Source organism: Haliotis asinina, chromosome 1, assembly GCF_037392515.1.
Source record: "Haliotis asinina isolate JCU_RB_2024 chromosome 1, JCU_Hal_asi_v2, whole genome shotgun sequence".
Lineage (NCBI taxonomy): Eukaryota > Metazoa > Mollusca > Gastropoda > Lepetellida > Haliotidae > Haliotis > Haliotis asinina.
In genome coordinates this window covers 58954378-59098556 of record NC_090280.1, presented here as the reverse complement: position 1 = coordinate 59098556, position 144179 = coordinate 58954378, and the positions used below count along the sequence as shown (strand labels likewise).

Here is a 144179-nt window from a genome sequence, read left to right as displayed (position 1 = left end):
ACACTCTGACCAGTTTAAAAAGGTCAAGGCTTTTATGCTCTCTGCAAACAAGAACCGATATTGGTTATGTTTGTACATGTATATCTACATATAACAAGAACGTGCATGTTACTCCACAGTGGTTTCAAACTTGTTGGCAGCAAAATGTGGGAAAAGTACATATAAATTACATGTATTTTTTCTACGCTCCGATTTTGGAGGGCTTTGTTAAGAGTGCAAACATACTATCGACTGCAGTCATGTAACCAGTTACAGTTATGTCGTCAATAGTGAGTAGCTATCACCATTTAAAGGAAGCACAATAAAAGTGACAGAATCCCACTGCTCAAATTCGTTTGTGGTGGTGTAATGCCTTATTCACGATCAGTCCCGTTACATAATTCAATGCAGTAATGGTCTGAAGTTTTTCAGTCAGGGACTGTAGCCTCGCAAGAATTCTGAAACGTCAAAGGTTAAAAAAGGGAAAAGATCAATATTTAACAATTAATAAGGGCGGAATCGTGTTGCCTTGCGCCAAGATAACGACCAGGAGTCAAGGACTTGTGAAACTAATGATACTGGGAATGAAAAAGTACCACAAATTACCTCAAAAACTTAGGTGTAATTCTGTCACATAAAGGACGCTACACTTTCAAATTATGCATTTTCCACACATAAATGATCATTTGTATTAACCTTCAAAGCAATTACTGTTGCTGGGTCCCAAGGGACAATATCAATTAGATTTAGCTTTTGAAGTCGTAAAGTATCATTTCATCATGTCGAATACATTGGTCATAAAGAAAATTAATTGAATCATGCACAACTGAGAAGGTTGTTCGAGTCATGTTACAAATTCGTTGTCACTTAGTCTTATAAAGGTTTATGTAATGATGTTTACGTGTAATGGTTATGGCATTTGAGGGCGAACGTTTCAAGCAGAGCAGCCAGACCTGGGATGACCATTGCCTGGGCACAGAATAGTTTTATTCCGGTTCTGTTTCCTCTTTCTCAATGTGTGCATTCTATAAATGGCAACTCTAACATGACTACGTGTCGCGTTAAATAAGCAAACCGTATGCGTATCTTTTGTGTTAAATTTAATGTCAATTTAATGATTGAAGTGGTCGCTCGAGGAAGCGCGACATATTTTAGTTACATTCCATTAAACTTCCATAAATTACATCAATAAAACCTACTTTTCTTATGCATTCCACTTCTACATCTCTTCAAACATTTCAAATTTAGACATTGAATCATTTAAGGTCAGTATGTCAGTTGAGGAAAATAATCTATCCAAACCATACCATTACAGGTAGTCTTTTGTTCATTGCGGTCTGTGACTCTCAGGCCTTCCAGAATAACGTCAGGGAATGACCTCATGTTTTCCGAGGCCAATCCAGTGATTCTGCGGGGAGGTAAATAGGTAAAAGAACCATGTAATTTATACAGCAATCAGGCCTGCGGTAAAGTAAACTCAAACATACACATGTTTTTACAGTGTGCGAAATGAAAAACATTATCAAAGATGCATTATATCCAGGACAGTCAATGTATACATACAATGACATCGTCTGTAGGAACGCTGAGCGTTAATGTCCCTACTGAATTACCTGAAATAAAGACTGGAAGCTGTAATGTTATATCTTAAGAAAAAAAATGCCATAGGTTTCCCAAATAACTGTGCTTCTAGCTTCACAAGGGTAAAAAGCAAGATTTGTATCATGTAACATATGCTATATTTGGGATTACACTTTCTTAGTTAAGTACAAATTCTAGTATTCTTTAGGTTGGGTCCCATCTGGGATTGTGTAATCAAAGATTTGTGTCACTTCGTGACCTTTATAGTTACTGTGACAAGACCTGATTTGACTGAAGGCGCTGGAATTGGCCCGGCATAATATAAGTCTTTAAGATGTTAAAGAAAGCTAATATTTTGGTTAATATCTTACATTGGCGGTGTTTTTATGCATTGTGTGATAGCGTGTGCCATAATTGTCTTACATTTGAATAGTTCACCTCAATCGGTGACTATATAAATTTACATTCGTTTCATCATCATTTGTCATCGCAAGTAATTACTCAAATTCCTTCTGAGATTAACACATCTGCATATAAATTGTTCTTTGAAAATCTGAAATGCTAATATGCATTAAGGTGCGTGTTTACTTCAGAAATTTGTCTTCCTGCAGACCTGATGGGCAATAAACAAGACTGTGGTTATAATATGCAATTGAAAGATTGAGTGTAATGGGAGCACTTGCAGAAAACAAACATACGCCCTGAGAAACAAAACCATTCACAGAGGACCCGTGGTGTTTAAGGATAGGCTGAAGTGTCAATTTATGACACTTAGTGACTGTATAACCACTCATCTGTGTGAATGCAATTTGTCAAATCGCGGATTCCTTCTCATTGAAGAAGAGATGCGTCCTAGAAAGCTATCAAGGTGTCATTAAGAGCTTAGGTTTTAAAAAGACTCTGCGGGTTAATGGCTCACAGCGAGAAAATATTGTTAGTCGATGTGCTATGGTCACATGTAAATATAACTGAAACACTTGCAGCTGCTTCAGCGGTAATACGTATTTACGCACAGTTACATAGGAATTGTACCTTTTGAAATGGTTTGGTCTAGAAAGTTATCAAGGTGTCATCAAGAGCTTAGGTTTTAAAAAGACTCTGCGGGTTAATGGCTCACAGCGAGAAAATATTGTTAGTCGATGTGCTATGGTCACATGTAAATACAACTGAAACACTTGCAGCTGCTTCAGCGGTAATACGTATTTACGCACAGTGACATAGGAATTGTACCTTTTGAAATGGTTTGGTCTAGAAAGTTATCAAGGTGTCATCAAGAGCTTAGGTTTTAAAAGGACATGTGAGGTAATGGTTTAGGACAAGAAAACAATGTTTGTCGAAGTGTATGTGTCGCATGTAAATACAACTGTAACACTTTCGGAGTTAGTTCAATAACTATAGTCATCTCTGCACATCGTTATCAGTTATCACAGGAATTATGCTTTTATGCTGGTTTGTCGGCAGTGTGATAATTTTCACTTGCTGTTGCAGAACAGCAGAAAATCTAATGTTTATAAGCAAAGAAAAACATTTCGGAAATATTTTCGTTATATTACACATAGTGGGTTGGTGTTATGCAGAGCATGCATATACGTTAGTCACGCTGCGATCAATCTCATGGACTTCTGTAGGCAGGCCGAAACATCGACCCAGTTCCACTAACCCTCATGGACTTCTGTAGGCAGGCCGAAACATCGACCCAGTTCCACTAACCCTCATGGACTTCTGTAGGCAGGCCGAAACATCGACCCAGTTCCACTAACCCTCATGGACTTCTGTAGGCAGGCCGAAACATCGACCCAGTTCCACTAACCCTCATGGACTTCTGTAGGCAGGCCGAAACATCGACCCAGTTCCACTAACCCTCATGGACTTCTGTAGGCAGGCCGAAACATCGACCCAGTTCCACTAACCCTCATGGACTTCTGTAGGCAGGCCGAAACATCGACCCAGTTCCACTAACCCTCATGGACTTCTGTAGGCAGGCCGAAACATCGACCCAGTTCCACTAACCCTCATGGACTTCTGTAGGCAGGCCGAAACATCGACCCAGTTCCACTAACCCTCATGGACTTCTGTAGGCAGGCCAAAACATCGACCCAGTTCCACTAACCCTCATGGACTTCTGTAGGCAGGCCGAAACATCGACCCAGTTCCACTAACCCTCATGGACTTCTGTAGGCAGGCCGAAACATCGACCCAGTTCCACTAACCCTCATGGACTTCTGTAGGCAGGCCAAAACATCGACCCAGTTCCACTAACCCTAATGGACTTCTGTACGCAGGCCGAAACATCGACCCAGTTCCACTAACCTTAAAACGTCAGCGCAAGGGAAGTTTCAGTATTGACTTTCCTCAGAAAAAAAGGAAAGAAAGAAAGGAAATTGGCTTGCTTTGCTGGCTCAGTGGCATTAACAGGAATCAGCCCAACTTGATAGTACTGACGATACTTGACGTATCAAATGCTTTTTACATCTGCTGTACATGTCGAAGCCGCGGATGCGTACATTTCCAACGGACATGTATCTTAGTGTTCAGTCCTTGTAGGATGAGAGCATAAAAACCCTTTAAGAAGTAGCAATTCCCTGATTTGAACATCGGTAATAAATCTACCGCTCACAGGAAGCCACGCATTAGACCTTACGGAAATGGCGCTGCTTGAAAGTTAAATTAGACTGTATATGTTGGTCTCAGTCAGACAGTCATGTTGATGGAATACCAGGAAATCTATTTTGGCAGAATGGATTATTCGTAAAAGAAATATAAAGCTTGGCTAGATTTCTTTGATCGCAGCACCATCACTCATAACTTGACCTCCAAGGTTGGGTTTATCTATGAAGTTTGGAGGACATTTCAGAGCCACGGTTCATTAATTGATAAATAAAAATATTGCAGTAGTGGCACTTGCATCGGTGCCGGTATAATCTGATCAATAAGTGAGATTCAACAAAGAACAGAACTGTATTTGTCTGGGGAAAAGGAACAGTGAAAGCACAAAAGCTAATAACACAACATCCTCCGACCACAACCTTGTGTTGTGGATTTAAAAACGCAAATAATTCTGTAGGGCGCATGTGAGTTTTTCTTGTAAGCATGCATCTGTCATCAAATAGGTCTAAGAATGCAGCAAGTTCTTAAGAGGCATTTACAAGTTGGTGTTCAAGTAAAAGCTGGATGAAAACATCTTTTTTACATGTCACAACGCTTCTGTGCTGTTCCTGTCCTTTCGTCAGGTGAAATGACACAAACAACCTACATATATGTATATGCTTATATTAATTCTTCAAAGATTGTCCAGTGTTGCATGAATATACAATGAATTGAATACGAAAAAGGAGAAGAAAGAGTGAGACCAACAGGTACGAGTAATTGGTATATCGTTTATATCAGTGAACCATCCAGATAGTAATTATTCCAAATCAGACATTCGATCCGAAACAATGTATGAGTCCCATTTCCGGCGTTCCTCGTTGTGATACGAGTATTGCATGAATACTGCTAAAAGAGTTCTGCCGAAGCCAGCCCTGCATTCTGCATTCTGCCACCACATATCCAGCAAATCAATGATTGTGGCATAGAATATTGATAAAAACGGCATAATACCAAACTCACTCACGTTTAGGCATGATGGTCAATTGTATACTTCAAAGAGACGGGTAACATTGATTTTATTGATGCACCTTCCACATTTTTTGTGTATGTTGGTCTATTGTATGTCCCCAAGAGACAGCTAACAATGATTTTAGTTGACGTTATGAGTTTGTGCTAGGGAAGAATACGTCGGGTTCACGCAGCTTCATGCCAAACTCTCTGAAGTGTCACATTTCCCGCATAAATGCCAAAGTACCGTTGCGATTAATAGCTACTAAACTTTACTTGGCTGTTTTGCTGGCGACAATGTTTCTGTTAATATCTCACAGGTGGTTCTTGGGGAGCTTCAGTTACTTTCAGTAGATACATTAAGGGCTATTCCAGAGCTTCATAAATTGTGTTTGACATCTTCATTACTACGTCCATGAAATTATACCTCACAATGATAAAAATTGAAAGGGAGTGTTTAATCGAGAGGACTTGATATAATACATCTGAGGAGTTGGCGACCTATAGACCTCTGTTTTTGTTTTGCATTGTCTTCGTAAATTAAACAATTTTAGATTTAAATGCTAGTTTTAAACACCATCCTACAGACCGTGACTCGCCAGCTTCAAGACTTCAAGTTCCTAGTGAATTATTATAGTCAGTTTAAGTGTATTCTGCTTTTAATGTCCATGCCATGATGTTTTCCTGCAGCTATACATCTACACGGGTTTAAACGGGTTTGAAAGGTTGCTCGAGCGAACTACACCAGTTAGCGAACATGAGATGCGTGTCTTTGTCTCAAATTTATTGTGTTTGTATTAAATGTTTCATTGAATAAACACATCAAACCTCCTCTTTATCTCATATGCGTTTCTTTTTAGAAAGGGTGTGGCTACTAATATGTAGCGTGAGGTTGTAAGGTTATCACATTTATCGTACAATAAGTGTTCCTTTGAAAGTCTGAAATGCAATTATCCATTGGCCTGTGCTTGTCTGCGCCAGGAAGGATGCCATTCATTTTTATGCAGGGATCCTCACCCACTGAGGAAAATAAACACGACTGCGATTATAATATGCAATCCAAACATTTAGTGTAATGGGAGCTGCTGCAGGGAACAAACATACGCCTTGAGACAAACCATCAACAAAGTGCCCATGGTGCTGTAACATATAGCTGAATGGCCACTTGATGAGTCTCACTTCCGCTGAAGCCACTCAGCTGTGTGAATGCAATGTTATCTAATTACAGATTTCGTTTGATGAAAGAAAAGAAATCCTTTTTACTGACATAAGGAGCTTAGGTTTAAAAGGATCCTGACATTTGATGGCTTTTGGCAAGAAAGTAATGTTAGGCAATGAGTTTTAAAACACACTTACATACACCTGAGACAAATTCAGGGGATCGTTAAACTGCATGGGGCGCTTTACTCAGTTCCAGAACGAGGCGTCTTTGGAGTGGTAAAGTGGTTCAATCCTGATAATTGTTATTTTGATGTGTACCTTAACAGTGATACATTAAAGGTGCTGGACATTTAGTTTAGTGTAGACTAATACAGAAAACGTATAACTCATGTATTGACTTGTTACTTGTAACCCTGTTACTTGCTTGATAGTGGTCATCTTACCCGGACCCGTGAGGAACCGGGTTAGAATGTTGACTTTCAGTAACCCATGTTTGTCGTATGATGCGATTAACATGATCAGGTGATCAGGCTCGCCGACACGTGTCATCGTATCCCAAATGCGTTGATCGACGCTCATGCTGTTCATCACAGGTTTGTCTGGTCCAGATTCGATTATTTTGAGGGTGAATACAGCTGAATTATTGCAGAAACTACAAGAAGAAGTTACTAGGGCTTAGAAAACTATAAGTATATAACAATCAGACAATCAGACTATAAGATTTGTTGACATAACCTGATGTGACTGTTGGATGAGGACAATACTTTTACAAGCACGGATGACCATGGGCTGATGAATGAAGGACAAAATGCACCTATGACCATGGGCTGATGGATGAAGGACAAAAAGCACGGATGACCATGGGCTGATGGATGAAGGACAAAAAGCACGGATGACTATGGGATGATGGATGAACCGCTGGGTGATGTGCAGGTTTGCGTACATTTTGGGCCATAAACCAACTATTGATCTATAGCGATTACTCCACGAGTGTCTGCCAGATACCATTAATCTTACCAGCAGTGTCAAAATCTAATTGCAGTAAAATTTCTCACAAGCCCTGAAATTGCATCGTCTTTTTTTCATGATCATATTGGCACATTAATACCTAGCAAAAAGGCCACTTTTGAAGTCATCCTGCTTACTACTCATGGTAAGCGTAACATTCCACACAAACACGTCCTTCTTTCCTGGATGGAGGCGGGAAGTAAACAGCAAACTCCCTTAAATCATCAGTGTAATTTAATGTTTGATTTGTAAGTATTAAGCATGGTCCTCAGATGCGTCAAGGCAATAATGCAATGAGCCCTACCTTCCGCATTTACTGGAAATAACCAGGAAATGACAGCCAGAATATCAGAGTTCTGATATAGTAAAGAATGACACCTATTTTAATAATGAAGGTTCGGGGTAGAATTCACCAACTGTAACACAAGCATGTTGTAAGCTGTCGTAAGACGGGATCGGGTGGTCAGGCTCTCTGACTTGGTTACCACGTCAACGTATCCGAATTCAGTGCTTAGATCGATGTTCATTCTGTTGATCACTGGAATGTCTGGTCCAGGCTCGATTATGTACAGACAACCGCAATATAGCTAGAGAATTTCTCCGTGAATCTTAATACTAAACTCACTCACTCACTGATCACTAACTTACATTATGTCACCTTTAACTAACAGTAAGTGTTTAGCATCGGTTTCGGTCGTTATGATGTCAAAAGCAGGAAGTCCAAAATGAGGCATTTTCTCACCTACAAAGACTGACATGAAAAACTGAGTCGTTACCGAAGGTTGTGTAAAATATCACTTAATAAACATCACCATCTATTAATGTAACAACGTATCCCTGCGAATAAGTATTTCTGAACATTGTTCGTGCTATTTAGCTGGTGACTTTAACTCGGCTGTTCGCTATGGCGTCGTCCTTATATCTTGCTGGGAAACTTTAGACAGTTTGCCAATCAATCATGGTCTGTAAATAAAATAAAAATTATGACAGAGCTTGTTGCCCGGCATCTGACATCTCCAAAAGGAAGTCAAGTGATTTAGAATCAGACCAAACAAAGCATGTAATTTAAAACAGTTTGTTTGCGCAAGAGAATGTGATGTACACGCTAACATACAGGCAAATACAAGTGAAGCTGCTGCTGCGACAATACCAGCTTATAGGACATTAAGTGCGAGAATCCCTTGGCGCCTCAACTGACATGCTGGGCGTACACTTCCGAGGCAACTGAAGGCCTGTGCATTATGCTTCAGTAGCCTCGCTGGAACTGAAACTTCTTGCTTGTGAAACATGTACATATGCTTGTTCTCTCCGGGCAAAATGCCAATACCCACAGCAACACACATAAATCCATGGACAAGCGATTGATGTATTGACCTTTTGGGCTTTACGCAAACTTTCTATCCACTATTAATAACCAAAAGTCACCAATGTGATTGGCTGAAAAAGCATGATTAAATGGTATTTGATTCCCGGAATTGCAAGACTAGTCAACAATTGTGTAGTTGTGTCGTCAGCAGTGATGACTTCATTGAAACTATATTATGACGTAAAGTCGGAATGACGTCACAAATGAGCAGTTCCAGATGCTACGATAGAACCAGCTGAAAAATGGCCACCCGATGACACCTCGGTGCTGCACCCGCACTCTATTTATAAGTGCAGACGGTGAAATACATAAGGGCCTTTTGGTATACTTTTGTGTTTACAGTGTCGATAAACATCATGTGATGGTAAATTTCGAAAAAAACATCGGTAAAACATCGAAAAAAAGATGTTGAAACACACAAGCACCAGCAAGTCCCAAACACAACAGCCTAGTGCATGTGAAAGACAGATTTTAGGGTATGTTCTGTATAGTTCTAAATAAATTTAGTTCGTGTATTGCCGATCTGAACCGATATCTGTTTTCAAGTATATGTGTTACAGCACTCTGAGAATCAAAACCGTTTTCTTGTGAGGGCCTAAATTCATATTGTAAGATATCATAGGCTTTCGCAGTGGTAACGGCAAAAATACGATAACCATGATAGACATCATGATACTCATGATACAGGAGAACCGTTCCGTCAACGATATGACTTCAATATCCGCGCCGGCAATGACACAATGTACTATTCTGTATTTTATGAAGAATTTGCAAGTTTCCACTTTATTATCCTTCTGTCACTGACTGCCAATGGAACGTGCGTTCAATAGCTGAATGAACTAACAACTTAAAAAAATTAATACAAAGCGAAAAGGGAAGCAGTTGCGTGTGGAGAATATCTGCAGAAGAAAGCTACTCCCAAAGTGGCTATGATGCTACTGAGGAGTATTTGATCAATTACATCAAACATCTCCTGTGCTGGCAAGAGAGTGAGCGAGTGTCCACCCATACTGAAGAATACAACACATTTTGAGCACAGTCATTTAAACAGAGCAACACAGGCCTCTGCAAATACAAAAAAGTCGATTAGTGTACTTTTTGTTCATGAATATACAACCAATCATCCTGCCTTTCTGTGACGTATGCAAAGGAAAGCATTTGGTAAAAAAAGTGTCAAGACACGGGAACGTTCATTACAAGACATAACAAGAAATTGCTCCTGTCATTTTCTTTGTCAAACTATCATCCAATATTTCGTGATCACACAGTTTCTGTGTGAGTGAGAATGGTTATATTGCTCGTGAGTATGGTGTTAGCAATGTTCCACGAATATCATGCAAGTGACCACCGCAAATTGACATTGTATCCCGTCTGTAATTGGCCTTTCAGCCTGATGAGCGGACTCTTTAAATATTAGTCTGCCTCACCTTCCAATAGATTTTGAACAAGAGTTAAGCTTCTTGTAATCTTGTACTTTAACATGTAAACCTGTTAAATGAAGTTACTAAGGGCTGCATATATATAACATAAAAACCTTCTCAGACATGCATACCTTTAGTATGGTTAACTGCCTTCTGTTCCTGGCGACCTATGGTCCTTTTTTTAATATGTCTTCTTATAACATTCTTTAAACAGTTACACGCTAGTCTTAAATAAATATCTGACACTCTCTGGTTATTTTGCTGTCCTGTGTTGACATATATAAATCGTCTAAGTCGGTAAGTATTAATCGTCAGTTCTCATTGTCACGTTACGGCTCTCAACATTAACGGATAGACTCACTTGGCTACGAATGTTTAAAGGATCAATAATTCCAAGTCTCACCAATATTAGACCACTTTTTGTGTGGGAAAAACACCATATTACGAAGGCTGTATAACTAGACCAGGACATAAGTTCCCTTGAGCATCAGTCAGGTGAGAGTTAAATCAACTGTATGTTTTGTAAATTAATAATTTGTCAGCAAAACAAGAGTACTTTCCATATTACACGCTTCTTCACAAACACATTTTCACAGCTTGTATTCGTTTTTGATTGCTCCAGTGCCTTAGGGGCATTCTTGGACATATATATGAGAACAGAACAAGGAATATCGATTATGGACCTTTGACAAAAAGTACTGTTGTAACTGGCTTTTGGACTTAAAAAAATGGATAAAAGAAACAATTGTGCCATACACGGCAAAATGTTTAAACAAATGTATTATAGGATCTGTGTAGTTTGTACAGATGATTACATAAACTCCCCAAATCCCCCAACATGATATTTGAAAATTAGTCATGATTCTAAGGGAGAGAGCTTTAATGCAATAGTGAGTGAGTGAGTTAACATTTAACGTCACATCGGCAGTATTGCAGCCATATCGTGACGAGAGCATTCTTAAAAAGGAATCTATGTATATCATAAAAACCTGTCAACGAAGGACAGTAAAACAACTAGAATATCACAATACGAAGTAAAACTAGCGTGAAAAGTTAAAACTAATATTCCTATTGAGACAAAACAATATAAAAACAGGCTATATAGATCACCAACAACTGAAGGTAGATCACCATACTAGGGGCCATGGGGACTTACAGTACTTCTGCTACCTGCATGGTCCCTAGCTGGATTTACATCATCCCCTCAGCTGCTGGTGATTGCATGCAAGATTAGCCACAAATTAAAATGACACATATTCTACGGCTAAGACAAAATGGAAGATCAAATTTGACTTCAAATGTTTTGGGACTTACGTACCCTCTCAAGAGGACAATAATTTTACGGTGCTTTAACCCCCTTCGAGGATACAGCCACTAACACTCTAAGTTACTAATTCAAACTTCCAAGCATAAAATATTTTTCTATTTACAATTCAGTAAGCAAATCTAATTCTTTTAAAAATGCAATAATTAAATGAGAGCTAACAGAATTAAAAAGATCCTTCAAAGTTTGTGAATTAAAATATTTATCCCTTGTGATGGAATATTCAACACAGTCAAGCAGGACATGCTTGACTGTGATTCTTTCATCACAAGGGATACAAAACGGAGGATCTTCACTTTTTAATAGATACTCGTGAGTATACCTCGTATGGCCAATGCGACATCGTCGCATAATGACTTCCTCAAATCTGGACTGACAACCCAGGTAAGTATAACCGATATAAGGTTTTATTTCATGTAATCTATTTATACCTACTTGAGTGTCCCACCTCTTCTGCATCAGATCACGGATATACGTTCTAATGCAAGCTTTGTAATCTGAATATGGAAGAAGAAGTGGTGTCACAGATTTGGTGAGTGCTGCCTTGGCAGCAAGATCGGCCATCACATTCCCAGAAATACCTACGTGACTGGGTAACCAACAAAAGACGATGTCGTATTGGCCAGTAGGAAGAGTATTATACAGTTCCATAACTTCTATTAAAAGTGGATGTTTACAGGAAATATTTTTAATAGCTTGAAGGCAAGAAAGAGAGTCGGAATATATTATATACTGTTTACGTTTCGGGTGTCTTTGGATATATTTAAGAGCTGTTAATATGGCGTTAGCTTCTGCTGTAAAAATAGAACTATTATCTGGTAATCTAGAAGATATTGTTCTGGATCCAATGACAGTAGCACAAGCAACAGCACCACCGTCTTTGGACCCATCTGTAAATAAGGATTTGTAATTGTTATATGTATGTTTCAATATATTATATTCTTGTTTATACTGTAATTCATTGGTTTCTGATTTTTTAAATGTAGTTAATGTTAATGTCAACCTGTGACCTGACCAACTGCCAAGGGGGAGAGGAAAGAAGACGGAAAGGAGCTATATTGTTCAGCTCAATACCAGCAGCAGCAATAAACGGCTTTATTCTGAGCCCAAGAGGTGGAACAAGAGAAGCCTTTTTGCTATACAAATCCTCATAAAGAGGATTGAAGACACAGTTGTATGCAGGGTTAGATTCGTTAGAGTATAGTTTTGTGATATATTGTAAAGATAATTTGATACGGCGTTGTGCAAGAGATGCTTCATCGGCCTCAACGTAAAGACTGTCAATAGGTGAAGTTCTGAAGGACCCAAGACAAAGTCTTAGACCTTGGTGATGGACAGGATCAAGAAGTTTAAGATTACTTTTGCAGGCTCCACCATAGACGATGGAGCCATAATCAAGTTTAGAACGAACGAGTGATCGATACAGGTGGAGAAGAGTAGCTTGATCCCCTCCCCATTTTGAATTTGAAACTACTTTCAAGAAGTCAAGAGCTTTCAGGCATTTAGTTTTAAGTGATTTAATATGTGGTAAAAACGTTAAATGTGAATCAAAGATTAGACCCAAGAATTTGGCTTCCTTCACAACTTTAATGGGCGTCCCATCTAGAGACAGTTCAGGGTCTTTATGTGGTTTGTATTTACGACAAAAATGTATGCAGTTAGTTTTCGATTTAGAAAATTTAAAACCGTTTTCAAGACACCATCTATTAATCTTGTTTAAACACAACTGCAATTGCCGTTCAATGGTATGCATATTTTTACCACGACAAGAAATATTAAATCATCCACAAATAAGGATCCATCCATTGAATCGTTTAAAACTTTTGATAAACTGTTGATCATGATGCTAAAAAGAGTGACAGACAAAATACTGCCTTGTGGAACACCCTGATCCTGACTGTAATGATCAGACAGGGTAGAACCCACACGGACCTGGAATTGTCTGTTATTTAAAAACTTGGCAATAAATCCAGGCAAACGACCTCGCAAACCGAAGTCATGTAAATCTCGTAAAATGCCATATTTCCAAGTTGTGTCATATGCTTTTTCAAGATCAAAAAAGATAGACACAGCGTGTTGTTTGTTAATTAGTGCGTTTTTTACAAATGATTCTAAACGCACTAAGTGATCGACAGTACTTCTATTTTTCCGGAAACCACATTGTATATCTGTGATAAGGTTATTTGTTTCCAAATACCAAACAAGTCGATTATTTATCATGCGTTCCATGGTCTTGCAGACACAGCTAGTTAACGAAATCGGACGATAATTGGACGGATCCGTATGATCACGTCCAGGTTTAGGTATTGGTACTACTATAGCATCACGCCACGAAGAAGGAAATTTCCCGGAAGTCCAAATATCATCAAATATATACAAGAGCGTCTCTAAACAGGATTCTGGTAAGTGCTTCAGGAGTTGACAATGTATGTTATCAGCTCCTGTAGCAGTATCATGAGCTTGATCAAGAGCAGTATGGAGCTCATGAATAGAAAAAGTTTCATTGTAATCTTCCCCATTATCAGAATTGAAATTAATAGTTTTCTTTTCTTGTTGTTTTTGATATTGCTGGAATTTAGGTAAATAATTAGAAGAGGAAGAGTGTTTAGAGAGGGTTTCGCCCAGTTTATTTGCGATATCAGAGTTATCAGTAAGTAACTGATCTCCATGTTTAAGATGATGGACAGTAGACTTAGTACCTTTGCCTTTAATTTTTTGGACCATGTTCCATACCTTGGAAATGGGTGTCCGAGAATTTATTTTGGATACATAATTTTGCCAAGATTGGCGTTTGTTCTGTTTAAAAGTACGCCGTGCTTTAGCATTTAGAATTTTAAATTTATTTAAATTATGCACCATAGGATGGCGACGGAAATAATGTTCTGCTTTTTTCCTTGCCTTCCTAGCTTGTTTGCATTCATCGCTGAACCATGGTTTTCGAATATGTGGAACTACAGATGATTTTGGTATACACTCATCAGCTATGGAATTCAATTCATCAGAAAAACATTTTATGGCATCAGGAACGTCAATAAAACGTTCAGGTTTAAGTTTTTCAGCACACAGTGTTTCATATAAAGCCCAGTTAGCCTTTTTAAAATTTCGTCTTGATGATGGAGGAACATCGGATGAAGTTACAGCTTTTAATATAGTAGGAAAATGGTCACTTCCACAGAGGTCATCGTGGACTAACCATTCGAATTCATTTAGTAGTTCTGAATTTGTGAGTGACAAGTCGAGAGCAGAATAGGTCCCTGTCCCAGGGTGTAAATATGTGTTGGAACCATCATTATAAATACATAAATCATTGTCAGAACAAAACTCCTCCAACAGTTTACCTTTAGTGTTTGTATTTACACTACCCCAGAGTGGGTTGTGCCCATTTAAATCTCCCATTATAATACAGGGCTTCGCGAGCTGATCATATAGAGCTTGAACATCGGTTTTAGCAAACGCCGAAGACGGTGAAATATATAGAGAGCATAGCGTAAACGCTACATGTAAAGTAATTCTCACTGCAACAGCCTGCATATTAGTAGTAAGTGGAACAGGGCTTTGAATAACGCTTTGTCTGACTAGAATGGATGATCCTCCGGTGGCTCTATCACCTGGAGGTGAAAAACAGTGATATGCATTAAAATAACGAAGGTCAAATGTATCTGTTTGTTTTAAATATGTCTCTTGGAGACATAACGCTGAAGGTGTAAAATCTTGGACTAATAGCTGTAATTCATGTAAATTAGTCCTCAATCCTCTGCAGTTCCACTGTACAATATTATTGGAATACACTATCTCTTTGGTGGGTTAATAGGGGATCTACCCCTCACTTTTTTCGAGGGCGACAAGCTATGTGCCCTGGGATGGAAGTTTTCTGACACTTCCATGGCCTCAAGCGATCCGTATTTATTAAATAATTTTACAGGATTTTCTGAACCCTTCTGGGGTCTGCCACTCTTTTTTGAAGATTCTGTTCTTGAGTCAGTTTTACTTTGAACAATATTCTTAGAGCTTGTTTTTGATCGTGATTTGTGTAGTTGACTGAGACAATGATTGTTCTCCAGATACAGATGAAGTCTGACTACAGGACTGTGACCCGGCTTTAGATACCACCTGAGTGTTGACAGAAGATGTCAAGGTTTGAGTAGACTGTTCGGGTGCAACGAACTGAGCATTATTTGTTTTAAATCTGTCTGGCAATGTATCGACGAGATAGTTACTTTTGAGGTATATTCAGGAGTTCTTAAAACTGATGCAAATGATTCAGTATGTGCTGCAGATTCCACAAGTTTTTTGGCGTCAGAAAAGCTGACGTTCTGGGTGAATTTAATCTTATTGATTTCCATTTGTTTTTTCCAGACTGGACACTCTTTGGCGAAAGACGAATGATTTCCCGAACAATTTGTACACTTTTTATGGTCACTGTTACAGTCTTCTGTGACATGAGTATTCTCACTACAGTGGGCGCATGTTATGGGCTTGGTACAAGTGTTAACACCGTGCCCATACCTTTGACATCTAAAACATCTCAAAGGATTTGGGATGTACACGTCAACTGAAAGACTACAATAACCTGCTTTAACAGACTTCGGAGGATTTGGCGATGAGAAGGAGTACAGATAAGTATTTGTTTGGACCGTTTCATTGTTTCTGCGGATCGTGAATCTTTTAACATAAATCACTCCCTGATCTTTCATCTCAGAAGCAATATCTAACTCTGACATATCAGCAAACAATCCATCTCTGTCTCTGATTATGCCTTTACTGGTATTCAGTGTCCTGTGGGCAGTGATAGAGACGGGAATTCCAACAAATACTTCTGTTGACATGAGGTTCTTTGTTTGCTGTTTTCTGTTGCATTCAACCAGCAGAGAGCCTGAACGCAAGCGTCTAACGTTTTTCACCTCACCTGCAATGCCATGTATACCCTTGGAAATGGCGAAAGGGTTAAGTTTCAGTGGCGTCTTGTCTACAGTTTCTAGAACTAAAAATCGTGGCCAATAGTCGATTGAGTTGGAAGGTCGTTGGTCGTCATCATCGTTGTCAAGTTGACGTTTATTGCGTTTTGGGGGGGTTTGGTATTCCATAGGTAGTATATATGTTTCATCATCCGAGCTCCCCACCCACCACGGAGTATCACAAAGGACAATGCTAAACACAAGCGGGTCTCCAACCTGCAGCACCAAGGATACTCAGATGATATACTCCAGCAGAAAAAACAAAAGATTAATTCTTCCACCAGATTGGCCCATGAGCCACCGCCTTCTGGGCATAAGACTCTAGGCAGAATTCATGTAAACAAAATTCAAGTCAAATAATATTCTGAACAAAGGGTGCCAAGACTAAAGTTTTAACAATTCAAAATCAAATTTTGTGCAATTACATATTATCTATGCACAGGGCTTGGCATGACCAGCCGATTGGTTGAACCGGGCCCATTCAACCACCCGTCTAGGTGAAGTCAGGGCCAAAGTGGTGTATTGGGCATTAGGAACACTGGTCCTGCTCCCATGCCCTCAACCACCAGGATCCCCTCCTCCACCGACACAGGGCCGCAACCCACGGCAAACGGGTTGGTGGACCAAATATCCCCCCGGGTCCACTACGGGGGTGTTGGCGAGCTCTTGGCGTTACCCAGCACCCACCACGAGGAGGTGGCTCGCCACGGGTGCCCTTTAATGCAATAGCTTCACGGCAGAGTCCAGAGTACTTCAGTTAAAATTGCTGCAAAGACAAATAAAAATCATGTGTTAACATGTAAACATCGATTGCATACCTCTGCAAGTGTTTCTTTCCACTGTGTACCCATGCCATTATCAACACAAACACATAGCATCATACAGATATACCCATTTTCCTTTTTCGAGTTATATTGCTGGAATATTGCGAAAAGTTGCGTAAAACCAAACTAATTCACTCTAATCTCTATTTGTTTGAGTTATGTCCGTATAGGGAAACGTTTCAACTTTGATATTGAATTAGTAAAAAGTATTTCCGATGTATATGTAGCATGGTCTTTCAGGATAATATGAAAGAAAAACAACGTGCTAGTCAGCCATGGGAGTAGAGGGATGTATGTATCCATAGTTTCCCCTCCTTGTCTGATGATATTGCGGGAGTATTGAAAAAAGCCGAAGTGAAAGTAAACTCGCACGTTAATTTGACATGCAGGACATATAAAACGTCAACAAACAGCATAAGCTGAGAGTAAAGACAAATAGTAGTGAAAGTTTTATGGACTGATCACTAGAGCTCTGTGATGACATGATTTGGTCACCATGAAAAACGAGTTTGTTGATGATATGAAAACACTAACTCGATTCTGGTTCAGACAAGCCAGTGAGTGACACCATGAACGTAGACCTGTTGTATTCGTTTACGATGACATCCAGCGACCACGACACACCAGTGCCTTTAGTCGGCATGTAAAGGAATCATACTGATGAGCAATTCTAACCAGTCTTAAACTTCAAAGGAAATTATGTTTTGGTAACGACCAATACTATATATTTATCATATCATATCATATCATATCATATCATATCAACTAAAATGAATTGATATGTCAGTTTCATTTCTGACATCAATATCTGTGTTCCCAGATATGAAATTTACTGTTATATTAATCTGTGCATAATAATGTAAAACAGTCTGAAAGGTAAACAAAGTCACTGCTGGCTGGTTTATCTGTCTGTCTGGCTAACCAGCCAGCCCTTTCAAACTGTTTAACATTAATATGCACAATTAATACAAATTTAAAGTTAATTTCATATCTGGGAACACAGATATTAAGTAAATAAGCAAATGCATCTTTGAAGGAAAGAGGGCTGTGTTGATTTTGTTCTTCTAGAAAATCACAATTCTATGAATATTTTCGTACCTTTAAGACCGGCGTTCTGAGACAGCGTACTTGGGTCAAGTCAGTTGATTGTCAGCAGCAGCAGATTGAAGCGCTTCGTAAAATACCTACCGCCTTCATTTGTTTAGATTCCAGACACCATCACGCTCAAAACCCTCACGGTTGAAAGAATTCCTTTGTATGGGGAGTTCTACACCAACTCACGTAATATGGCCTGTAATCTGTTGCTGCTACAATATATTTAACCCACTGTTTTACCCATGTAGATCTGGGTTAGAATTAATCTTCAGCAACCCACGCTTGTCGTAAGAGGCGACTGACCGGTTCAAGTGGTCTGGCTTGCTAACTTGGTTGCCACATATCGGTTACCCAGTGCGTAGATCGGTGTGCATCCTGTTGATCACTGAATTGTCTGGTGCAGACTCGATTATTCTCAGAACCGTTCCGTCAACTGATATGACTTCAATACCAGCTCCGGCAAAGACAAAATGTACTATTTTGTAAGTTAAGAAGAATATGCAAATTTCCACGTTTATTATTGCAGAGATTACTGCTGGATCAGTGCAGACAGAACTTAGAAAAAGAAGAAATTACAATGGCATAGAAAATATGAATATATAACTAGGTTATGTACTGGTCGTCATATAGTTGGAATATTGCTGAGTGTGGCTGAGTCTAGTTCTTGGTTCATTAAAATACAAATTGTTTTGTTGTGCTTTCAACTGTAAATAATAATAGAAACTATAACCCGCACAATACATAATTTGTTCTTCTGAACCAATGACTGAACAAGGATAATACTTTTTGAGGCTAGAATCCTACGTGATGCTGCAGTTATTGCCCTGCAGTAATTGTACTTTCACAGCTGCTACTAAGGGCTAAGCGCGACCGTATAGCTCCGTACATCCGCTTCTCATCGACCCACATTTGACAGCTGAGTGCAGTGTGGACGAAGTGACTTGCCCAGGGACACAATACAGTAAAAGACCAAGGTCATAAGTTTTGGGTGTCTCCAGCAAGGATATTTCACTTTTACACCGTCTGTACAATGGGTGATACGTCTGTGGTCATATACGTTTGCTTCTTAGCAAACACCCACATATCATCTACTCGTGAAATGAGAGTCATTCATTGACACGCACTCATGGTGTGGTTGCAGTCAAATAATGCTTTAAGTACAAAATCGTTATGATTTGGGAAAATATGTTTTTTGAATTTTATGTTTTCATTTTCAAGTGCTTAAGGTTGAACAATTCATGTTATTCTTTTCTTTTGTATATCTGAACAAAATGCAAAATTCGCTTATAACACATCGCATCACATCTAAGTTTAACTGGAATGCAATCATTCATTGACGCGAGTGTGTTTATTCCAAGTAGAAACATATTAAAGTCTGTATTTAGGTTGTAATCGATGTAAATCGTGTAATTGGACTTGTTGGGAAATCAACCAGATTTCCAGATTACTGCCATAAACAGTAGACATACGGAACATCAAGAGATGATTAAAGGAACACTTTTATCACCACGAGTGAACAATCACACGGTCGACCGTGTGCAAACAGATTTATCAGATTACAAATTACTACAGAAGAAAGCCAACACAATGTCATGTTGTTGTTAGCGACAGATTGGTTATGTGTAGATCGTCTTGGTGTGTATGAGACTTTTAAGGCTGCATAACAAAACTTAAATGTTTCTCGGGCACATAATTTCAAAAGTGACGAGGGCGGTAGGACTTTTGTTGCAATTTTCGATAGAAACAAAGTGACGAGGAGAACACATTTTTAATATAGCTTGGGAAGTTTAGCACGTGTTGTTTTAGACTCATTCACACTCGTTCCAACAGACACTGATTCTTATAGTGGCAAATGGATGATCGGGATGCGGCCAAGTCAATCTTTTGTTCAAAATGACAATAAATAATTGTTACGATCACATAAATAAATGAGACGAAAGAAAAAGAAGACTGAAGCAGACGTGCAGGTAAATAGTTGGAACTAGAAATCAGGATTAAGAAAAACAAAAACATCCTCTAGTTTGTTTCAAATTGTTTGTTGCTTAAGCACCACTCAGCAATATTCCATCTATATGGCGACGCTCTGTAAATAATCCAGTCTGGACCAGACTTTCCAGTGATCAATCTCATGAACATCGTCCTACCCATTTGGAAGTCTGACCAACCGATCCAATTTATCGACTTGTATGGGTTGCTGAAGACCAATTCTAACCCGGATGTCCAAGGTTGACAAAACGTAGGTAGCACTCTACCATTTTGTAAGACAGTGTTAAAATATGGGATATGGCTTAACTTTTTCAAACGCTGTGTGGATCGGGAACCATTTCGTTACATCCATTAGTTGTTTAAAGCTTCCTACTTGTAACCGTAGTCTACCATATATGTGGTTCACAAACACTGAAAGTGTATTAAAACTCTCCACGTTTTCAATCGTAGAATACATGTCTTTTTTTGTGTATGGCTAGATTTCCAAAATTTCTGACAGTTGAAGGGATGATGTAAATCCAGCTCTGGACCAGGCAGGAAGCAACTGTACTGTAAGTCCCCAGTATGGTAATCTCTTTTCAGCTGTATATATCCTAATTTTAACTTGTATTGTCAAACAGTTCAACTGTTTCAGATCTAATTACTGGTTTTAATTCGAATTGGAATCCAGTTATTTTACTGTCCTTCGTTGACAGGTTTTCACAATCTACCATTAATTATTATGTATAAACTTACGTGTTTCCGACACGATATGGTTGTAATATTGCCGTTTTGACGATAAATTTTAACTGACTCACTCACTACCGTATATCTGTATAACGTTTAAACTCAAGATGAGGAGGAGTCATATCCTATATGAATTAGCGTATTTGTTCACTCATTTTATTACTTACATTAAAACAGACATGTCGGCTGACATCACGAATGAATTTCCTAAGTTTCTCAGTAAACGTGATCTCGTTGAGGATCTCGTATCAAAAACTGGGAGAATGTATTATTGGGAGGATAGAGGTGGATGGGAATCCATCCCCGTTTCACAAAGCTCTCGTAAGCCTAAGATCTGATAACTTTTCTCGCAGCATTCGTACCTCCTATACTGTAACATAGGAAGTAGGAACGCTACTGGAACGGTTACGACACCTTAGGCTCATGAGTGTTTGTGAAACGGAACACCGGCAAACAAAAGAACGAAACAAACATCCCCTGCCGAGGAATTCCAGTGAATGTGCTTCCTGTTTTGTTAAAGACATATTGGGATACTTCAGTGTTGAGCAAACACGTACTGGCGCAAATGTTTGATGGAGGCTGTAACTGGTCAACAAGAAACTGCAGTGATGTATTCGAGACAGCTGATTGGTTTCTTGTTTGACGTCCACGCAACAACATTCTAGCTATATGGCGATAGTCTCTTAAAAATCAAGCCTGTACCACCGATCAACAGCATGAGTATCGATATAACCAACTGACATGTGTTCACCAACCCGATCCCGTCAGTCGCCTCTAACGACAAACATGGATTGCTGAAGACAAGGTCTAACCCGGACCTTCACGGGAAGCATTCAACACTTATATCATTCATGTAGTTGAGTTCTACTTGTTTGAAGTGTTAAGTTAAGATACTAATATATCTGGTGCCATCCTGGTGTTTGTCAGCCTTATTTGACCCTAGTAAGGAAGCAACCTACACATTATTCTCATTGCATGCACACCACCATGAATCTCTCATCAAAACTGCTAATAGCCTAATTGGCCTTTAAGACTAAAAGAGCAATATGTACATCACCAAGGACAATTCCTTGCTTGTCCATCACATAGGGACACCATTATTTGGTGAAGTATGCCGGAAATCAATTTTGCCAGCAATGGATATTCCATAATGGACATACAGAGCCATGGTAAATTCCTTTGATCATGCAAGATTGCATCATTCTCCATATCCATCGATTTCCAGACTTTGGTTTTGACATTATTCTGCAATGCCAGGCTGATTGCATCAAAAACACTCATGCTTCAATAGGGATATCAAAGGTAGCACTGCGATCAATATGCAACAATAAGCTGAAGGTTGACTGTGACTCGTTGGATTGGCGAAATAGAGATAACCTCATAACTAATGACATTCTACACGCAACGAAGACATCGTGATCTTTGTAATAAACAGGTCTGTCGTCTTGTTAGATTACCGATGAACATCAAACAAAATCAGATTAAGGACTTCACACATTGCCTTTACAAAGACAAAACTCAGCTGAAATGAATCTAGATGGATGGAATGTGTCGATATTTGTTAAGCTTGAGGAATAATGGTATTAAACATGGGCAAGCTTAAGGAATAGTTTATCAATGTTTTGTTGATATTGTAATTGTTGCTGGTGTTGGAAACAATACAAAAGTTGATATATTCCGCTAATAGATTCATGCTCTAAAACTAATCCCACTGTTATGCGACATGTATAGTGTACGTGACCCATTTGTAACTGTCATGTGGAAATGCACAAAAATATTACCGAAAATCAGTTAACCAATACCTTCTTTATTCTTCTGAAGCATATGTATAATTGTCATTTGATTGTAATGAGTGACTGAAATGCCAATGCGTAAAGTCACGACATGTATTTGTGAAAATCGAGCGATTTGTCGTACAGCAGGTCAAGCTGACCAGGTCAGGCTAACCAGGTCATGCTGACCGTTTCCACAAATGACACTAAGTGTCACTACTGATCCATGTATATAGTCCTTACATTTGTGTCAAACTGGAAACTCGTAACTTACTGGTCTCTGGAGTTGATTATTAAATATTGTCTGTCACAGTTGTCATTTTCCCGTGTAGTCATAGAAACCTTTCGAGATCTGATTGATTGCAATGTTATAGTCCGGCTTGCGATCGTCTTAGGGCTAAATTTGCTTTGAGCAGGTGGATCTAGGTTTGTAGTCTAATGACAACTTCCTCCTGGAGAAGTGAAACTCGGCGATTCAGTGCCTGAAAGTCATAATACTGCGCGAGTTTAACTTGGCTTGCGCTCGGCATGGCGGACGTGAAGGCTTAAACTAAAGTGTCGTTCGTTGGGCAAGCTGCCTTTAACTGTCCAATGATAACAAAGAAAGGGGAAGTCAGAAGATACTACTTACTGGCTAACAAGTAGAAACATCCACCTGCTCGTGCTTTCACGAATATATCTGAAGCATTAACATTTGATTAATAAACAACGAGCCAATGATCTTGGACTTACTGTGAGGAATGGAAGTTAACTGTCACACAGAAATAAAAGAAGATTCTTGTATTAAGGACTCGACGGAAGCTATCAGGTAATGAGTACTGGTTCTTTACAGAATTTATATCTATCTAGGTGTTTACTTCAGTTTGAATTTGTTTTGGAGGAAGCATTCAAATCAAGCAGGCAACAAAACAAGCAAAACACACTTTTGTAAGTAATTTCGAACACTTGGGAAATACAAATCACGTTTCAAAATATTTTGGTGTTAAAATACTTCCAGTTTTCTTATATGGTTAATAAATGGATTAGAAATGTACTTTTCAGAATTGGCTATGGACACATTTGGCAAGATCAGAATGTGTATTCAAAGTCAAAGTCACCGACAAAGGTAATTTTCAACAGCTTCATTCACAGACAGTGGCAGATCCTTCTCTTATTACCTAACGTCATCATGGTGTTCGGTCCCTGTACCCGTGCAGAGCCAGGTTAGAATTGGTCGTCACCAACCCACGCTTGCCGTAAGATACGACTTACAGGATCAGGTGGTCACGCTGGCTGAACTGGTTGACACATGTCTGACACAGGGAGTGTCTAGTTCACTCACGTCTCTGTATTTACAGAAGACGGCACTAGCAACGGTTGTAGGCGAGTACACTGCTGCAGTGTGGTTGAGGGTTATGATGATGTGTTCGGAGAATTTCAACTATTACGCGAATACTTCTCGCCCAATCAAACTGTATACAAAACTAAGTAACCTCTGACTTATTTCGACAGTCCGTAGGATGCACAAACTTTGAAAAGTCAGGACATCAGGTCGCAAGAGAGCTCTCGAGAATGAAGATATAAAAATGTGGATTCATATTAGGTCCAATTAGCTGATACAATTAGATCAAGCCACAAGAAGAAAGAGATTGACATGACACGAACAGATCAATACGTGATCATTCTTTTAAATCAGACAGAATTTGGAAATTAATCAACTTTTAAAAGAATGTTTGAAGGAAGTTTTTTCCAGACTTCTTGGGTCGCCCAGAAAATAAAATTGTGAAACGATGTGTACCGAACACGGAATTGACTTTTGAAGGAATGTTATTACACTACTAGTCCAAAGCTACCGTAATAAATTTGATCATGAGCTGTCCTTCAGGAAATTAAAGCGCTTACAAAAAGGATGCATTTCCCATTTTCTCTCTTGCTGGCTGCCGTGAATGCGGTGCTGATTGCTTGAGGATACTTCTCACGACACATGCGGAGATTACTACGAGGGATTAAAACATATTTAGGTTGAAATCAATAGTTTCCATGTTTCCCTTCTTACCGTGTAAACGTTTTCTTGATTCCTCGAAGGAGGGATAGACTGTACTTTATCTTTGAGGGGGCAGTTGGGTAGCCTAAGACCGATTCACGTGATAATGCTGGAATATTGCTAAAGGGTCCGTAAAGCTAAATTCACTCTCTCACTTTATTTCCCGACCACTCCCAAGTTCTACAGATATATACTTTGCAGTTAGGCCACAGAAGTGTGCAATGGTTGTCAGAGACACTCTTGCTTATGTAGTAACTTTGTATCTCCTCTTCAGAGGTGTGCAATGGTTGTTAGAGACACACTTGCTTATGTAGTAACTTTGTATCTCCTCTTCAGAGGTGTGCAGTGGTTGTTAGAGACACCCTTGCTTATGTAGTAACTTTGTATCTCCTCTTCAGAGGTGTGCAATGATTGTTAGAGACACACTTGCTTATGTAGTAACTGTGTATCTCCTCTTCAGGGCTGGAGGAAGGTGCTTGTGATCAGTTGCTGTCAAGAAGATATTAGCAATCCGTTGTCGTTAGAACAAACGTGAGTGACTGGGATTCAGCGGTAAACATCAAAACATTTATACAGCAACCAGCTCCAGTTCAAAAGTACTGCTCAGTAGCCTCACCGAACGACTTGAAAATGAAAGTTAAGTTAGACACTGTATGTTTTCTTGAAAAAGGTATGTCTTCAATTGTTCAAATTGTTCAAGTTAGTAACTGTCTTTTCTGTGGATCCTGCAAACCTCAAATGATCTATCCCCAAGCCTGGTAGTGGACCTAAAGTGTGGGACAAAAAGAAGACCAAGATAGGAGACATCGGTTGGGCTGTTATGTGGTGATCAGGGCAGATAGATATTATTGAACTAGGGTATTGAGACACATGAAAACCAGAAGGTTGGGTCTGTATTGGATTCTGTCTGATATGGGAAGCCAGCTTAATGTCTGCAGAACCGTAGTCAAGTGAGAGTATTTCTGTGATCTGGAGAAGTATCTGGTCGAGTGAGTGAGTGAGTGAGTGAGTGAGTATTTAACACATCGGCAATATTGCATAGACCCTAGCTGGATTTACAGCATCACCTCAGCCACTGGCTATTGTAGGAAAAACTAGCCGAAAATTAAAATAACAAAAATGCTACAATTAAAAGTTTGGTATGTTTGAATATTTCTTTGAAAATTTTTGGCCTTACGTACCCTGTCAGGGGAACAATAATTGTACGGTACTTTAACTCCCTCTCAAGGTAAAGCCACAAAATAAGATCAAAGTTACTAATCAAAACTACCAGTCATTAAATCACATCAACTTACAGAGCATATTTATCAAGTTTCAATTTGAAATCAATTTCTTTTAAAAAAAACAAGAATTAAATGATAATTAACAGTATTACAAAGATCTTTAACAGTTTTAACATGGAAATATATATTCCTTATACGGCGATGGTGGGACAGTCCTTTGGAAATGTAGACCTGGTCTGACCGAAAGTAATCCACCAAATATGCTCTGTCTTTTGCTGGCCGTTTCAATTTATTACTGAACTCCTAATTCTACCATTACACATATATAAAGCGTGCCAATAAGGTGTTCCTCTAATGAAGTAGGCTGTCAAAATATTGGTCTTAACTTATATTTAGCCCTCAACGGAGCGGTGAAAAATTGGTTCACACTCTCAGAATCTCTTAATTGATTTAGCCCACGTTGGTGGACTCTTAGCTAATATTAGCTAATTTGGGCGTTGCAAGCTCTTGGCTATCTGTACACACCTAATGAGATATAAGGCACTACTGACACGAAGAGCTTTAGTTGTGCACCCTCCGCTGGGTGTGTGTGAGGAGTGGCCTGGTGTTGACATAACTAACAACAGAGCAGTTCAATAATCCGGACGGAGCAAATTATATCGTCAAAGAATGAGTGAGTGCACATATTGCTCTCTTAGTTTAGTTTTACGCCGCACATCAATGTTCCAGTTATATGGCGGAAGTCTGTATATAAACAGTATGGACCAGACAATGATGTGATCAACAGAATGAACATCAATCCACGCGAATGGGATACAATAACGTGTCAACCACGGGAAGTGCCTGACCATCCGTACCCGTAACTCGCCTCTTACGAGAAACATAATGTACTGAAGAAAGACTCACCGGTAATGCACTATATTCATGGGCACATATACCGCTAAAATGTAGAGGAATTTCAAGTTGCTATTTGAAAATGCCTGCAAACCTGGAGAGCGGTCTGTGGGTGAAATGGGTACAGTTTAAATAGTTTGATACCAATTTTAACGTTAAAGTGTCGATCAGTAGGTCATAGGAAGCATCATCTAAACATCTACAAGCTGGCTAGCTATTCTCGAAACATTCGTAGCCTTACCTTAACTTCTTAAGCCCATTCTTAACACATTGGCTACGATCATCGTTAAAAATCCTGAAGGCTACGAACGTTTCGAGGATAAGAGCCCTGATGACTAAAACGTCACATGTGAAAGTAATCAGGCAATGGCTACCTGGAGGAGAGTTCCATTTCCATGCATCATTTCATAAAAGCCGCCATGAGAGGTCATGTGAAACAATTAAGGATACACGCTATAACAGCCCAACAGATGGACATTTCAAAGTCCGTGAATTGCCAGCAGAGCAACCAGAATGGTTCAGAATAGACCACACATTGGCAGGCCTGGATACACAGCATGCTTTACAGCCATAAAGCTGCAGTGTTCCCAAGAGCAGCGTTAGACAACAAACAAACAAGGAAACAAACAAACACAGTATGCGCTAGGTTTTCCTGAATGGGTACGGAATCTTCTTGATAAGATACAGGTGCAAACCAATGCAGTGGAGAACAAATTCAATAAAATTATCGATGGTGGACACATTAAGATTCTTCAGGCGAGTCGTTCCTCTATCTGTTATCTAACATCAGTAATAGCGACAGGAATGATCTATTAAACGTCTATTATTCTGTATCTATAAAATATGGCACTCTTCAACGCCCCCAGCTCTTAAGGTATTTTATCATTTTAGTCGATATAAAAGAACTGAGTGTCTCGCAGTAAAGTCTGGGGCCTGCGACAGGTCGATGGCAATCGCCATATGAATGCGTGATACAAAGTGCCAACGTGACGCATTAAACCACAGAGTTCAATGGTGCAATAAAGTTACAACCTGTAATAAAACGTAGCAGCAATGTGAAAAGGGAAACACAAGCGTGATCCACAAGAGATCCCCTGGGAGAAAGCCTCTGCCAAAGTGGCAATGATTGCGAAATAAATACCATATGCTCATTCACATTCCTTATATATGTTTCCTGAAAAATCTATATTTGAGAGTGAGAGCATGTACTGACTAATGTATTCGAACCTGCATGTTTCCGAGGATACATAATGTATAATGGCTTATAATTTTGCCGGGATAGTATAAATGACTCTTTCTCACCATTACAGGAACTATAGTCATAGTACGTTTTAAAACTTTTACTTTCACGTGTCAAACGTTCATAAATTAACACTATTGCCTTCGAACCTTCATTGCAGAACGGTCCTTGCCATGTTTACCTTCTCTGATTTATACAAATTTATACAAATGCAGTTATTTATTGACGACGCCAGTCTGATTATTTCACGTGAAGCAATACTTTTCCTAATAATAACCGGGTAATAAGGAGCAACGCCTAAGAAGACTGCACTGAACAAAACTTCATCCTTTTATCCAATTAACCATACTCTGATCGGCCTACAGCCACAAACAGTAGACACACAGAACTTTAACAAATGGTTAAAAGATCACCATGAGATAGCAATTATCTCTTCAACCGCGCCTAACTAGCTTATCAAATTACAGACATATCAAAAAGGATTCTCCCAAGAAAACGATCAGATGTCAAGTTACCGACAAATGTCATCTCCCTTGTATTGAACCCTATTGTAATTAAAAAAAATAAAAATATAAAAAGAAAATATTTTTTGAGAACACAAATCACCAATATCTGAGACAGATAATGTACAATTTACCTACATATTTTTACAATACGGTTCAGTACTTTCACTGGCACAGAAAAATATTTATGATTACACAAACAAGGTACAAAATGCACCATGTACATACGATTAAATATTTTCAAGTAAATAATAAATTCAACATGCGATTTAATATTTTGAGTAGTAAAAAATTCTTTTGCACTGTTACAGTGCAATACTATTTAACTTTGTACGTAGACAGACCTCTATTGTTTACTTGCCGTTTTACAGGAGGAAGAGACCGACACAGACACACATCCCAACCGTCCATTGCAAATACGATGCCTAATCATTCTCTGAATACTTACTTCCGTAACGATCAGGAAATTCGGAAGAGGCCAGGAAGTGAATAATGTGGAAATATGAATATAATTTCCCCAAAGCGGGCAATATTAGGTCAGCAACCCCAAGTGTCGTAATATTAGCTTTGCTTAAGTTTGTATTCAGAAAGGAACTGGTTCCATGGATGGAGTACATGTAAGGACTTTCAATATTTACTATTCTGTTGTAGTCCTACGCTCTTACTGGTTCTTTGTCCTGAATATCATTTTCAGCTCAATTTTATGCACGCCCAATGTGATGAAAAACATGACCCAAGTCCGTGAGATCAATTCTTCTCAGGGAATTAGAACTTTTAGTCGTAATGTCTACCGATCACTACTGTCCGATCTACTGCACAAAAGGCATTTTTTTCCTGCACAGTACACAGACACTGTAATGACCGCCACAAAATGAATGGGATTTGATACCACACAGATCGACATGAGTAAAAAATAATTAAAAAGCCCTTGCAGGTGACGTATTGGCAGTTCGTGTTACGTCGGAGTGACTGGTGCTGATTGCAGAAGTAGTCTCCAAAGCCAACCAATTTCCTCTCACAGACAGCCCTCCCGTCTTTTCGATAATGAAAATTTGTTCGAATGTCCTCCACGATGCCACACTTTGATTACTTAAGTTTTCGACTTCTCCGTCTCTTCCGAACTCTACTGATCGTTACGGAAGTATGCATTCAGACAATGATTAAGCATCGCATTTGACACAGACAGTTGGGTCGTGTGTCTGTTGTTTCTCTACTCGTTCTAGTGCTTCATTATTTACATGTATTGAAAATAAACAATGGAGGTATTAGTAAACATAAATAGTTTTACATTGAAACTGGGGAAGAAATTTAGTTAACTCGTTTTTCCGGTTCACAGATTTCTCAGATGGAAATACTGAACCATGTCGTCAATGAATAATTGTATTCCTACGTATAAGTCACACACAGATTGGAAAAATGTGAATGCTATCATCAAAATGTGAAACGTCCTGTAATAAATATTCAAAAGGAATAGTGTTGATTTATGAAAGTTTAATATTTGTCTACAAGTAAAAGTAATGAAAAGAAATAAATGGATTTCCCATAAATGAAAGAAATCTAGTCCAACGCTTCTGACCTCATAAATACTGCAAGTCAACGCAAAATATTTCGTTTCAGTTTTCGTGCCGTTTGCCATTTGAGTTACCTGTCCGGGATTTGTATATGTAACCTGATGTTACTAAAATATGCGATGGATTTCGAAATTTTCCAGGATAGAACGTGCTGTCGTTATCTCTGATGATTGCTAGTATTAACAAGCCAATACGTAATATGTAGCAGCAGCAACAGCAACAGCAATAAGTATGGCATTGGTTACTACAAAATACCACTCTCTGATGTAGTTTCTTCTGCAAACATTTATACAACATATAGCACAATAATATAGCAGCATTATGTTAGGTGACTGTACATCCTGACCCTTCTATTGTATGCCAAGCAACTCTCACTCTACGTTTGCCTTACAATTACCAAACCTGACCTATCGCATAAACAAGATGTATGGTGGTAAATCAACATTTCTTCAAAGTGCGACATTCTGGAGGCACGTAGTTCTAAATGCCTGACATGTTCACATCGCTGTTTGCAGAACTATTTCGGCTTCATTCCCTGGTACCGAAAGAGTCTATGCATCTTTTATATCAGTCAAGGAAAGCTGTATAAGGCAAGACTCGGATTATGAAAAAACTATTGATTTCAATCAAAATATGTTTTAATCCCTCCTAGTAATCTCCGCATGTGTCATGCGTAGTTTCTTCAAGCAATCAGCACCGCATTCATGGCAGGGAGAGTAAAACAGGGAATCATTCTTGCCAGCGTTGTAATTTCCTGTTGGGTAGATCACGACCAACGTAATATATTTGGCTTTAGGCTATTTGGAGTAATAACATTCTCTCAAGACTCAATTTCGTGCTCGGTGCACATCATTGTGTAAATTCGTCATCAGGACGACCGAATAAGGTGGAAAAATTACTTTCTTAAAAGGTGATTATGCAACACATTTTATTTCGAGAAATAATGGCGACGTTTTTGACTTTTTATTTCATTTCACTTTGGAGGTGTTTCCTTTTCCTTCTGGTTTTGTCAGCTATTTAGACCTGATACGAATATATCGTTTCGAAGCTTCATCACTGAAAGTACTACCATGATGTGAGTTATCTAATTATACCAGTTTTAGGAAAGTCAATGTCTCTTCCATATCACTGAAGTAAGTTAGAAGTGGGTTCTTGTCTTACTCAGGTCGTCATCGCTAGTATCTAATTCAACTTTACATGAGGTGGCTTAATTTTACAATTGCTGTTGGTGATCTCTCATCAGAAACAGTGAAACACACGTCTCTGTTACCCCACCAAGGTCGTCATTGACACTGCAGCTGTATACGTTGTATAAAACCTGTTACCCCTGCCTCCATCTACACTGCAGCTTCATAACACCTTTAACAGTGCCTCCATTCACACTGAAGCTGTATAACACCTTTAACTGTACCTCCATCCACACGGAAGACGCATAACACCTTTTACCTGTGCCTCTATCCACACTGCAGCTGTATAAAAACTGTTACCAGTGTCCCCATCAACTGTGCAGATGTGTAACAATTTTACCAGTGCATCCACCCACACTGCAGCTGCATGACACCTGTTCACAGTGCCTCCGTCCACACTGCAGCTGTTTAAAAGAAAACCTGTTAGGAGTCCCCTCACCAAACTCTATATCCACACTGCAGTTGTACATAAACTTTTACCAATGCAGCTGTATAAAAATTGTTACCTGTGCCTCCAGCAACACTGCATTTGTTTAACAACTGTTAGCATTGCCTCCATCCACACTGCAGCAAGATGTCTAACGTTTGTTCTTTGTACTTACATTATGAACAAGACACATTGACAAAACATTTTGACACGCAGAACCTATAACATGTTTCATACCATCTCTACTCACGTTTTGTAAACATCGACACCTTCCATCCAGCTTGATTACTTTTAGCACAGTAGTACGAAGGTGTGTGCTTCTTTGAATCACTTTATCAATAAGCGAAACATATTAGCATTTCTTGTCGGTTTTAACTTTGAAATATTTCCGTCATACAACCAGAGTATCAAACACTGATAACTTGGAAATTTTAAAGTGATTAATATCATTATGCAAACTTAAAACATTTCGACAAATTACATCCATCAGGATTCATTTTAGCGGAATAAAACGAGAGTATCGTCACAGTAAAGTCAGTTTGTGTTGAAAGTACTTGATTTGACTTCATTTGATGTCGAGCAATATTGTAATAACACTATAAACCTGTTTACTGCAAAGTTCCTGATGTTTTCGTTGTATGCACAATTTCATTAGTCATTGGATTATGTTTGTGTCAATAACCCAGTGAAACAAAGTTGGCTGATTGATGGGAATTGATTGCATTGCAACTTTTCACATCTGCGTTGAAGAATATGTGTTTTAATGCTACCTCGCTGGATCTGGAGTTTGTCACTTTTTAACACGTTAGAGAGATAAAACACAAGGTTTTGAGGTCGATGGATGTGACGGAAGACAAGAGGGATTTACCACAGCTTTGTGTCTTTTGCTGCCAAACGTAATTACTGGGATGACATCACCAGATAAACTAGAAAGTTTCGGGGACTTGACTAAGCAGGAAATAGACATGACTGAATATGTTTCTCGGTGTTATAAGGAACAATTTGCAAAGTACTACCTTGTTGGGATTATGGCGTTCAACACGAAATGACGAAACTATACAAGTATTAAGCAATCGTGTACATGTACAGGTGCAATGCACAGGCCAAGAAAACACCAGAATAGCCAAAGTCAATACAATCGTAATTCAACATTAAGACCATTCAGTATTTGTAAAGTAAACGTAATTTTTAACGCACGCACGCACACAGACAGACTGACAGACACACACACACACAGAGACAGTCACACTACGTTTCAGCTATGGTTGCGGAAACCGTAATTCCCAGGATAAACTGCGCTTCAGATTCATTCACGTTCCTCGCCACTATTTGCTTCTTTCCTTTTCAGAAAACATGTCACAACCACCGAATTTGTATAATTAAATAATAAAGCATTGTACAAAGCCTCATTATCAACTCGTCTGATGTATTGTTTTTCTCCTTTTCACTGAAAAACGCATCAAATACAATTCGCATCCATCACTGTCTGAGTTTATCAAACATGCATTACGCCAAGTCTGATATGAAGTCCTCCCTAAGATCAGTTCTCCGAAACTTGTTTTTGTACTTTCAAGTGAAATATCTAACATATCAACTCTTTTCCAGAACTAACAGTAACAAACACGCAAGTGTCTAATATAATATCACGGAGTTCGACATGGTGAAAATATCAGATGGCCGTTGTAGGTGAAGTGTTTGCTCCACACATCACTTTGGAGTGACTCGTGCTGATGTGGGTTAAGTCTGCAAAACCAACCACTGTTCAATCACAGACAGATCTTTCATCTTTCGACAATGATAAAATTTGCTCTGCTGTCTCTCACGATGCTGCAGTTTGATTACTCGCATTCAGTTTTCACTTTTCCGACCCTTCCGACTTACCTAATAGTTACGAAAGTATGTTTCAGACAATATGTTCCATTTTCGCAATACCATTAAGCCAGTCTGTTGTCTGCCTGTCTGGGCATCTTACAGGTCTCAAGTAGGCAACAAAATGAGAACATATTCACACAAGAAAGAGAAAACTATTTTATAGTATTGGACGATATGTTTGAACATCTTAATATGGTGGCTTTGTGTATATGAGAAAACTATGATAAAGGTTTGGTTTGACCGTTTGAAAGTTTGTGAATGCTTGTTTATATAAACGATCATGCAATGTCATGAAATGTCATTTTGTCTTTGAAAAGATATATGTTTTATTCATACTTTTGAAAGTGTTCATTGCAAACAATTTTCCGACAATACATTTTGTCACCGGAGTGCCATGACAAAAAAGAGTGATGGTATATTTATTTCAGAATTTTTGAACCAACATATCACGTGCACGTCTAAATATAATTTATTCGACCTCGTGTAACCAAGTCCATCTTGAGCTGATTGGTTCACGTGACCTTCAACAAATTACCATGTTTGGCGTACACCGCGCAAGAAGGGCATGGATTCCACCCGATGGAAAGAATCTTGAAACAGTTGTTCGGATTGACTGGTCAGTACCTTGCTAGCACATGTATGATTACATTTCAGAATGTTTTAGTGTTATATTTACACAATGAGAGGTTTGAACATTCAGTAAGATAAATTCGTTGTTGCAGGGACGCTACAACTTATACTATCACAGTGTACAGATATCCAGAATATGTCTACTACTTAATGGGGGTAAGATGACGAACCATTTCGCACAAACGGTCATTGATGCTGAAAAATTGTTGTGTTACTCAGTATTAACTTTTCTGTATGTCTTCTGTTTGTGGCTGTAAAGCGGCCAGGGTATGGTTTAATTCCTAGTAAGTCCAATTACATGACTTACATTGTTTACAAGACGGATTGGCATTGATGAAACCTTTTTCGCGTCTCGCCGTTCACATACTCTTTTCTTTGGAGTAAGCAAAGCTATCGCTTCACGAGGAATAAACACACTGTGTCAAAGAACTATTGCAGTGCACTGCAAACAGAAGACTTGATTAAAAGTTACATTCAATCTTATCATGGAACGTTCTGCAATTAACTACATCAAACTGCAATGATATCAGCTATTGACAAAACACGTGTTGGCCTGCGTGTCATGTTGCAGATTTTTTCACGTCACAGCTGAAAGTAAAGCGCAAGTTTCCCTTAATCCATAGAACATTTCACGTGCCAACGGGCATTTAATTCTTTTTCGGCTGTCGTTCAAACACTATCAAATCTCTGTTCATTTCCTCATGTATATCTGTGAATGTTCCTGTGGTATTGAGGCAATCAACGCAGAAAACGAGCTAGGAAAACGAAAACTTCCTAAAGCTTGAAATATGCCAGCCTATGTGTCTGTTGCCTATAGTGATCGACGTTCAGCGTTCCTTCTCCTCGGTTAGACATTTAAGCTAAGACTTTAAAACTGTTCAATATATCTGAACCAGACGTGAAACATAGATAGGTCTGGTTGTCTACTGGTGCCTTTAGGTAATTTGGGAATTGTGAATTAAATATATTTCTGTGTTTCCGTGGCAACCAATTTGACTGAATTGGGAGCTACTGCTCTTTTCTGGATCAAAACTTAAACCCTTTAATTATTTCTTCACCAAGATTGGCACGAAGATAGGTCAGGTGCTGTACTGGTACCTGTTGGTACTGTTAGATTTGAGAATGAAATGTGATTTGTGCTTCCATTCCAACAAATAGACTTAAACTGAATTTGGTGGTAGTGCTCCTTTTTGGGTCAGAACGTAAAACCTCTCAATACACACACCGAAACGTTTGACATCATAACTACATATTCACGTGGCATATTCACGAAGAGCATTCAGAACGTAAAACCTCTCAATACACACACCGAAACGTTTGACATCATAACTACATATTCACGTGGCATATTCACGAAGAGCATTTTACCATTGCAGGGGATATTGATGACTTTGTCTTCGTGTGGAGTAGTTCGGAACAAGACCTCGATTGGACATCACGACAAAGACTGATGGACACTCACTCACTTACTCAAACAGTTACTGAACTACCCACTCTTTCGGAACAGGCTTCTTGTCAATGTGTCTCATTTACCTCCCGCTATATGTAATGTTAATGGACGTATGGAGTTTATGTCGGAATCATTGCCACTTTGGCAACAGATTTCTCCTGGGAGATATTTTCCACACGATTGTGTTTCACTTTTTTCATTGCCTCTATGTTTTATTACAGGTTGTAGCATTATTCCACTATTGAACTCTGTGGTTTAATGCGTCGAGTTGGCACTTTGTATTGAACATTCATATGGGGATTGTTATCGACCTGTCGTAGGACCCAGACATTAAAACGACTAGAAGATAAAATAACGACTCAGCTGAACTATTCTAATGTGATCACCAGCTATTATTGCTTTATATATGCATTTATACTTCACTGTATTGGGCTATCTTACCAATATGATTCCCATTCAGGAAAACCATTAAACAAAACTTTTTTTGTGTCACAATTCCAAAAATAATAATTAATTGGTTCGCATTGCGATCGTCATATGAAAACCTTGTTTTAGAGTTGCCACGTTGTCAGCGAGTCTCATTCCCACCGTGGAGGTAGAGATTGACGATTAACGACATGCCCCGATAACGACAGTACGTATGACTGTGCGCAGTTGTTCCTAAAGACGTCTGTGAGCACCCAGATGAGCTGATGGAGAATACACTGCTGACAGTCATCAGGTGTCTGATGAGTGGGAGAACATACTGCTGACAGTCACCAGGTGTCTGATCAGTGGGAGAATACACTGCTGAATGTCATCAGGTGTCTGACCAGTGGGAGAATACACTGCTGACTGTCATCAGGTGTCTGATCAGTCTGTCTCCAGTGTTTCATTTGTCTGGTGAGGTTACGCCTTGGACATCAGACGTCCTGGCAATATGGCTGTCCGAAGCCTCCACCCTTGACATCCTAAAGGCTTGTTCTCGCAACTCTGCTGGTATACCATTATTAATCTCAATCAACGTTTATAGGCTTTCAGCAACTATACACCTGTGATTCAACAAAATCGTGATTATATATATCATCAAGAGGAACTGATTTGCACTCCTCACATCATCATATTGTACAATAGTAGATGATTGGTAACGTTTATCTTCTCATCTTGTAATAGTCCCAAACGTGCTTCCATGAACTAGCCACTAGCCTTCATTAAGAATCGATTAATTTCGATCATTGGTAGAGGAACATGAGGTCAATGTGACCTCAATTGCGCTAGACGATTCACGACAATGTGTACAGACACTTTGGGAAGGTGTTGTTGAAACTGCGTGGCGTTGATCAGCTGATGATGTGTCTGTGATGAGGTCGTGTTGCTGATCATGCATGGTCTGTTTTGCACAATGTCAGTTGGTCTGCAATGCTGTCAAGGTGTGACTGTGAAATGTTCATCTGTTAGGATGTGGAAGCGTTGACCCTTTTCTTGGTCGTAAGGCGTCTCAAGGTGATGTTTATGAAACAATGTATGGAAATGATACCGCTTCTCAAATTTGAGGAAAACGTAAACCTTCTGCACGTGTCACACATGTTACAGACAGTGGTTGCGTTTGCGTGTGGAGTTTTAGTCATCAGATTTGATGTGTTTAGATCTTACCATTTCCACCTGAATTCTTTTTATCAACAGACACTTTCCAAATTGTATGTCTTTACTTCAGATGTTTATCTTTTAGCAATGCATATGGTATGTTTGAAAGCCGGGCCTTCCCACCGGAACATGCAGTGTCCACGAACATTTAGCTGTGCTATTGTTAGTGATGTCAAAGGCAGCAATTAAAGAATTTCGTGTCAGTGGGTGACGTATATCTCATTTCGTGTTTATAGACAGCCAAGAACTCGACGCTGCAATATTACCTAAGATACACATTATTGACATGTATCGACCCTTGGCTGCGAATAGCGCTGTAGAGTACCTCGTGAAAATTTTGCCAACGCGCGTAAAATCAATCACGAAAGTCTGAGAGTGTGAACTAATCTTGTAGCCTCCAATTAAAGGCATGGAATATAACTTAAAACCAATATTTGGACAGCCTAGCTCGTTACTAGAACCACCACATTAACACGTCCTGTATGTGTAATGGTAACATCAGGAGTAATAGATTGCATGGACCAGGCAGCATGGTTTGGAGGATTGCATAAGTGTAATGTAAAGTTAGGGATACAGTAGCTGACTGCAATGACCATCACAGTCATCGGTTGGAGGTCAGAAACTACCGAGTCTACATTGCCAAATGCATTGCTCAACAGACAACATCACATCTCAACAGTCCCCATTGCTCCGATGACACCTGTACATCCCTCATCCATTTCCACTATTGAGTTTCCAGATCACCGGTATCTACTAACAGTTCAGACACCGTGTCACCCAAACACCTCGGAACACGTGGGACAGCATCTGAACTTGTACTTCCTTCAGTTGAGGACCCGCAGAGATCCGGGGTTAGACGTCGCATCCAGCAATCCATGCTTGTGATGAAAGGCGACTAACGGAGTTGGTTGGTCAGGATCGCTCACTTGGTTGACGCATGTCATCGTATCCCAACCGCATAGTACGATGCTCATGTTGTTGATCACTTGATTATCTGGTCCAGGCTGTTACCACTGAACTGGAATATTGATGAATAAAAAACAGAAGTCAATCAATCAATACCGTACAGTTGAGACACTATCTACTTACCAGAAACTCCTTGTTGAGATCCTAACATATTATCAACAGTAGCTCTCTAGTATGGTATACAGTTATAAAGGATGGTGAGTGCCTTCAACATAGATTAAACATCAGTGTTATACACGTAGGTATACTCTCCAGTTTGATGTCGTCTTTCCATTATACTCCTTAGTATCAATTCAGTGATGGTGTACAGACGAAGAGCATGTAATTTACAAAACTGTTGATGTCATTCTAAGTATGTTGTAGTCCCTCAAAGTAATATCCACTTTTGCTGCGAATAGTTTCTTCAAACAGAGACACAACGCGAGTGTTGTAACTTCCTGTTAGGCAGTCGTAGATCATTCCAATAAATGCTGTCCTGTTCTGGTAGTGTAATTACATTCTTTTAATGGTCAAGTTCGTGCTCGGATCGCTATTTCTCAGTTTCGTCATTAAAGGCTCCTTATAGTTTAATTCCTCATTTAGTCACGATATGACTAAAATATTGCCGATATGACTGGAAATTTGACCTCATTCACTCACTCATTTTCGTGTTTGGCATAGATATCGATCGCTTCACACTTTTGTCTGTTGGATCAAAGAAGCCCTGTAATGTGTAACCTTTCAAAGTTATTTACTTTCCAATATAATTCCATAATTTCCTCAAAATTTATTACATATTAAAGAATGATCACATGTTGGTACTTTCATTTCATGTCACTTCAACACTCTTTCCTTTTTGCAAATGGGCCACTTTTCAGATCAGAACCTTCAAATCTTCATCATTGGGGCCATTAATGTGACGCAAGGACCGTACTGATGACAGTTCTACGGCCCCAGAGGATTCTCTCAGTCATAGAAGAGAGTGCAAAGCAGGTTTCTTGTCGTCGTCTTTGACGATATAGGTCCATTTCACTTGATTTTCAGGAAGTCGATTTCTTGTCTTTCTAATCATGCTATCGCCATTGCAATGACCATGGTCTCTCATACACGAAAGAGACACCCGCAACTCAGTCTCCATGACAATGATCGTTTCACCGTGCAGTATATCCAGTAACCAGCGCCGCCGTGTGTGAATACAGGCTACCAATAACTTGAAGGCATGCAGGCCGCTGGACCTGCAACGGAGTTACATCTGGACTTGTATGGTAATGACATTATACTTGTCGCACGTTACAAATACCAACAAAAAGTACCATCATGAATAGTAATTATTGCGTTTTGAAGCCTTGAAAGATTAACTGAGTTAACTGTGTGGGCGATCGACAATTTTAATTTGGAAATAAGGTAGAAACGCATTACATTCTTTGTCCGTACATTCGTCAGAGATTGCCGAACTTCAAGAGCTCAAAGACACTTTCATACCAATGAAAGCTTCAGGTTTCTGCTGTAATGACATTTCATTTCACGGTGTGGAGGACATGGCGACAAAAATCAGAACGTGTTTCTTTCACAGCCATTAAAGTTTGATACATGCTTCCTGATTTCTGAGTAGTACCATTTACCGAAATGAAATACTGAATACACTGGAAACAGGCATTGATGATAACTTAAGTACCTTATTTATTAGAACCCTATATCGATCAACGCAAGGGATGCGCTGATTGTTGAGATCAAGTATGATTGACGGGTGTAATCATCATCAACACGTTCTTGTGCCAAAGTCAACATTCTGCCTCCGTGAGTCGCTGCCTAGTTGCACATCGGCATAGATTCCATTTCGTCACTAGTCATTCTGTGATCAAGGCACACAGGTGTATTTAATCAGAGGCTCTGTTATGTTTCGGAGGACTCAGGCATGATTGCTGATGAAATATGTCAAAGAAGATCCTTGGACCAACAAACCCACTTTTTACTGGATTAAACGCCGTGTCAGTATGCGAGAATACAGAAACACATATGATTTTCTACTAACAGTGAATAAAGAAGGGTTTGCTTGCAGAATGTGCTGTCATGTCTGCACCTGACATATCGTGCTAATTCTGTGTTGTGGAGGTCTCCAGAAGAACTAGCCAGCTCCGTTGATGTTGATACACTGCTGAGTAAATGAAAGTATATACCAGTGGTGGATGGCCATGACATTTACATCGTATGTTATGACAGGCGGTATTTATCCTAGTAACGGTTTGCTAAATGATGGTTTATACTTTCTTGGCCAGGTTAAAGCTGACACAATGTACAATGTAAATACAGTGTATTTTTGTCTATGTATTTAAAGGTCAAACCAAAGTTGTATATGTTTGCTATAGTTTTCCATGACAGGATATTAAAAAAAACTATTCAAGATATCTTAGCGGTACCTGAAAGTGCCTAACCTTCGAGTTGAATATGCGCTATCACGTTGAACAATAACTGCTATCAAATTCTATTCATGATGAGGCAGGGATCGAAGGAACTAAATTCTTGCAGATGTTTTATCCTCTATATTATGGAACATACTTTGGTAGGTGTATATAAGTAATTCTCCAGGCATGCCCAACGCTTGCAAAAATGATGTTTTATGGCCCAATTTGAACTCATGACATGAAGAGCCGTAACTGAATTACCGTTGACCTTTTTTTACTTAGCCACGACTTTCGGACCCACTCGACCCTTTATCCGTCCGTGGCACCCACGAAACCACGATGGCAGCATTGGATTATCCGTAATAGAGACAGACCTGTGGTAAATTACTTTGATCCTGTCGGAGTGATTGATTCTTCGTATCAATCAACTTCCAATTGTTGTTTTTCCCCTGACATGTGGACGTCATTCTCCAATGTCAGCCTGATTGTATCAAAGTCACCCGTGCTTCATTGCGAATATCAAACATAGCACCGTAATCAATACCCAACAATCAGCCGAAGATTGAACTGTGTCTCCTCGGATTAGAGACACAAGGTTAACCCAGTAACTGATGACATCTGGATGCAGCGAAGACATCGTGATCTTTGCAGTTAACAAGCTCGTTGTGTTCTAAGATTAGTGACCAACATCAAACAAAATTACATAAGGGTTTAGTACATAAAGCATTTAGTACAAAATATGCCTTTTCAAAGACGATGTCGTTCTGTTATTCGGCTAAGGTAATTCCAGATGGATGGCGTGTTAAGCTTGTCGTTTAAACAGACACATCTTCATTTATTCAGCTAAAATGAATGTAAATGGATTGAATGTGTTGATATTTATAAACGGCGAGGTAGGGCGATATAAAATACATTAAAGGTTCTAAGTGACAATGTATTTGATCAAACTATGTGGTTGATATCGTGAATGCAAACCACATCGCAAAGTACAAACTAACAGATTTAGCCAAATAGTGTCATTAGTTTAATTAATCACATATATAGTTACCATCATTTCATCCGCAAGGACAACCGGTAGGGGTGGGTATTGCAGAGAATGTTCATGTCGTAGTATACTGCGATGCAAAAGCATACATTGCGATATCTATTGCAGTATATTTCAGGATCCAAAAAACCCTTACTTATAATCGAGTGTAATCATAGTTTAAAGTAGTCTCTCCACTCTCAAATAACAACTCTGAGATTTTAGAAAGCAACTTGACCTGGTCAGATCATAGCAGGGATGACTGGTCATTGATGGGTAAATATTTAAAACATTCAGATAAAAAACAGAAAACAGGAATTAAGAACACAACTGGAAATTGAACGTAACAATCCAGTCTAATGTATTTTTCACCTTTACCACATTGCCTAAAGTATCAACATCTTCATCATGAGCATTACCACACCATGAAATATGCAAATATCCGAGGATTTTAAAAGCGTGTCTGTAATTAAAACGTCTGTTAATCTATGAAGTCGACAGAAATTGAAAGCTGTCATTGAGATATGGACGCTAGATAGAAAACAACCCTGAAAAAAATTATATTTCCACAGAATACCTTTCGGTTTTAGTTTCAAGAACGAATGAACTGAGCCAATTAACAAACGATTTTTTCTTCAGTTTGATCAGCAGTTCCATCTGATAGTACATCTCACTCACACAACGTTCACTGACCACAACACTGTTCCTGCAGAACAATATTTTAATGCACAAACTCTTAAACCCTTTTCAGATATCTTTGAGAAAATTTTGCATTGTATCTCTCAACAAATTGACAATTTGATTTTTTTTCTCATGTTGACACTGCTAAAAGGTGTGTTTGTTGTACTAATGGTCTACGTTGGCATATTTCATTACCAATCTTCCCCGATTCCTCTGCCAAATAGCAGGACCTCTCATTGAATACATATGTGTGCTTTGATTACAGAATGGCTGTTGACGGAAGCCGTGGTGCAAGTGGGTAGCGACTCACGGAAGCAGAATGTTGACTTTGCAGCATGCATTGGTGAAAAACACGATCGCAACACTCTGCACGTCTCCATGCGCTGATCAATATAGGGTTCTGATAAATAAGGTACTTAAGTTATCCTCAATACCTTTGTGCAGTGTATTCAGTGTTTCAGTTCTGTAATTGGCACTACTCAGAAATCAGGAAGCACGTTTCAAAACTTTAATGGCTATGAAAGAAACACACTATAAATTCTGTCATCATGTCCTCCACACCGTGAAATGCAATGTTATTACAACAGAAACTTGAAGCTTTGATTGGAATGAAAGTGTCCTTGAGCTCTTGAGGTTGAGGCATCTCTGATGAGTGTACTGAAACAGAACGGAATGCGTTTCTACCTGATTTCCAAATCAAATTTGTCGATCGCCCACACAGTTAAAACAACAAATATTTCAAGGCTTCAAGGCGCTATAATTACTTTTGGTGATGGTACTTTTGTTGGTATTACTGAAGTGTGACAAGTGTAATGTCAACTTTATGCAAACTCAGAGGTAGTTCCGATGCAGGTCCTGCGGCCTGAACGTCACGGCGATCACTGGAGATTGAGATGTGTGTTTCTCTATTGGAGATGAGAGACAATCACAAGGGTTATAACATAATGAAAACCCCCAAACAAATCGCCTTCCCGAAAGATCAAGTCAAATTGAACTATGAATTTGATTAACGTATGAATCAACTTTCATAAGATACAATATATCTTGGTCACCAAAATCAAAATATGAAAAAGCCACATTGAATAACTGATTTTTAAAAAGAAACTACCTACAGTAGTCGTGGGTATTCGAAGATATTCAGAATGAAATCAAGTTTTCGTATTCCTCATCTTGTCTTATAAATCTGTAGTTAATTGTAGGGAGAGTACTATGGGAAGACGCCAAAGAACTACAAGGCATACCTATGAGAAAAACATTGTTGTTTTATCTATGTTGGTAGTTGAAGGCGCCTAAGATAATGTAATCCTCACACTAGGTAGCTACTGGTGACGAAATGTTTTTTTGTAAATGAGGTATAGGTGATGTCATCTCAACTATGGACTTTCAAAATTTCAGAGGTATTTGGAGGGGACACTAAGTGAAATCCACGCCTTTGTCTCTATGATACACAATCAACTACAACGTCAAAAAATGCAATAAAAATAAAATAAAACGCTTTTGAAAAGCAGGCCTTACACTCCCAACTAATGGCTGTAACGAAACTCCTAGATGTACCTGGACATGTTAGTGAAGTGCTCCTTTTAAAGAAATAGGCTGCCTAAATAATGGTTTTAACTCATACTCCAAACCTGTAATTGGAGACAGCAAGGTTTGTTTACATTCTCAGACTTTCTTCATTACTTTTACACAGGCACGCTGGCAAAATCTTCGCCGTTGTTGGACACTATGGAGTTAGACTACTCTGCTATATGCGGTAAAGGGTCGATACGACTCGGTAAGGTGTCTCTTACCTTATTCTGGAGCATCGAGTTCTTGGCTATCTATAAACACATATAAACACTTAATTGTGGACTCTTAAGTCAGTGCATTTGATATTACTATTAATAGCATAGTTAAATCACAATGGACAGGCCAACCTACGGTTATTAGGTCGGATGATCGAAATATCTTATGGTAGATGTATTGCAAAAGCGTAGAGGAATAGCGATAAATAATTTGGAAATGTCTGCAAACCTGGAGAAGTGCCTGTTGATAGGAAACAGCCATATACTGCCAGAACGCCTAGATGTTGGAGCCGGACCTTCCATCAGAAAATGGAAAACAGCAAAAAGACAGATCAGACATCTCACAGTCCCAAAAGAGACCACAATGTAAGATGACAATCAGCAGTTCTCCATCAGCGCATCCGTGTGCTCACAGAGATGTCTTTAGCATTAACAGCGCACAGTGGTGCCTGGTGCGACATACGAGCATGTTAGCATCTGCAGCCATGATTCCTCAACACTGGGAAAGGAACAGGAGCCGTTGACAACCTATGAAATATGATGAGTGTATAACAAACAAATGAGTTCATAGAGGTAATCATGACGGTCCTGGTAATACGGAGGAATACATCTTGTACACATGTCCACCAACAACTGAACACTAGAAACACTAACTCTTATTGCTAACTGCGGTAAAAACATTACGGGTTGTGATATTCTTCGTATAATCATGACAAAATAGTTTTGTGATTGTGAAAGTGTACTCTTCAGACATTAGTTTCTATGCATGTAAAAATGAATTTTGGAGAACATGCCACCAAATCATGTTCCGTCAAATGCATTCCAAATATTCCACTGTTTGACGAACAGTGTTTGACATCGTCTGTTATAGGCCAAGCAACAGCACCTCTCCTATAAATGTCTTCTCTAAATATCTCATAAATTCTTTGTCCGGTGATGTTATTGTGTTCATATGCCGTTCGTAATGCACAAAACATATTGTGGAATGTCTTCTTTTCAGAACGGGCAAGTAATCATATGCATGAGATAAAGGAGACAGCCAATACGTTGAGTGAGTATGGTTTTAAGCCACTTTTAGCAATAGTCCAGCTAATCCAGGGCGAGAAACACTAGAAATGGCATCACACTTTGTACCCATGTGGAGTATTGAACCCTCGGATCCTGGGCATGACGAGCGAATTAATTAATAACTGTGTTACATATAGCCTCCAAAAAACAAAACAAAAAACAAAACAAAAACAAAACAAAACAAAACAAAAACAACAACAAAAAACCCAGTTTAATCTCTTTGTCGGTATGAAAGACCTGAGTGCTTCACTATTCAAGTCTGGGACCTGTGACAGGTCGATGGCAATCGTCATATGTGCGATGCAGTATGCCACGGTGACACATTCAACCACACAGTTCACTAGTGGAATAATGTTACAACCTGTAATCAAACGTAGAAGCAATGTGAAAAGGGAGACACAAGCGTGAGGAAATTATCTCCTGGGAGAAATCCTCTTCCAAAGTGGCAATGATTGCACCATGCATACCACACGTCTATTCCCATTAAATATAGCAGGAATAAAATGAAAACAGATTGCCAAGGATCCGCAAGGACGTGCAGGTTGGTCACTGGGTGACTGTTTGAGTGAGTGAGCAAGAGAGTGTACACCAGTCTTTGCGAAAAGGCGCAAATCAAGATATTGTTTCAGAACTACTGTACAAGAACGTTGCTAAAGCAGGTTTGGTGTTTAGCGTCGCACTTAGCAATATACCACCCGTAAGGCAGCGTGCTGTAAATAATCCCGTTTGGACGAGACTGACTGACTGATGGGTGAGTGAGTGAGTGAGTTTGGTTTTGACGCCGCTTTCAGCAATATTCCAGCAACATCACGGCGGAGGACACCAAAGATGGGCTGCAGACATTGTGCTTTGGACTACAGAATCCTCTGACCAACATCATGAACAAGAATGTGAACTTCAGCTTCATTATTCAACTGAGGAGAATTAACGCTGTACAAACAGTCCACGTTTCAAACTCCACTGTGCATCAGTCAGATTAGTTAACAATCAGAAGCATAATATGTTTTCAACAATGATCACTGTCAGCAGCAGAGACCTAGCCTGTCATATTTCAAGCTTTTGTCAGTTAAAAGTTTCATGCCTCGTTTCATTCCTTGACTGGCTCAATACCACCAATTTTCGCGTGGGATGTAATGGGAGTTGATGAAGGGAAGCGCTACTTTTAGCTGTGAAAAGTTCAAGAAATGAAAACTACAATACGACAAAATGTCTTATTGTCAAAAGCTGTTATCTTAACAGTTTAACGTGATTAAATTCAGAGCGTTCCATGAAAAGATTAACGTTAACGGTCACATTTAATCGTGTCCTTTGTTCACAGCGCACTGCAATTACTCATTGAAGCAAGTGTTTATTCCTCGTGAAATGATAGCTTTATTATTATACTTATATGCGTATGTGAACGGCAAGACACAAAGGAAGTCTGCAGTGCTTAACATTCGGGAATGAATAAATCATCATGCTTTCTTTTTCATGGCACCTTTGTGGACGAAAATCTTGTTGGATATATACTACAATGAACACTTTTAACGGCATGACTAAAATAGACTTTTTACATGCAAAATGTTATCATATGACGTTACGATATTAAGATGTGGAAACATATCTTATGATGAATTAAAATAGTTTTCTCCTTCCAATGTGAAGATGTTGACCTTTTTCGCCTACTTCAGACCCTTAACAACAGGTAGATAGATAGCCAGACAAAATACCAAGACAGGCAGACAACAAAATTGTGTATTGTTAGTGCGACATGCAAACGTATTGTCAAAAACATACAGTCGTAATTATTAGGCAAGTCGGAATGGTTGCAAAAGTGAAAAAAGAATGCGAGTACTCAAACCACAGCAAGTAGAGCAGAACACTTCACCTACAAAAACCTTATGATGTTTTCACTCATGTTGAAGTCTGTGAAATTGCATTGGACACTTGTGTGCCTGTTGACATTTGTGTGTCCTGGAAAAGATTTGATATGTTAGATATTTCAATTGAAAGTACAAAAACAAATTTCTGAAAACTGATCTTACGGAGGACTTTATATCAGACTTGGGGTATACAATGATGGATATGATTTGCATCTGATGCGCCTTTCACGGAAATGGAGAACAAACAATACAACAAAAGCGCTAATAAAAAAGCTTTGTGCGATCATATTCATATATTATTCAACTTGGACATTACTAATATATTGCTTTTTTTTCTCTTGGCCTGTACATTGTTCCTGCACTAAACTTGTATAGTATTTTCATTGTTTGTAGAACGCCATAATCAATCCTTTCGCCACAACTCCTGTGTCGAAAGCGCAGGTGAATCTAGGATACACATAAGTAAGTTTGCAATGTACCTGCAATGAACTATGTTTAAAGCTCAAATATATGCTGAATGAACTGAAAGCTTAAACCACCAACTGTAAAATGTAAAGTTACTCCAGCAGTAGCTCTTGAGCTACATCAGTGAGTAGCATTGAGCCCTTGAGCTTCCTGGATTGAATGTACTGAAAAAGAAAAATAGTGCGTTTCTACGTTATTTCTATATTACACTTGTGTTAGATCCGAAGCACTATTGCTGTTGATTGGTCATTATATACAAACTTTACGTGAAGTTGACGTAAATTTTGGAGACGACGATCTGAGTAAGACAAGAACCCACTACTGACTCATTTCTGTGATAGGAAAGAGACCATGACTTCCTTCCTTAAAACTGTTTTAATAATGAACTCACATTATAATTGTACTTCCAGTGATGAAGCTACAAGACGGCAGATTCGTATCAGGTCTAATTAGCTGACAAAATTAGATCAAAAGAAAAAGGACAGTCTTCCAAAGTGAAATGATATAAAAAGTCAAATACGTCACCATTCTATCGCCGAAGAATATTTGTTAAATAATCACTTTCTAAAAAGCTACAAGAAATTGACTCTTGAAAGAATGTTATTACCCCACTAGCCTCAAGCCAAATATATGAAGTTGGTTGTGATCTGTCCAACAGGAAATTACAACGCTGGCAAAAATGATTCCCTCTTTCACTCTCCCTGCCATGAATGCAATGTTGATTGCTTGAAGAAACCACTCACGACACATGCGGAGATTACTAGGAGGGATTAAAACATATTTTGATTGAAATCAATATTTTTTTTATCATCCGAATCTTGCCTTGTAAACCTTTTCTTGAATGATATGTAGGATGCATAGACGCTTTCGATACCAGGGAATGAAGCCGAACTGTTTCTGCAAATATCGATGTGAACATGTCAGGCGTTTAGAACTAGGTGCCTGCAGATTGTCGCATTTTGCTGAGGGAAATGTCAATTTACCCATCAGATACATGCCACGATACGTTTTGTTCTTCCGATGGCTTCGTTTTGATGTATGTAAGCTACATCACATTAAGGCGCACACAAAATGAGAGTTACATGGTATAGAACACACGGGTCAGGATGTGCCCTGACCCAACATAGATGCTACATTAAATATTGGATTGTGTGCTGTGTAAATGTTTGCAGGAGAAGCTTTATCACAGAGTGAGAGCATATAGTGACTGAAGTGTAAATAGCATGTAATGTGTTATTGTCGGATCTAATTACAGATACATCTAGAAATACGTTCCCAAGAGAACAATGAATTGTTAGGGTGTTGTTCGTTTAATTCCACTTTCTTCTTTTCTACTGCGTTGTATGATATGATCAGACTCGACACAGTGTTGATCTATTCACTGTGGATCGACTTTAAACAAAGACAATTAGAATCAATATACACTGCTTAATGACGCTGACAACCATTTGAATTTTATATGAGCTCAGCATATTTTACGTGTCATTTGTTGTACGCATGTTTCTAAGGATACAAAAATCACCGATCCGAACATAAATTTAATGGATCAGATACAGTTATGTGTCATGTATCAGTATTATTAATGGTAAAATATGTGAACCAAAAATATTGAATCATTTTTTCTTCTACACTGTTGAAATATGAAGCCATTCAATTTGTACTCAGTGAGTTTTGTTTCACGCCGCTTTTAAAAGGGACTCTATAAATGGGCTTCACATATTGTATGTACCCAGTAAGACCTGTGATGTTTCATGCCAATAGCTATACAGAAGGAAAGATCAGAGCGGCTACAGAAACGAAGAGCCTGAGACAGCCACACAATCCAACTGTCCATTGCAAATATCATGTTTAATCGTTGTCTGAATACATACTTCCGTAACGATCAGTAAAGTTCGGAAGATACAGAAAAGTCAAAACCGTATTTATCTAAAGTGTGGCAGGACAGTCGAACAAATTTTCATTATCGGAAAGGGGGCTGTCCGAGAGAGGAAACTGGTTGGCTTGTGATGTGTGCAGCCGTCATATGGTGCTAATTTTGTGTGATGGAAGCCTCAAGAACAACTAGCCAACGCCATTGGTGTTTATAAACCTCCGGGCAAATGACAGTATGCACCAGTTGTAGCTGAACATAACAAGAAGATGTTGTGTTTATCCAAGTGATGGTAGGACAAGTCATGGTTATATTTTCCTAGCCAAGTCAAATGTTCTGTGAATCCGTGGAAAGTATGTGGAATGACACTTCCCTTGGACTCGTTTTCCACCTATAACATTGGCATCGATTTAAAGAAGCAGACACAATGTAGAACGGAAATATCATGGTCTTTTTGTGTATGTATTTAAATATCAAAACGCATTCTTGTATATGAAATAATAACCTTTCATGACAGGACAATCAAATACTAGTTAAAGAGGTGTTAATAATGGTATGATAAAGACTGGAATGTGACAGGCCTAAACTGTTCAATGTCATGTTCAACAAAACTACCTAGTCCTAGGCCAAATGCTAGAAAAGTCCCTATCTTTTAGGATCTCTAAGCAGCAGTAGATGCGTTATTCAGTAATTGGTATGACACCCCCCACCCTCCAAAAATTCCTGTTGATGTGGATTTAGCTACAGGAGGTATCAGGTTACTGAAAACTAACTAGGTTCAGTCCACTGTTGAAACAGTGTCCACATGTTCATAAACAAACTGCTTGGGAATTGATCACATTGTCTAATGTGTGGTGACAAGCACTGGTGTTCAACATGGTCAAGATATGCAGTATGGGTGATAAGGCTGTGTGTATCATATTACCTGATTTTCATGATATCTCTACATTTGGCCCAGGAGTATACCATCTGTTCATAATGGGACAGGGGTTGAAGGAACGACATTCTGGCAGATGATTTATCTACTATATCATGGAACATCTTCTTGAAGATACTGTCTCTACTTTGGCTTGGATACTTTTTCTGATAGGTGGTCTATCCACTGTGTCATGGAAAAACATACACAATGTGCACTATTCATCATATCATGGAACCAGTCCCTCTCTGAATAATACGCAAAACTAGTATTATGACACCTGTTTCTTTGAAGACGCACCTGAAGGGAACTACGTTATTTTCCCGGTATGCCAAATGCTGGCATTCCTCATTGAAAAGGATAGTTTTTGTTGCTTAGCCATGTCAAGAGGCCCTTCATCCAGCCGTGGCGACCAAGAATTCTGTTTTGGCAGTATGTGGGTTATCCACAATAGAAAAGATGAGTCGCATTAATTTCCTTTGATTCTGTCGAATGCATCATTCTTCGTATCAATCAACTTCCAATCGCTGTTTTTTCCCTGACATGTGGACGTCATTCCCCAATACCAGTCTGACTGCATCAGAATCACTCGTGCTTCAGTGAGAACATCAAAAGTAGCATTGCAATCAATACCCACCAATCAGTCGAAGATTGAACCGTGTCTGTTCGGATTAGAGACGCAAGGATAACCCTGTAACTAATGGCATGTGAATGCAACAAGGACATCGTGATTTTTGCAGTTATCAAGTTTGTCGTGTTCTTAGATTACTGATCAAGATCAAACACAAAGATTTAATACACAAAGCGCCCTTTCAAAGAGATGTCCTTCTGCTATTCGCCTTAAGTGATTCCAGATGGCTGGAATCTTACGTTTGTGGTTTAATGTTACATACACATTTTAATTTTATTAATGATATGTGCGTCACTTACAGGTTTACGCTGTTTATCCAAACACATTTTTATTTATGCAGCTAGAATGAATCCAGATGGATGGAATGTGTTGATATTAATAAACGGTGACGTAGGGCGATATATAACATATTAAAGGTTCTCAGTGAGAAAGTATTTGATCAATGTATATACATGTCAAAATACCGGTTTTCGATTAGCGTATCACAATACGTTTTACTTTCATGTCTGTACCGGTAAATACTGTTAAGCCGGTTATATTGCCGATTATATAACAGTTGTTAACCAGGGGCCCGTTTCACGAAACTCTCGTAAGCCTAAGATCTCGTAACTTTTCTCGTAGCATCCATAGCTCCTGTGTTACAGTATAGGAGGTACAATGGCTACGAGAAAACTTACGAGATCTTAGGCTACGAGAGGTTTGTGAAACGGCCCCAGGTGCATTTCCACGTGAAAGGTTATTGTTATCCGTTAACGACGTGTCTGTATGTAAAACATATTGTTCTGCTTTGTCTCATGTTGACAATGGGTTCAATCGGCACTTCCTTCTGATAGTATGTCCCACTTACACAATTCACAGAAACAATATTCCTGTTTTGATGCGGTAACTCTTAAATATTTTTCAAATATCATTGAGAAAATCTTGCATTATTCGCTGTGCAAATGACATACGTTTCTCTCATGCTGACACTCCATGTAATCTGTTTACATAGTGTGTTTGTTGTACTGCGTTGACATGTACTTAGTCCTCCGCCACAAACCAGAACCTCTCATTGAAAACATCTGTGTGCTGTGATCACAGAATGGCTACTGTAGGAATGGAACGAATGCCAAACTGCAACTAGGCAGCGACTCACTGAGGCAGAATGTTGACTTTGGCGCAAGAACGTGTAAATGATGATTGCATTGGTGAAGCACACATGATCTCAACATTCAGAGGGTCAACCTGCGCTGATAGATATAGGGTCTCATAACTAAGGCACTGAAGGCATGCTTAACACCTACTTGCAGTGTGTTCAGTGTTTCAGTTGTGTGAATGGCACTACTCAGAAAACTTTAATGGCTGTGAAAGAAACACGTTATGAATTTTGTCACCATGTCCTCCACGCCGTGAAATGTAATGTTATTACAGCAGAAACGTGAAGCTTTAATTGGAATTAAAGCGTCCTTGAGATCTTGAGGTTTAGCCATCTCATATGTGTTGCCAAATCGGAATTGTCAGTCGCCCACTCAGTCAAAACAATTCAAACCGAAGTAATTGCTATAGATGATGGTACTTTTTGTTGGTATTACTGAAGTGTGACAAGCCTAAGATCAGATTTATGCAAATCCAGTGCTAGATCCGATGCAGGTCTAGTGGCCGGAACGTCAAGGCGACACTGATCATCTGTATTTACGCATGAACAGCCTGGCAACAAGTGGCAGTATACTGCTGTGATGTTGGTAAGGATAGTCATGCTGGAGACTGAGAAGTGTGTTTCCCTATTTGTGATGAGAGACAGTTTCAACGGCTAAAACATGACTAGAAAAAATCGCCTACCGACAAAGCAAATGAAACTGAACTATTTTTTTAAAAACGACAAGGCTTCAGAAAGACATCTGCCTTTCACTCTCCTTAAAGATAGAAAGAATCGTCTAGGGTCCTTAGAACTGTCATAAGTATTGACGTCGCATCACAATAATGGCCTCAGCGAGGAAGATATAAAATTTCTCATTGCTGTTAAAAATTAAACAATTGCTGAAAAGGAAAGAGGCAATACGTTATCATTCTTTTAAAAGAAATAACATTAAATTTTGAAAATATATGACTTTAAAAAGTTAATAATATAAAGGACTTCTTGGTCATCAAGACAAAAATGTGAATAGTCATGTTGATTGTTGATGCTTTTTAAAAGAAACTACCTTCAATAGACGTGGGTATTTCTGTGAAGCATTCGAAGATATTTAGAATGAAACCATTCGGAGATATGTAGAATGAAACCAACAGTCTTTGTTTCTCCATCTTGGTATGTAAATCTTTCAATAACTGATGCGACAGAGTACGATGGGATGACACCAAGAAACTGCAGGGTATAACTATGTGTAAAACGTGTTTTGATCTATGTTGTTTGTTGAACACATCCACGCTAACATAATACTTCCTGACACTGCTGTATATCACTATGTAGCGAAAGTGTCTCAACTGTGGATAGATACCGGTGACCTGATGGTGTCTCAAGAGTGGAAATGGGTGAGGGATGGGAAGATGGCATCAGAGCAGTGGAGACTCGGAGATGTGATGCTGTCAGTTGAGAATGGAGTTGGTTGTTGAACACATCCACGCTAACATAATACTTCCTGACACTGCTGTATATCACTATGTAGCTACTGGTGATGAAATGGTCTTTTTCGTAAAAGGGGTATAGGCGATCGAATGTTATCTCAACTATGAGAGTTTTGGTAAATAGATACTGAGGTATTGGGGTCTGACCGTGTCACCCAATTTCAAAGGTATTTGTGGGGCGAAAGTGTCTCAACTGTGGATAGATACCGGTGACCTGATGGTGTCTCAAGAGTGGAAATGGGTGAGGGATGGGCAGATGGCGTCAGAGCAGTGGAGACTCTGAGATGTGATGTCAGTTGAGAATGGATTTACCGGGACAGGTTTAGGATTTGTGCCTTTTTACGAAATAGGCCCTCCAAATATTGGTTTTGAATTATGTTTCAGGCAATTAATTGGAGGCAGCAAGATTGGTTCACACTCTCAGACTTGTTTAATTGCTTTTAGGCACGCTGGCAAAGTCTCCGCTGTTGTTGGGGACTCTTGAGTTACTCTACAGTGCTAGACACTGTCAAGGGTCGACAAGACTCAGTAATGTGTCTCTTACCTAATTTTGAAGCAGCGACTTCTTGGCTATCTATAAGCACATAGTGTGCACTCTCTCAACTCGGTGCTGCACACAACTGTACTAACAATAGCACAGGTAAATGGCCCCGGACGGGCCAAGTTCCGATGGTGAGGTACGGATTACCAAAATATCAGATGACCGAAATAGCTTATGGTAGATGTATTGCTAAAGTGTAGAGGAATAAAGATATATAATTTGAAATATCCAAAAACCTGGAGAAGAGGATACAGGTGGAAATGGTAAGTACCTATTATAACTTTTAATATTACTTAAACACATCCAGTTTGATAACAAACTCTTCACATGCAAACGCAGTCACCGTAACATGTATGACATGTGTAGAACATACATGTTTACCTTTAAATTTGCTACGCGGAATCATTTCATAATACATCGTTTCATCACCACCCTGAGACACCTTAAGGAACATCCGAACAAAGCGTCCACGCTTTCACATCCCAACAACTGAACATTCCGAATTCAAATATCCGTCAACTGTGACGGCGTTGCAGAACAACCGAAACCGTACAGGACGTACAATGTATTGACAGGCCAAGGTCAGCAATACGACCTTAGGGCTGAGTCATCATTAATCGAGCAGATTAACGCCATGCAGCTGAAACAACAACTTCCAAGGTCCAGGTGTCTACGCAGAACGTCGGGAATCGTTTCTTGAGGTCTCGTCGACCTTATGTTCCTCAACCAAAGACGTCACTGCACATATGTCATTGATGAAGGTAAGTGGTTCCAGTGCCATATTCAGTAACGTATACCACGCTGACTTCAGAGATGGGCGCGTTCGGTGACGAGATGTGAACCGTATTGTAATTACACTGAACAAATGTTCAACATGTTCACGTGATGTGAATGTAACTTTCATGTTAGGTGTTCTGGATGCCAAAATGTTTTGAAAATGTACCAGTGTTTGTGGTTCGTATTGTAATTGCACTGAACAAATGTTCAACATGTTCACGAGAAGTGAATGTAACTTTCATGTTAGATGTTCTGGATGCCAAAATGTTTTGAAAATGTACCAGTGTTTGTGGTTCGTATTGTAATTGCACTGAACAAATGTTCAACATGTTCACGAGATGTGAATGTAACTTTCATGTTAGATGTTCTGGATGCCAAAATGTTTTGAAAATGTACCAGTGTTTGTGGTTCGTATTGTAATTGCACTGAACAAATGTTCAACATGTTCACGAGAAGTGAATGTAACTTTCATGTTAGACGTTCTGGATGCCAAGTACATGCAATAACCAATGCATTCAGAAAATTGAAGTTGCTATAATAATTGTACCATTTGATGATATGGGGAAGTGGTGACAGAGAAAATTAAATCCTTTTAATGCCAGATAAAATCATAATTTTGTCGATTCACACGTGTACATTTACCCCAAGAAAATAAATGGTGATTGAGATTGTTTATGGTATAACACAATGACAGGGAGAACCATCCTTTGAATGGAAACGTCGAGAAGCGTGCTCACAAAGACGTATTGAGAATAAACAGCGCAGTAATGCGTGATGTCAGCATCTGGACATGTCAAGATCTACGTTCACGATTCGACAACTTTGTGCTAGGAACAGGAGGCGCTGACAACTTTCGAAACTATGAAATGGAATGTGCATATAATAAAACAAAACAGTTCACAGGGGTGATCATAATGGTCTTTATGATTTCGTTATGCAGATGACTTCGTCTTGTACACATGACTAAACAGTAGAAACACTGACACTTATTGCAACGGTAAGTTAATACATTACAGATTGTGATGTTGTTTGTATAATTAACACAAAATACTCCTGTGGCCTTTTGTTTTACAAATTACTGAACTTCGTTCACACACCCATTTCTATAAGAAGTATTTGGGAAGAACATGCCACTGAATCATGTTCTGTGAAGTACACTCAAATTATTCCAAGGTGTTGTATGCTAAACAACAACAGCTCACCAAATATATAATCCATTCACTGACAAAGTCCTTGATACGCAGTATGCTTTCCACAGTACGCGTCAGAATTACGTCATATGTATTACTGTAAATATCACGTTAATTCTTTGATCATTGATGTTGGTGTTCCCATATGACATCTGTAATGCAAACTGATTTAGTCTTGGAATTATCACACAGAAATGTTGTGGAATGTTTTTTTCAGAAGTGTATGTAAACATATAGAGATAAAGATGAGTGAGTATAGTTTTACTACGCTTTTAGCAATAGTCAAGGAATATCAGACAGTGAAACACCAGAAATGGCTCCCCATTTGGTACCCATGTGAGGAATCGATCCCCCGGGCCTTGGGAATGGCGAGCGAATGCTTTAACCACTAGGTTAAATATAGTGAGTGAGTTTAGGTTTACGCCGCACTCAGCAATATTCCAGCTATATTGCGGCGGTCTGTAAATAATCGAGCCTGAACCAGACAATCCAGTGATCAACAGTATGAACTTCGGTCTGCGCAATTGGGAACCGATGACATGTGTCAACCAAGTCAGCAAGCCTGACCACCCGATCCTGTTAGTCGCCTCATACGACAAGTATAGTCGCCGTTTATGGCAAGCATGGGTTCCTGAAGGCCTATTCGACCTTGACGGGTCAGGTTAGTTATAGCCTCAAAAAAGCTGTAGGGGTGCTCTATTATCGTGCATCTTACAATATGGCACATTTCAACGCCCCAAGTTCTTAAGATATCTGATCCTTTAGTCGATATAAAAGAACTGAGTGCCTCGCATTAAAGTCTCGGACCTGCGACAGGTCGATGGCAGTCGCCATGTAAATGCTTGATGCAGCCTGCCAACCCGACACACTAAACAAGAGAGTTCAAAAGTGGAAGAATGTTACAACCTGTAATAAAACGTAGCAGAAATGTGAAAAGGGAAACATAAGCATGTGGAAAATAAATCCTGGGAGAAACCCTCTTCCAAAATGGCAATGATTGCAACTTCAATACCGCACGTCCATTCACATCACACATACCGGTAATTAAATGAAAACAGACTGCCAAGAATCCGCAAGGAGCGGGTAGGTTAGTCACTGGGGGATTGTTTGGGTGAGTGTGTGACCATGAGAGTGTGCATCAGTCGTTGCCAAAATGACCAAATCAAAGGACTGTTTTCGAATTACTGCACAATATTGCTGAAGCAGGTTCAGTGTTTAATGTCGCACTCAGCAACATGGCATAGTGCTGTAAGTAATAAGTCTTTGGACTAAACTGACTGAGTGGGTAAGTTTGGGTTTACATCATATTGGCAATATTCCAGCGGGGCATACCAGACATTCTCTTCACACATAATAGCTTGGACTACTGAATCCTGTGATCAAGAGCATGAACACGAATGTGAAGCCTCAGAATCATTATCAAACTGAAGAATTAACGCTGTGCAAACAGTCAACGACATAAACTCTACTGTGCATCAGTCAGATGGGCTGATCGCTGTCATCAGCGGAGACATAGGCTGGCATATTTCAAGCTTATGCCAGTTTCATAGTTCGTTTTGCTCCACGAATGGCTCAATACCACCAGTATAGCGTGGAATGTAATCTGATTTGAGGAAGGGAAAACCTGCAGTCTATGTGTTTAAGTAATGGGAACTGCAATACAGATAGGCCAAAATGCCTCTTTTGTATAAAGCTGTTTCACGTATTAAATTTGAGAAGGTTCTATGAAAAGGTTAACTTTAACTGTCACATTTAATCGTGTCTGTTGTTTACAGCGCCCTGCAAGTGTTTCTTTAAGCAAGTTTTTTCCTTTTATTTTTTTTAGGAATAATATTTATTCAGAAAAGCGTATTTGAACGGCAAGACACAGAAATATAGTACTTCAGTGAAAGAAAGCTTTGTCACATGTAATATTACCATGAACACTTTGGGACATACGGACCAAAGATGTTGAAACGTAACCCCCAATTCTTTAAAAAGGTTTTCTCCTTATTTCACCCAATACTTACTCGTATGGTCTGAAATTGATACATACGTTCGTAACTATCAGGCAAGCTCCAGAGGGTCGGAAAAGTGAAAATGGAATGCTAGTACTCAAACCACAGCATCGTGACAGACAGTAGAGTAGATTAATTCATTATCGGGAAGACGCGAGAGCTGTCGGAGAGAGGAAATTGGTTGGCTTTGGAGACCTAACCCGCATCAGCAAGAGTCACTTCTTCTAAGAGTAAACTACTTTACCTGCAACTGTCTTTTGATTTTCTCTCATGTTGAAATCCGTGATGCTACATTGGACTTGTGTGTGTCTGCTAACATTTGTGTATTCTAGAAAACAATTGATATCCAGCCATTTCACTTGAAAGTACAAAAACAAGTTTCTGCGAACTGATCTTACGGAGGACTTCACATCAGACTTGGGGTAGACAATGATGGATATGAAGGAAGGAAATGGAGAAAAACAATACAACAAAAGAGTTAATAATGACCTTTGTACAATGCTACTTCAACTTCAACTTGAACATTACTCTGATATTAACTTTGACTATTGTGTTTATTGCCTTGACCTGTACATTGTTGCTGTACTAAATTGTCTAAATCCTTGTATCTTATTGTCATTGTATATAAAACGTCGTAACATCCCCGAGGCAATAATTTTCAAATTGTTCCTTACAGTACGATAAGCATGGGCAGTGTCAGGTATATTTCTTGGGTTTGTCAAGCCACTGACACTTTGTAGCTTTTCTGATGATGTCATCCCAGGGATTACATTGTGTAGTAATGGATCATCTGCAACAGAAACATGGCTGTGGTAATTTCCTCTTGTCTTTCGTCACAGCCATCGACCTCCAAACTTTGTGTTTTCTCTCTCTAACGTGTTTTGGACACTCTCCAGATACAGCCAGGTCGTATCAAAAACACTAATTCTTCAACGCAGATGTGAAAAGTTGCAATGAAATCAATTCCCATCAATCAGCCAACTTTGTCTCATTGGATTAGTGACACAAACATAATCCAATAACTAATGATATTGTGCATACAACGAAAACATCACGGACATTGGAATAAACAGGTTTGTTGTGTTGTTATATATTACTCAACATCAAATAAAATCAAATACTTTGCACACTAAGACTGTGAACACTTAGTTCACTAAGACGATACTTCCATTTTATTCAGCTAAAATGAATCCTGTTCGATGGAATTTGTGAAATTGTTTTACTTTTGGCTCATAATGATATTAAGCATTTTAAAATTCCAAATTTGTGTTAGTGGCTGATAGCGTGATTATATCACGCAGATATTTCAATATTAAAACCGACAAAAATGTTAATTTGTTTATCTAATGGCTCCATTTTTTTAAAAGAAAAGCACACACCTTCGTCTTATTGTGCTAGCTAAAAGTAATCCAGCTAGATGGAATATGTCGTTATTTGTAAAACATGAATTGAGATGGTGAATTACACTGAACAAATGCTACACAAAGCCAAGGACATGCAGTAACCCATGCATTTTGAAAATCGTTTTATGATCAATGTCTGTCAAAGTTGTAAATTAATACTGTCAGTAATATTTTACAGTTGTCAATACGATCTCAAAACAGCTCTTCTTTGTTTAATTCCTCATTTACGAATAGTTGTGAAATTGTGAAAACAATTTTCATTTCAGACATCAATATGTCATGCCGTTTCAGTTTCAACAAAATGAGAGATGATGTGCAAAGTCAGGCAAGAAACAAACTCATTTTCAATGAAATTGGTTACTACAGCCTGGCAATGGCACCTTCCACTCACACAATATCCACTGCACACATCAATACTCCTGCTATGTGACTGAATCGTGTAAACACGTAAGCCTGTAGTAGGTATTCTCTGCACAACAAGTGCAAAAAGCAGTTCTGCTTTTTTTCGTGACATTGGGTTTAGTCTGTCGGGATGTGCGCCTGAATTTAGAGGACCTCTAATGAAGTACATCTGTGCACTGTGATCAGAGAATAGCTACTGGCGGAATGGAATGAATGCCAGAGTGGGGTAGAGACAGACTTTCAACAAGAAACGTGTATTCATGATTTAAAAACAAATGGGACTACATATGTTAAACCTCCACGCTCTCAAATGTTTAAATAGTTCGGTAGCAATGTAGCAATTTTATGCTTTTGTTGAATCTCTAAAGTGTCCATTGAGGCCTTGAGGTTCCCTGAGTAAATGTACTGAAAAGAGAAATATTACGCGTTTCTACCTTATTTCACTATTACGCCTGTATGTCAACATGCTGTTAGCGGTAATCGGTATTTACATATGGTGATAAGTTTTTATATACATTGCAGTGTGGATGAAGTTCTTGCTGATGGAGACAGTGTCCATATCGGACAAGAGATCATGGAAATTACAAACAGCAGTTGGAAAATTAATCGACTTCACATATAGTTGATATACATAGTGGAGACGACAACCTGTGTAGGATAAAACCTTACTTGTGACTTATTTCTGTGACAGAAAAGATACCAGGAGATTCTTGCAACTGTTATAACCAAAAGAACTCACATCATGGTAGTATTTTCAGTGATGAAGCTACAAAACGACAGATTCGTATCAGGTATAGTTAATTACTGACAAAATTAGATCAAGAGGAAAAGGAAAGAGTTCCAAAGTGAAATGAAATAAAAAGTCAAATACGTCACCATTCCGAAGAATATTTGTTAAATAATCACCTTTTAAAATAGTGCATTTTTTCTCTGACTTATTCGGTTGTCATGATGGCAAAATTGCACAATCATTGACTCTTGAAAGATGGTTAATACCCTACTAGCCTCAAGTCAAATATATGACGTTGGTCGTTATCAATCCAACAGGAAATTTCAACGCTGGCAAAAATGATTCCCTCTTTCACTCTCCCTGCCTTGAATGCAGTGTTGATTGCTTGAAGAAACTACTCAGGGCATGTGCGGAGATTACTAGGAGGGATTAAAACATATTTTGATTGAGATCAATATTTTTTGACATCAGAGTCTTGCCTGTTAAACCTTATCTTGAATGATATGAAGGATGCATAGACTCTTTCAGTACCAGTAAATAATGCCGAACTATATCTGCAAATATCGATGTGAACATATCAGGCGTTTAGAGCTACGTGCCTCCAGAATGTCGTACTTTGAAGAAGGAAATGTTTATTTACCTTTTAAATACATACCACCTTACGTTTTGTTCTTCCGATGGCTTCGTTTTGATGGTGTAAGCAACATCATATTGAAGCGCACGTAAATTGAGAGCTACATGGTATAGGGCACACGGGCCAGGATGTACATTCACCCAACATGAATGCTACATGGAAGATTGTTTTGTGTGTTGTTTAAATGTTTGCAGGAGTAATTGTGTGAGAGAATGAGAGCATGTAGTGATTGTAATATGTCAATTATTGTCGGAAGCATAGTACCTATCTTGGTTGAGATTTGTTACATTTATGGGAAATATTTTTTCTTTGGTTGTATCAATTTCACTTAAAAAAAAATAAAAATAGTTCTTAAATTAACACGATTCCTTTTGATCATTGAACGTTTCAGACTTTGTATCTGTGTCTAATAAGCAGGAATACCGTTATTCAATGACGATAGTATGATCATTCCTTGATAAATGATACTTATCCTACTGAATAACGTGTGTGAACGGGACTGCACGTAACAAAACGGCTTAAACAATAATAAAGTCATTATCGAAGTCTTTTGGAAATGAACCACACTCTGACCGGATTGTTACCTTAAAAAGTGCAAAAATCTGTGAAAAACAGTTAATCATTTTTTCTGCACTGTTGAAATGTGAACCTTTCCAATTTTGTTCTCAGTGAGTGAGTGAGTTTTGCTTTTAGAATTATCTCAGCAATATCACGATGGGGAACACCAGAAATGGCCTTCACACATTGTATCTGTTTAGTAAGACCTCTGCTGTTTAATGCCAATACCTGTAGCAGAACGGGTAGAGAAACGAACAGACAGAGACAGACACGCAGCCCAAATGTCCATTGCAAATATCATGTTTAATCATTATCTGAATACACACTACAGTAACGATCAATAAAGCTCGAAAGAGACTCAAAAGTCGAAAACTTAAGTAATCAAATTGCGGCATCGTGGAGGACAGGCGAACAAAATTTTCATTATCGGGAAGTCGGTAGGGCTGTCTGTGAGAGGAAATTGGTTGGCTTTGGAGACTACTTTGTGCATCAGCACCAGTCACTCTGACGTGGTACGAACTGCCTATACTTCATCTACAACGGCTTTTTAATCATTTTTTACTCATGTCGATCTGTGTGGTATCAAATCCCATTTATTTTATACTGGCCATTTCTGTGTCTGCAGTTGTGCTATAAATGATTTTTTTGTTGAACAGTAGCTCTGATAGTACAAATCGGTAGACATTACGACTTACATTTCTCACTTTCTGACATGTATTGATCTCGACGTCGCATCAGAACCTGAGGTAAAGTGTAATGGACAAAAATAGTTAGGAATGTTTGTACATTTTTGAAATTATGAATAATGATGGATTTATTTATTGGCAAACTGATAAAATTTGAGTCATAAAAATACCAATATCCCTAACATATTTTGTCCAGTATATTTTTTATCTTATTGGAAATAGAAGAAATGAGCCGAATGAGAAATGATTTTCAGACAAAGGGCCATTGAGAAAGCAGAGAAACAACATAATAATTGATGTCGGGTAAGTGGGTAATCTTGCAGTTATCAGCTTGGATGCTAAAAATGAAACAAACATTCCCCGAGAAGAAGTTTCACGAGTCAAATGCAGATTTTCTGCTTGTAGATGGTATTGCGATGCACCTGATATATCTTGCGAATTCTGTTGTGGAAGCCTCCAAAACATGCAGCCAGCATCGTTGATGTTTATAAACTTTCGAGCAATGCACCCGTGGTGACTGAACATGTCAAGAACAGGCGGTATTTATCCTAGTAACGGTTTCATAAATGATGGTTTATACTTTCTTGACCAGGTTAAATGTTCTGTGAATCTATGAAAAGTATGTGGAATGACATTTCCCTATGACACATTATCATGAAACATCCTCTTGAAGGTGCTGTCTCCAATATAGCATGGATCCTTTTCTGATAGGTGGTCTGTCCACTCTGTCATGGAAAACGATATGGCATGTGCTCTATTCATTATATCATGGCACCAGTTCCACTCTAAAAGAGTAGTATCATGACACCTGTTGTCCTAAATTTTCACCTGTAGAGAACCTCCACGAATACATTACTACGTTATCCTCCAGTTATACTCAGTGCTTGCATCCCTCATTCGAAAGGAAATTTTATGGCCCAATTTGAATCAATAAAAACGAGATTATCATTGACATTTTGTTGCCTAGCTATGTCATACGATCCTTTATCGGGGCGTGGCAATAAAACATTCCACGTTGGCAGTATTTGGGTTATCCATAATAGAAAATGAGAGCCATGGTAAATGAGCCATGGAAGATGATCTATCCACTATATTTCGGAAGTAGTTAATGGATACATTGCTACGTTATTCTCCATGTATGCCAAACGTGTGCATCCCTCGTCAAAAGGAAACGTTTATGACACAATTTGAACTCGTGACTAGGAGAGGCATATCTGAATTGTCATTGACCTTTCCTTACTTGGCCATGACTTGGGAACCCATGCGACCCTTTATTCAGCCGTGGCCTAAACGCATTTTACACTGGCAGTATCGGAGTATGTGTAAAAGAAACAGGCCCGTGGTAAATTACTTTGGTCCTGTCGGAATACATTATTCCTCGTATCAATCGACTTCCATTCTTTGTTTTCCCCCTGACATGTGGACGTCATTCTCCCATGCCAGTCTTGATTGCATTAAAATCGCCCGTGCTTCAATGAGAATATCAAACGCAGCGCCGCAATCAATACCCAACGATCAGCCAAATGTCGAACCGTGTCTCCTCGTATTAGAGACACAAGGTAAACCCTGAAACTGATGACTGATGTGGGTGCTGCGAAGTCATTGTGATCTTTGCAACAGGTTTGTCGTGTTCGTAGATTACTGATCAACGTCAAACAAAAACACATTAAGGATCTAGTGCCCAAAGTAGGATGCCACCTTTTACTCAGCTTAAGCGATTCCAGATAGAAAGAATGTTAACCTTGTGGTGTAATGTTACCTGGTTATATATTGATGTTATTAGCAGAGATTGGGATTGCACAATGTAAATCTTACATACGTCCGTTATTGGTTCACGTCATGTAACCAAAGACATCATTATTTATTAAACTAAAATGAATCCAGGTTGATGTGTTTATATTAATAAGCCGCGAGGTAATTCAATATTATACATATATTGAAGATTCTAAGTGTCAAAGTATTTGATCAATGCATGTGGTTGATATTGTGAACGCAATCCACATGGCAAAGTAGAAAATGCTAAAATATATCGTAGCCAGATAGTGTCATTAGTTCAACTAATCACAACGTTACTGTCATTTCACCTGCATGGACAATCAGAGTAGTTCTCACATGAAGACAAACAAAAAATATACCAAACAGCAAAGATGTCGTTATTGATATCATTTAAAAGCACAGTAGTCTAGATCTGTAACTAACCGTTGTGAAATGTCTGTTAATCTTTGATGGTAAGAATTAAAAGGTTTCACTGGGGTTTGTCAGTTAGAAAAAATATCATGAAAACAATATTATTTTTATTTTACAATACCTCTTCGGTTTTAGTTTGAGAAAAAATGTGCTGAGTCAGTCAACATACGCATTCTTCTTCCTTTTGATCAGTACTTCCCTCTGATGGTATCTTCCACTGACATAATGCAGAAACAGTGAAATCTTTATCAGACATCAGTGAGAAACTCTTGCATTATTAGCTGTAAAATGAGAAAATTTTGTGCTTTCTCTCATGTTGACACTCCATGTAATCTGTTAATAAGTGTGTTTGTTGTACTAACGATCTACGCTGGCATTTCATTAGCAATGTTGCCTGATTCCCCAATCACATAACAGAACCTCTGATTAAATAAATCTGTGTGCTGTGACCACAGAATGGCTACTGACGGAACGAAATCAATACCAAGGTGCAGCTAGGCAGCAACTCACTGAGGCAGAATGTTGACTTTGTAGCAAAGATGTGTTGATGATGATTGCATTGCTGAAACACACATGATTTCAACATTCAGCGAGTCCCCATGCGCTGATCAGTATATAATAAATAAGGCACTTAAGTTTTCCTCAATACCTCTTTGGAATGTATTCGGTGTTTCACTTCTGTAATTGGTAGTACTCAGAAATCAGGAAGCATGTTTCAAACTTTAATGGCTGTGAAAGAATCATGTTGTGATTTTTGTCACCATGTCCTCCACGCCGTGAAATGAAATGTTTTTACAGCAGAAACGCGAAGGTTTGGTTGGAATGAATGTCTTTTGAGCTCTTGAGGTTCGGCAATTTCTGATTGAAATGTACTAAAAAGAGGCTAATACGTTTCTCCCATGTTTCAGATCAAAATTGTTGATCGCCCACACAGGTAAAATAGTCTGTCATACAAGGCTTCAAAAGGCAATAATTACTCTTGATAGTGGTACTGGTATTTTCGTTGCTCTTCCTGAAGTGTGAGAGGTTTAATAGCAGCTTTATAAAGCTTGTGGTAGATTCAGATCCAACCGCCTGTGTGCTAGCATGCAATTGGTAATCTGTATTTATACATGGAGGTGGTCTTACATTGCTCAGTTGGTATACTGTCCAGCATTGATGGAGATAATGGTGATGCAGATTGACTTGTTTCTCTGTCTTTGGGAGGCACTTACATGATTAGAAAGGAATGGATTAGAAGATAAACCCAAAACAATTCGACGTCTTGAAAATCAAGTGAAATGAAACTATTTTGTTCAAGACGACAAGAATGTAGAAAGAAATCTTCTTTTCACTCTCAGCAGAACGAACTCTCTGAGGTCCTTAGAGCTGTCATAAATAAAGACCTCGCGACACACTAACGACCTAAGTGATGAAGTGATAAAAGTTCTGACATGAAATGGGAAGACCAATTTGTGATCATTCTTTTAAATGAAATACAATTTGGGAAATAATCAACTTTCAAACGTAGACGGCTTCCTCTTTCCTGAAGACATACGTGTGAATCGACGTGTGCCGAATACCAAATCGTTTCTTAAAAGAATATTATTACACCACGTGACCAGACCACACTTCATATAAATGACCAATTCTACGCCTACAAAAAAGAGTCGCTATTTTTCTCTCCTTATTTTCTATGAATGCAGTGCTGATTGTTCAAAGAAACTACTCACGTCACGTGCAGAGATCACTTAGATGGATTAAACATATATAGAATGAGTCCAGCAGTGTTCATTTTCCCAACGTTAGCTAGTAAATTGGTACGGACATTGGAACGGAAGAGAACTAAAGGCAGACTCCAACAAACGTAATCTTCAGGGTAGAGCTAGTACTATGCAGGGGCATCCATCTCTGAAAGTTGGAGAAGGCAGTGTGTGACATATATTATTGTTGTATAACAGATGATTTTTCAAAAAGGATACAGGTGATTGGGTGGTGTCTCAAAGTGAGAGGTCCACTTGATCAGATGTGTCTCAACGGCTGGGAGTTGTGGTGAGACTCGCTGTCTTGGTCGTAGATTGATGCGCATGCTGTTGATCACTGGATTGTCTGGCTCAGACTCGATCTATCTATATCTATCTATCTATATCTATATGCACAAGTAGTTTCCGAAATGATATTTATATACATGGACACATACGCTACATAAAACAGACCCGACGCGACTCATAAAATCTGTACCCTATGGATCCACGAGCATATATTTGGTTACCTGCAACAACTCTACCACAGAATCCCTAGGTATTTACCACTTGATAAATGAATTGGAATTTCCTAACTATGATATACATGTCGCAATTATATGCTAGGTATATATTGAAACATGTAGGAGAAACTACTTGTTATATATTTACTACTACATACTGAGACGTTAATTCTTCATTCACTCACTCACTCACTCACACTCACCATGTTAAATACCCATCAAGGCAAGTGCATTCCCCATACTGTCCTCAGCGACAAACATATTGACAATAGGGTATTCCATGGTCATTACCTAAGATTTCATTATGAAGAAATACTTTCCTTATAGCAATTTGTCGGTAGAGGACGCGTGAGTCGATTTAATGCAGTACTGTTATGTGTTTTTTTTCGGAATAAATTATGTGATACTTCGTTAGGGGCTGATAGTTTTAATGAGAGAAATTGACATATCGATGATAACGGAAGAGCGGCGTGATAGTGTGCCTTTAACGAACAAAAGCGAGTTTTGAAACAACGAATAATCTTTTGTTCTTGGGACACATTGTAACTGTGAGTTGTGTTAAGTCCGCCACTCTTGTGTATAATGGTCATTCTGAAAGTGCCGGAATGAGTCTCAAAGACAGATTTATCGAAAATAAATAATGCAGCATTTACCCATTAATCTGTCCAACTATCTCAAACAGACCTTCCAGTGTGGAGCCCAACACTTCAGATCTGTAATTGCATGATTTGGCTGTCGGTAACGTCGGTATGGCTTGTCACTTGGGGCAAGAGATAACTTACCGTCATGAATTATTAATCATTGTCTCATGTTATATCAAACAGGATTCCGACAATAGTTTTATTTTGACGTCTAGACTAGTGCAATAACTTCGTAGAGAAACATGTGCGATAGTTATATGAATATTATATGCCATCGATTGGTTATGTTGTATATGGTCTACGTTGGTACTGGCAATCGTGCAATATTGCTGTAGACTTCGGCTGCATGCAATAATTAAATGTTCCTCGAGCATATGTTTTTCAAAAGTGACGAGGGCGGTAGGACATTTTACAATTTTTTGGACAGAACAAATGTGACGCGAAAGGAACGCATATTTATTTTTTCTCTTTCTGAAGTACAGTTTGGGAAGGTTAGCACGTGTTAATGAGTAGTAGAGTCAGTCACACTCGTTCCTACAGACACTCATTCTTATAGTGGAGAAATAGATGATCGGGACGCAACCAAGTCATGTTTTTAAATGGAAATAAAAAACGTTACGCGCACAAATAAAAGTGACGCGCCGATTCCTGAGAAACATTTCGCTTTTTTATTTAACCTTACTTGTGTGATATCTATATAGATATTACATGATACCAAATGTCTGAAGTTTGTGTTGTACATGTTCTTCGCACACGGTCAACTCCTATCGCCGTGTCAGGTACTTTAACTCACCATACATGTATAGTTTTAATAAACACAGTACACAAGAAACATTCCTTGCTCCAAATTTATTATTTTGTTGACTCCTTAGTGAATCCTCAAGAACAATTTACACTTGATTTGGACGCATAATGACCATATGACAAAACTTTTGACATAATCGAAAATTTCGATGCAATTGTACTGTGTTTCAAGGGCATGTACCCATAAGGAGGCTGACGTCGTCGATGGCCATGTCGCTGTAGTAGCCACTGCCGACGGTGCCCTTGATTTCAATACGAACGTCGTCCTGGTGTGACAGCCTGAGAGCAACCCGGAACCAGCTGGAACCCTGGTTTCCACTTTTCGAGAAAAGAGTGCTCTTATGGCCGCTGTACTGGAGAAAGAAAATGTGATAGCCAAACTTAGCAATACTGTAATTAACCTGAATTCACTCTCTCTCATCACTTCATTCGTTAGTATCGTTCGTTCATTCAAAAGTTATTATTTCTTTCATTCATTTTTCTCTTAGTCTTTCATTTATTCCTTCAGGTTTTTACTCACACATTTATACTTGGAGGTTGAGTGTTACGATTCAGGACGATGATAAACCATTTTGTAAAGTCTTGCCATTGTCATGCTCAAAATTAATTTCACAGAAGCAAAAGCCAACGAAACCCTAAGTAATATGTTTTGTCGACATGTTTTGTCGACATGTTTTGTCGACATGTTTTGTCGACATGTTTTGTGAATTCTTGGAATACTGTGCCGTCTGGAAAAATGAATCGTGTAACTGTCGCTAGTTGAAAAAAAAACATGTCTCTCTGCCTGACCTTATGACCATGGCCGGGATGGTTCTCAATCAACAAATCCGATATATTAAAACAAATGAACATACAAAATGTATATTTGGTGGAACGATGTTTGTTTGTTTGTTTGCTATTTGACGCCATAAATTTTCAAATCTGGACTACACATCAAAGTGATCAACAACGTGAGCATCGATCTGCGCAATAAGGATACAATGACATGTTCACGGGTCCCGATTTCTAGAATGTGATATCACATATTTAAATGGTTAAATCAGGTATTTCTGAGGACTGTTCGGGGTGTTAAGGGAGAGAGCGTTAGCATTGTACCTCTTGATAAACGTATAATGAGCCCATTGTATTCCCGTTCATGTTGGCGTAAAACTGGAAACACATATCCGAGTTGACGTCGAATTGTGGAGAGATAAGTGAAGCAGCGTCACCTTGTGTTCGCGGACTGGATGCTTCAGTGTACATATATGATCCTGAAAGAAGATTGGTGTTAGTTTGCCTTCATTCTGTGTGGAAACATATGCAGGTAAAAAGGTAAACACCGATGATCATTCTTAATTAGCGTACGTCCAGTACGTGCGCAGGCAAAATGATGTAACTAAAAAACACAAAAGGTTATTGAAACCAGCATCTCGATCCTCAAAACGTTCGTAACGTTACGATATTCGTAAGCCTATGATAAGCGACAGAGTTACGATTGGTCAGTTCAATAAATACGGCACCGGTAAACCCGTCACTGACTTTTTAAGACATTAATTACCCACATGCAACACCCCAGGGCAATAATACAAAGTTAGAACACAATACTGAGTCAATCAGGGGATGCTTTTATTTGCTGCAGCAGTTTTCTACCTGTATGACGGCGGCCTGAAAATAACTGATCCGGACAAATCTTTGACGTACATTATGAGCCCCGGTCTACACCATTCGGATACAAACGAGGCATCAACCCAACCTGACCACTTGATCCCCTTAGTTTCTAAACACTGAAGCATGGATTGCTGACGACCAATTGTATCCCAGACCTCCAAGTGTCCAGGGTGAGTAGAATTAACATATTGAGTGAGTGAGTGGCAATATTTCAACTACATAGTCACATGAAAAAAATAACTGCCACAAAGGAAACACAATTAAACATTTGTGACGCAGGAAGAGTATGTCCGTTGGTGGGTGTGGTCTAATTTTGCCCTTTTATGGAAAATAACATGGAAACATTCTGTGATTAGTTTATCAGATTATCTGATCACAGATAACGATTGAAGTGTTAACATTGTCTGAACCATAAATTCGCTAGTATGTATGGGCTAACATGCCCTAAACTAGCTCTGTATCCCCAACATAATATTATACTGTATATAATACAGTCACACATTCATTAAGACTTTATCATACTTGGTTGCTTTCTTGAAAGATCAAGAACACTGTTTTCAATACTTTAAGGAAACGTGGCATGATATTTTTTAAATTAAATATCCGACTGTGATATGGTTAGTTTTACTGTCCTTTGGCGACAGTTTTACAAACAAAAATTATAAAGTGTTTACTGTTTTAGTCACGATATGGTTGAAATATTGCTAAAGTGACTTCAATTTTTAACTCACTCACTCACGTTACGGTACTTTACATGTTGGGACGAACCACGTTCCGTACAAACCTGATCCCGATGTGTGATCGCCGGATGGCCCGGTGCTAGACGAACCCGTCGTACCTGAGTGCCTGGTCCAGTCAAATTGATCCTGTGTTGACTGGACCCATCCACACATATCAGTATCAAAATTACAGGTCACTCCATAATCTGGATGACAGAAACATGGTAACAGTTGCAAGAATGGATTAGCAGAGACAGATGCAGAGAACAAGGAAGTAAAACTATATGGTGAACAACGACTAGATGGGTGAGCGACGTTTTGGCGTAGGTTCTAACATCGTTAACAAAACAGCAGAATAGTTAGTGAGTTGGGTTTTACGCCCCTTTCAGCAGTACTCCAACAATATAAAAAAATGGACTTGACTCATTGTACTCATGTGGGGAATCAAACCCGGGTGTTCGGCGTGACAAGCGAACGCTTTAACCACTGGACTACCCTATCGTCAAACAGAAGAGGTGGACAGAAAAAAGATTGTGAGGTATATATCCAAGTTTGGGGAAGAATTTACATTGTAATATCGGAGTTACAAGTGCACTAGCACGGAGAAGCCAGTTAACTACAGAAGATGATATATTGGTAATTTAAATTGTTATTCTATACTGTTTTAATTGCCTCTCACCATCATTGGGAAGTTGTGACTGTTCCTTCTAAAGATTTTCCCTGGATGATACACGGATGCCAGAGCTTCGGATGTACGTTTCTCTCGTAGTTTTGCTATTGTGTTAATACTTAACCTTAAGGAGCTGAATACCGTTTGTTATTCACCTACGCCGAGCTGATAAGCCATAGTAAAGAACAAGAAAATATACCCTCAATGCTTGGTGTCACAGATGTGCTGTGGGTCATATGTTTACAGACTGTTAGCAGTTTGAAAAGTGTTCTCAGTCTAATCTGATTTGTGTGTATTCGATCTCCTTCTGTTCAAAAGAGTTAGGCTGAACTGCTACTCATCCACTACGCTGGGTATCGCTCAACCTACCACTGAGACATACTCCATTGCTTGATCCAGACATGCAGACACAGCGAAAGTCTGAAGTTCCATGCGGCTCGCACTTGGCAAAACGTTGACAAGTCCCTCTCATGCATGCTGGGCAACCCATGTTGATGCCATGGAACTCCGCCACACCATAATTATCAGGAATGAGTACATCATTGTTGAAAAACACATCTTCCACACATCCATCAAAATCTTGTTTGGACACTGTATCCTGTTTCCATGGAGTCACGGGAATCCGACCAATGAAATTCTCCCTCAGTGAACTAGCGGAAGTTGGGCCGGGAAAGGATAAGATGCAATCCCCAGTAGTGTTACATAGAGGGTCCACTAGAGACAGGGTGGTATTTCCGTCGTACACCAATCTGAGACCGTGCCAGTGCGAGTCACTAAGCGGAAGTGACGTCATTGCTTCCTGGGTGTTATTGTAGCCGGTAGAATCGCCTGATACCAGATACAGAGAGCCATTGGCGATCTCAACGCTGACGAATGTGTTTCCAACCCGATTGTACAGCAAGACCTGAAAGGACAAGCAAGCAAACACCAGCTGTATTACATACATGCATCCATCCATGCATCCATCCATGCATCCATCCATCCATCCATCCATCCATACATACATACATACATACATACATACATACATACATACATACATACATACATACATACATACATACATACATACATACATACATACATATTGTCTTCATATCGTATTGCATTGTCTCTAAGTATATATTTTTAAGATACCCAGGTTTACTAGGGGCCCCTAGTACCTTAGAAGGGGGTGAAATAATGTATATTGACACTGTTTGTCATCATTCCAAATCTGAAAAAAATTATTCAGATTCGGGATTTGAATCCCGAATGTCAAAAAAGAAAGTATTCAGATTCTGGATTCGAATCCCCAGTGCATGTCCTGCTTGAATGTAATGAACCACAAGGGATAAATATTTCAAACCATGATTGAATGGGGATATTTTATAACCAGATAATGCATGAACATTTATTGTGATGTGTAGTGGCGGTACCTTTGGTGGGGTTTATGTACCGTAATCTTGTAACCTTAAGAGGTAAGCTTACTTTACTCACAGAGTATTCACATCCATCACAGTTTTTATTAGTAGATTATTTGTACCTTTTAGAAGAAAATGGCAAACGTTGCGTCGTAACTGAAGGGATAATATTGCAATCTGGTGTCGCCTACCGTGATATTGCTGGAACATTGCTGCAAGCAGCGTAAAGCTAGACTCATAACCATATACATATGACGCAGTCTGAATTGAAGCAAGTGGACGCTTTAACCAACAGGCTATCACATCGTCCCGCATATGGTTTAGGAAGCTGTATCAAACAGTGTTATTATGTTTTCAAGAAGAGTTAAGTCGATTGCGGTCACAAAAACATGCCAAAGGATGTCAACAAACACAGGATTGGAAAACCTGACACTTAAGTTCAACTCATTGGCAAATGAAGTATTCAGATTTTGCAGAAGTTCTGTAGGTTATGTAGGTCCTAAGTTTTGACAGCTTACCGCATTAGACTGTGCTGTCCTGAACCTCATTGTGAGGTTGAAACCTGAAGTGTATGTTTTCCTGATGAAGCTCGAGGTCGACAATGTCATCATTGTAGTTGTGTCACAGACCTTGCCAATGAAGCCATGGGCACAGGAACATGTGTAGCCATGGAAATTTTTAGTCTCATCCAGAAGAACGGGAACACAAACAGCCTCGTTTTGACACGCATGAACATCTTCACAGCCCCGCAACAGTACGGAACAATTCTTTCCTCCGTGAGTTATTAACCCCTTCTTAAAGGCAAGACATTCACAGTGGTAGTCGTCGCCATCTTGAACACACGTGCCCCCATTTTGGCAAGGATGTTTCAAACACCTGTTAATGGGAAATATTTAGCTGTGTACCTGAACAGAATTGTTGCGAAGAAGACACACAGCAAAGCATGTGACGTTTCATACATGTCACATCAGACAGAGCTGATTTCAAAGGCATTTTGTCATCTGTATGATCAAGTTTTGTATCCCATGCTGTGTGTTATTGCTGTGAGGTATTGCGTCCAACCTCTTAATCAAACTGAATATGTCTCTCAGGTGAATAATATACATGTACACTAGGACCTTTCAAATGATACTAAGTGTGTTTGTGTTCTTGCAATTCCAAACATAGCTGTAGCAAATTAGGAGCACGTGACCATGTGGGTACTGCGATAAAAATGTCCCGTAGTCATGTGGAAATGGAGTATTCTATAAATCCATAATTTATAAACATTCTATCTTTCTTCTGATCAGAAACGATAATAACTTGATACACCTTCAATTCAAAACATTTTAAAAACATACTTGTACTAATTCTCGCAATAATACACACTAGGAACTTTCAGCATATGATACTTAGTGTCTTTGTATAATGTCGGAGCTCAAATGATTTTCAGTAAGTCATCCATGACCGTCCATCTTTACTTTTCCTTGATGTTCATTATATATTTCATCGATTAATCGAACCTGTTATCTTCTTGTGTCGAAGAATACTTACAGGATATTTTAGTTTCCTGTATTGTTAACAGTGAGTAAATACGTGTGGGGTTATGTCGTCTTTGACAGTATTCAAGTAAAATCAGGGCGGGAATGGGCTTTGCATCAGGGTTTACGGCGTCTGTTAGAAAGCTTTCATTGTTATTTGGGAATGGTTTCCCTTCACCGATGTATTCGTTGTGATAAATGCTTACTGGTTGGTGAGCTTGTGTTCACATAGTACCCCGGAGTAGCCACTACCCGTGCAGTCGCAAGTATAGGAGTTTATGCCGTCCACGCAGGTGCCGTGTTTACAAGGCTTCACCCAGCAATCGTCGTAGTTCTTTTCACAACGTTCACCTGCAACATATGGCTGTGAGATAGTTTGGACTCATAAAAAGTACATATTGTAGAGGTGACATACTTGCGGATCAAACTTCTGCCCTTGACGTAATGAGAAAAAACGTAATCACAATACTTGTTTTTTCATTGGGTATTATTGGGCAATATTGCTGAGTGCAGCGTAAAACTACATTTACTCATAACTTTCAGAATCAGAGACAGTTTTGTTCATGACTTAAAACATGCATATCTGCAACATATTTGCAAATATTGCATTTTGTTTGATGCAGCACTCAACAATATTCAAACAAAATGACGTCAGTGTGTTCCAGAGAAGCCAAAGACCGATATTGTGAGGTCTATTTCATGTCAAAGTAATACAGACTATAGAAGGACAGCACTTGCTGAAGTATGGTGCTGTCAAACCTACATTCATAATTCATTCTGGATTCGATGAAGTCCAGCGTCAACTGGCAACCTTTTACGCTTCTCTTAGCAATATTTCAGCAATATTGTAGCGGATGACATCCCTTTCCCCCCATCTTCCGGGATGTTGCTGGAACATTGCTAAAACCGGTGTTTACCCGTACTCACTCGATCTGAATTTCTGTACTACTGTTTATATTCACAATATAATGGTTAAGGTATTTCACTGTTGTATTCCAAACCGCAATTTCACTTTAAAATGTATGTTTTAAGCGGCTGGATTATTGTTGAAAGGGGCGTTAAAACAAACTCGCTCACTCACGTAGCAAGACGGTAAGACGTACCAGCGATACCCTCAACACACTGACAGTGGAAACCTGGGCTTAGTTGACCAGGATTCGTCCCAGCAGGTGTGTCTACACATGTGCCTCCATGGAGACACGGGTTAGACACGCATGCGCTGAGCTCTACTTCGCAGTTATTTCCAGCGAACCCAGGAACACATTTGCAGGTCCAATTCTGCAATTCACACGTAGTGCTGATATAAGTCATTATAACACTATGTATACGGGCCAGAGGCCATATGTACAATAAACCATCTTGAAGTACAAAAACTCATGGATGATGAAGAAGATGATGATGATGAAGAAGAAGATGATGATGTTGATGATGATGATTGTTAGGTGCAGCGAGTTGTCACACAGTCGTAACCTCACAAGGCACCCATTTGGAGCTGGGTGAACTGGGACATATGGTCACAGTATTTTGTCCAGTAATACTGCACATTACTGTTCTCAGGTGTCTGCGCGTACTCGTACCATCTGGTCACCTATCGTCGAATGAATGCAATTCTTCTGAGTGCATAGGATTGTGTACTGCGCACTAGGGGTTGTGATACGAGGGGATGTCAATAAGTTTTGAGCCTTGAGCATTTTTCATACCCAGGTGTCACAGCCTATGGTACGACATTGAACCTTGGGGTGTAGCTGATGTGATATATAAGTTTTGGTATCCTACTCTCAGAAGTGATTGAACAGCTCGCATTGACAGAAAGAGAACACCCCCCCCCCCCTCACGACAGTGAAAATGAATAAAATTGAGTATGGAGCAGTAATTAAGTTTTTAGTTCTTGAAGGAAACTCGGCGAAGAACATTGAAGAAAGGCTTTCAGCAGTTTATGGGAAGTCTTCCCCTTCATCTGCTACCATCAAACGATGGGTCAATGAATTTAAGCATGGTAGAGAGAGTGTTGAAGATGACCCCTGTCCAGGTCGCCCAACAACAAGTCAGGAAAACATTGACAGAGTGCACAGACTTGTGCTGGAAAATCGTGGAATCACACTCCACGAGTTAGAGGAGACCACAGGCATTTCACACGGATCCATCGAGACAATTCTTCATGAAAATCTCGTCATGTCTAAGGTGTGCGCAAGATGGGAGCCAAGAATGCTCACAGATGAAATGAAGCAAATAAGGGTCACCATAAGCAACTCCATGCTAACCAGATACAAGAATCCAGAAGATTTTCACTTTAGGTTAGTAACCTGTGATGAAACCTGAATCCACCACTATGATCCTGAGAGCAAACAAGAATCCATGGAATGGAAACATGTCACTTCTCCCAGGACCAAAAAGTTCAAAGCCTCCAGATCAGTGCAGAAGGTAATGGCGACAGTCTTCTGGGATAGCAAAAGGCGTCATCCACATAGATTACTTACCAAAAGGAAGAACAATGAATGGGGAATATTACGCTAACTTGTTGAGGCAAGTGCGACAGTCAATCAAGGAGAAGCGCCGGTGCAAGATCAGACGTGGTATTCTTCTACATCAAGACAATGCTCCAGTACACACCTCTCGCGTTGCAGCCGCTGCTGTCCAGGAATGCAGGTACGAAATCTTGCCGCATCCCCCCTACTCTCCAGACCTGGCACCAAGTGATTACCCTCTGTTCCCAAATGTCAAGAAACACTTGCGTGGTCGTAGATTTCAGGATGATAATGAGCTTATTGCTGCTACTGAGGCTTAGTTTGAGGACCAAAATGGCGCCATCTACAGAGATGGCATCAGCGCCGGGCAGAAAAGATGGAACAAGTGTCTTGGTTCACAGGGTGACTATGTTGAAAAATAAATGTGGTTCATACCAATATTTTGTGTTTTTCTATGCAAGGCTCAAAACTTATTGACATCCCCTCGTAACACTGAAAGAGCCTGCAAGTAATGTTAACTGCAAGGTTTTCACATCTTGTCTCAAGTTGGGGATTGATTCAGGCACCTTTCGTTTACTACCTCGGCGCCTTAGACAGATCGCTCACTATACCATCTCATGGCCATGTATCAGACACATTCTGAAAGACGGAAAACCTAGAAACATGTGTTACTTTAGTATAACGATACAATTCTAACACGTAAATATGTTATTTTCGAAACACTTGTTTTTTTACGAAATGTTTGTGTCGTTTGATGTTAACGTTGAAGGATCGTTGATGCAACGTTTCGATAGGAAATTGATCAACCAGATTTTTTCTCAAAAGCACGTCAAACTAAAAATCCAGCAGTGATGAAAGAATACCTTAAACCCATCAACACACGTGGCGCCGTGGAGACAGGGATGTGACTGACAGTCGTCGTAGGGTAGATGACACGTGAAGCCGTCGTAACCAGTACCAGTGCAGTCACAGACGTAGCTGGAACGTTGACACAAGGGCATGATAATCAACAAAATGTTATCGTAAATGCAGTCAGATATCTAGACAAGGGTGAGAAACACAGAACGGAGGGTGAACGAAATTCTGTCTCTCAAATAATTTTCTTGTACTTTAATTTTCAGTGGACATAGTCTCAATTTCGCTATATCATATTCCACCTTCAATTGGTCGACCGTTGACGAATAGTTCTACAGAGTGTTAGATTTTGATAAAATTCAAAATGTTTATAATGAATTTAATGTAATATCATCTAATACACCGTTGCACATCTGATGCAGTGAATCACTGAAACCATAAGGAAATATGTGTTCTTGTCTTCTCAAAATTTACGTATTTACATATTTACAAATTTCCAACTGACAGTCTCTCAATTTTGATACATCATATAGCACCTTGAATCGGTCGAAAGTTAAAGAATAATTCTACAAAATTTTAGATTTTGATAGCATTCAAAATGTATCACAGTGGCACGTCTGAGGCAGTTAATCACTGAAAATATGAAGAAATGTGTGTCCTTGTCTTTACATACACTGAACAGCAAACTCTGTTTTAGTCACGTTTTCAGATAGAAGACATAAACACGAACGCTTACTTTCTTGAGATTTCGTTTCATTTTCATTTGCTCTTCAGTATGGGAGACAGACATTTTGTCGTTTTCACGATTTCTTATTACTGTGAAATCCTGTTCTTTTGTAAATCTCTATTACAAACAACCAAGTATAATATACATCAAATCCGTTGCATTCTAATACCATCTACACGCATCAAAGAGCTTCAAACGGCTTCAAACGAATTCAGCCTGACTGTAACCAATTTCACATTGGTGTTATGTCTAGGGGAGTGTTTAGTGTATCCCCGGGCTGTAAACATGAGAATATACAGACGTCCTCTATTTGCTTTAGGGGCGGTGGGGTAGCCTAGTGGTTAAAGCGTCCGCTCGTCACGTCGACAACCCGGGTTCGATTCCTCACATGGGTACAATGTGTGAAGCCCATTTTCTGGTGTCCCCCGCCGTGATATTGCTGGAATATTGCTAAAAGCGGCGTAAAACTAAACTCACTCACTCACTATTTGCTTTAAATATCCATACACTCCCATTAAACAGTGACGGAGAACAGTGTGACGTCCCGTTTCGTTGTAAAAAGTTTCCGAGATATGTCTGCAGTGCACAGCCTTATGTCTCCGGACGTTGCTGTTCAGCATGGTCGGCTTAACCGATAAGACTGCATGTTACAGATGGACCTTGTCTAGAATAGGTCTGCAGAGTCTTTGGTGTGAAAGGGTAGACATTAAACACAAGACAACATTAAGTGAGATAGAGCAAGTATATCTGGACGACATCTTCTTTAATTCTAGAGCACGACGTTTCGATACAGGTTCTTGCATCGTTTTAAGTATGAATCATTCGTACTCTAAAGTTAAAGAAGTCGTGATCCATATGCTTGTTCTAAGTGACTTCCACCTTCATTCGAACCCTAGAAGTCAATGAGACGAATTCTCAGTTGTGTCGAACTGATCCCTCTCTCTTCGGGTTTCCTTATATTAATCATTATTTCTATGCTGGCTTATGTGTCGAACACTTGGATAGATCGAACTTTTCCATTGTCCTGATGGGTTCGACACAACAGGGTTTAACTGTACCTTGTTTTAGTATCGAGGCATTTGCCTCCATGCAGACAGGGATTCGAAGCACACATATCCGTAATATCGCAGTGAAGACCCGTGAACCCGGCCGTGCACTCACACACGAAACCATCCACCCTCTCAAAGCAGGATCCGCCGTTCTTACAAGGGTTCGACTTGCAGTGATCAACGACACCTATGGGAAATAAAAAGTGATTTGGTCATGGTCACATAAGAGATGACTCAGTTAAAGTTAATTTTGATCAACTGATTATCTCAAAACGAATGCAAAATTGTAGGATTTATGTGCAATTTCAAAACAAAATATGCATCCTAGAATTATATGTACAACACCCTGCAAAATAGCAACATTCTCGACTAAACCACCCTTCGTATTTATGCAAAACACCCTATGCCCGCTGAAGTTTCCTTTTAACAAAACGTGGGATGACTGTTACGGAGGTTAAAAACATTGAAAGTATTTTTCTGCATCGCCACTTAGAATGCTAATGTATTGAGTGCAGGAAGATTATTATCTTACCTCACAGATAAATGCCGCTTTTCGATAGGCTGGGCCAGTGAATGTGCCCTTATTACAAGCGAGTAACATTTTCTATGTTACCCGCTGGAAATACCGAAAAGTGGGAATACGTTTGGTACTTTGAGTTAGTAGTGTTTGACCTGTTGCTTATTCCTTATTATGATCCCATATACGTTTGTCACACCTTTCAAAATTATCGGTGAGATAAGTAAATTGTCAGCTGGCCCCTTGCTCTCTGTTTGTGTTCCCCTCGCCCTTCGGCTTCATTATAAAGTAATGAAAACATATCTAACGTACATTTTAAGTTGTTCGCTGGATACGAGGGGAACATGCCCTCTGTGGATTGTTTATATTCCCTGAATAACTTACAATGTTCATGGGATACCACAGGGAAGGCAGTTTTGTATATTGTATCAAGATTATTGTACAATGTAGGTCAGATCTGTATTGCCACTATGAAGACTTCTTTGTTGAGTGAATCAAAATTATGGTACAATGTAGATCAGATATATCTGCATTGCCACTATGAAAACTACTTTGTTGAGTGCATCAAGATTATTGTACAATGTAGTTTAATATATCTGCATATGAAGGCTACGGTGTTGCGTGTATCAAGAATATTGTACAATTACGATAGAAGTGTCTGGCAGTACCAGTAGAAAGGCTGCTGTCTTGAGTGTGCCAATGCAATTGTACAATGAATGTTTCATGTGTCTGCAGTACCAAGAGGAAGGCTAAAATGTTGAGTATATTACGGTTACTGCACAATTATGTAAGATATATCTATATTGTCGTTAGGGTATCCGTGTCGTCACTAGGGTATCCGTACCGTTATTTATTGTATTACGATTTCTGTACAATTACGTTAATTATATACACATAAGCTGTAGGCAGGCTAGCGTGTTGAGTGTTAACAAGAATACTGTACAATCTAGGCTATTCACATAAGCTGTAGGCAGGCTAGCGTGTTGAGTGTTAACAAGAATACTGTACAATCTAGGCTATTCACATAAGCTGTAGGCAGGCTAGCGTGTTGAGTGTTAACAAGAATACTGTACAATCTAGGCTATTCACATACGCTGTAGGCAGGCTAGCGTGTTGAGTGTTAACAAGAATACTGTACAATCTAGGCTATTCACATACGCTGTAGGCAGGCTAGCGTGTTGAGTGTTAACAAGAATACTGTACAATCTCGGCTATTCACATAAGCTGTAGGCAGGCTAGCGTGTTGAGTGTTAACAAGAATACTGTACAATCTAGGCTATTCACATAAGCTGTAGGAAAGCTAGTGTGGAGTGTATCAAGTTTATTGTACAGCGTAAGCTATATATTCACATAACCAACAGGAAGGGTAGTGTACCATAATTATCAATGTACAATCAATCTATAGGAAGTCTTATGTGTTGAGTTTATCAATATATGCGTACAGAGTACATTAGAAAGATTTACATTATTGACAAGAAGGTTAGTGTGTTGATAGTATCAGTAATAGTGTACAGTGCATCTTAGAAATATCTACATTACCAACAGGAAGGCTAGTGTGTGGTGTTGTTGACGGTTGATAAGCACACAGCCCAGCGTTGCATTCATTAGTCCCGCAGCATTGAAAACAAGCAGAGGCTGCACGTCGTCCGATGACAAAACCCGGCATAGTCGACCTACATACCTACAGGAGTAAAGGCGGTAGTAAATAGCATTACGGTCATCTGTGCTGAAATGTTTGTAAAACAGCAGTCGCTTTGTTTAAATTAAGTATGTGTGTGACAATTCCAATTTTGAGCCTCGGCCCTTGTAATAGTTCCTCACCATCTCACCTCTACCACAACCACCCTCCGACATCATCACCATCACCATCTCACCTCTACCACAACCACCCTCCGACATCATCACCATCACCATCTCACCTCTACCACAACCACCCTCCGACATCATCACCATCACCATCTCACCTCTACCACAACCACCCTCCGACATCATCACCATCATCATCTCACCTCTACCACAACCACCCTCCGACATCATCACCATCACCATCTCACCTCTACCACAACCACCCTCCGACATCATCACCATCACCATCTCACCTCTACCACAACCACCCTCCGACATCATCACCATCATCATCTCACCTCTACCACAACCACCCTCCGACATCATCACCATCACCATCTCACCTCTACCACAACCACCCTCCGACATCATCACCATCATCATCTCACCTCTACCACAACCACCCTCCGACATCATCACCATCACCATCTCACCTCTACCACAACCACCCACCGACATCATCACCATCACCATCTCACCTCTACCACAACCACCCACCGACATCATCACCATCACCATCTCACCTCTACCACAACCACCCACCGACATCATCACCATCATCATGTCATCACTACCACAACCACCCACCGACATCATCACCATCGCCATCTCACCTCTACCACAACCACCCTCCGACATCATCACCATCACCATCTCACCTCTACCACAACCACCCTCCGACATCATCACCATCACCATCTCACCTCTACCACAACCACCCACCGACATCATCACCATCACCATCTCACCTCTACCACATCCACCCACCGACATCATCACCATCATCATGTCATCACTACCACAACCACCCACCGACATCATCACCATCACCATCTCACCTCTACCACAACCACCCACCGACATCATCACCATCACCATCTCACCTCTACCACAACCACCCTCCGACATCATCACCATCACCATCTCACCTCTACCACAACCACCCTCCGACATCATCACCATCACCATCTCACCTCTACCACAACCACCCTCCGACATCATCACCATCACCATCTCACCTCTACCACAACCACCCTCCGACATCATCACCATCACCATCTCACCTCTACCACAACCACCCACCGACATCATCACCATCACCATCTCACCTCTACCACAACCACCCTCCGACATCATCACCATCACCATCTCACCTCTACCACAACCACCCTCCGACATCATCACCATCACCATCTCACCTCTACCACAACCACCCACCGACATCATCACCATCACCATCTCACCTCTACCACAACCACCCACCGACATCATCACCATCATCATGTCATCACTACCACAACCACCCTCCGACATCATCACCATCACCATCTCACCTCTACCACAACCACCCTCCGACATCATCACCATCACCATCTCACCTCTACCACAACCACCCTCCGACATCATCACCATCACCATCTCACCTCTACCACAACCACCCTCCGACATCATCACCATCACCATCTCACCTCTACCACAACCACCCTCCGACATCATCACCATCACCATCTCACCTCTACCACAACCACCCTCCGACATCATCACCATCACCATCTCACCTCTACCACAACCACCCTCCGACATCATCACCATCACCATCTCACCTCTACCACAACCACCCTCCGACATCATCACCATCATCATCTCACCTCTACCACAACCACCCTCCGACATCATCACCATCACCATCTCACCTCTACCACAACCACCCACCGACATCATCACCATCACCATCTCACCTCTACCACAACCACCCACCGACATCATCACCATCACCATCTCACCTCTACCACAACCACTCACCGATCTAATCCTCCTCCTCCTCCTCCCCTCCTTCTCCCCTCCTCCTCCTTCTCCTCCGCTTCCTCTTCCCCCTCCTCCTCCCCCTCCCCCTAGTCCTCCTCCCTCTACCCCTTGTCCTTCTCCTCCTTGTCCTTTCCTCCTAATCCCCCTCCCCCTCCTCCCCTCCTCCTCCTGCCCCCCATCCTCCCCCTCCCCCTCCTCTTTCTCCCTCCTCCTCTCCTCCTTTCTCCCCTCCTCCTCCTCCTCATCCCCCTCCTCCTCCTCTTTCTCCTCCTCCTCCTCATCTCAACACTACCATCACCACCCCCAACGACATCATCATTATCTCAGCACTCTCACAAGCACCTCTCCGACGTCAACATTACCATCATCATCATCACCATCATCATCGCCATCGTCGTGATAGTTTGTATTCACGAAGAAAGTGTAATAATTACACAGGAAACGTTAGTTTCACGTTCGGGTGGTCCAAATCCACTAAGAAACACCTTAGTATGTTTTAATTACTCACGTCACTGTCGTCGCATCCAAGTGTGTAGACAACGTCCCCACTGAGACTCCGCATTTCTCTTGTGGAACACAGCTGGTAAATAATACATTCGAGACAGGTGTCAGTGTATACAAATCGAAATGTATTTGAATGTGTCATTACAGATTTTAGATGAGAATTTAGACCTGTACATATAGCAAATGAAAAGTGTCCCTAAGTGAGACTGTTGCTAACTTATTACACCATGACAGTGTGTTTCGTGAAATATACCTGGTAACCTGATGTTAATAATCAGGTAAAATCACTGACACTTGCGATTCTAACTGTGGTCTTCTATATAATTACCGAGAAACTCCTCTTACCTAGCTTAACAATATGAAAAGCACCAACACCAAAAACTCCCAACGTCACAACTGAAGACACGCCGCAAACCCCACTACTTTCCAAACATTTCATTCGAAGCATTAAATTGATGCACATCCAGACATCTGTAAGCCTGAACTCTGAGACAAAGTGACGGACTTTATATTGAAATACACGCCAACGATAGGTAGTTACTTGCTTCGATGATCTGCCGAAGCTGGTTTCACTTGGCTAAACTGAAATTTCCTCTCTTAAATAAACATATTTCACAGAAAAATCGTTGTCAAATGTTAAAAAAGGAATATAAGGTGACAGGAAACTTTCTTCATTTGCAAAACTCATTATAGACTTACGTGGACTCTCTTGCAATTGCGTATATTTGTTTCAGGGTCTGTATGACAGACGTAAAAGGTGTAATAGCCGTGGGCATTATATGAATGGAACGTTGTAAATCCGAGGACACCTGGTGTCGGCTACCAAAGGTACAAAAGCTAAAGTACGAGTATGCATCGGTTTCATGCCATTTGATGACAGCTTAAAAAGCTATGTATTATGATTTCAAATCCAGTTCTAGTCGGAAGCTCACACATCTTGGGTGAGTGAGTGGGTGAGTGAGTTTAGATTGATGGAACATTTCCGTTGGTGGACACCAGAAAATGGGCTTCACCCGTGGTGAATATATGAGGGTGAGTCAGATCAATACGGACCTTAAGATCTGATTTAAAAGAAACATTTCCTATCTTAATCTACCATGCATCTCACGTGTGATAATTAATATCTTTACTTGATTTTCTTTACATGAGCGTATGTTTGTGCAGGAAGCCGGGTTGTAGGCATCCACGCAGCTCCGGCAATACAACGATGAAGCAGCTGAAATGCAACGTAACATCAGTTTCACAAGTTTCCTATAAAGGAGACGAAACTCTCCCCATGTTCGCAATGAAATATTGGTAAACAGTTGCATTCCTGCCTTATCGCGTTCTCTCACTTTTGGAGTTCTGTTTGTTTCGAGCGGTCCTGAAGCCGCAATGATCTTTATGTGTTCCATACACATCCAATGTCAAGAAACACCTCTTCATTTGCTATTACAGAATAATTTGTTTTCCGTTTGTTTTATTGAACATATTTGTTGTGATACCCAGAATGATGTATTGATAAAGGTGTATGTCATCTCATCCACAGAACTCGTGCAATAAATTTCGTTAAGGAAACGTCTTATTCCATTTGGACAGGTTCGTCTTTTATGCATGTGTGTGTGTCTGTGTGGCTTGACTATTCAGACGGTATAGTGCCTGAATTGTCATGGATACCAATCAGTGTTTTGGCTTCGAGTCCAATTTTCGCCCCATCATCCAGAACACGACCAGGACACCTCTAGACCACTGAGAAGGACTGATAACATCACGCAGAATATGAAACCATTCCTTGGGATGGGCAAAATGGCAATGCCCCAGTGTCTACTTTCCATTAATGCTTTAATGAAGTGACGTACAGATCAGCTGACTATATACAAACCTTTGCTTTGACCCATGAAAAACACGAGAATGACCTACAATAAATAAAATACTTGCATCTGTAATAATTCCAAACACGAAAACATTGCTATGAGACTGCAATCTGGTTTACGTCTTATCTGGTGTTCTCTTTAGGTTTGTGTACGTGACCCGTTGACAATAGTGACAATTCTGGTAGTAATGTACTAAGGCAATAGTTATGGTATCAATCGGTTTCTAGATGATGACGTCATTGTTGCTACCATATGTATATTTGGTATATGTTCATCTGATTCATTCAATAGACTCACCTGAGCCACTGTCACAGTAGTAACAGCTGCCATGGCTGACGATATGTCTACGTGTGTGTTTCCTAGCTTATCGTGACTGACGCAGGAGAGGTCAGAATAGAAGGTCTTCAGATAAAATGACAGTATCTAGATAACATATACCTTTCTGAAATCAGTGTTTCGTGTGTTCTCAAACTATAGAATGGAAATTTGAAAGAAGGGTTGTTGTAAATTTTATGGTATGAGATACGTCTTTGAAATATATGTTCGCTTTGAATATTGTGTCCTCAGTGAAAGTACTCGGTTACCTGGTGAAATCATTACTCAGTTAAATGGCTTTTGAGAGCAGGGAATGGCAGGGTGACCTGACGCATGCAGTACTTGGTGACCTAGCGCATACAGTACTTTGAAACTGGTGCAGACAATATCTGGTGACTAAGTCGAGGCAATAGCTGGAGGGGTGACCAGAAACATTTGCAGTGTTCGGCCTGATTATCTAGGGTCAGACAACACCTGGTTGGTAATGAAAGAACAGTCAGTAGATGCTGACATTTCAAATGAGTAAAAACGATCAAATCCAAATTGAAGACATCAATAGCATTCAAAAAGGATGAGGAGCTTGACAAACGCCTATTTACCCTTTACCTAAACTTTACATATAGCTGCCAAAAACCTTTTCAGAAATCAGTTGTTAGCACTGAGCGCGTCCAGATGTCTGCTTGATCTCGTTCACTGAAGGAAACAACAAAATCCCTGATTTGGATATCCTAACCAAGAAGGAATTTAAGTTACAATTTGTGGAATAGATGAAACTGTACATTATAAACGAAACTGTGCTTTGGAACACATATGTTTTTTTTTCTCACATCATACACATTTGGTTTATTTAATATATTTTAACATCCAAAACTTGAGTACCTGGTGCCCTCAGTGCTATTCACTGATCTTGTCGCGTAATTGTCACTACAGTTTCGCCAGATAATTGAGATACCTTTGATATCTGCACACCACATTGGGAATAATGCAGAAACGTTTCATAAGACCTTGTGCGTACACAACAAGAATGTGTTTTACACAATGTTGCAATAACCCCAAAGAGTACAAGAAAAACTGTTCACAATATAAAAAGCAACCAGTTTTACAGAAACGGAAGCAGCGACCCTTTTGGCAAAATTGAAACGTTAAAGGGTACAACTGGTACTAATGAAATGAAGATATTTAGTCAGAAAGCTATCCTGTCCAAACATGGCAGATACATATGCCTTATAATATATGTTGTACATTCAAACATTGAGTAATTTCATCTTCATTCAAACTGCAGTTACACATTTTACTTTTTCAAAATAATTATTTATACAGCTCAATACAAGTGCATGTAATCTGTGTAAACATATATTTCTTCAAATTGCTGTGTTTAATGGAAATAACATTTAATTCAATATTTAACAATGATTTAACTTCTTTAAAATACCTTAGATGGAAAGATTAACTTATGTTACAAAGATATGTTGTTTATCACAATGAAGAACTCTATTCTTATAAAGGAAAGCAAATAGCACCAAATGCTGACAGTGCTATACAAATCCAAAACCATAGGAACCTAAACATATTTAACCAATATGCTGTCACGCTGTTGGCTCAGTCTAATTTGTTCACAAGTAAATACAACTGTTTTGGATATCAATCCTCGGAATCCTTAACAACATCCAGTAGCAAATGCACCGTACGTAATAATCCACATAAATATTTGATCTATCACATTTTGCTAAATTACCTTTTCCAGAACATGTTTACCAACATTAGCGTGATATACTTGGATCCTTTTTCTTTTTTTTCAAATCCCCAAATTTCAGAGCCATATTATAACTCTAGTTTAAATTTACTATCAGATAACGTGAACGTTAAGCTATCAAGCATACTTTAATGTTTGTTTAACAACATCCTCAGAGAAAAAGGTGCGTTACTGGCTTCACCAACTAGAGTATGTGTACACTTTACCCAGGACAACAAAGTAGACAATAGAATGCCAAGGAAGTTATAGTATGTTCATGTTTTGAATGGAATGGAAATGTAAGACCACTATTCATAACAACAAAGAAAACCTCTATACGAAACACCAAAGCCTCTTTCATGCTAAATCAGGTGAGAGACTTTGCCATGAAAGCACCTCATGTACGTCCTACGTCAAGAGCATGTATTTTTGTCGTAGGTTCAGAGAATTGAAGTTAGCTCATCTACAGACGCAGAAGAAAACTGTGGTCTGTGACTTGAAACGACCAGTGTCGCCCTGTACTGCTTTCAGCGTCAAGAGCATCTGAGTGTTCTGCAGTATATACTCACCAGTATGTCCCCTCAACGGTCTGAAAATAGAAGTTGGATCTGAGGGCTAACTTACACATTTGCTCTTAAGTGACCAAATACATTTACGACAAACGGAAAGTACACTTTAATGATGGTTAATGTCTCTGTCTCGTCGGTAATCAGATTACATCGGAAAGAGAAAATAAGCCAACGGCTGCACTATGAAAGTATAATAAACTGATGGGCAATGCTCCAAACTAACAGGAGATCCCTGTAGATTCGTGAGATTACTTTTTTGACTGTTCGGAAGTGATAGCCAATGTGAAAGCTCAATTTTCTCCAACACGCTTCTTGGCGTGAAATGGAAGTAAAGAACAAGAAGTGGTGTCCCTCTGGGGCCCATTATTGCATCGCATCATCGTCTTCTGATCGGTATAGGAGGTAACTATGCTGCTACACTCTGGATTTGTATATTGATAATTTACAGAGCGACAGTATTTGTTGTAAAACCAATATTGACTTGTTTTGGGTGTTTTTCTTTATCCGGTAGATGAACGTACGAAGATGTTGATGACTGACTGCGTTCGAATGATTGAAAAAATGTCATGCTAGTATTTACTTTTTCGATAGATTATTGTTTGAGGTCAAATGAAGGTGAACTTACCCTGTGCCCGTATGTATCGGTATTTCAGTGACGTGGCATGCCGGCGTTGGAGAAAATCTCGAATCCGTGCGTGCAAAGCGCGCGACAATCCTGGCAGATCATATTTAGATGGGTTTGGTGCTGATTGTGCTTGAAAGATAAATATATGAGAATCGGAATAAAAGCCACAATCATAGATTTCTGGCTTTATATAACCCTGGCAACTCATGATCGGTGGGATCCTATTTCAGTATGGAAAGTTATTTCATTTTGGGCACACTTTCATAAGAGTATGGTAGCAGAACAAATTCTAATGCGCGAAGAATCTTATGAAAGTATCGTGTAAGGTATTGCTGCCTCTGATATTTATATCTACGGTCACCAAGTCTAATCTGCTGATCAGAACTAAATTAGGTTGTTTACGGAGGATTCAGGGTAGAATACCTGTGATGTTCTCAGATGACACGCGTTCCCTCTTATAAATACTGCAATTACTAGTATTTATAAACCCCATTCACTTGTGACGGAGATTATATCACCATGCTGAGTTCTATATACATGTGTCAGATAAAACCATGTCATATCTCTTAGTAGGAGGCGACTGACGTGATCTGGCGGTCATCACACTCGGTCCGCGTAGATGCACGCTGATGATGTCAAGTTAGAAATCACCATCATATAGCTTGATTATTACTGACCACAGCGTCAAATCTGAAATTATGGAAAGTAACATACATTCTGATAAACCAGTTACCCATGAACATCCGGGATGAAAGTGTCCAGGATCCCATATTGTTCCTCATGATTTCTCTGCAGACCATCTTCATATCGGTCGAGTGTGGCATTAATCGAAGATTCTAAACACTCTTTAAAAATTGGCTTCGTTGAAGAAAGAACTGGAAGATACTAATATCCGTTGCATTAAATTGGAGAGTCATATTTGTGTCAGAACTGTTACTTTGTTGGAAACATCGACGGCCGAGCCAACGTGTTGGAGATGAATATAGCATGTGAAAAATATGTTTTATTTTATGGTGTTTGTAGAACCCTTTTGATTATCATATTCCATTGGGTATTTGGCAAAGTGGATTAATGTCGATTGGAGTAACATATGAACCTCGGAACACCGTGCTTGAAACAAATATTCGACAGCTTTTGGCAACACTACTCTGTGAAGAAATCAAGAATAATTATATATCGATTCTAATCCTTCACAGTTTCCAACGCCAAATATATATAAATAGTTAAAGCCGTCGGCAGAAGGAATACTTGTCACCATCCAAATTAAATATTCATACCTTATGGACAGAAGAGGATATAAAGCTGGTTATCCAACTGTGACCTAAACTTGCTGAAGAAAGACATCTTCATGTTTGATTCTTTTCTGAAAGCATCCAGACGCTTTCTAGCATTGGCCTCATTGAAAGGCTCTTTCAAGGTCTGATGTAGTTGAGTCGTCCATAAAGACTTGTCTTCAGGTCATTGTCCTGATCTGTTGCGGTAATGATGCGTCTGATGGGAATTCCAAAAAAAGAAGAAACTATCATCAAAAGAGACAAACCGATATTCGACAGATGGATTTCACAAACGGCGCTAATAAGCGTAATGGATTTCATGCATCATATTGTACATGAAAACATGCGACTGTACTACTTGATTGTGTTTGAATAGAAAACTCCTGTCTAAGAAGATCAAACAGCTATGGAATGATATTTTACTAGCCTAACACTATGATATATGTGTGTGAGACTTATATATAAATACATAAGTATAAATATATGTACACATACTGAAAAACCGCATCGCAGCTAGAAGTAGATATTAAGTGCTATTGGTGTGTGAAGGTTTACCACTTTTATGAAATCGCAACGAATTCCTGCCAAATGGACAATTGGACCACCCTTTACTATCAAACGGCCCTGTTTCTTGTGTGTGCATTTATGTGTTAGCAACTTTACTCGAAATCTACTTGGCACCCGTGAACAGCCACCTCCTCGTGGTGGGTACTGGGTAACGCTAAGAGCTGTTCAAACCCCCGTGTGGACCCGGGTCAAATAGGTCCATAGCACCCCATTCTGGTCGCAAGGAGCGACCGAACTGGGCAACCTGTTTGCCGTGCGTTGCGTCCCGTGTCGGTGGAGGACGGTAGTCTGGTGGTTGAGGGCAGTAGGAGCCTGGAATCGTGATCCTTTTGCTCAACACACCACTTTGGCCCTTACGTCACCCAGACGGGTGGTGGAATCGGCCCGATTCTATCAATCGGCTGGTCACGAAATGCCCTGTGCATAGCAATTATGTTTTTGCACACTTATCTTACTGGGTATTGGTCATCTTGATTTCTAGTTTACAAATGATTGAAACATAAATTTGTTTAGAGTCCTATGCCAGAAGGCGGTGTCTCATGGGCCAATCTGGCCTTATTGACCTCCGGGTTCTATTTGTTATCGGGTAAATGCCTAGGGCGGAACCACCCTTACGTTTACTCTGTTTATAGCTACCTGTGTCTCTTTTGCTGGAGTATAGCATCCCTGTAACCCTAATGCTTGTAGTTGGCTTCCACTTCGACACCGTCCTTGTTGACACTCCATGGTGGGTGGACAGCGGGGATGTTGAATCTTTTTCCTTATCATGGCAACCTTACAATGCACTGGTTCACGATCGAAAAGTAAACGAAGGCATCTAGATACAGAAATCATTTCATCTGATGATGACAGTGTCTCACAGGATAATGCTGACTCATGGTCGCGGTATGTGGTGGTCGATGGAATTAATTAAGATTAATCCTTTTGTTGTTTCTAAGTCTGTTGAAGATATTTGTGGAGACATTAAGAACGTATCGCGTTTACGAAATGGATCCCTGCTAGTTCTTTGTTCAAGGCGTCAACAGTCTATCAATTTACTCAAAGCAAGCCATTTTGGAACCACCGAAATTTCTGTCTCATTACACGAATATTTAAATTCTTGTAGAGGTGTAATCCGTGATCGTGCTAAATGTCTGTCTGACATGTCAGAGGATGAGATAGCGATAGAGCTGAAGTCTCAAGGAGAAACATCTGTGAAGAGATTTCCTATTGAAGGAGGAAGACAGGGTTGTTCAAACGACCGCGTATCTCCTTACATTTGCTTTATCAAAAGTACCACCATCAGTTAAGGCTGGATATTTCAACATTGGATTGGATGTGTATATACTGACTCAGTTGTTATAACTGTCAGAAGTTTGGACATGGGGCCAGCTCCTGCAATGAATCTCAAATATGCTGTCGTTGCAGCAAAACTCATGAACGTATGGATACCTGTACAGATGATATCAGGTGTGCTAATTGCAATGGTGACCACTTATCTTCTCTTCGCATAGCTTTGATATAATTTAAGACAATATGATTCATACAACTGTTTCTCACCTCCAGGTAATAAAGCTACAAGGGGATCTTCTATCTTGGTGAAGCAGGGATCCACAGCCTTGTTCCTCTCAATACCCCTCTTCAGGCAGTTGCGGTCCGTGTTACTGCATATTGTTGTTGCCTTGTGTTCATTGTATATTCCGCCATCAGCAACCTGATATTCAGATCCTTTATGACCAACTCCCAAAACCTTGTATTATCATGGGAGACTTAAATGGTCATAACCCACTTTGGGGTAGTAGTAACCAGATTACCGGCTGACAGCTCTGTTTTCACAGCAGAAGCAAATACCATATTAACCGTTCTTAAATATATTGAAAAACACCCAAACATAAAGAATATATAATATATTCAGACTCTCTTTCTTGTCTTCAGGCGATTAAAAACATTTCTTGCAAACATCCACTTTTAATTCAAATTATTGAATTGTATAATGATCTTGCTACTGGCCAATACGACATCGTCTTTTGTTGGTTACCCAGCCACTTAGGAATTTCTGGGAACACAATGGCCGATCCTGCTGCCAAGGCAGCACTCAACAAATCTGTGACATCACTTCTTATTCCTTATTCTGACTACAAAGCTAGTATGAGATCTTACATACGTGATCTTATACAAAAGAGGTGGGACACCTAAGTAGGTATCAATAAATTACATGAAATGAAACCCTTTATTGGTTACACCTACTTGGGCTGTCAGTGCAGATTTGAAGAGGTCATTTTGCGACTGTGTCGTATTTGCCATACCAGATATACTCATGCATACCTGTTAAAAGGTGAGGATCCTCCGGTTTGTATCCCTTGTGATGAGAAAGTCACGGTCAAGCATATCCTGCTTGACTGTGATGAACTCTTCATCACAAAGGATAAATATTTCAATGTCAAACCTGTTAGGGATCTTTTTACCAGTGTTAGTTCTCATTTACTTACTGGTATTTTAAAAGAAATTGATTTCATGATTGAATTTTGATTAATATATGTTGTAGATAGCTGTATTTTTATATTTGGTAATATAGATTAGCAACTGGTATTGTTAGTGGCTGGATCCTCAAAGGGGGTTAAAGTATCGAAAAATTATTGTCCTTCTGAGAGGGCACGTACGTCCCAAAACGTTCACTGTTTAATTTTTGCTTACCCGGTTTAAACGTATTATATTTGTTCTTTTAAAATTTGGCTTAACATTCGTACAATCGCCAGCGGCTGAAGGGATGGTGTAAATCCAACTAGGGTCCCCATGGACCCTTCTATGGTGATCTACCTTCAGTTGTTGATGGTCTATAGCCTGTTTTTATATTGTATTGACCTCTATAGTTATAGTCATCCACCCGACGAAGGGGCAAGGAATAGCCCAGAAACGTTGTGAAAACAATAAAGAAGAAGTTGACATCCATAACATTTTGTCGTATAATAGAATAATCTTTCGTTCTTGAGATACATGTAGCCGCGAGTCATACGTTGTGTTAAGTGAGAACCTCCGCCACTTTGGTATACAATGGTTATTCTGAACATGCCGGAATGAGTCTCAAAGACAGATTTATCGGAAATATATAATGCAGCATTTACCCACTATTCTGTCCATCTATCCCAGACAGGCCTGCCAGTGTGGAACCCAACACTTCTGTAATTGCATGATTTGGCTGTCGGTAACGTCGGTATGGCTTGTCACAAGGGACAAGAGTTAACTTACCGTCATGAATTATTGAATCATTGTCTCATGTTATATCACACTGGAAACAGGATTACGACAATAGTTTTATTTTGACGTCTAGACTAGTGCAATAATTCAGTAGAGAAACATGTGGGATAGTTATATGAATATTACATGCCATCGATTGCCTGATCTGGCGGTTGTGTTGCAGATGTTCTACGTTGGTACTGGCAATAGTGACGAGGGGGAACTTTTTAAAAAATATATAACGCATTTTTATCTTTTTTTAAGCTCAGAAATACAGTTTCGGAAGGTAAGCATGCGTTAATGAGTAGTAGAGTCAGTCACATTCGCTCTTACAGACACTCATTCTACTATAGTGGACAAATGGATGATCGCGACACGACAAAGTAATTTTTAAAGATGACAATACAAAGTGAACATGCGCACAAATATAAGTAAACCGGACATGTGTGATATCTATATAGATATTACATACCATGAATTGCCTGATCTGAAGTTTGCGTACATGTTCTTCGCTTACTGGCTTTAGAGAGCCAAACGCACACAACTCCTATCAGGTTATTTAACTCACCAGACATTTATAGTTTTAATCAGCACACTACACAATAAACATTCCTTGTTCCAAATTTATTATTTTATTGCCTCTGTATGGAATTCTCAAGAACAATTTACACTTGATTTGGGCACATAATGACCATATGACAGCAATTTCGATTTTGAGAAATGAGAAATTGTACTGTGTTTCAAGGGCATGTACCCATAAGGAGGCTGACGTCGTCGATGGCCATGTCGCTGTAGTAGCCACTGCCGACGGTGCCCTTGATTTCAATACGCACGTCGTCATGGTGTGGCAGGCTGAGAGCAACCCGGAACCAGTTTGAACCCTGGTCTCCAGTTTTCGAGAATATCATGGTCTTATGGCCGCTGTACTGGAGAAAGAAAATACGACAGCAAGGCTTAGCAATACTTTAATCAACCTGATTAATAAATTCACTCTCTCTCATTCATTCATTTGTTAGTACGTTAAAAATGCGATCATTCGTTCATTCAATATTTATTATTTCTTTCACTGATTTTCTTTTCATTCCTTCATTTATTCGTTCAGGTTTTCACTTCTGCGTGCACACATATATATTTGGAGGATGGATTTTACGATTCAGGACGAAAGTAAACCATTTTGTAAATTCTTGCCTTTGCCATGCTCAAAATCAGTTTCACGGAAACGAAAACCAACTAGACCCTAAGTATGTTTTGTGGACATGTTTTGTGAATTCTTCGAAGACTATGATGTCTGGAAGAATGAATCATGTGACTTTCGCCAGTTGGAAAAAAAGTCCCTCCCCTTGCGCCTTTTATGGTCTGGGTGGTTGTCAATAAACAAACCCGATATATTTATGAAAGTAATTTTTTTAAACAGACAAAATAGATATTTGGTTAACGCACCCTCTGTGGAACGATGTTTGTTTGTTTGCTATTTAACGCCATACATTTTCAAATCTCGACTAGACGTCCAAATGGTCAATAACATGAGCATCCATCTACGTAATAGGGATATAATGACATGTGTCAACCAAGTCAGCGAGCCTGGCCTCTCGATCCATATAGTCGCCTCTTACAACATCCCCAGGTTGCTGAAGACCGGATGTTCATGGGTCCCGATTTCTAGAATGTCATATGATAGGTGATCACATATTTACATGTCTGACTCAGGTATTTCTGACAGAGAGCGTTAGCATTGTACCTCTTCATAAACCTGTAATGTGCCCATCGTGTTCCCCTTCATGTGTGCGTAGAACTGGAAACACATATCGCCGCTGACGTCGAATTGTGGAGAGATGAGTGAAGCAGCTTGACCTTCTGTTCGAGGACTGGATGATTCAGTGTACATATATGATCCTGAAAGAAGATTGGCCTTCATTCTGTGTGGAAACATATGCATGTAAAAAGGTAAACACCGATGATCATTATTTAACTTGCGTACGTCCTGTACGTGCGCAGGCAAAATGAAAGAAAAACAAAAGGTTATTGAAACCGGCATCTCGATCCTCAAAACGTTCGTAACGTTAGGATATTCGTAAGCCTATGATAAGCGACAGAGTTACGATAGATCAGTTCAATAAATACGGCACCGGTAAACCCGTCACCGACTTTTTAAGACATTAATTACCAACATGAAACACCCCAGGGCAATAATACAAAGTTAGAACACAATACTGAGTCAATCAGGGGATGCTTTTATTTGCTGCAGCAGTTTTCTACCTGTATGACGGCAGCCCGTAAATAATTGATCCGCACAAACCTTTGACGTACATTATGAGCCCCTGTCTACACCATTCGAATACAAACGAGGCATCAACCCAACCTGACCACTTGATCCCCTTAGTCGTTTCTAAACAGTGAAGCATGAATCACTGAAGACCAATTCCATCCCGGACCTCCAAGTGTCCATGGTGAGTAGAATTAACATACTGAGTGAGTATTTCAGCAATATAGTCACGAGAAAAAATTATTTAAGTCACAAAGGAAACACAATTAAACATTTGTGGCCCAGGAAGTGTATGTCCGTTGGTGGGTGTGGTCTAGTTTTGCCCTTTTATGGAAAACAACATGGAAACATTCTGTGATTAGTTAGATTATCTGATCACAGTCACATGTATTCTCTGTCCTCAAGAGATTTTAATGATTGAAGTGTTAACATTGTTTGAACCATAAATTCGCTGGTATGTATAGTTTAACGCACCCTTAACTAGCCCTGTATGCCCAACATGAACAACATAATATTATACTGTATATAATACAGTCACACATTCATTAAGACTTGATCATACTCGATTGCTTGCTTGACAGTTAAAGAACACTGTGGCATTTTTTTAATTTCAATATTTTTAGTGCACACAAACTTGTCAAAACTAAAAAAAATAAATAAAATAAACCTTAACAGTTTCTATTAACTTTTAAATATCCGACGGTGATAATATATCACGGTAGTTTTACTGTCCTTTGGCGACAGTTTTACAAACAAAATTATGAAATGTTTACTGTTTTAGTCACGACATGGCTGAAATATTGCCAAAGTGACTTTAAATTTTAACTCACTCACTCACGTTACGGTACTTTACATTTTGGGACGAACCATGGTCCGTACAAACCTGATCCCGATGTGTGATCGCCCGATGGCCCGGTGTTAGGAGAACCCGTCGAGCCTGAGTACCTGGTCCAGTCAAACGGATCCTGTGTTGACTGGACCCATCCACAAATATCAGAATCAAAATTACAGGTCACTCCATTATCTGGAAGACAGAAAGATGGTAACATTAGCAAGAATGGATTAGCAGAGACAGAAGCAGAGAACAAGAAAGAAAAACAATGTATGGGTGCACAACGGCTAGATGGGTGAGCGACGTTTTGGTTCTACCACCGTTAACAAAACAACAGAACAGTTAGAGAGTTGGGTTTTCAGTCCCTTTCAGCAATACTCCAACTATATAGAAAATGGACTTGACTCATTGTGCTCATGTCGGGAATCGAACCCGGGTGTTCGGCTTGACGCGCGAACGCTTTAACCACTGGACTACCCTATCGTTAGATAACAGAATGTGTGGACAGAACAAAGATTGTGAGATATAAATGCAAGTGTGGGGGAGAATTTACACTTTAATATGGGAAATACAAATGCACTAGCACGCAGAAGCCACTTAACTACAGAAGATGAGATTTTAATTGCCTCTCACCACTATTGGAAAGTAGTGAAAGTTCCTCCTTCAGAGTCTTCTGGGATTGCACATGGATACCAATGCTTCGGATGTACGTTTCTCTCGTAGTTTTGCTATTGTGTTAATACTTAACCTTAAGCAGCTGAATACCGTTGGTTATTCACCTACGCCGAGCTGATAAGCCACAGTGAACAACAGGAAAATATACCCTCAATGCTTGATGTCACAGATGTGCTGTGGCTCATATGTTTACAGACTGTTAGCAGTTTGAAAAGTGTAGTCTTAGTCTAATTTGGATTGTAAGTGTATTTGTTCTCCTGCTGTTCAAATAGGGTTAAGCTTAACTACTGCTCATCCCCTCCATTGGTTATTGCACAACCTACCGCTGAGACATACTCCGCTGCTTGATCCAGGCCTACAGACGCACCGAAAGTCTGAAGTTCCATGCGGCTCGCACTTGGCAAAACCTTGACAAGTCCCTCTCAGGCATGCTGGGCAACCCATGTTGATACCATGGAACTCAGCCACACCATAATTATCAGGAATGAGTACATCATTGTTGAAAAACACATCTTCCACACATCCATCAAAATCTTGTTTGGACACTGTATCCTGTTTCCATGGAGTCACGGGAATCCGACCAATGAAATTCTCTCTCAGTGAACTAGCGGAGGTGGGGCCGGGAAAGGATAAGATGCAATCCTCAGTAGTGTTACATAGAGGGTCCACTAGAGACAGGGTGGTATTTCCGTCGTACACCAAACTGAGACCGTGCCAGTGCGAGTCACTAAGCGGAAGTGACGTCATTACTTCCTGGGTGTCATTGTAGCCGGTAGAATCGCCTGATACCAGATACAGAGAGCCATTGGCGATCTCAACGCTGACGAATGAGTTTCCAACCCGATTGTACAGCAAGACCTGAAAGGACAAGCAAGCAAGCACCAACTGTATGGCATACATATATTATCTATTTTGTCTTCGTATCATATTGCATTGTTTCTGTGTATATTCAGTAGCGACCAGTGGTAGCTACCCCATTTAAACGGGTTTTGAGTCAAGACTGGCTGAAAGGTGGCATGCCAAAGCAACCCTAGTCTGGCTTAGGTTGTTGTAAAGTAATAGCAGAGGTATATGTACTTTGAGAAGCTCTTTCGTTATCTCTAGTAAAAATGTAAATACTGTTGTTTATCTCTCCTGTAAAGTTTTAAGAATTACTTAGGTTGTTTAAGGGGGCATACACATGTCTGTATCATTTCACATTTCATCAAACTAAATGAAGTTAAACCAACTGTGCTGGTTACACATACTAAGGTAGTCAGTACAGATTTGAAGAGGTCATTTAAGACTATGCCGTATTTATCATTCACGATACATCAATGAAGCTAAAAGATGATGATCCTCCATTATGTATCCATTGCTATGGAAAAATCACTGTCAGGCCTGGCTACCCCACCGTCCCGCATATTCTTATGAAGCAGTATCAAATGGTGCTATTGGGTTTTCACTAAGGGTTATACATGCCAACGCAAGTCAGCAAACACAGGATTGGAATACCTGACACATAAGTGCAACTCAGTTTCCAATTAAATATTCAGATTTTGCAGAAGTAGGTTATGTAGGTCCTAAGTTTTGACAGCTTACCGCATTAGACTGTGCTGTCCTGAACCTCATTGTGAGGTTGAAACCTGAAGTGTATGTCTTCCTGATGAAGCTCGAGGTCGACAATGTCATCATTGTAGTTGTGTCACAGACCTTGCCAATGAAGCCATGGGCACAGGAACATGTGTAGCCATGGAGATTTTTAGTCTCATCCAGAAGAACGGGAACACAAACAGCCTCGTTTTGACACGCATGAACATCTTCACAGCCCCGCAACAGTACGGAACAATTCTTTCCTCCGTGAGTTATTAACCCCTTCTTAAAGGCAAGACATTCACAGTGGTAGTCGTCGCCATCTTGAACACACGTGCCCCCATTTTGGCAAGGATGTTTCAAACACCTGTTAATGGGATATATTCGCAAAGTTTACCTGAAGTGTACCTGAACAGAATTGTTGCGAAGAAGACACACAACAAAGAGCTTATTTCAACGCCATTTTGTCATCTGTGTGATCAGGTTGTGCATCCCATGCTGTGAGTTATTGCTGTGAGTTATTGCGTCCATCCTAATACTCAAACTGAATATGTCTCTCAGGTGAAAAATACACATGTACACTAGGAACTTTCAGCAAATGATACTAAGTGTGTTTGTGTTCTTGCAATTCCAAACGACCAGGGAACACAGCTGTAGCAAATTAGGAGCACGTGACCATGTGGGTACTACGATATGTAGTACGAATGTGGAAATGGAGTAGTCTATAAATCCATAATTTAAAAACATTCTATCTTTCCTCTGATAAGAAATGAGAAGAACTTGATACACCTTCAATTCAAAACATTTTAAAAAACACACTTGTACTAATTCAGTGCCTGATTTCTGAATGCAGAATCGGAAAATCCATTCCATTTTCGCAGTACACAGTATCTTTTCCTGAAGTTTAGATTCTAGGAAAGGGCTGGTTTCTTACAGTTGGTTCGAGGGGAGTGTTCAATAACAGTCTTGTATTAGTAATCATTGTGCGAATCATGAAGCCATTCATGACCTTTCATCTTTACCTTTCCTTGATGTTCATTTGAACATGTTTCAGTGATTAATCGAGCCTGTTATCCTCTTGTGTTGAGGTATATTTACAGGATATTTATTTTTGCCTGTATTGTTAACAGTTATTTTCGATTCAGTGTTTACAGTGAGTGAATAAGTATGGGTTTATGTCATCTTTGACAGTATTCCAGTAAAATCAGCGCGGGAATGTGTTTACAGCGTTTGTTACAAAACTTTCATTGTTAATTGGGAATGGTTTCATGTATCCCTGTAAATTCAGAGTGGTGTCCCTTTAGAGTTGTATTCGTTGTGATAAATGCTTACTGGCTGGTGAGTTTGTGTTCACATAGTACCCCGGAGTAGCCACTACCCGTGCAGTCGCAAGTATAGGAGTTTATGCCGTCCACGCAGGTGCCGTGTTTACAAGGCTTCACCCAGCAATCGTCGTAATTCTTTTCACAACGTTCACCTACAACATATCGCTTCGAGTTAGTTTGGACTTGTTAAAAACGTACATATTGTAGAGGTGACATACTTGGGGATCAAACTTATGCCCTTGACGTTATGAGCTAAAACGTAATCACAATACTTACTTCCTTGCGGCGAAAAACTAAATTTACTCATAACTTTCAGGATCAGAGACACAGTTTTGTTCATGACTTGAAACATGCATATCTGTAATATATCTGCAAAGTATTTGTTACATTACTAATAGTAGATTAGCCGCTTTGAGGAGTATTTCAGTTATGTTTGTGTGCATTTTGTTTGATGCCGCACTCAACAATATTCAAACAAAATGACGTCAGTGTGTTCCAGAGAAGCCGAAGACCGATATTCTGAGGTCTATGTACAAGTAATACAGACTATAAAAGGACAGCACTTGCTAGAGTATGGTGCTGTCAAACCTACATTCATAATGAATTAAAATACTGGATTCGAAGTCATAGCTAGGTTTCTGGCTCTGCATCTGCCAATTCGCAGATTGGCACACCTACTAGGATAACATATAAGCGTCAACTGGCATTGGTTTACGATTCTTTTAGCGATATTTTAGCAGTATCGTGGCACCAGACACCAGAAATGGGCTTCACACATCAACACCCGTGTTGGGGTCATGGAGCAAGAGGGACTGCTGGTTAAAGTATTCGCTTTATTGGATTTCCCACATGGGTGCAATGTTTGAATCCCATTTATGGTGTCCCCGCCGCGATGTTGCTGGAATAATGTTAAAACGGGCGTTTACCCGTACTCACTCGATCTGAATTTCTATACTACTGTCTATGTTCACAACAGAACGGTTAAGGTATTTCACTGTTGTATACTTTGCGTATTCCAAACAGCAATTTCACTTTAAAAATGTATGTTTTAAGCAGCTGGATTATTGTTAAAATGGGCGTTAAAACAAACTCACTCACTCACTCATGTAGCAAGAAGGTAAGACGTACCAGCGATACCCTCAACACACTGACAGTGGAAACCTGGGCTTAGTTGACCAGGATTCGTCCCAGCAGGTGTGTCGACACACGTGCCTCCACGGAGACACGGGTTAGACACGCATGCGCTGAGCTCTACTTCGCAGTTATTTCCGGCGAACCCAGGAACACATGTACAGGTCCAATTCTGCAATTCACACGTAGTGCTGATATAAGTACAAAACCTCATGGATGAAGGATGAAGAAGAAAATGATGATGAAGAAGATAGTACATAGAAAAAGTACATAGGATTGTGCACTGAGCGCTAGGGTTTGTGACAACACTGAAAGAGCCTGCAAGTAATGTTAACTACAAGGTAAAATAAACAGCTCGCCCACTATACCCCCACATGGGGTATATGGGGATGGAAAACCTAGGGACCTATGTAATATGTTACTTCAGTATAACGATGCAATTATAACACGTAAATATGTTATTTTGGAGATACATGTTTTAACCAACCAGATTTTGTCTCAAAACCCAAATCCAGGAGTGAATACCTTGAACCCATCAACACACGTGGCGCCGTGGAGACAGGGATGTGACTGACAGTCGTCGTAGGGTAGATGACACGTGAAGCCGTCGTAACCAGTACCAGTGCAGTCACAGACGTAGCTGGAACGTTGACACAAGGGCATGATAATCAACAAAATGTTATCTTAAATGCAGTCAGGTATCTAGACAAGGGTGAGAAACACAGAAAGGAGGGTGAACGAAATTTTGTCTCTCAAATAATTGTCTTGAACTTTGATTTTCAGTTGACAATGTCTCAATTTCGCTATATCATATTCCACCTTGAATTGGTCAAAGTTTTAGATTTTGATAAAATTCAAAATTTGTATAATGGATTTAATGTGATTTCATCTAACACACCGTTTCACATCTGAGGCAGTTAATCACTGAAAATATAAGGAAATGTGTGTCCTTGTCTTCTCAAACTTTACATATACTGAACAGCAAAGGAAATGCAACTCTGTTTTTGTCAAGTTTTTACATGGACGAAATAAACATGAACGCTTACTTTTCATTTTCCTTTGCTCTTCACTATGGAAGGCCTTTGCTATTTTCACAATTTCTTATTACTGTTTGTAGTTCGACATTTATAAGCCACAGCTTATATTTTTCAAATCGTATCAAGAATGAGTGGTGGTAAGCCAGACATGATTAAACCCAACACTATTTGTTTTTCAAACTTTCTATTACTGTCTACTTTGCACCTCGGTTGCGATACATTCTAATACCGTCTACACGCAACACACGGCTTAACGTCGAATGCACCCCGACTACAACCAATTTCACATCGCTGTTAAGTCTAGGGGAGTGTTTATTATATCCCCGCGCTGCTGCTCAAGTAAACATCAGAACATACAGACGCCGTCTATTTGCTTTAAATATCAATACTATCCCATTAGACAGTGACGGAGAACAGTGTGAGGTCCCGTTTCGTTGTAAATAAGTTTCCGAGGTATGTCTGCAGTGCACAGCCTTACATCTCAGGACGCTGTTGTTCAGTATGGTCGACTTAACCGACAAGAGTGCATGTTACAGATCGACCTTGTCTGGAATAGGTCTCCAGAGAAGCCTTTTGTGTGAAACGGTAGACATTAAACACAAGAACACAACATTAAAGCAAGTATATCTGGACGACAACCTCTTTTATCCTAGTGCAGGTTCTTGTATCGGTTTAAGTATGAGTCATTCATACTCGAAACCTTGTGCTCCAGAATTAAAGAATTTGTCATCCATATACTTGGACTTCCAGCTCCATAAAATGCCACTCAAAGAAAACATTAAAAGAATGTGCATTGTTTCTTTCAGAAGTATATCAGAAGAAGTTCTCAACATGTTCAAGCTTCACAACACAGTATGTGCCATGTCATCAATGTTATTGTCTGGACGCGCTGCTGACACTCTCAATGTTCATTTGATGTGATATTTGTCACTCAGGCGAAGTATGAAGATGAAATGCACTCTGCTTAATAACACTTAGTGAATAACACATTAAAATTCAACAGTACAAAATGATCAGGTTTCAAAGTGCGGTGTAAAATTTCACCTTATGTTAGAGTTATTATGATACAGAAGGTAGGACAGACAGTGGTTCAGAAGAAACCTGAGATAACATAGGCATGTAGGTTACATTTCACAAGGAAATCTGTTTTATTATGAATATATATAGAATTTATCCTCACATGTAACTACTATCGAACCCAAAATCTTGAACTCGGCTGAGACGAATTCTCGGTTGTGTCGAACTGATCTCTCTCTCTTCAGGTTTCGTTATATTTATCATTATTTCTATGCTGGCTTATGTGTCGAACATTTGGATAGATCGAACTGTTCCCTTGTCCAGATGAATTCGACACAAAGGGGTTTAACTGTACCTTGTTTTAGCATCGAGGCACTTGCCTCCATGCAGACAGGGATCAGAAGCACACATATCCGTAATATCGCAGTGAAGACCCGTGAACCCGGCCGTGCACTCACACACGAAACCATCCACCCTCTCAAAGCAGGAACCGCCGTTCTTACAAGGGTTCGACTTGCAGTGATCAACGACACCTACAGGAAATAACAAGTGATTTTGTCATGGTCACTTAACCGATGACATATAGTTAAAGTTAATTTTGGTCAACCGATTATCTCAAACCGAATGCAAATTATGAAGAATTATGTGTACTTTCAAAACAACATACATCCTAGAATTATATGTAGAACACTCTGTAACAATGGCAACATCTCGACTAAAACCCCAATCGTATTTATGCAAAACACACTATGCCATGTGACGCTTCCAATTGGATTATGCTTCTTTTAACAAAACATGGGACAACTAATGGTTATTTTATAAACATTGAAACTGTATAAGCCAGTCAGTAGGATACATTCCTCTGGAATAAGGAAACTTTGCATTTTGACTTGGAATGCTAATTTGGTGAGGGTAAGATTTTTATCTTGCCTCACAGATAAGTGTCAGTTTTTGATTGGCTGGGCCAGTGAATGTGCCCTGATAGTAACATTTTCTATGTTACCCGCTGGAAATACCGAACAGTGGGAATACGTTTGGTACTTTGATTTAGTAGTGTTTGGCCTGTTGCCTATTCCTTATTATGATCCAATATCCGTGCTTCAAACACTTCAAAGTTATCACTGAGGTGTTCGGTGAGATAAATAAATTGTTAATTGGTACCCCGCCCTCTTTTTATGTTTCCCTCGCGCTTCGGTTTCATTACAAAGTAGACACCCTTGAGGTAATGAAAACATACCTAACGTACATTTTAAGTTGTTCGCTGGATACGAGAGGAAAAAGCCTTCTGTGGGTTGTTTCTATTCCCTGGACAACTTACAATGTACATGGGATATGATTACATTACCACAGGGAAAACTGCTTTCTATTTCTATCAAGCTTATTGTACAATGTAGGTCAGATATTTCTGCATTGCCACTATGAAGACTACGGTGATGAGTGAATCAAGATTATTGTACAATGTATATTAAATATGTCTGCATTGCCCCTATGAAGACTACGGTGTTGAGTGAATCAATATTATTGTACAATGTAGATTAAACATGTCTGCATTGCCACTATAAAGACTAGGATGTTGAGTGAATCAAGATTATTGTACAATGTAGATTAAATATGTCTGCATTGCCAATATGAAGACTAGGGTGTTGAGTGAATCAAGATTATTGTACAATGTAGATTAAATATGTCTGCATTGCCACTATGAAGACTAAGGTGTTGAGTGAACCAAGATTATTGTACAATGTAGATTAAATATGTCTGCATTGCCAATATGAAGAGTACGGTGTTGAGTGAATCAAGATTATTGTACAATGTAGATCAGATATTTTTGCATTGCCACAATGAAGACTACGGTGTTGAGTAAATCAAGATTATTGTACAATGTAGATCAGATATATATGTATTGCCACTATGAAGACATCTTTTTTGAGTGAATCAAGATTATTGTTCAACGTAGATCAGATATATCTGCATGGCCAATATGAAGACTACGGTGTTGAGTGAATCAAGAATATTATACAACGTAGGTTAAATATGTCTGCATTGCCACTATGAAGACTACGGTGTTGAGTGAATCAAGATTATTGTACAATGTAGATTAATACGTCTGCATTGTCACTATGAAGACTACGGTGTTGAGTGAATCAAGATTATTGTACAATGTAGATCAGATATATCTGTATTGCCACTATGAAAACTACGGTGTTGAGTGAATCAAGATTATTGTAGGTTAAATATATCTCCATTGCCAGTATGAAGGGTACGGTGCTGAGTGTATCAAGATTATTGTACAATGTAGGTTAAATATATCTTCATTGCCAGTATGAAGGGTACGGTGCTGAGTGTATCAGGAATATTGTACAATGTAGGTTAAATATATCTTCATTGCCAGTATGAAGGGTACGGTGCTGAGTGTATCAGGAATATTGTACAATATAGGTTAAATATATCTTCATTGCCAGTATGAAGGGTACGGTGCTGAGTGTATCAGGAATATTGTACAATGTAGGTTAAATATATCTTCATTGCCAGTATGAAGGGTACGGTGCTGAGTGTATCAGGAATATTGTACAATATAGGTTAAATATATCTTCATTGCCAGTATGAAGGGTACGGTGCTGAGTGTATCAGGAATATTGTACAATGTAGGTTAAATATATCTTCATTGCCAGTATGAAGGGTACGGTGCTGAGTGTATCAGGAATATTGTACAATGTAGGTTAAATATATCTTCATTGCCAGTATGAAGGGTACGGTGCTGAGTGTATCAGGAATATTGTACAATATAGGTTAAATATATCTTCATTGCCAGTATGAAGGGTACGGTGCTGAGTGTATCAGGAATATTGTACAATGTAGGTTAAATATATCTTCATTGCCAGTATGAAGGGTACGGTGCTGAGTGTATCAGGAATATTGTACAATGTAGGTTAAATATATCTTCATTGCCAGTATGAAGGGTACGGTGCTGAGTGTATCAGGAATATTGTACAATGTAGGTTAAATATATCTTCATTGCCAGTATGAAGGGTACGGTGCTGAGTGTATCAGGAATATTGTACAATGTAGGTTAAATATATCTTCATTGCCAGTATGAAGGGTACGGTGCTGAGTGTATCAGGAATATTGTACAATATAGGTTAAATATATCTTCATTGCCAGTATGAAGGGTACGGTGCTGAGTGTATCAGGAATATTGTACAATGTAGGTTAAATATATCTTCATTGCCAGTATGAAGGGTACGGTGCTGAGTGTATCAGGAATATTGTACAATATAGGTTAAATATATCTTCATTGCCAGTATGAAGGGTACGGTGCTGAGTGTATCAGGAATATTGTACAATGTAGGTTAAATATATCTTCATTGCCAGTATGAAGGGTACGGTGCTGAGTGTATCAGGAATATTGTACAATGTAGGTTAAATATATCTTCATTGCCAGTATGAAGGGTACGGTGCTGAGTGTATCAGGAATATTGTACAATATAGGTTAAATATATCTTCATTGCCAGTATGAAGGGTACGGTGCTGAGTGTATCAGGAATATTGTACAATGTAGGTTAAATATATCTTCATTGCCAGTATGAAGGGTACGGTGCTGAGTGTATCAGGAATATTGTACAATGTAGGTTAAATATATCTTCATTGCCAGTATGAAGGGTACGGTGCTGAGTGTATCAGGAATATTGTACAATGTAGGTTAAATATATCTTCATTGCCAGTATGAAGGGTACGGTGCTGACTGTATCAGGAATATTGTACAATTACGACAGAAATGTATGGCAGTACCAGTAGAAAAGCTGCCGTCTTGAATGTGCCCATGCAATTGTACAATGTACGATACATGTGTCTGCAGTACCAACAGGAAGGTTAATGTGTTGATTATATCACGGTTACGGTAAAATTACGTGAGATATGTCTGTATTGTCGTTAGGGTATCCGTACCGTTATTTATAACTGTGTCAAACTTTCTCCACAATATTACGTTAATTATATATGCATAAGTGGTAGGCAGGCTAGCGTGTTGAGTGTAACAAGAATACTGTACAATCTACGTTATTCACATACGCTGTAGGAAAGCTAGTGTGGAGTGTATCAAGTTTATTGTACAACATAAGCTATATATTCACATAACCAACAGGAAGGGTAGTGTATCATAGTTATTGGTGTACAATCAACATATAGTCTTGTGTGTTGGGTTTATCAATATTATAGTAAAGAGCACGTTAGAAATATCTGCATTACCAACAAGAGGGCTAGTGTGTATCAGTAATAGTGTACGATGCACCTTAGAAAGAGCACATTACCAACAGGAATGCTAGTGTGTGGTGTTGTCGATGGTTGATGAGCACACAGTCCAGCGTTGCATTCGTTAGTTCCGCAGCATTGAAAACAGGCAGAGGCTGCACGTCGTCCGATGACCAAACTCGGCATAGTCGATTTACATACCTACAGGAGTAAAGGCGGTACTAAATAGCATTACAAACAGTCATCTGTACTGTAATGTTTGTGAAACAGCAGTCGCTTTGCTTAAATTAAGTATGCGTGTAACAATTTCAATTTTGAGCCTCGGCCCTTGTAATATTTCATCATCATCTCAGCACTACCACAACCACCCGCCGACATCACCATCAACATCATGTCATCACTACCACAACCACCCGCCGACCACCACTATCATAACCACCTCTCTGACATCAGCAGCAGCAGCATGACTACCATTACCATCATCTCACCACTACCACAAGCACCTCTCCGACTTCATCATTACCATCATCACCAGCATCACAAGCATCATTCGTGATAGTGTTCACGAAGAAAGCGGAATAATTACACAGGAAACGTAATTTTCACAAAGGGAAGACTACCACTGTGCATGAACACCATCAGCCTTTCGCAAGCACAATATATTGCCATCATCATAAATGAATTCGGGTGGTTCAAATCCACTCTGAAACATGTAGTATGTTTTAATTACTCACGTCACTGTCGTCGCATCCTAGTGTATAGACAACGTCACCATTGAGACTCCGTATTTCTCTTGTGGAACACAGCTGATAAATAATACATTTGAGACAAGTGTCAGATTTATACAAATCACAATCAGTCATAACAGATTTCAGATGAGAATTTAGACTTGTACATACAGCAGGCTAAAAGTGTCGCCAAGTGAGACTGTCGTTACCTTATTACATCACGACAGTATGGTTCGTGAAATATCCCTGGTAACCTGATATTAATTACTGTGACTTGCGACTCCTACTAGTGCTGTTGGTATGCATCAGCCACCATCTTCACCCTGTTGCTATCCTATTGTCATGAGTAAACTTATGTATTCTATATCATTACCTTAGAAACCCCACCTGGTTTCTTGTCATTTGATGACAGCCTCGAATAACTGTGTATTATGATTTCAATACTACTTCTAGTCGAAAGCCTACACCATCTACACTACGTTAATTTAGGTGAGTGAGTTTAGATTTATGGAACATTTCCGTTGGTGGAAAGAAGAAAATGGCTTTCAGACATTATCCCAAGTGAGGAATCGCACCATGGGAGGAATCGGCCTTCAGTGTGACGAGCGAAAGCTTTAACCAATGGGCAACCCTAACGCCTCACAGTTGTACATTGTAGGTGTTGATGTCATGGCATTCATAAAGAATTCGGAATGCCTCCATCTCGCCCATATTTTCATCCAGGACGTTGTTCGACTGGTGTGTTCACCTGAGGTGAATATATGAGGCTGAGTCAGATCAATACGGACCTTAAGATCTGATTTAAATAAGACATTTCCTATCCGACTGTACTATGCATGTGATAATAAATATCTTTACTTGATTTTCTCCATCTCGCTCACATTTTAATCCAGGACGTTGTTCGACTGATGTGTTCACCTGAGGTGAATATATGGGCTGAGTCAGATGAATACAGAACTTTAGATCTGATTTAGCAGAAACATTTTCTATTTTAATGTACCACGCATCTCACGTGTGATAATAAATATCTTTACTTGAGTTTCTTTACATGAGCGTATATTTCTGCAGGAAGCCGGGCTGTAAACATCCACGCAGCTCCGGCAATACAACGATGAAGCAGCTGAAATGCAACGTAACAACAGTTTCACAAGTTTCCTATAAAGGAGACGAAACTCTCCCCATGTTCGCAAAGAAATATTGGTAAACAGTTGCATTCCTACCATATCACGTTCTCTCACTTTTGGAGTTCTGTTTGTTTCGAGCAGTCCTGAAGCCGCAATGATGTTTATGACAGTGTTCCTTACACATCCAATGTCAAGAATACCTCTTCTAGTCACAGTAACTACATTTGCTATCACAGTAACTACATGTGCTATTACAGATAATCTGTTTTTCGTTTGTTTTATGAAACATATTTGTTGTGATACTAGGAATGATGTATTGATAAAAGTGTCATCTCATCTCATCTCAACCACGGAGCAACTCTTGCAATAATTTTTCATTAAAGAAACATCTTATTCCATTTGGACAGGTTCGTCTTTTACAAATCCAAACATTTAACTCACATCGTCACTTAAAGAGCCCGGAGTGAGTGTGTATATTCAGCAACGTCAGTGATGACACATTTGAATCCTTATCGCGTTGATCATATTGGCATCAACAAGAATAATTTTAGCAAGACACCAAGTAGGAAGAGGTTTTAACTTCGCGTTTATTGTATATTCAAAACCGATCAGGTGCCTGCGTGCATGTGTGTGTGTGGCTTGACTATTCAGACGGTTTAATGCCTGAATAGGCATGGATACCAATCAGTGTTTTGGCTTCGAGTCCGGTTTTCGCCCCATCATCCAGAACACGACTAGGACACCTCTAGACCACCGAGAAGGACTGACAACATCACGCAGAATATGAAACCATTCCTTGGGATGGACGGAATGGCAATGCTCCAGTGTCTGTTTTCCATTAATGCTTTAATGAAATGACTTACAGATCAACTGAATACATACATACCTTTACTTTGACCCATGAAAAGCACGAGAATGACCTACAATAAATATGATACTGGGTCTGTAATAATTTCAGACCCGAAAACATGAGATTGCAATCTAGTTTACGTCTTATCTGGTGTTCTCTTTAGGTTTGTGTACGTGACCCGTTGACAATAGTTACAATTCCTGTAGCATTGGACCATGGCAACAGTTATGGTATCAGTCGGTTTCAAAATGATGATGTCATTGTTGCTACCATATGTATATTTGGTATATGTTCATCATTCAGAAGACTTACCTGAGCCACTGTTACAGTAAAAACAGCTGCCATGGCTGACGATATGTCTACGTGTGTGTTTCCTAGCCTATCGTGACTGACGTAGAAAAGGTCAAAATCGAAGATCTTCAGATAAAAGGACAGTATCTAGATAACATGTACCTTTCTGAAATCAGTGTTTCGTGTGTTCTCAAAATAAAAATGACAATTTCCCACAATGAAAACCTGGTGTGGCAAGAGAAACGTCTTTAAAATATATGTTCGCTTTGAATATTGTGCCCTCAGTGGCAGACATTACTTGGCTACCTGGTGAAAACAGTACTCAGAGGACCTTTTGAAAGTAGGGTGACCTGACGCACTCAGTACTTGGTGACTTGGCACATACAGTACTTGGAAACAGGTGCAGACAATATCTAGTGACAAAGTCGAGGCAGTACCTGAAAGAGTGACCAGAAACATTTACGGCGTTCGGTCTGATTGACCATGTTCAGAGAACAGCTGGTTGGTAATGAATGAACATTCAGTAGATGCTGACATTTCAAATGAGGAAAAACAATCAAGTACAAATTGAAGACATCGATAGCTTTCAAAAAGGATGAGAAACTTGACAAACAGCTATTTAGCCGTTACCTAAACTTATAGCTGCCAAAAGTCTTTGCAGAGATCGATTGTTAGTACTGTCCTCCTCCACATGTCTGCTTGATCTTGTTCACTGAAGGACCCAACAGAATCCCTGTTATGGTTATCCTAACCAAGAAGGAATTCAAATTACAATTTGTGATAAATCAGACGAAACTGTACATTATAAACTTTGGAACACAAACGTTTCTTTTTTTTACACCAAACACATTTGATTTATTTAATATATTTTAACATCCAAAATTTGAGTACTTGCTGCCTTCATTGCTATTCATTGATCCATTCGTGTAATTGTCACCACAGTTTCGCCTGATGATTGGGAAATCTTTGTGATCTGCACATCACACTGGAGGTAATTCACAAACGTTTCATCTCATTAGACCTTGTGCGTATATAACGAGACACAATTTACACAATAAATCCAAAGAGTACACGAGGAACTGTAAGTATTATTTAGCTGAACGGCTGCAGAAAACTTTGCATTTAAGGTACTACTGGGAATATTCGTAGTACTAGTAACACCCTTGAAGTGGCTATACCGTTGCAAATAACTGCAGGCTAAATTATTTGAAAACTGTAAATGCAAGGACTATCTTTGACACACGGCGACTGCGTTGGAGTCCCAGAAGATTGCTAATTAGCACAATGAAACACTGATTTTAGTTGTGAAGGAGTGCCTCTTCCTGACTCAACCAAGGTATCTCGATTGTGAAAGTGTGTGTTATGACAGCGTTGTGTCAGACGTTAACTCAAAACAATCTCTGAATTGCCTTAACAGTTGAATGAAATGGATACTGAGTAATTCATGAAATAAGGGACTCTGCACGATGATTTTTGTGGGGTCTAATAACCAGACCTGATGCAGGAAGTACTTGGCTTGGTGTGCTAGTAGTCACTGGCTGGGTCACCCACTGGAAGAAATCCTTGACTAGGAGACCTGGTTCAGGGAAAGCCTGGGTGGCATGTTGCACCGAGTATTTGCTTGGATAGAGAGGGTCTCGGATCTGCACAGTGAATGCATGTATAAATGTCTAGATCAGACACCTGTGCAGTCTTTATTAATTACGTCATGCTGCTATACTTTCACTGTATTTATCAAGATACCAGTCTCGTGAGTTTCACTGAAGACGTAAATGTTAGTATCTGTATCTGTAAGGTCCCGGGGTGGAATAGGCCTTCAGCAACCCATGGTTACCATAAAAGGCAACAATGCTTGTTGTAAGAGGCGACTAACGGGATCGGGTGGTCGGGCTCGCTGACTTGGTTGACACATGTCATCGGTTCCCAATTGCGCAGGTCGATGCTCATGTTGCTGATCACTGGATTGTCTGGTCCAGACTCGATTATTTACAGACCGCCGTCACATAGCTGGAATATTGGTAAGCGCGGTGTAAAACTAAACTCACTCACTGTATTTCCTCGGGGTTAATACCGAGGCTATATGGCTGTGAGAGGCGGCATTCGGCTCACTCATTCAGTATTAATGTATCTCTTACCTTTAACTCGGTTTGTGTAATATACACTTAATGTTATTAGCTTCAAGGTCATTTAACGGAAACAGAACACACAAGTTTGAAGAATAAAACATAACTTTTTGTTAGTTTTTAATATATTTCAGCGAATGCTTCCAGTCGGAACGGTATTCAGATCAAAGTTTTCTCTAGGGTCTCTGTGCATCTAATTCTTCAACCTCACTCTATGTCGTTGAAGGGCGAGGATAAAGGTGCCCGTAATCCCGTATTCACTCCAAACTCCTCCCGCTGGCAGTTCATTTCTCAAAAAGGGACCATTCCTACATTTATTCTTTATCCTAAAGATTTAGTTTCGTAATATTTGCACGAGGTACTCACTACATTTTGTTCTGATTAATAACATGTGCATCATTCAGGGAAGAATTTCTGAAAATACAAGAGGATGAAAAAAAAGAGATTCATGCCAGCAAAATGTACCAGTAGCTTCTCCGATGTAATCTTCCATGTGAGGTGCTTTTGGAGAATGGTCTCATATAGGAATGGACATATTAGATACTCATTGTATAGAGGAAATCCGCGAGTTGTTGATACCATGGCCTGTGAGAACCTTCTGATACAGGCGAACTAGAGTCTTTGGGGAACTTGTCACAGAACGTGGGCATAAAGGAGATCTATGTATTTCTGTTGACAGATCTGAGCGTTCATGTTTAGTGACGACAAATGGACACACCAATGGTTAACCGCTCTGAGTACGTGTACACTCTTCAAAAATGTAGGAGAACTTCATCTTTTTAATTACGATTAAAATATTTAGGAGATTTATCGGAGTCAATCAATGTTGATATGATATTATTGAACGTTTTGAGGATGCATCACCATTTGCACTTCCATACAAGCGTAGGTATTTGGAATGTAGTCGCTTTTGAAAGATGATTGTTGTGTGGCAAGTAACTTACATGTATACGATTTTCATTTCAAAACAAACGACTAGAAACAAACACTAACAAATGTGTGATGCAAGGTGAGAGTCAAAATTAATGTTCTAAGTGAATTCTCGACCTTCTTAAACAAACGTCAAAATCAAGGATGGGACCCCATGCCCTTGCAACGGGGCTACTGCGTTGTGCACATGCATATCATGTGTTGTGTTTAGGGTGGTAATAGAGGAAAATGGTGGCGCGTTCTAGATGCAGGGCTGTATTACCACTGTAACTGCTGTGTCAACGAAACGTGTCAGATCTAGGTGTAGGGCTGTATTACTACTGTAACTGCTGTGTCAACGAAACTTGTGTCAATATTGCCATTCATGCACTGCCATTCACTGCACTGCCCATAGTCAGAACTGTGCAGTTGAACCTGCTCTGAGATTTCTTAAAGACTTTTTCTATATAAGACGTACACAAAAGAAAGCATGTTAATAATGTACATAATTATGCTATGCAATGACAGCTATGAAAGCGGGAAAAAATGACATACTCTTTAGGTTATCAAGTTAGGATGCACGGCCTGCATTTATCAGTAGGATGCAAAACGATCCTTATATGGATGTGTATGTATGTATGGTGTGGAGATAAAGGTGTGTGAGGTACATTGTGATAATGTGTAGCTACACTAATGTGCCACATTAAAGTAATTGTCACCTTCTGTGAAGGATGTAATTAACGTTTGATTTCAAAATAATGTCCCAAGTCACTAACCTGATATTTTCAGTATTTGTAATACAGTCATTTACTGCTGGTACAGCCCTCATTCGCTTAGGTAGAGTAGAATACAGTGATTTTATGTACTCTGGAGTAAGCGATGTCCAGACACCTTGGATGTGATCTATAGGATCCTGCTTCGTTTATATTTCATGTAACTGTCTTTGTAGCCTGATTTTCAGAGTTCGCCATACATTTTCAATGATATTACAGTTTGGGAACTGAGGAGGCCAATTCATTGTCTGAATATCATTCACACGTTTCGACTGAATTGCCTGTCTAGAAACATAAACATGACAAATTATTGTCCTCTTGAAATATATAGCCCCGACATGCTGGAACTTTGGCTATTATTGGCCAAGGGTTGCTGTCCAGTATATCTATATACTTTCTTGAGTTGATGTGATTATCAAAACTAACAAGGGTTCCAACACTTTAAAAAGACATACACCCCCAAACATGGAGCATCGTTATCCCTATACATACCAAGGCACCAGTTCCACATTTCTTCGTTTGTAATCCAAACATAAACTTTCTGATCTTTTCCTGCAACAACTTGAGTCTCATCTGGAAATATTACCCTGGACCGATCTCTACTTACATTCCATCTGAAATGTGTTCTGACAAAGGCTCTTCTCGTGAACCTGTTATGACAGGATATGGAGTTTTCTTATGGTGCCTATTCTGTCCTTGACATGTATATATACTGTGGTTTCTGTAATACAGAGAGAGAGAAAGGTTCAAGAAACAAAATGTAGTGCGATTACTGGTACTTGTTGTAATTTCTATATGCCATGTACTGAGACCAATTAACGTTTCACAAATGTTCTGATATTTCTATTTTGGCGCTTAACTGTATTCACACTCTGTGCAATTTCTCTTTTCTATACTTGATATTATGACTTCACTCGTTTTGGATCCGCTATCTGTGGTATGTAGTGCGATTACTGGTACTTGTTGTAATTTCTATATGCCATGTACTGAGACCAATTAACGTTTCACAAATGTTCTGATATTTCTATTTTGGCGCTTAACTGTATTCACACTCTGTGCAATTTCTCTTTTCTATACTTGATATTATGACTTCACTCGTTTTGGATCCGCTATCTGTCTTTGGTCTTTATCTTAGATGCAAGTGAAATAGTCAGAAACTTATACGAGATAATATCAAGTCAGTTTCTCCCGTCATAACATACGTGAAGAGCTTTTGATACAAGTCACATATATTCCGCACATTATGGTGTAGTAAGCATTATGCATTATGTACACAAAAGAATTAGTGTCAACACTACACGGTTAATGATCCTTCTATTCATGTTATAGAGGTCACGACCCATATACTAACTTTTATCTGTTTTTTTTTCATTCTTATCTATCAGCACTGTCTCTGGTATATAAATACATGTATTTCTGGCAATAATCAGTGCCTGTCTGTAGATCGCAATGGAAAACCACATCTTGAGGTGAGTTTTCTCATTACCCCACTCCTCAGAAATTTAGAGCATAGTAGTGCATATTTGAGAATTAAGTGCTAAGCATAAGAAGATATGTCTGATCCTTATCTCAAATCAAATTTAGGAAAAAGCAACACAGGTCACTTTGTCACTGAACGTTGAAACTACAGCGTTATCGTTTGTTTTCGTTAAAGTGTCTAGTTAAAATCTAGTTAATGTCTCTGGTCTGACAAGACGAGAACTATAAGAACCACTTCAGTAAGAAGACACCTGAGACCTCAGTGCTTCCTTTTTCAGATATCGCTATTTTATTTAAGAAAAAGAAACATGTCTAAAATGTATGTTTTCTGGCCATATAGCATCCTCAATTCAGTTTCCAATTATGGAAAACAAACTGTCTGTAAGCACGTTTAGAAATTAGCAAGAATTACAGTTCCACGCTCTTTCAGAAGGTAAATGGGTATTAAATAATTCCGCGTTTGTTTGAAGAAGGTAGTATAATTCTACTAGTCGATAATTTGTGTCCAGGCTGTTGGCCCTTTCAACATTTGTGTGGGCCTCGTTGTACGGATCTCCAGTGGACCAGCATGCCACGCCAGAAACAGTGGCGTTGTATAACAACATGCTGAAACTAGCCCGCAGTCCTAACAAGGTCATGTTTGGACACCATGAAGACACATTGACCGGCATATCTCCTGGTCGCCCTAACTACCAAGTTACCAAGTACGCACATGCCTGGAAACCATTTTGGAAATTTACAGTAAGTACTTCTAGTGAGATGTCATGCTTCTACTTGAAGTGCCTTTATTAGATTAAAATGTGAAGATCATGATCGTTGAGCCGATTAGTAAAAGGTATGGTAATATGCTACAGTCAGTTCTAACGGTGGTCTCAGCTGCTGGTCATCCTCATCCGAACGTTTTACCCATATGAGCAGTCCGCCTTAATTGAAGAGACATGCTAGTTGCAACATATGTTACTCCTCTTCTTATTATAACTTGCCTCAGGTGCAGTTGACATCCTGGTAATAGCCTGGCAAATCCGTTCGTTCGTCACACTGGTTTCTGTGGTCGCGCTAGTTCGCTTCATGCCAGCGATTCTTTTATTAAATCAGACGTTCTTAGTTCGTTTGAATGTGTTTGGTGTGCAGTTGTTATCCCGCAAACATATTTGATGAAGTTTTTTTTGCAAATAAAGATCACTCACCATACATGGCATTGCTTTCCAATACTCAACATGGATGAGCAGTCCCCTTTAAAAACAATTGAATGCATGTCTCTCCGACTGCCATCACATGCTCTTCAAGCCATATCACGCTTCATCCATACTGACACTCCTTGTTGTTGTTATGACAAAATCATCGCTGAAAAGTGGAGTGTGGAGTTAGTGAGTTATAATATAACATGCCATCAATTGTTATTGGTGGATCTGTCCAATTTGTTTGTTTGTTTGTTTGTTATAATTAGTGTCTAGTGGTTGGTCTCGCGCAATGGCCTTGATCTTACCGCTTGACAAAAAAAGATCTACAGATTTATAACGTCATGAAAACTGTAATGTATATAGCAAGTAGTGCTCGTACGCGTATTTTTCTCTTGTTTAACTACAAAACTAAAATGAGTTTTTTTCCAATGCATTGTCCTCTACCGCAAAGGCACATTTATTTAAAAAATGTCGGTATTTATGTGAAACATATTACTCTGCATATGAATTGTCTGTGAGCTGCCTAATCAGATTGGCTACGACATGGACCTGTTTTTACTTCATTTCAATTGGTGTACACACATTACAAAGTTACTGAATGTAAATATTTATCTTGCAGACTTCACAAGTGGATCGAGGTGATGAGGACGAATTATCAGACATACGAAGTGTAACTGGGGAGTATCCTGCAATCGTGGGCTTCGATTTTAAAAACTTCGACGCGGACGAAATGAAAGTTGTGACCTACCTGGTGAAGAAAGCCCACGCCCGAGGTCAGGTTATTACCGTCTGTCAGCACAACAACAACCCAGTGTCTGGGGGATCCTTCAGACTAAGCTGGGACAACGGAACTGTGACCCACACACTCAGGCGATCATTACCTGGTGGGGATGCTCATGGGAATTACAAGGCCAACTTGGATAAAATTGCTTCCTGGGCCACCAATCTGAAGGACGCACATGGGAAGTCCATCCCAATCATCTACCGTCTGTTCCACGAAATGGACGGTGATTGGTTCTGGTGGGGCATGAACAACAGGTGCCACAACACACCCAAGGATGTACGAGATATTTTGAGATACACCGTTTCCTACCTCCGGGACATTAAGGGAGTCCATAACTTCCTGTACAACTTCGCCATTGACTGCTTGTCCAACACTGACAATTTTCACATGCTGTACCCAGGGGATGACTACATTGACATCATTGCCGTCGACTACTACTACAAATTTACACCGACCACAACAAAGGAAGCATTGAAGACCAATCTTGCAAACCTTGTAGACATCGCGGAAACAAGAGGAAAGATTCCCGCTATAGCAGAAGCTGGTATGTTTGATGACGGAATTTACAACCATACGAATTTCTGGACTGACAATTTCTTAACTATAATGAAAACCGATCCCAAGTTTCGTCGCATTCTGTACATCCTAGGGTGGCACAACATTTGCTGGTCAAACGCTATATGCGAATACTGGGTCCCTTTTCAAGGATTCAGTGGTGAGAGTCAGTTCCGCGATACATTCTACAAAGATCCCGTAATCGTATTTGAAAAGGAATTACGTGGTATGAATGTTTATGGTTGAAATACAAATGATTGTATTTGCTGTATGTTTGGTATGTTCACCTCCAGGCGCGTCCTATGGGACATCAACAAATATACCTTTATCAGCACTATACCATACTACCATACTCATGACTACGGGTTTCACTAAAGTGGTAAACATCTAAGATCTTATTTTGTTTAAATCCAATTTTCCATGTGTATACTTTTATTAACCTGGTTGTGTAGTCTAGTCACAAGGATCGGTCCATTGCAAATGTGAATTGACACCCATATTGCCATCTCACAGAGACTAGCAAATTCATTTTGCATTGACATTACTGAACTTCTAAGAAAGGGAGGGTAAGCCTCCTTTGAAACCATGTCCACATTATTTTCTACATCACATTTATTCTTGCCTCTTTCATCGAAGCTTTAACTTATAGATCACCTAATATTAGATTTATACAAACCATCTGAAACAGTATTTGATATTTCAAATACACATAATTCAAACAAAATATCACAGTAGACTCTCTAAGTAATTACAAACGAGTCACATAACAGATTTCACAAATGAGAATATTCGATTTTAAATAAGCAAATCTCAAAAGAGTGTAGTTATGATTTTGCTTGTGAAGTAATACCCATGCTCTCATATCCCCCTTCAAAACATACAGTACGTCTCTGCAGCATAAGACGATGGCGCTGCTGACATTTCAAGAACATGACTCTGTCAGACATACGGATACATTACAAACAACGTAAATGGAAAATTGAAGTAGACCCTCTCGGTAACAGAAAAGGTAAAAATGTCAAATATTCAAGTTTCAGAATGTACAATGATGAGTTTGCATGTAACGTTATAACTATGCTGCATGTATTCCGTGCAACGAAGAGGTGGCGCAAAACATCTCCCGACCAAAAAAAAAAACAAAAAAAAAACCAACTTTCCTGCAATAGGAGGTGATAGCAATGCTGACATTTTACGAATATAACAGAACCTACGTAAATGTTACGACGTTACGAACAAATCGACCTCCAGGTTCAGTGACTGTCCCCCAAAATAACAAAAGTAGTTTCGTTCACTTGGAAAAGTAAGGCCCTTCAAGTGGGGCGTGAATTACACGTTATGACAACTGAAAACATCTGAGGCTGCTTGACCGCGGCTAAGGCTGACAAATGTAAAAGTGAGGCCCTAAACCAAACGAAATTCTATAGTGTCATATTATAACATTGCGCAATAGTGATTGTTTCAAATCTCAGACATTGCTTGCAAGGTTTTGAGTTAATTAAGCCCCCGACGATGCCATGAGACTGGCGGGTGTTAGTGAACACCTGGTGTCACCCGTACCGATCGATTCATAATGTTGATATAAGAATTAGCATACACATTGTCTCTGAGAGGGTGTCTAAATGCAATATGATATATATTCACAAACTCACCGTTTGCGCCAGAAGGACGCTGCCTCTGAGGGTAGCTGAATTAGGGAATTCCTTTGCGCAGAGATTTGAAATTGCCTTGAAGTGGGTGGATGTTCTGGCTGGTGAACTGAAGTCTTCAAGATTCTCCATTAGGTCAGTGGAATGTATCTGTGCTGAGACAATTACCAAAGGAATGACGAGACGTTTAGACAATCACGACAGTGTTGAAAAATAGATCATTTACTGGAATGTTTTGACTACTTGTAAGCAGCGGAATATCTGAAACGCTGTTGCAATAATTCAAAATCAATAAAAATATTTTCCGTTTCAATTAGCACTGGATTGTATGGTATGTTTGTAAGTTCCATTTTACGACTGATCGCATCTGTTTCTCAGGATAATCAGGATTTGGTATTGTTAAGCACAGAAGTTACATATTTATCTTTATAACGTTTTAAAAACCGTTCATTTGAGTGTTTTTCAGGCCATATCCAGTTTGCTAGGTGAATACTTTCTTTTACCAGACAGCTTATTTGAGACTTGACAATACCACGTTTAAAAACACTTGAAATGCGTGCACGATCATGAACCCGTCGTAAGAGACTAAGCAGTCTCGCCGATACTGACGCGATATTCGACAAAGAGCTTAAATAAGCTTGCTTCTACTCGGTCCTGTCCACGGGTTGTTTTCCTCAACGGTGAGCGAGGTCTTTGCTTCCATGATGATAGACAGATTCTTCCTTTTGAAATCTATGACTCGTATGTCGAACTCATTTTACTAGACTAATATATAGAAACATCTTTGAGAAACATATATCTTCCAAAAGAGTATTTCGAACGAAATATCAATGTGGATCCAATACCTCATCCAAGTCAATAGTGAGTGAGTGAGTGAGTTAATATTTAACGTCACATCGGCAATATTTCAGCCATATCGTGACGAGAACAGATTTGAAATCGAAATGGGTTATGGCTATATGATAAAAACCTGTCATCAAAGGACAGTAAAACGACTAGAATATCACAGTTGCGGGTAAAACTAGTGTGGAACGATAAAACTGATATAACTATTTGGACAAGACAAGGTAAAACACGGGCTATATACGTCACCAGCAGCTGAAGGTAGATCACCATGCGAGGGTCCATGGGGGCTTACAGTACCTTTGCTACCTGCATGGACCCTAGTTGGATTTACACCATCCCTTCAGCCACTGGCGATGATATGAAGATTTAGCCAGAATTTAAAAGAACAAAAATACTACGACTAAAAAGTATGGCTGGGCAAAATTGACTTTGAAAGTTGTTGGGACTTACGTACCCTCTCGGGAGGACAATAATTTTACGCTACTTCAACCCCCTTTGAGGGTACAGCCACTAACGATCGCAGATGCTATTTTACAATACCATGATTAAAATATATATTATCTATGTACAATATATATTCAGAATTTATGTAGCAATTCTATTTCCTTTAAAAATTCAATTATTAAATGATGATTAACATTATAAAAAAGATCCTTTATAGTTTTCACATTGAAATATTTATCCCTTGTGATGGCAAAATCAACACAGTCAAGCAGGACATGCTTGACCGTGATTCTTTCATCACAAGGGATACAAAACGGAGGATCCTCACCTTTTAACAAGTATTCGTGAGTATATCGCGTATGGCCAATGCGACATCGTCGCATAATAACCTCTTCAAATCTGGACTGACAACCCATGTAGGTATAACCGATATAGGGCTTTATACCATGTAATTTATTGATACCTACTTGGGTGTCCCACTTCTTTTGCATTAGATCTCGGATATATGATCTTATAACGGCTTTATAATCAGAATAAGGGAGCAGAAGCGGTGTCACAGATTTGTTGAGAGCGGCTTTGGCAGCAAGATCGGCCATTGTGTTACCAGAGATTCCAACATGGCTGGGTAACCAACAGAAGACGATGTCGAATTGGCCAGTAGCAAGATCATTATACAATTCAACGATGTCAGCTAAAAGTGGATGTTGAGAAGATACATTCTTAATAGCCTGGAGGCATGAAAGAGAGTCTGAATAAATGATATATTGTTTATACTTAGGGTGTTTTTTAATATATTTTAGGGCTGTTAATATGGCATGTGCTTCTGCTGTGAAAATGGAACTGTTATTTGGTAATCTAGAAGATATTGTTCTGGATCCAATGACAGTGGCACAAGCCACAGCGCCACCATCCTTGGACCCATCTGTAAATAAGGATTTATACGTACTATACCTATCTTTCAATTGATTATATTCCTGTTTGTATTGTAATTCATTAGTATCTGATTTTTTATATTTACTTAATGTAAGATCAACTTGTGGTCTAACCAGCTGCCACGGAGGAGAAGAAAACAAGCGAGAAGGAGCTACATTTTCTAGTTCAATGCCAGCAGCAGAAAGGAAAGGTTTCACTCTTAGCCCAAGAGGTGGAGCAAGAGAAGACTTCTTATTGTACAAATCCCCATACAAGGGATTGAAGACACAGTTATATGCAGGGTTGGACTTATTTGAAGACAGTTTAGCGAGATACTGTAAGGATAGTTTAATACGACGGTGGTCAAGAGAAGGTTCATCTGCTTCAACGTATAGACTGTCAACAGGAGAAGTTCGAAATGATCCAAGACAAAGCCTCAGACCTTGGTGATGGATAGAATCAAGTATTTTGAGGTTGCTTTTACAGGCTCCACCATAGACAATGGAGCCGTAATCCAGTTTAGATCTGATGAGTGACCGGTATAAATGTAGAAGGGTTGTTTGGTCTCCTCCCCACGTTGTATTTGAAACGACTTTCAACAGATCGAGCGCCTTCAGGCATTTGTTTTTTTAGGTATTTAAGATGTGGCAGAAAGGTTAAGTGTGAGTCAAAGATGAGACCAAGAAACTTAGCTTCCTTGACAACTTTGATGGGTGCACCATTCAAAGATAAGTCAGGGTCTTTATGAGGTTTGTATTTTCGACAGAAGTGAATGCAGTTGGTTTTAGATTGAGAAAATTTAAACCCGTTCTCAAGGCACCATTTATGAATTTTGTTGAGACAGATTTGCAACTGTCTCTCAATGGTTCGCATGTTTGTGCCACGACAAGAAATATTAAAGTCATCCACGAAAAGGGAACCGTTGATTGAATCTCTTAACACTTTTGAAAGACTATTTATTTTAATACTAAACAAAGTGACAGACAAAATGCTGCCTTGTGGAACACCCTGATCCTGACTGTAATGATCAGACAGGGTAGAACCCACGCGGACTTGAAATTGCCTGTCATTTAGAAAGTTGGATATAAATTGGGGCAAGCGGCCTCGCAATCCAAAGTCATGTAAGTCTCTTAAAATCCCATGTTTCCAGGTTGTGTCGTATGCTTTTTCTAAATCGAAAAATATTGACACTGCATGTTGCTTATTAATGATGGCATTCTTCACAAACGATTCTAAACGCACTAAATGATCAACAGTAGTACTTCTGTTTTTACGGAAACCACATTGAATATCTGTTATTAAGTTATTTGTTTCCAAGTACCAAACAAGTCGATTATTTATCATGCGTTCCTTGGTCTTGCAAACGCAGCTAGTTAATGAAATCGGCCTATAATTGGAAGGATCAGTGTGATCACGTCCAGGTTTAGGAATGGGCACAATTATAGCATCACGCCATGAAGAAGGAAAATTTCCAGACGTCCAAATACCATCGAAAATATGAAGAAGCGTCTCTAAAGATGATTCCGGTAAATGCTTCAGGAGTTGATAATGTATGTTATCAGCTCCTGAAGCAGTATCGTGAGCCTGGTCAAGAGCAGTATGGAGTTCATTAATCGAAAATACTTCATTATAATCTTCACCATTATCGGAAGTAAAATTAATAGGTTTTTTTTCCTGCTGATTTTGATACTTTTGAAATTGAGGTACATAGTTTGATGAAGAAGAATGTTTCGCCAGTGTTTCACCAAGTTTATTAGCAATATCGGATTTATTTGTCAGCAACTGGTTTCCGTCTTTAAGATGGTGAATGCTAGATCTAGAACCCTTACCCTTGATCTTCTGGATCATATTCCATACTTTAGAAATTGGTGTACGTGCATTGATTTTAGAGACATAGGTTCGCCAAGATTGGCGTTTATTTTGCCTAAAGGTACGCCGTGCTTTTGCATTTAAAATTTTCAATTTGTTCAAGCTATGGACCATTGGATGGCGACGGAAATAATGCTCAGCTTTTCTCCGTGCCTTTCTGGCTTGTTTGCAGGTATCATTAAACCATGGTTTTCGAATGTGTTGATTTGTGGAGGACTTAGGAATACATTCATCGGCTATCTTCTTCAGTTCATCTGAAAATAGTTGTACAGGGTCGGCGATGTCAAGAAATAGACCAGGTTTAAATGTACTAGAAGCAAGCAGTTGAAATAAAGACCAGTTGGCCTTGGAAAAGTTCCATCTTGTATTAGGAGGAACATCTGAAGGAGTCACAGTTTTCACAATAGTAGGGAAGTGGTCACTTCCACAGAGATCCTCGTGGACAGACCATTCAAATTCGTTTAATAATGCTGAATCTGTAATTGCTAAATCAATAGCAGAGTAAGTTCCTGTGCCGGGATGTAAATAGGTGTTTGAGCCATCATTAAGTATGCATAAGCTATTGTTAGAAATGAAATCTTCTAAGAGCTTCCCCTTAGTATTCGTCTGAGCACCACCCCAAAGGGGGTTGTGTCCGTTTAAGTCACCCGTAATAATGCAGGGCTTGGGGAGTTGGTTATAGAGATCTTGAAGTTCAGACTGTTGTATACAAGCAGATGGTGGAAGGTACAGTGAACACAATGTAAACGCAATGTGCAAAGTTATACGGAGTGCTACAGCTTGAAGCGGAGTATTTAGATGGACAGGACTATGGATGATGCCATTTTTTAATAAGATGGTTGAACCTCCAGTCGCTTTAGGCCCAGGAGGGGAAAAGACATTATAGGAAGTATAGCCTCTTACGTCAAATTTATCAGTGTTTTTGTAGTATGTCTCTTGTAAACAGATGGCCGATGGTTGAAAATCTTGAATTAAGAGTTGTAAATCATTTAAATTATTCCTAAGACCTCTACAATTCCACTGGATTAATGGATTGGTGGTCATTTAAGGGGGAGTTATGGGAGACCGCTCACGATCTTTTTTCTTTGGAGAATGACTCCGGGAGCGGGTGTTTTGAAGAGAGGACACGTCCATGTCCTCAAGCACCCCAAACTTGTTACACAGAAAAGTGGTGTTTTTCTGTGCTTTAGGAACACGATCAGATTGCGGTTTTTTCTTCGAATAATTAACATTGGCGTTAGTGTTCTTATCTCTAGAAACAGGAGTTGTCTGTGAAGCAGATGTCCTCTGACCGGGTTGAATCTGGATAGGTGGAGGCAGTAAAGCAGGAGCCGAAGAGTCAGTCCAAGTGTAGTCAGTCTGGCAACCAACGGAATTGCACGAAATGGCTCTAGAATCTGTGCTAGAAGTTCGAGTGGACGTGGAAACAGCAGCAGCATATGATGGCCCTGGTGATTCTTGGGCAAGAACAAGTTTCTTTGCATCAAGGAAAGATATGTTACGTTCATGCTTGATGCGTAAAATTTTAGATTGTACCTTCCAAGTTGGACAGTCTTTGGATGAAGAAGGGTGATTGCCAGAACAGTTTACACAAGAAGGAGATTTGTCACATATTGTGCTATTGTCACATTTCCCTCCACATCTATGACAGGCAGCTGGGTTTCGGCAAGATTTTGAGCCATGTCCATATTTTTGACAAGAGTAGCATCTAAGGGGATTTGGTATAAAAGCATCTACCCTTAAATTGCAATAGCCTGCTTTGAGTGAATCCGGGCGTGTTGGGACACCAAAGGTAAACAAATACGTATTGGTGTTCGTGACTTCATTGTCTTTTCTGGATGTGAATCGCTTTACATCAGTTACTCCTTGTGAGTGAAGTTCTGAAACAATGTCATACACATTCATGTCTGATAGGCATCGTCCAACATCGCGTACAATGCCTTTACTGTTGTTTAATGCTCTATGAGGTGAAATCTCAACAGGAACATTTGCCAGTGATTTGGTAGAGAGTAAAATTTGAGACTGGATCTGTTTCTTACATTCTATCAGTAGAAGTCCAGATCGAAGCTTTTTGACCTCCTTTACGTCTCCAGCTAAGCCTTCAATGCCCTTAGCAATAGCATAGGGATTTAACTTTAGAGGACTACCATCGGGAGAAGACATAACGAGAAACCGTGCCCAATGATCAAGATTTTTTGGAAGTGTTATAACATCATCATCTGAAGTGCACGAATCATCCGATTCGTGTGAACTTTTTTTGTGGGGGTGCCATGGTTATATTGGATAGAATTCATCCTCCTAGCTCCTCACCCACCACGGAGTGTCTACATGGACGATGTCTTATGTCTGTGGACCTCCAACAGACGACACCAAGGATACCCGGAGGGTATACTCAAGCAGGAATATATCTTAAAAAAGATATGTCCTACCAGATTGGCCCATGAGCCACCGCCTTCTGGCATAGGACTCTAGGCAATGTAAGTATATGACATGGTTAGAACACACAAAGTGAAAATGGTCGAAAGTGTCCTAAACTTTTCTCAGTTATCAAAATTAACGTTCATGCGCAGGGCATGGCGTGACCAGCCGATTGATTGAATCGGGCCGATTCTACCACCCGTCTAGGTGAAGTAAGGGCCAAAGTGGTGTGTTAGGCGAAAGGAACACGATCGCAGGCTCCCATTGCCCTCAACCACCAGACTACCGTCCTCCACCGACACGGGACGCAACCCACGGCAAACAGGTTGCCCAATTCGGTCGCTCCTTGCGACCAGCAATGGGGTGCTATGGACCTCAATAAACAGGGCCGTTAACCAGCTCCAATTTCCAGATCCATAACATGAAGAAATGCATTTTAAGATTCGGTCACATTTAACGTTAGAGTCATGCCATATATCACATCACTGACAAAAACTCTATGCTATCTTTGACGAGAAGCATCTTGCTGCAATTTGAGACTATAGAAAAAGTAACAGAGCCTACGCAAATATCACGGCAAAATCCTTCTTCGAAGATTTAGAGTTCGTCCTCCAAAATAGCATGAGTGCCGCCAGCGAGACGATGGCTTCTTTCACTTTAAAAAGTAAGCCCTTTCATAATTAGTGGGGCACGAAATACACCTGGAGAAAAATGAAGATACCGGAAGCTACTTTGCCGCTGGCAAGGTTGGCAAATGTCAAAACTGATCAAACGAAACGAAATTCTTGGGGGATATTGTTACGAGGCGTCATTGCCCCTGTTTTATATTTTAGACACTGATGACAACATTGTTATCAGTGAACAAAGTAAGCTTTGAAGAAAAATGTCAATATTATATTCCTGTCATATTTACGGCAATGGAGGGTCACGCTTCAAAGTGTGAAACATCAGTTTAAGTGGATCACTTATCTGTTAGGACGGTGTGGTTAAAGCGTTCGCTGATCACATGGAATACATGGGTTCAATTCACCACTTGGGTACTGTGTTTGAAGCCCATTTCTGGCGTTCCCCGCCATGGAATATTTCTAAAAGCTACACAAAACCATACTCACTTACACTTCTCTCTTTCCACACTTAGTTACCAGTCAGTAATATAACTATAGTTTTGTCTTCAGTTGTAGATATTCTAATAAAGTCACACAAAATGTATCAATGTACGACGGAAAGTGTCATGTCATGCGAAACATAGAGCAACTACATTTTCCGAAAATCCCTTAAAAATAATCAAATGAATACCACTGCGATACTGCTGGATAGAATACAACGGTGCTCTTTGTGGACTTTTCCCTTCATAGATCCGGACAATGTCCTCAAGGAGAGTTTTAATGGTTGTCTTGATTACAACAGAATATTCAAGGAGGAGTCTGGCTATTTTCTGAAAAGATTCAACCTGAAGACATCTTTTTGCCATCTTCATCTCGCGGTTTCGTCACAGTTCAATAATCATTTTTTTCCTTGTCAAATCCGCTTCTTCCTATATGGAATCAATATTTAATTTGGGTGATGTCAAATATTCTCTTTGCCTTCGGCATTAACTGTTCATATATATTTAACATAGGAATCCGAGTATCAAAAGAATCGATAAATCATTATTCTTGATTTCTATGCAGAGTATTGTTGACAAAACTCGCGGATATTTACCAAAAGTATAGCATACTGAAGTTCGTTCTTAAATTAATTTACGTGTCACCAACTCTCCTATTGACTGTGAGCTAGCATTGCTAGTTCGGCCCGGTTTTACAAACGCTTATGGAATAACACATCCTGTCCTTACATCCTATATTCAAACGTAGCATTTCACTCTGTCACAGTCCCGACAGTCCTCCGTATTCCGGTAACTTAGAGTTTAGGCAGATAAGACGTCGATATTGCTTGTTCAGTTTCGTTACAAAAACACTGTGCAAGCAGGATTTTGCTTTTTTAGGTCTGTTATTTTTATTTTTATCAATATTCCAGTTGTATCAGTGCGGTCACAGCGTCTAATCTGGAGCAGATAAGCCAGTGACTGACATTACAGGCTTCTATCCATACCGTCGCATACCAGAGACATGGATAATATATTGTGGTATGGTTGGTCCTCAGCAACCCCGGGGTTAACCTATATGTTGGCATATGGGATTAAAGGTCACAGAATCCAGTTCATGATGGTGACAGATTACGAATTAAGAGCAGACGAAAAACCACTGTGCACTGGCGTTCCTGTAAAAAAAACCTTTCCGGCAACAATAAACGCATCTGACGAATTTTAAATGGAATGTTCGCGTACAGACCATACCGATACCTGCTGTTGGACAAGCTAAAGCTTCGTGAAGCCATGCTGTGATTAGCAGAAGATCCTACAGGCCTTGTGCCCACATGATTAATTTCATTAGCTGTGTTTGACAAGAAGACAAATCAACATCTACAGCTTCGTTATTCAAACAGCATCGATGGCAAATGCAGTTATGTCGACAGTACAAGTTCACTGGCGAGGAAATAACGGCTTCTAACATACTGACATCTGCACAGTATTATTGGGTATTGACTTGATCCTTAAAGAAGAAAATGTTATGTTAACAGGATGTATTATATTTGGTTGATGAGTGTTATTATCTAAATGAACATTATCGATCGTCAGTTCACGCAGGTTCTCAGTATTCTACATAATCACATGTTTGAAACAGAGACAAATGTCAATGAATTATCACAGCTAATCGCCATCTAGTTACATTATGTTACTTCTCTATGTAAGACTGAAATTCAGTATAATCAACAATGTATGGCAGATTTAGAAAGGTCAGGAAAAGGAATCGGGCCATTTTTGTAAACGTCGTGTTCCCAGTCTTCAACAATCTGTGGATTTGTTGCCATGATACTTCCTTATCGTTGAAAATGGCTTAGAGATTCCGGGGTTTTCATAGTATGCAGTGTCCACTTCCCGCCATGAAAGATGACTCATGAGGGTGCACGCTATCGTGGTTTCGAATTGGACTGAGACCACTGGCACAGTAATTCTGCAACCAACAATCATAATTAGGGTGAATATGGGATTCCAACCCATAATCACATTGCATGTCACGAAAAAAATCAACGTCCTCTACAACCTTTGCTCTACAACATTAACTGAAAATTATGGGAAAAAGACACCCTTTCATGACAGGTAACAAAATAGAAATATTAGGAGATGAACATATTGTGTTGGAAAATCAGAGGTATATAACGAAATTATAATAGCTTTAAATACAAAATTTAGAGCTAGTATATTTTCGTTATATATCTGTGATTTTCCAATACATTACGTTTATCTCAATGCCACCATAACCGCATTATCCGGATTTTAAACAAATGCATGTGTTGGAAAATCAGAGGTATATAACGAAATTATAATAGCTTTAAATACAAAATTTAGAGCTAGTATAATTTCGTTATATACCTGTGATTTTCCAATACATTACGTTTATCTAAATGCCACCATAACCGCATTATCCGGATTTTAAACAAATGCATGTGTTGGAAAATCAGAGGTATATAACGTGACTATATACCTCTGAATGACTTTGATTAACCAGTCATAATCTATTATTTACTGAAGTCACGGTAGAATGATGCCATATGCATTTGGAGAACTGGCATGATTAAAAAGCTCAGGAATGACTGATGAGTCACATTTGCAAACTGTCCCTATCGTTTGTGATATGCGCTATAGCGTCTCGTTGGATTTTCAGTGATACTTCTGAACCTTAATGTGATAACGCAGCACTTGTATGTATGACGTAAGTAGTACCGGTACCCGGTATTCACGAGAAACTTTCATCGATTCACGATTACGGTTCTTGCGGCAATATGTTAACTGGACTGGTGACAAAACGTATGTGCAACATACACGCTGGGTAATATCCTACCCGCATTCACCAAACACATGTCCTTTACGAAACATTCTAAGATGCTTCGGTGAAATATCAAAGGCGGCGACAATACTTTATGAGACGATTATGTGCTCTTTTTGCATTACGTCACAATGTAACCGACGTGACGATGGGTGGCAGCTGCCAGAGCCTCGTAAAGCCTCTCACAGTCCGTCGCATTCCGTTTCTTGGTTTGCAGTTGCACCACACAGCTAACATCACTGGTGGAAACATTACGTTTATGTCTCACAGTTCGACTCGAAATTTTACAGAGACACAGTAATGGTTGCAATGTTTACATTCCCACAATGCAATCGTGGAATGTCGCATGACTAGTCAGCTTCAGCTGAATGTACTGATCTAAACTTTCGTTGGTAGTAGAAATGAGACTTTCATATTGCCTTGCGTGGTTTAAGAGAATCACAGGTGTAATTAAGATGAATTAGAGAAGGTATTTAACCCGAACATAAACCAAAAAGTTCATTTGTTTTTTTAGTAACGTTTGCCTTAACGTAGGCGGCCCACACGTCAAAAGAACAGCGCGTCAGTTAGCTCTGAGTGAGGATTCTTAATTTCGGTCACAGACATCGTCGTTTGTTTTCTGCCATGGATTAATCGAAATTAGGCTTAGAAATTATTAAATACGGCATCTTAGAAAAGAAATACATTTTGCTTTACAACCATGTATAGTGTAATAAAACACACTTTTGCCCTGAACTATTATAGTTAATAATAATAATTTCTGTACTTAAATGCCAGATCAACTGCTTTCCACGGCCACCCTCTACATCATATTTGTAAATGTCCACCTTAAAATATTTCATAAACACTTTTAAAACACTTTACAAAGTTGCCGTGAATGAGTTAAGGATCTGAAAGAGCGTCACATTTCATCTGAGGTTATTACCATTTATATCTTCCTGTACATGTTTCGCTTGATCAACTCAAGGCTGGATAAAGGGACACTATTTTTTGTACTTGTTAACCAATCGGATATGTTTTCACATTTAATGTCACTATTCAGTAGAACGTAGATGGAAACTAGGGAGGGAGTTTGGAGAGTGGTCGAGGGGTTAGCCCAGTGGTGACTAATAAGTGGTATTGCTGGAATATTGGTGGCCGAGGTTTGAACCAGGATCTTCCGAGTACCAACTTCAGCCACTGGGCTACCCTTAACCCCATAAACACATTGTATTTTTCACACCGGTGACATTTGTACAGTATGAGATCAATAATGTTCTATAACCTTATATAGCAAGACCTTCATTTGTCAGCTATGTCTAATACACACGTTTTAAAAAGAAAATCGTGAGAATGATTAATGTCACCCTGATTTAATCACATGTAACAATAATACCCATCAGTGGCGCCAGAGATGTGGACACTTTAATCAGTACGTATTGAATTGCACATTGTGAAAATGACAGCCTTACAGAACAGCCTTAGGCGCCTTTAAGGGCTGAACCCTTTTAACGTCAACACCTAAATTGAAGTCCAGAAGTCTTGTGTCTACCCAAGTGATATTTCTGGAATCTTGAAGAAAGTGTCGTAAGCTGACTCACTCAGATGTACCATTGTAGGAGCTTTGAACCTCGATCTTCAGTGTTCACTATTCATACTCTTGGCTACTCATTAACTAATAAATACCTTTAACAACAGTGACATTTGGACTCGATCACCAAATCTGAGATCATTGTACAACATTTTATAACTGGGCCTTGATATGTCTACTGTGCCATATTATAATATAAAATTACACAGTGTTTTCTAATATCAAACTCAGAATGGTTAATGCCACACTGATTTAATCACATGTAACAGTAAAGCCCATGAATGTCGACGCCAATGTGGACGCCATAATGAGTACGTATTGTGAGATGGACAGCCTTCGGTGCCTACGAGGGTTATACTCTTTAAAGGTCAACACCTAAGTTCATGAAATTCTACTTGAACCCTAAAAAATATTTTTTTTAGATTTGCAAAGAGAAAGAAGAAAATGTATTAATCAAATGTTGTTTGGAAACTAATATGTGTGAAGCCAAGTTCTGTAACCCTCCCCTCCCCCTCCCACGTCGTTATACGTGCTCATTATCCGCATATGACAACAGAGTCACTGTCACATACACAGAGTACTTTCTTTAAGATGGACTGTAAACGCACAGGCAAACTGTAGCGCCAATGGGATTGCGCAGCATGGAGAAAATGACCACTCTTCCTACATGGGCGCGAGGCGAGAACCGACTGACAGCGTACTTCCCTCGCTTCGGTTGAAAAAATATTTTTCAAATCAAAATAAAATATCGCCACCATCACATCGCAGGTATACACCCATTTCTTCACTACTCTCACATTTCCAACCCCATGCTGAAAAATTACTCCCGTGTAATATTTTTCATTCAAGATTTTAAGCGCAACTCGCGGTAGGTCAGACCGTTCTTCGCCTCCATTCCCTCCTCCAGCTTCCGGTTCAACGGAGAGAAGGAACAGCAGGGTGTTATTCCATATGGAATACTTACAGGTACCTCCCCTGCTTCATTCGCCCTTTACAACAGAAGTGTTTTTAGGTAGAATAAATGTTACTAAAATTCTACCAATAGCAACGTAACAATCGTAGTGTACCTTTGATGGTGGCGATATTTTATTTTGACAAGAAAAATATTTTTCGATCCGAAGCGAGGGAAGTACGTTGCTAACCTTTGCTCACTTCGCTCGCTCGACTTGTCATATTCTCTACGCTGCGAAACCCCATATGTGCTACAGTTTGCCTGTGTTTAATGTCATTGTAATAGGAATATATCCGTAGGATTGCCTATAAAACGTTTCGTTTCTTTCAGCTGAATCACGTTGATCAGACAGATGCACCACCACGACACAGAGTAATATCTTAACAAATTACAAACGGGTAAATTTTAGAAACAGACGATTGAAAGAGAGGAATCATGGTAGAGAGTGTGCTCGTTGGTTGTATTCGGCATAGTCAAAATGAAATTCCATCTATTCTTTCCATTTGAATTCACTTAGCTATCCAATCGCCTCGTCGGTAATGTTCGAGAAGTAAAGTTCTGCAAAGTCATACAAATCAACGTGACACCTGTCGGTGAAATGAAAAAGAAACAACAAATCGTGATCTGCTGAAATATCAACAGAAATGTCAGATGTATAATAATTGCTTTTTGTCTGTGAGATTTAATTTCTGTTTTTTTCTGTATGTGGTTGTTCAGGAGATAAATACAGCTCGTTTTCAATACAGAACTTGATAATGTCTACTTTAAACTCCCTGTATAATAATTACAGCGAAACGTCACTGGCTCTGTCCTTGGACATTATGATATTTTCTTTTGAAGTCGATTTATAAAAATCTAGAAATTACAAAAAAAGTTATATATAGTCAAAATTGACAAGTGTTACATTAGCCATAGCAGACATCTTGCGATCAGCTTATTCACAGTTTGACAATGTAGCTACATACATAATAACAACAAGTACAAATTTTCATTGTACCCATGAAGGTCAACAACCCATACTTGCGTAAAGGGCGACAATGCTTGTCGTAAGAGGCCACTAACGGGTGGTCAGGCTCGCTGACATGCTGAACACATGTCATCAGTTCCCAAATGCGCAGATCGATGCTCATGATGTTGATCACTGGATTGTCTGGTGCAAACTCGATTATTCACAGATATCTGGATTACTGACTGCGGCGTAAAACTAAACTCACTGGCTTAAATTTCCATTGACTTGCAGTATGTTGTTTTTATTTTGCAGCCGTTTTATCTATGTATCAAAACCGAAGGTTGGGGTGTGACATCAAACATACAAACAAAGCCGGTCTCCGCCACCAACCCGTTAAAATGAGTATATGTAAGCGGTAGGTTTGCGATAATGCGTATCAACAAAGTCGGCGAAGATGACCACCAGATCCCGTATGTCACCTCTAAGACTTGAAAAACAGCGTGACGTATAATTAGATGGTTAGTTGAACTAGCACTTAAGGGATACTGATTACAAGAAAGAACATTGGCAATGTGACAACATGAGACGAATGTCCTTCGTTCTTCCTCATGAAGTTAGGTGTTGACCTTTAAGGGGTACAACCCAATTTTCACAATGTGTAATTCAGTACATACTGATTATAGCGCTCACATTTCTAGCGACATTAATGGGCTTTTCTGTTACGTTTGATTAAATCATTGTGGCATGAACCATTCTGAAATTTATCCTTTGAAAAATATGTGTATTATTTTGTCTTAGCTGACACATGAAGGCTCTGTTATAAAAGGTTATACATCAGATTGGGTGTTGCTGTTATAAAAGGTTACACAACAGACTGGGTGATGCTGTACAAACGTCACTCGTGTTAAAGGTATTTATTAGGTTAGGGGAAGCCCATTGGTTGAAGTTGGTTCAGGTGAAGACCATGGTTCAAAGCTTACTATTTTACGATACGACATTTGAGTGAGTGCGTTTAACTATAGTGTTCACTCGCATAAGACCCGGTTCGACTTCCAAGATATGTACTGGTGTCTCCCTATTGCTAGAATATTCCAAAGCGACGTAGCTATGGGCTACACAACCGCCAAGACTGTAAGACAAATGCTGTACACTACGGGTAACCAAATTAAATGTAGCATTAGTATTAGTTCCCTAAAACCACAATTCGGTAAACAACATTGCGGTTAAGCAAATGGTTTGGACCGCTACAGAGTTCGATATATCTGTCAAGTCGTTATAAGGGTGTGTGGGTGTGTGTGTGTGTGTGTGTGTGTGTGTGTGTGTTTGTTACAAACGTAATATATTTCAGCAAAATGTGTAGATTTTTACCTTTGTGGTGCTTTTCTAGAACCGCCATTCTCTGCTTGTTTCAAGACTAGTTAAAAAATGCGACAGAGTGCCACCTTGGAATATACTGATAATCAGTCAACATTGACGTTGTAGATTTCAAAACATAAACGTTATCTAAACACGACATTTACAAGACATCAATGCCAAATGCAAAACATATACCAAGTAAGAAAAATAGTAACTATTTATATGAGATAATTAGCTATGGCAGCAGGTCAAAATCCGGTATTAAATATCAAGTTATTGAATGAGTGCGTTAATATTTAGAGTCACATCGGCACTATTTCAGCCATTGAATAACTCTTGAATAAAAATTAATGAACTTAGAATGTAAGAACCTGTCGCCAATGAACAGAACAATAACTAGATTATCACAGAAAGTAACATAAAACTGGAATTCTATCCTTTAAAGCTATTTGTATGGACAACAACACAATCTAAAAACCGGCCTAGATTTTCGAAGCTGTCGTAGTGGAAAGATAGACGTAGGGTAATAATATATATATATAGCACTTACAACTACCGTAGCGCTAAGACAGCTTCGAAAGTCTAGGCCCGGGTTTAGATATCACCAGCAAGAGAAGGCTGAAGACAAAACAAGGGACCCTGGTTGAATATAGAGCATTTCTTTAATACAGTGAATCCTATATTGATAAAGTTGTCCATATAGAGACACTGACTCACTGGAAGTTCAATAGTATTTCCGTAGTTAGAAGACATGATGGGAGGTTTGGCTGCGAAGTGAACGTTGATATGCAATGCCACTTTTCTCATCAGGACCAGCAACAGCTAGTCTAGCCCAGCAGAGCACACTAATTGCTATATTCACCACTGACAGTAATATTACAGCGTGGCCGCGTTTGTCGAAGCTACCAGACTGTGGCGTGGTTATATCTGAAAACCAGACACAGATTTGTAGGTAATCCTTGTCTTATGTCACAACCAAAGTTCCCATCGATCATCTTGAAATAGGCTTACCCCACGTTGAGAACGATCGCTGTATGTAGCAGTTATTTGAAAGGCGACAGGAAACACCAATTGAATTCCGTCTCTATGAGGGAGGCATGGCCGCCAGTACATCAAGTATTTTACCAAATATTTCCATGAGGAACAATTTACGTAAATGACCAAGATGACAACTTGAATACTTTATGAGAGGAGACAAAAGCTAAGACTTGCTCTTCTGTAAGCTATGCTAATCTGTAATAGGAGACTAACAAGACTGGGTGATGAGGATCGCTGAGTTGATTGATGCATGTCTTCGTATCCCCCTTGCTCATGATGTAAATCAGTGGACTGTCTATTCCAGAATTCATTATAATTATACACACCGCAGCGACATGCCTTGAAAATTGCTGAGTGTGGATTTAAAACCTAAACACGTTATTGACGATTCATCCCGTTGTGGCCAACAGGATGTCCAGTAGATCGATGGAAGATGCAGAACCCTTCCTATTGCTTTTGTACCTTTGTATTACGTTTAATAATGATAATGAAACATTTTTCTTGTGTGAATACATGTATATGCTACTTTAATGGATGAGATAATGTGTACGATGAAAAACTATTCCTAGTAGCTCAACAGTCAGAAGACGATTAAGAACATTTAAGGTAAGAACTAGAATCGGTCGTTGTTTAATTGCATAAGAAATTATTACGATGTGCGTACATTTCGTGACGTGAAAATACCTTCATGCTTCAACCTGACAATTTAGAGATTTAAACGAGTGAGTGAGTTAAGGTTTTATGTCACATCGGTGTTATTTCAACCACATCATGGTATGATTTCATAATAAATAAAGGTAAAGTGTAAAAACCTGTCGATGAGGAACAGTAGAAAAAAACCCCGAATACCACAGGTAGAAACGAGTTATAAAATCTAACACATTAGATAACAACAGGTATGACAAGTGTTTCGGATGATCATCTTCTTTCTTGTACAACAGCGAAAAAAAACCAAGGTATGATTTCATAATAAGTAAAGGTTTAAGTATAAAAACCTGTCGATGAAGAACAATAGAAAAAACCCCGAATATCACAGACAGAAACTAGGCTATAGATGGCCAATAACTTAGATAGATCAGGGGACCATGGGGACTTAAACTGCATTTGTTTCTTGCATTGACAGCATTTCGAACCTGGGATGGCGACGGTCAGGTTAAAAATTACTTAATGTTGTGCCTTCCTGTATGTACTTAAGATTGTTCGATGAGTGAGTGAGTTAACATTTTAAGTAACATTGGCAGAATTTCAGCCATATCGTGACTAAATCAAGATATAGATTTATAGTCATCTAAAGTGAAAAAACCCAGAAAAAAACCCCGAAACACTGTGAAGGAAAGAACGTAAGACAACTAGGTTATCACAGATATATATTTAAAACTGGTAATTAAATCTAAATCATCTAACTACAAGCCACTATATATAAACAATATAAAATATAAAACAGGCTACATAACTACGAGCAACTGGAGGTAGATCACTATGCAAGGGATCATGAAGACTTACAGTACCTTTTGCTTCCTGCATGGACCCTAGCTGGATTTACGCCTACCCTTCTGATGTTAGCAATTATTGACAATCTAGCATACATCAAACTGACATATACACTACGGTAAGGATGGTAATAATTTTATGTTTACAGTAATTGTTTTGAGATTTACATACTCTCTCAAAAAGACAGTAATTCTACAGTGCTTTATCCCTCTTTGACAGTACAACCACTAAGAATACCAGTTGTTAAGCTTATCTACTCATAGACATTTATCTATTTACACAACTTTTATCAAAATTCGTCTTACAACTACGATTATTCAATCTTTTGATATTGAAGTACGTATCTCTTGTGAAAGAAAACAAAACAGTTTCATATGAGTCGTTGACAACAAATGGAGAAACAACGAGAAAGAGGCGCGTAATTGCAATACAGAATTTCACAGACACACGCATACGACGTACGGTTATAGTCAGTGTTGTACAGATTGCTAACATATTTGTGTTTGTATTTTGTTACTTCTATTTCCATACAGGAAAACATGAAATATGATGTGGCAGTTTCATTTCGACATTTATGTTCATCTCAAAAGTGACATTAAATGTGAAAATGTACCTATTTCTTTAATAAATACAAGGAATAACGTCTAGATCCCTGTAATTTTGTCCAATCTAATGTTGATTAAACGAAACATGAAGATACACGCGGTAATAAGCTGAGTTGAAATTGTCGCTCTTTGAGATCCTTAAATTATTCACGACAGCTTTGTAAAGAACTTTTAAAAGTGTCTATAACATATGATAAGATAGCCATGTGGACATTTCAAATATGGAGTAGAGGGTGGCTGTAGAAAGCAACTGATCAGAGATACAGATGAAAATATAACGTTACAGTGCAGTGACCCTCTGTGATTACCTGAGATAATGAATGATGTATTGTTACAATCTATTGTTAGGACGATACATTACCTGGGAAATGAAGGAAATGACGTTACGGAGTAATTATAACAATCTGTAATTACCTACATAATGAATGGTATGATTTTACAGTACAGTGGCCCTCTGTAACATTACTGTGCAATGACCCTCTGAGACTACCTGCAATAAGTATGATATCACACTATAGTTCAATGATCGAGTACCTGCGATAACGTTGTGACATGTTGTCCCTACACATTGCATTGGCCTGTTGTGTGATAGTGTGGCCTGTGATAGTGAATGATATCACGTTACACGTTAGTTTTAACTTCTAAATACGAAATCTTAACTTCACTATTTTCATCTTTTAAGGTATTTTGCCATCGTATTCGCTGGTAAATTTAGTTTATTGCTAAGGGAGGTAATCTGTCCCTGAATGGATTTCAGCAATGAAGCGAGATCCTCCATGACCGACGCATATGAGTCGATTCGTTCGTCAAACACTGTCCACTAATATTCTTCGTTGAGTGTCACGTCTGTACTTAATCAGGTGTAGGGGTGTAATGAGGTCCTGGGTTCAATTCTATGTTGCCCGGTACAGTTAGCAGACTTAATGACAACACAATTCCCAGTCCTATCCCTGTGTAACCTGTGAGCCGTGTAACGGGGTCACATGCCTGCCAGCCCTGAATCGTGGACAAATTGTGCCGATTTTAAGTCTCTTATTTTCAGCTGCGACACCAATGTTTAAGCATAAGATGCACGAAACACCCATAAGCAATAGTAAACTGTCGTATTGGCTCAGTAACTCACTTTAAATACGTTTGGGTTGTTTTTGTTTCTGTTATTGTGTGTAACTTCTGCCCTTGACGCTCACGGGGCACCAATGTCAGATGTCAAAATGTTAGGAGCTTTTATTTCCTCGCTAATGAACTTGCAATATCGACATAATTGTCTTTGCCATTGATCTTGTTTGACTAACGAAACTGTAGATCTTGCTTTGTCACCGCGTCAAACACAGCTAATGATTCAGAAATGAATCATGTGGCGATAAGGCATGTAGGATCTTCAGGCACAACGGAAACATTAAAAGACATCCGCGAGGATCTCTTCATCAGTGCTCGTCTAACAGGATCAGGTTTGCTAACATGTCATCGCATTTGTATTGTTAATATCAATGCTGTCAATTACACCTCGCCGTGATCGAGGTCCAGTTCAGCTGGATAAACAGTGGAGGGGGAATCTATGTAGATCTGGACGAAACATGAACTTAGATACTAAAGAAGTGAAAATAAAGTCTTTTCTGCCTAGGATTCCACTTGGCGTAGTACTTTGGGGGCTGTTTCAGCGTCAGGGGCTACATGGAATTACATGATGTGAGGACAGGATGTCTTATTCCATAAGTGTTTATGAAACCCACTTGAACTATCAATGCTAACTCACTTTCAGTGGAGGTTTGGAGAAATGTAAAATTAATGTCGATTGTCGATTGTCGTAACACTGAACTTCAGTGTGCTATACTTTTGGCAAATATCCAAGAGCTTTTGCCACTAATACTGGGTGTAGAAATCAAGAATAATGATTTATTGATTCTTTTGATACGCGGATTCCTATGTTAAATATATATGAATAGTTAATGCCGAAGGCAAGGAGAATATTTGACATCGCCCAAATTAAATATTGATCCCTTATGAGCAGAAAAGGATTTGACAAAGAAAAAATAGTTATCGAACTGTGACTAAACCGTGAGATAGAAAAGATGTCTTCAGGTCGAATCTTTTCAGAAAATTGCCAGACTCCTCCTTGAATGGTGTTTTCTGGTTCTGTTGTAGTCAAAGCGTTCATTAAGACTCTCCTTAAGGACATTGTCTGGATCTATGAAGGGAAACGTTCACAAACACCACCAGTGCATTCCCTCCATCTTACAGACACCACAATTGCAATGCTATTTATTTGATTATTTCTGAAAGGATTTAAAACTAATATAAGTGCAAGTGAGTATAGTTTTACGCTGCTTTCACTTCGGAAGTGATCCAGTTATATCAAGCTTTTACTCTTTATAGTGTGACTGCCGTAAAGAGAGGAGGAATATAATAGTGACATGTGCTATACGGAAATGCACATAATCTCTATATATACTTCCAAATTGAGAGTGTCACCAATTGGACACAGTTTGATGACGAATGCATTTTAATAATTGAAACTACCAGAGTGTATGGGGTTAAAGTAACAGGGGACCCTGGCTATAAAACAACATAAAGAGTCAAAGATTGAAAGAGTTAAAATTTCAGGGCACATCAGCATTCACACCTGGTCTTGACTTTATCAAACCATACCTTGGTAACAGCCTAATAAAGTTTTATAGTAAAGACTATTGGAGCATGCAAGTCTAAAAGTATTTTCTATTAAAGAGAAATACAAAATATAAACGGGCAGTGGATCGCCATCAACTGACGTTTGGTCACCATCAGAGAGACCACGGGAACTTACAGTCTGAGAATTATATATAAAATAATAAATGCCTCATTATATTGTTGGAGATGGAGATAACATACCTCGCCCAGAAACTACAGTCTCGTCTTGTGCAGGTCGCACAATCAAGCGCAAGTACATCAACCAGGAAAAACACCGTATCGGAAAATAGGGAAAAATGAGTTTTACCATGACCGAAATACTAAGTCTAATTTTTAATAAGGGCTTACTTTTTTAGATGATAACAACGTTCGGTGTCTGAAATTTGAAATACAGGCAATGGTCCCTCGAAACAATATCCCCCTAGATTTTCTTTTTTTTTTGTTCTCTCAATTCCCAACCATGCCAACGGCAAAGTAGCTTCCGGTACCTTCATTTGTCACGTGTATTTCGTGCCCCACTAATTATGAAAGGCCTTACTTTTTCAAGTGAAAGCAACCATCGTCTCGCTGGCGACACTTATGCTATTTTGGACGATGGGCACTGAAGCTTCGATGTAGGATTTTGTCGTGATACTTGCGTAGGTTCTGTTACTTTTTCTATAGTCTCAAATTGCAGCAGTATGCTGCTCGTCAAGGATACAGTAGTGTTTTTGTCAGTGTATATGTATGACATGGTTCTAACGTTATATGCGAGTGACTCATACTCTCCATTATAGCACTTCCTGAGACATAGTTCTTGTAAATGAATTTCTTCATGTCATGGAACTCGAAATAAGAGCTGGTTAATTGTTTTGTTTATTGACTTGGATGAGCTATTGGATGGAAAGAATCCACTTTGATATTTCGTTAAAAAATATGTATGTCGAAAATATCTGTTTCTAAAAGATACTTTTTTTATAATATATTAACCTATAAAATCTGTTTGGCATATGAGTCATAGATTTCACAAGTACATATGTGTTAAAGCATGGGTGTAGCATGGTGTTAAGAAAAAAAAAGACTCGAGTGGAACAGGGTTTAGAAGAGAAGTAAGCTGTTCGTGGTACATGGTGTCAAGATCGAAGAGGCTACGTAAGCGTGAACTCATTTCTTGTTGCTTTTTAAATCAAGTCTCAACTTGATGAAAGTATTCCCGTGAAAAAATGGAGTTGTCAGCCAAAACATTAAAGTGAACGGATTTTAAAACCTTACAAAGATGAATATGTGACGCCTGTGCAACACGATACCTAGTCCTGAAATTATGCAGAGAAACCGATTCAGTCAAAATCGCAAAGGGACATTTAACCATGAAAAGTTTACGCACGAATAGATTTTCAACAACCCATACTCTCCAGTCAAAAATGAAACGGAAAATGCATTTACTGATTTTGAATTTATACAACCAACCCTGTTTCAGATACTCCCAAAAGAGGGAATGATTTGTTCTCGATAAGGTTGTGTTTGTCTGAATGTCTGGGACCAAACATTTCTTTTGTAATTGTCTAAGCACAGATGCATGTCACAGAGCTATAGAGAATCTCGCAGTTCAGTTCACGAGACAGAACACATACCCAGTTCCAAGTCATTTTAAAACGTCAGCGCAAACCCAGCCTTGACTACCGGTAGAAGCAGATTCCTTCTGACGTAGAAAGCAAGGTTTGTGAATGCGTGTCATGTTGCAGTTGAGCACTTTCTTAAAGGTAATGCGTGTTTATATTAATATTATTATTAGAAATATTGATAAAAATTGATGGTTAACGTAGCATAACATTTTGTAATACAGAGATCAGTACTAGCATATCCCGTCTGCTGTTATGACATGTGTTCGATCTAGGTAGGTCACGAGATGACCCCTGCTTGTGAATACGGTTCGATCGTCTGTAGCAGGTGCCTGGCGATACATCCTGGCTACAGTCGCTTGCCATGAGCATCTGCCAGTCATAGCATGCTTTCACATTCTACTTGCTGCACGAATGTAAACGATCGTCTTGTGGAGGTGCCTAACGATACCACCTGGTTACAGTCGCTTGCCATGAGCATCTGCTAGTCATGGAATGTTTTCACATTGTACTTGCTGCACGAATGTAAACGATCGTCTTGTGGAGGTGCCTAACGATACAACCTGGTTACAGTCGCTTGCCATGAGCATCTGCTAGTCATGGCATGTTTTCACATTCTACTTGCTGCACGAATGTAAACGATC

At 39.4% G+C, this 144179-nt stretch overlaps 3 protein-coding genes across 3 annotated transcripts; 1 reads left to right on the top strand and 2 right to left on the bottom strand.

Annotated features, from left to right (window-relative positions):
• Nucleotides 1–68512: 68512 nt before the first annotated feature.
• Nucleotides 68513–86442, bottom strand: LOC137295152 (protein crumbs-like). Its single transcript, XM_067826477.1, has 14 exons — nucleotides 86360–86442; nucleotides 86071–86104; nucleotides 85340–85425; nucleotides 84214–84285; nucleotides 81594–81735; nucleotides 79547–79724; nucleotides 77770–77884; nucleotides 75545–75719; nucleotides 74648–74792; nucleotides 73440–73797; nucleotides 71888–72422; nucleotides 70914–71054; nucleotides 69578–69732; nucleotides 68513–68835 (listed from the first exon to the last, which is right to left on the bottom strand). The coding sequence occupies exons 1-14, from the start codon at nucleotides 86390–86392 to the stop codon at nucleotides 68650–68652; spliced, it is 2355 nt and encodes a 784-aa protein (XP_067682578.1). The 5' UTR covers nucleotides 86393–86442; the 3' UTR covers nucleotides 68513–68649.
• Nucleotides 86443–94973: 8531 nt separating this feature from the next.
• On the bottom strand, nucleotides 94974–111220 carry LOC137281510 (protein crumbs-like). The gene is made up of 13 exons (XM_067812779.1): nucleotides 111193–111220; nucleotides 110217–110302; nucleotides 109189–109260; nucleotides 108514–108655; nucleotides 104565–104742; nucleotides 102681–102795; nucleotides 102153–102327; nucleotides 101032–101176; nucleotides 99709–100066; nucleotides 98451–98985; nucleotides 97504–97644; nucleotides 96096–96250; nucleotides 94974–95283 (listed from the first exon to the last, which is right to left on the bottom strand). Exons 1-13 carry the CDS (start codon nucleotides 111206–111208, stop codon nucleotides 95098–95100), a joined length of 2304 nt encoding a protein of 767 aa, XP_067668880.1. The 5' UTR covers nucleotides 111209–111220; the 3' UTR covers nucleotides 94974–95097.
• A 5418-nt stretch (nucleotides 111221–116638) lies between these two features.
• On the top strand, nucleotides 116639–119642 carry LOC137281505 (mannan endo-1,4-beta-mannosidase-like). The gene is made up of 3 exons (XM_067812767.1): nucleotides 116639–116721; nucleotides 117241–117472; nucleotides 118532–119642. The coding sequence occupies exons 1-3, from the start codon at nucleotides 116702–116704 to the stop codon at nucleotides 119495–119497; spliced, it is 1218 nt and encodes a 405-aa protein (XP_067668868.1). The 5' UTR covers nucleotides 116639–116701; the 3' UTR covers nucleotides 119498–119642.
• Nucleotides 119643–144179: the final 24537 nt, after the last annotated feature.

What these genes read in the sequence shown, in the direction of transcription:
- LOC137295152 (XM_067826477.1), bottom strand. Translation starts at nt 86,392, where the DNA reads ATGGCAGCTGTTACTACTGTGACAGTGGCTCAG. An exon ending in TGCCTCGATACTAAAACAAG is followed by an intron (nt 77,885 to 79,546) that starts GTACAGTTAAAC and finishes TCAACGTTCCAG; the next exon opens with CTACGTCTGTGACTGCACTG. An exon ending in CGTGTGTTGATGGGTTTAAG is followed by an intron (nt 75,720 to 77,769) that starts GTATTCTTTCAT and finishes TGTGAATTGCAG; the next exon opens with AATTGGACCTGCAAATGTGT.
- LOC137281510 (XM_067812779.1), bottom strand. An exon ending in GCTCATGTAAAGAAACTCAA is followed by an intron (nt 109,261 to 110,216) that starts GTAAAGATATTT and finishes ATTATTTATCAG; the next exon opens with CTGTGTTCCACAAGAGAAAT. An exon ending in TAGGATGCGACGACAGTGAC is followed by an intron (nt 108,656 to 109,188) that starts GTGAGTAATTAA and finishes TTACTCCTGTAG; the next exon opens with GTATGTAAATCGACTATGCC.
- LOC137281505 (XM_067812767.1), top strand. Translation starts at nt 116,702, where the DNA reads ATGGAAAACCACATCTTGAG. An exon ending in ATGGAAAACCACATCTTGAG is followed by an intron (nt 116,722 to 117,240) that starts GTGAGTTTTCTC and finishes ATTTGTGTCCAG; the next exon opens with GCTGTTGGCCCTTTCAACAT. An exon ending in AACCATTTTGGAAATTTACA is followed by an intron (nt 117,473 to 118,531) that starts GTAAGTACTTCT and finishes TTTATCTTGCAG; the next exon opens with ACTTCACAAGTGGATCGAGG.